Here is a 144,179-nt window from a genome sequence, read left to right as displayed (position 1 = left end):
TCCAAGACAAAATAAATCCCTTATACATAATTACAAGTATACATCATTATTTCCAGCTAATAACAAAGGATTTTTGAATGTTATAGAAAGACTGATTGATAGTACATCATGCCTTAAAAAGTAATTGGCAAATTCCACTAAATAATGAAATGAAAATTACCATCACCACTTCAATTGCCATCTGTTTTTACACACTTTACACATCAAGCTGATTGTACAGATAACACAGTCATTTAATTAAGCATATTTACTAATCCACCCACTGAATTAATTTTCTGGATTCACTGCTGCAATTGGAACGTCTCTAGGTTTCGATTGTAACCTTGCGTTGTCCACGCTCTGAACCACGTGTGAAATCTGGCCAATAGGCAAGTCGTGATGTCATCGGCAGGCGACGTCGTGTCAACCAGGAGCTACAAAATGGCTGCACGGTGGTAGCGACAGGGAGTGTGGCCTGGGGATGCAGCATCTCGTTCCCTCTGGGAACTAGGGCTACATACATAACCTAAAGACGTTCCCCATTCAGGAACTCGAGCTACATTGCAACACTTTGGGAACGAGTGTCCAACCACGCCACACTGACCAGACCCTGCCTATTGTGTGAGAGCCTCACAACCAGCACGTAGGACAGAGGAGCCCGGAGTTGCTCTATAGTCGAGGTCATAAAACCTGACCGGGCCGTAGAGGCCACCACATTTCGAGTGGAGTGAGCCTTGACCCCGAGCGGAGCGGGGAGACCAGAGGACTCATAAGACGATGAGATAGCATCCACTACCCACCTGCTGAGAGTCTGCTTATTGGCAGGGAATCCCTTCCTGTTAGGGCCATAGCAGACACACAGCTTCCGGTCGGGGGCTAGGAACGGAGGAGGGCAAAATGCCTGCAGCACGACAGGTCGTGAGGGAGCCATAGGCACCTTAGGTATGTACCCAGGTTTGCGGTAAAGGAATGCTCTGGCCATGCCAGGGGCAAACTTCAGGCGAGACGGGGCCACAGACAGAGCCTGTAGTTTCCCGACCCTTTTCAGGGTGGAAATTGCCACTAGAAAAATGGTCTTTACAGACAGGTACCTAAGGCCCATTTCGGCCAGGGGCTCAAAGGGGGGCAAACTCCAGGCGAGACGGGGCCACAGGGCCCGTCTGCAGCATGGCGTCCAGCTGGGTGAGAAAGAGAGAACCAGAGGGGACAGTGCGAGGTCTCCTGATTTACAAACAGATCCACCTGGGCTCTGTAAAATCCCTCGGCTCTTGCCTCTGCTCTCTAATTCAACTGTCCTGGTATATAAACTGCTCTCAGTGAGAGGAGTGTCCCCTGGGACCACAGGAGAATCCGTCCCACCAGCTTGTATAGGGGCAAGTTTAGAGACCCCCCTGGTGGTTGATATACGAGACCACCACTGTGTTGTCTGTATGGACCAACACATGGCGGCCTCTCAGATCTACGAAGAAATGTTTTAAACCCAGAAACACAGCCATCATCTTTAGGCAGTTTATGTGCCATGAGAGGTGCAGCCCGCTCCACCGACCTCGGGCAGAGCGGCCACTCATGACTGCTTCCCACCCCGTGAGGGAAGAGTCCGTCGTTAGCATTACGCAATGACAAGGAGTTCCCAAGACGGGGCCCTGGGAAAGAAACGTTGGTTCTCTCCACACATCTAAAGTTTAAAGGGCTTGCCGCGAGACCTTGATGGTATGGTGTGGATTGCCCTTTAGGGATAACCCTTTGTCCCGGAGCCACCACTTGAGGGGTCTCATTTGGAGGAGGCTAAGTGGATTCACATTGGATGCTGCCGCCATGAGAAGATGGCTATGTGGAAGTATGTGTCCTTCATCTCTATCTTGGTAAACCAGTCCTCTGACTTAATCTGAGACACAACCTCTTTGAGAGTGAGCATCCTGAAACCTGAGCCTAAGCAGTTCAAAGAGTGCAAATCTCGGATTGGACAAAATCACCATTCTTCTTCGGAAACAACGAAGTACGGGCTGTAGTAGCCTGACACTCTTACTAAGGGGAGGACCACCTCGACGCACCTCCTGTTTCAGGACCAGAGCCTGCTCGGACCCCACCATGGTGGGACACATCCGGTTGAACCGGGGAGGAGAGGACCCAAATTGAATTAAGTAGCCCCTCTCTACAGTATGCAGGACCCACTGAGACACGTCTGGCAGCATTCCACAGGCTGTCAGAAAGTCCCTTAAGGGAACCAGCCCCTCGAGGTTAGCCTCCGACCCTTTTAGAGCGGCTGGAGCATCGCCCTGCAGCCATTGAAGCAACCTGAGAGGCGGCAGGTCTCCCCCATCCGCAGCGATATTTGGGCATAAGTGGAGGAGACACCCGCTGGATGGGGGCTGTGCCTGAAACACATTCTGTGGCGGGGCTAACAGACTGGCCTCCTGTATCCGAACGGCTGAAGCAGTGCCCAGCAGCCGTCGGTGCCTCCTGAGAGGTGGCGGGTCTCCTCCATCCACAGCAATCTTTGGGGCGGAAGTGGAGGGAGACACCTGCTGGAGGGGGACCGTGCTCTAAAGCACATCTTGTGGCAAAGCTAGCAACCTGGCCTCCCGGTGGTGCTGTGGCGTGACGGGCACCATGGAACGAGGTGTACATCGCTCCTGGATGTAAGTAAGGACTTACGCACCACGGCCCATTTATTAGAAGCGAGGACGACCCTCAGGTCGGCCAAATCCTTTTTGGGCCTAATGCGTCACCAGGGGCCCTTAGGGATTTTTTTTCACATGCGGTAGCCTCACTCCTTATCCCCAACTACATTCATGTACAGCAAAGGTTGTAGGGAAAAATTATGCACTGCATATGCGTTCTCCCGGGAACTGGACACCTCGGTGTGCAGGTCAGGGAAGAACGGTAGGCCCCGGCGCTTTGCCTTGGCAAGAGAGGGCCCAGAGCTGCGAGGGAGAGTGCCTTCCTTGAAGAGCACTCTCCGGAAGTAAAGCGTGCGCATAGCCATGCGGCTACAATGCAAACAATAGACTCTCTCGAGATATTTTTGTTTGCTAGCCATGCTTGCACAGAAATTACACACAAAGCGCTTACCCGAACAAGCAGAAACTAATGTCGCTTCCACCGCGCTGGCATTTTGTAGCTCCTGGTTGTCGCGACATCGCCCGCCGATGACGTTACGACTTGCGTATTGGCCAGATTTCACACGTTTCAGAGGTGTTCCCAAAGCATTGCAATGCAGATGCTAATGGGGAACAGTATGTGTTCCCATTATTCTAGCAATGATAACCATATTTAAATGCAACATTTTGAGAATTTTACCCAATGTCATGATGTGAAATTTTCCCTCCTATAGTGCTGCTTTTACACTGTATAGTAATGAAGATCGATATATACTCTATATTGCTCATTTAAAGAGGGCAACCTGGCTGTTTACATTTAAAGTGCAATAGGTGCTCACAACATGGCAATAAACAGAAGAGATTTGACTTTATAAGCATTCCGTCAGAAATACGGAAGGAAGGAGATAAATAAAGGCATAGCAAAAAAAGCTCACCTGCTTCAAAAATAACACTTCTGTCATGATAAAACTAAGATTTAGACCATGGTTCATGCGGCATTAAGCGTGGAACTTTAATCATTTAACAAACATTTGTTTGACAAGCGCTTGTAAGAAGACGTGCGTTTTGAAGACACGATCGTGGATTTTGCTGTGAGGCTGAACATGCTGCCAGATTCACTACAGCGTCCCTGATGCAATGGGGCTGTGAAGAGATGCAATAATGCTTTGTTGAACATTTCAAGAAATCAGTTTGTCAATCAGTGTTCAGAAGTTTATATATAAAATTCCAATGTGGCCTTAAAACAGTTCATGGATTTAATTTGTTTAAATCTTTCTTTAACTCTTAGATTTTTAGTATGAAGTATGTGAGGTGTTTACATCTGTGGTTCCAACATCACACTTGTCTATAAAGGGAAATTTCTGTTAGAAAAATTAATGGGGTTAGAATTTTAGTTTGTTTTTTTTGCCACCAGGTTGATTTGATTTTTTTAGACATCCACTGTAAATGTGTGTCAATCAATCATTTCTTACAGTGTTGTTCTAAGCAAATGTAGTACCAGGAAATATTTACACGCACATCCATAATATTAATTGCTTTTTTAAACATCCCATTCTACATTTAGTCTCCATTTGCTGTTATAATAAGTTCCACTTATCTGAGAAGATATCCCACTAGATTTTTGAGTGTTTTTGTGGATATTTTGTACTCATACATACACAAGGGTATAGTAAAGAATAGTATTGAAGTAGGATGAGGAAGCTTGGGTGCAGTCAGTGTTCCAATTCATCTCCTAGGTCTTCAATAGGGTTGAACTTAAAGCAAAAAACTGATGTAAACCATATTTTCATGGAGTTCACAGGAGCACAGACATGCTGAAACATGTTTGGGTTTCCTAGTTCAAGTGAAGGGAAAACTTAATAATACCGCAAACAATTGTGTGCCTCTAACTTTGTGGTAACAATTCGGGGAAGAGCCACATGTGGCAAGAAAATTCAGGTGTCCCAATAGTTTTGTCCATGTAGTGTTTATACTGTATATCATTTGGACTAATGAACACCAAGCTACCACTGCCAGGCTCTTGAGCAAAGCCCTCAACTGATGTACTGAATTGTACAGTATCCACAGTATATGTAGTAAACATACATTCAAGTGGCAAATAAAAAAAAGAAATAACCTAGAGCTAATATGCAACAAGCAATTAGAACAGCTTCACTGCATTTATAGGTTCTACAGATTTAAGTACAAGATTATCAAAAAAGAATGAACCGATTTCATTACACAATATAACAATTTAGCATTTCCGGAAGAACGACGCGACTACATCGCCGCTGTGGCAGATTTTCAAAACTTAGATAACTCGTCTTTCAAATGGTCACTGACTCATTCCATGATGATGCTTGAGAACTGAAGCAATGAGTCATGTTATCGGTTCATGCTTTTTGAATAACCCTGTATTTGGAATTTAATTGAAGCAATGAACACATTGTTTCAGGAAAGGTTTTCCTGATTATTTGAAAATAGCAGTCTAGTGCATGTCTAACATGTCAGTCCAATATTATAATTTTTTTATTTAATTGGGTTGATATCTGGTGGCTGTAAAAGCCATATCATATGATTATAAACCATTTACCGCACCATCTAAGCCCTGTGGATGAGGGAAAAGTCATCCTCCCACCAGGATAAATTTTCTTTAGATTAGGATGAAATTTATTAATTAGTATAACCTTGAATTAATAATTTATTAACTTTTCTCTCTAAATAATATGAACAACAGGTTTTCATCTGCCTGTGTGTAAGAAATATTTATATACTGTATTTTTCGGACTATAAGCCGCTACTTTTTTCCCACGTTTTGAACCCCGCGGCTTAAACAACGAAGCGGCTTATTTATGAATTTGTCCTGGGCTTTTCCCGGTTTCACAAACTTCAAGCCAAAAAAATGAGCGACATAACATTAGACCAATGAAATTTTCGAACAGAAATGAAAAAACGCACCTCACCTGTGTTCTGAGCTGCACGGCATCGGGAGAAAAAAACCCTTTTTTTAAACGCACGACGATGCGAAAAGATAAACTCCAGAGAGAAATAGTTGTGAAAGGAAGGAGGAAGACAGTGAACAATAACTTTCCTGGTAGGCTACTGTTTAGATACAAGCCGATGTAACGCGTTGACTCTGTAAAGGAAGAGCTCACTAACTCCAGTTGCAACAGAAATCATATAAGTACAGACAGGTTTCCAAAACTCGTGCTTTTTTATTTTTCTTGGCAACAGCGTTACGGGTTAGTCAAAGAAACTTAGAAATGAACATCAGAAAATAATAAGGACATATTCCTCGGTCCTGCACACATGCAGTAATAGCGGAAAAATGCGGCAGCAGGCTATTACCAAAATGCCGCTCTGCTCTTAAAGGAGCCACAACATATTTCTCCCGTTACACCGTGTAACAGACACTGTCTTTCATTAAAGCTTGTGTAAAGTTTATTAGTTTCAGCGTCGGCTTATAGACAGGTGCGGCTTATTTATGTTTAAAATAAAAATCTTTGTCAAATTCAGTGGGTGCGCTTTATAGTCCGGAAATTACGGTATTTTAATGAAATGAAGATTCATGACATCCAAACACGACTCTCCAAATCTCCAAATATTTCATCAAGATATTGAAATAGCCATGTCAAACATGTTTTTTTATGTTTTACCAAAGAAAATGGTCATTCAAAAGTTTCACAAATAACACAAAAACGTCGATCAATCTTTCATAAATAACACATCAGAAAAATACAATAACAATATGTAACATCAGTATAAATAGCAATATATTGTGTTATTTAAACAGTATCGTTATCTGAATTTGGATTCAAACTCAAAACATGTCCTAAACTGAAAGATTTTTTCCTTCTTGTTGTATTTTAATGTTTACCTGGCAGCAACATTTATTTTTAATGCTGGTCCTAAAATGGGGTCAGTAAACTGACAGTGGTCAGGCAATCAAAAAAACAATCTGACTTAGGCATGGCAAAGATAAATGAGATGTTTATTAAAAAACAAGATCAAAACCTACAGTTACTATGGCAAGATTTGACAAGGCTTGCTGTCAGCTAATATGCAACGCAGAGCATGTATTTCACATTGAATCGTTGGTGTAAGGGTCTGTATATACCATGTGGCTGTAACTGACAGATGGAGTAGTGATGTGTGTGATCAGTAAGCCAGGGAATGTGACAGTCTCCTTGGTTATAAGGTGTCCATGAAGGCCATGTTTGTATGTTGCGTTATTTTCTGGGTGTCGTAGTTGAATTCTGTTTCTGGTCTTAATGTGACAGAAAAGAAAATCATTCAGCTCGTATAATTCCTTTAAAAAAGATTTTATATAAACCTTTTTGCAAGAAGGTTTGTGCCTCCCGTTAATGGCTGTTTAGAATATATTTTCTGTTTAATGTGAGTAATATACTGATATTTATTTACACCTACAATATGGACAGCTATACTCAACCCTATAATTGACTTGATTCCTCCTTTTTGACAAAATGCCAAAAACTTATTTTGAACAGCAGGATAAACCAGAATTGATAAGAAACCAGCATCACAGACAGCATGCCAAACAAAAACAAACCCACGTGAACCATAAGAAGATTGTCAAGAGGAACACAAGAGAGCTGCACACTGAAGAGTAGAACAAAGTCGATGAATGGAAAGCTGTGATGGGAAACCATGCACTATTCTTGCTTTTATGCATGCTGTAGATTCACTAGAGGAAAACTCGAAAGCCTACCACTAAGAAAAGAAATTGCCCTGTACACAGACTTACTGGCCTTCCTTTCTCACCACCCACAAGCCCTTCATCACCTCTTCTGGATGTCTTTCCACACTTTAATTTTTTGCTAATAAAAAAAACACTCCAGGCCTCAAACCTCTTTATCCTACATGCCTAAGTGTTCATGTTCGCTGTATGCTCTTTGGAGCAGACAACATTATGTTATTTACATCTATATGTTGGGTAAATCATATGAAAATAACAATCCTGTTTATATATAGTCCTACTCATCCATTTCACAGGTTGTAAGACTGCAGACCTTTGGTTTATTTGGTATCTTGACCAGCTATGTCATACAATTTAGTTCAGAAAAATAAAAAAGTTCTACCCTTTTGCACAGTTTTCTTTTGTATAACTAAGTATCTGAAACATTAACACATTTTCAGAAATAGACAAATATAGCATGGTTTTATGACCTTCACTGGGCGAGGAACACAAAGGCTGAGCTTCTGCTTCCTGAAAAGAATATTTAGAAAAGAAAAAGTATTTGTAGAGTTCTGGGACGAAATTAAAAAGTGTTGAGGTGCACTTTAGCTTATGAAAGGAGTAAAATTGTATCCAATGCATACAACCTCATCTATGAATTTGAGTGATATGTGTACTGTATGTCTATCTGCCAATGTGGAAATGTGTAAAAATCTGGCTTCAAAAGTGAATCCAACGCTTTATCCCTATTGAATTCTAAAGTAAACAGAAGAGCCGAGATCCAACCAAATATCAAAAAAACTGTGTAAATTGCGGTTCAATAAATATACAGCATGGAATTAATTTACTGGTGACAATTCTGAACTGAAAAAGCAAGAACAGAAAATGGATGCCATCACAAGCCTGCCAAGCAGACTTACTTTGCCAGGCTTGAAGCATGATAACATGTATCTGGCTGGTTGTCACCCAATATTAATATCCAGATATAAAAAAAACAAGGCTTTCCTTAAGAATTATGCCAGATTTTGCAACTACTTATGGTGCCCTGAAAAAGCAAAATTGTATACTCACACGTAATCCCAAAATTAAAGCTGCCATTCTGCATTTTATCTTCATAGCAATTGTTTAATTTCATATGCAAGCTTTTGGCGGCAAGAGCCAAAGCAACAACTGTATTACAATCCAATCAATCATTGACCATACAGTATGTTCATACATCACTAGTAAACACAGTAAATGAGTGGCTGGTTGTGTTTGTGTGATGCCCTACACTGGACTGGCAACTCATTCAGAGTGGATTCATATCTAGTGCAGAGTGTTCCCGGGAATGACTCCAGATCCACTGCAACACTTACCAGTTTGAATGATTGAATGAATAAATACTGGAGTTTATTTTCTCTGCACTACAGCTCTCTATGTATATAGATAGCTGATAGGGGGTTGCAGTATCTGCCACAGTTCCATACTTTAATTAAAATTTTCTGAATGTACTGTATTAATAAATTATATACGTATCAGACTGATTTGTTTCTATGGACCGCTTCCTAATTATCTTTGTACATCTATTTGTCTTCTTATGTTCTTGTAAACACTGTGATTAATTAATTAATGTAAATATGTAAGTGCTTATGGTACATATATTTATATATTTATGTCTGCTAAATGCCACAAATATATATATATATATATATATATATATATATATATATATATATATATATATATATATATATATATATATATAAACGCAAATTCATTTTAATGGCACAAATTTTATTATTGGACGATTAACGCAGCATTCATTTCCGTTTGACCATTTTTATAAGAAATATAAAAAAATAAATACATATAAAAGAGGCAACATCAAACCCTTTAACACGTTTATTTACAACGTTTTCGGAAAACACCACCGAAAAAAATATTTTTAATCACTACGCATTTGTTTTACTGACGTGCCATTTTTCATATCAAGCACTAAAATCCGCCATAATGCATCAGGCACATCAGGCAATTAAAACCGTCCACATGGAAACATAGCAAAAGCTCAGTTTGATGTCCTGATCGTTTACGTCATTAAAAACACCATAAGTACTTTAAAACATTTCGAAGAATATTTTGTCTTAATGCTCTATGTTGAGTTTGGTTTCACTAATAATAAACATACATTTGCATAAAGCATCTATTTTTGCCCATGCCCATGTTGATTATTAAATTATTAGAGTTTTAGAGTATAAAGTATTAAAGTATTCAAATGTAAGTTACATTTAGAACAGATAAAAATGTGTGATTCAGTTGTGATTAATCACGAATTAAGTAATGACAATCATTCGATTAATTGCAATTTCTGCAATTTTTTATTTCTAGCTAGCAGACTACCAATCAGAGCATCAGTAATCAGACTGTTAATTGCCCCACAACAGGTTCCTTCTGAGTGCCATCCACAGACTTTGAATGCGACATCCATTCTGGGAAGAAAGCAAAACTGGCCTTACGTTCTCGTTGGGAGGGGTTTCATATTTTCACTCCCATCTGTCACTCACAGATACACAAGCAAATAATGGGCATTTGTGAGCTCATGCATACGGAAAAAGAGTGAAAAGTGCTGTTATCTGAGTGTTTTAAGCCAGCCTATGGCGCTACATGAACGGCAGTTAAAAAAAAGAAGGAAGGCTGAAATAGCCATCAACATTCCCAATTGGTAGCTGCAATATGATACGAAAGAGCTGACTGGTAAATAGAAATTGGTAAAGACTAAATTAAAGTGAAAAAAGCCTAGTCAAATCTAAAAAAGTTAATGAAATAAATGTGCCCATTGTTTTAGGGTATTTAATTTATGTGTAAGGTATGTGAGGTGTAAAAATATGGTCTATGCAGACAAACACAATTTTGCTCAAAGCAGGTTGGAATTTATTCATTTGGAATAGGTTGGAATTTGTGCAAGTTAGCAGTTATGTGACATAGATGTTGTTTTTTTTTCTTCCCAGAGGAGTATTTTAACAACTTAGGCTGTTGAATGCCAGCATGTCTTGCTACCTGAGACTAATCGAAAATGCAATTATTTTTTTCTTTACCACTGGGACTTCTCCAACAGTAAAAGTAAGCAATATCATTTTATCTAGTATATAGATACATCAGATGCCTCCTGGTGATGACAATGCAGATCTCTGTCACCATCGGCACTGTTGACAGACGACCTCGGCTCAAACATGTATAGCATAACTCCAAAAACAGATCCCATCTTATCCTCTACAATATCTTGTTCTAGTTGACAGGTATCGGTGAACGATGCAGTGAGAATTTCACTATAGTTAAAAAAAAAAAAACAAAGCTCTGCTGTTCTGGTAATGTAGAATGTTTGTTAAACTACTGTTAAGTTTGTTTATATATGGTGTGACTTCCTGTTTCAGAAAGGAAATCAGTTTATGGTCTCAATTCAACTCTCAGGCTATTTCATGGGAACTTTCAAGGTGAATGAAAACATACATAACTTGTCACAATACAATTGCTAGCACTTTGTGGGAACCTTTTTACAGTAATTTCTGCATTCACAGCAATTAAAGGTTAATTTTAATAAACACGACAAGAGAAAATAAAGAAAGAAAAATGCACATTTCAGTTAATGCACATAAGCGTTATCTACCTAGCAAGATATGTTTTATCATCACCATTATGTTGCATTGACATAACATACATTTCAAACATAAATCCTCAGCCAGTTTCATGAAATAAAATAATATAAACAAAAATGAAACTTTTTACTCATAAATGTGGTATGCTACTCTGTTGGCCCTGATACATGCTGTATTTAAAATGCTTATATATGTTTGTCACTGTAATGAAAAGCTTATAGAAGTGTTCTCGGTTTTTATTCACAGTTTTAACAAAATGCGAAGGAAGCATAAATGCCTTTGTAAGGATTCACTGCTCACATAAAGCTGCAGAGAAATGTGTAGTTTATGATGCTTACATCAGTCATATTGTCAGAATTGGCACAAAAGTACTAGAATAGCTGCTATGTTCTGTTTTTTTTGTTATTCAAAACAACTAAAATAAAAGAGATTTTCCACCTATGGGAAGGCCAATCTCAGAAGGCAATGCAATGCCCTAGATTTGGAAGTGTCAGAGAAATAAGTGGAGGATTATTAGTTATTTTTACTGGCTCTCTAGCCGCTGAGCTTTTTTTCAAATAATATACTGTGGCAGGAATGGCTTTGTTTAGGGAAATAGACTGCATATTCCTGTTCAAAAGCTCATTTCATGTATCGACATAAAAAGCTGGCAACTGAACGCTCAGGTTTGCAGAGAACAAAATATAAGCTCCAAACTGTCAAGGAATCGGTACTGCTCTGACTCTTACCTTCCAAATATCCAAAGAACCAGTGAACCAGGTTATTACAGTAAAAAAAGCAGAGCTGGAAACAACTTGTGATATCTGTCATATAGACAATTTTGTAATTCTGTAATTTTTGCAGCAGAATTGATTGCAGTCTTTAAAAAGCTTCATGTGTTGCTTATCCAGGATGTCAGATGGATGTTTTGAGGATGGAAAGTAGCCAATAAACAGCATGCTCCTTCCTCAGACAACACACAGGAAAGGATGCAAAACACGTATAAGAAGTGTGGAGACAACAGAGTGTGATGAGCACTGAAGCAACAAAAAAAAATAAAAATAAAATACAGCAGGGGGAATCTTGTCAGAGAAATCAAAGTCTTGACAAGTTGAAGGGAATGATTCAAACGCTGACAACATAAACAGGTTTTTTTTCCGTTGCCAAGGATGGGGGTAAAACAGCAGAGCTTAGTGCATTTCACTCAGTTATTGAACTCCTGCCCAGGTACAGTAGAAATAAAGGATGCATGTAGGTAAAGCCTTATTAACAGGTCTAGCTTTTCTTACACCTCAATTTTCATTTTACATCAACATCACTCTCATGTGTTACAATTCATACAAATGCTGTGTGAGATTGATATTCCAAACAGGATGATCTGCTACACAGAAGGCATGCAAGAGTGAGATCCTGTTTATTGCAAAAAGAGCTCTTTAGAAGCTTAGATGTTTACTGTTCCCTTTCACCTCACCTTGTCAAGCAGAACTGCTAAAGAGACATTGCTACAGAGACATTGTGCATTGTCAGATGAAATATTTGGCCAGAGCACCTTTCTACATAACTTGGGCATCATAACTGACCTAACTGGACTATGAACTGGGCTATACTCAAATAAAATGCTTTATATTTACTTGCATTTTACAAGGAAAGTATGCCTAAAGGCTCCTCTGTTCTGGCACCTAAGTGAATTTCCTTCAGTGTCCCTCCACCCCCACCCAAAATTTTGTATATAAATAATTAACTTTAGATATCTAGCAAAGAACAAATAAAGCATTTGCAATTGTATAAAAACTTTAGGGAGTGCTGTTTAAAAACATAGTTCTTCTTTTTCTGCCTTTCCTTTTGATTTCTCCCATCAGGGGTCGCCACAGCGGACCATCCATCTCCATAGCCCCCTGTCCTCTACATCTGCCTCTTTTAAACCAACTACCTGCATGTCTTCCTTTACCACATCCATAAACCTCCTCCTTGGCCTTCCTCTTTTCCCCCTTCCTGGTGTCTCCATCCTCAGCATTCCCCTACCGATATACCCCATGTACCTCCTCTGCACATGTCCAAACCATCTCAATCATGCCTCCCTCATGTTGTCACTCTAATAAACTCGTTTTTAATCCTGTTCATCCTTGTTAATCCCAATTATAGTCCAATAATGATAAAACGTGTAGAGCTGATTTTCCAAAAACAGCTTTATACCGGTCAGGGCATAAAGGAGGAATACACTGTGAACAAGATGAGAGTCCATCACATGTTAATGATTATAACTGTGTAAAAGCAGAGTAAGGATCTATTTGCAAATAACATCAAACAGAGCAAAAATATAATCCATTTACATTTTTGGCATTTGGCAGATGCCTTTATCCAGACCGGCTTACAGAAGTGCTTTGAAGTCTCTGTCAATAAACACATCATGATACTGGTTCAGTAGGTTACAAACAAACAACTGAATAACCAGTGTTGCAACAGCTGGATGATGTCACTGGTTTAACTTCATGCAATTATTGCAAGCAAGAGATATACAAGCATTTATTAAATGTTGTTTAATTCTAATTTACTTTAAGACTCTTCACCTGTTCGTATATTTTTGCTCACCTTAAGAAAATGGTTTGTTTGCAACAAAAGGTGTCATGTTTGAATCTGATTAGCACATTTAATCAGGAAATTGAAGCTGAAATTCGAATGTATCGTCTCATGTTCTGCTTTTGACCTCAAATCCAATATGTCTTCAGTGTGATAAAAGCAAAATGTTTGCCCTTGTCATTCAAACTCATTCAGAAAGCACTGAACATTCCTACATATAAAATAAAACAAATTTAGCTATTTACTTTATGAAACACATTTCCAAGACAGCCGCAAAAGTTAATGTGAATCGATTTACCACCTCTCCACTCTGCTGTCCTTCATGAGTGAATATTTCAGCAAATCTGAGAGTAAAGGTGACTAGCATGATTTAAAATTATCTTACTCAATTTTATCTATACATTAACCCAGAGCCTGACATCACAAATGTATTGTCTTGCTAATTATTTTGCCTATTTTCCCCCTTTTTTTTTCAGGTAGACATTTAATTGATTAGCTTTTTTATTCTTAATAATAAAGACTGTAGAAATAATAATAGGCTCTAACAAAATGATAATAAAAATTATTCCGAACACAGACTCACTGCACAACACTTTCAATTCACTATTAATTTTCTTGATCCCAAGGCTTTTCTCATCTCTGCCCCGTGTCACATATTCTAATATTATTCAGATTGTGCCGCAGAATCCTGATGGCTAATATGAATTTCAATGATATTTTAGAGAGAAATTGACACAAATAATACTCAAGCACACATAATGGCAACTTAAATAAAATCTAATCTTTAGCAATTATTTTTAAATCAATCATGGTTCATAATATTACTGGCTTGGCATAATGGTGGTGATACATAGAGATTATTAAAGAGTGCTCTTGGCTATTACCGTTCATATTTGCCAAACACATACAATGTGTGTGTGTGTGTGTGTGTGTGTGTGTGTGTGTGTGTGTGTGTGTGTGTGTGTTAGAGGACTTGTTTGCATGCATATGTTGGTTTTTTCAGGAAGAGCCTAAGAGCCTATGAAAATTCATGCATGAGCTATTGGCTAAATGATAAACACGTTCTTCCTGCTTGCTGATTGACCCAAATGCAGAGTTAATGACTTCCTGGTCATTCAAGAGTTCAAATACTTCTCATGACCGTCTAATCAGTTTTAAGTAATGCTCCTTTTGATTTGCATGAAATGCCGCTGCATGATTCCAACATAACCTGCCAAGTTCACCGTAATCAAGAACACGACCAAAAACAAACACGACCTTAGATAAACACACTGCCGGTTTTAGACATTTCAAGGCATAAATAAACGTGAATTGAGACGATTCTATAATATACTGCAAATTAAACATATGAAAATGTAGGCACACACACCCCTTTGGCAAACAGGATTTTTTTGGGGTCTGCTTCTGATTATCACATTCATCTGGATGTCTGTGGGTGTCGGGGGAGGCTAGCCAGGAAAGTTTACTACCTGGCAACAACCTCTCATGGGACTTCCCACACCTGCTGGGCCCCAGATGTGCTCCCTCATGTTTTTTTCAGGTCTCTGCTCTGTGCTAAACTCCCACGGGCCTTTGCCATTACTACCGAGTGAGAGGTAGAAGAGATGCTGCTATGCGTCGGGCACATTCCACTGGAGACTGCACACTATCGCTGGAATGTCCTGAGGGAAGGCAGGGGAAGTGCAAATATATATGTGAACCAAGTGACTCAAAAGAGAGGTGATTTGCATTATAATTCTATAGTAAATGCTCTGCCTTAGAGTAAGTCGTCACTGAGAGTCCGTGAAATTCCACTGTGGCCCAAATGTAAATGCATATTTAGTCATTCTGTTCCTTTTGCTCTTTCTGTAAATCTATATAAATGCACACTGTGGGTATTGTAAAAACATAAAAAAAAACATTATGGTAGAAAATTAATTTATTCATGACCTCTTCAACTGAAAATATAGTTTGTATTAATTTGCCTCTCTTATACATCTATTTTAAAGTGATCATTTCTTATACAGAACATCGTTTTATAAATAAAGCTTTCTTAGTTGCAGTGCGGAAACATGATTCAGGGAGTGCTGTTTATGAGCATCGTTTGCGATTTTGCAAAATACACTCAACCCTCTACTAAACCCATTATAGTCCGATAAGATAAACTATGCCTATTATTGGAGGATAACAAAATGCTAAATGCAGTCGTTTATCGGAAGATTTAGCACTGACTTTCAGTAACCACTTTATCCTGATTGTGGTGTGAGGCAAAAATACACCCTGAATGGGTTGCCAGTCCATTAAATGGTAGTGATTAAAAAAATGGTTATTGCTATGATATTATAATATTGGAGAAGCAGAGTGAGGATCTGTTGGCAAATTGCAGCAAGCAGAGAGATAACACAATCCATTTACATTTACATTTTTGGCATTTGGCAGATGCCTTTATCCAGAGAGGCTTGCAGAAGTGCTTTGAAGTCTCTATCAATAAACACATCCTGATTCTGGTTCACTAGGTCATGGACTAAGAATACCATAAAAAAAAAAAAAAACTCTGTAGGAGGCGTAATATTGTTAGAAAAGCATAAAAAAACATTTCTTGATAATTTAAGGACTTCTCAGTTATTTCTTTTAACATTGTTCAAAAGCTGCTCATGATTAATGAATAGTTGTTCGGAAATCCAGAGGAAGTTCACTTAGATGCCAGAACAGAGGAGCCTTGGGGCATGCTTTCCTTGTAACCTGAGAAATTGATAGTGTTGGTCCAGTTTTCGCTTTGTATGGAAGTTTCTGATGCGGCAAAGTTACAACCCACAATGTATTACAGGTCTGATTTGCATATGCTGTACTGTATGTGCCTATAAAGGATTGTCATTCCAGACTTATTTAGAAGACTTCCTGCACTTCATTAGCCTAGTGTTGCAAGACCCTAAGATAAAGTCATTTTTGGGCAACTATATAGAGCCAGAATAAATGCCAGTATCAATAGATTGTAAAATCAAGTCAGTTGAGCAGTGGTGATTCTATATATTTGCAATATTCGGACTTGCTTGATTGTTAAAAAGCAATGACTTATGCTTATGAAACATATGCTTGATTTTTTGTGTATTCACCAGTAGTAGGGATGTTGTTGCCATTTATGTTGGTTGTGGGATTTATCCCCATTTCTTAGTGGGTTTCAGGGAATACTATTTGTTTTTCTTTAGTGTGGGCTTGCTTTTTTTAAGGTAATTGAATGTTTTTGCCTTGGTACATCGTGAAGTAAGACCTGGTTTGCACTTGTCTGTTTATAGTTGGATAATATCCCAATATATCACCCTTTTATGTTATCTCAGACTGCCTATGCCTCATTCTTGGAACTTTCATGGTACCACATATATTCACTATCCACTTTACACACTCTACAGCATAAGCTACTCTAGGGTGTAACAGCAGCCACAGAAAGCCAGTGGAGGGAATGAAGCAAAGGGGGTGGTGCAAAAGATCAAAAAAATATTATAATGAGCATAAACAACAAATCTAAAGGGTAATCCAAATCAAAGTGCAAAGATTCTAAACACAATACACACAACATGATATAAGGCTCTCTACTTAATTAAACACAGGAAATGGCAAGACTAAACATAAAATCAATGTCTATAAACAGAGTATATACTCAAAATCTTGAATGTGCCCAGGACGTCAATGCCAGGTTGACCAAATGTTACGTTGTCACAGATACTGTATATAGACAGGAATGGGGCCTTTTCTGTCTGTCAACTCTATTGTCACTTAGGACAAAGAGAAACAGAGTAATGAAAATCAAGACTCAATGTGACAAATGCTATCTAGAATAAATAAGATTAAGATACATGAATGGTTTATTGATATTTGTTTCTGTTCTTCAAACATTTAAAACTTGGAGGGTCTGTTTTTTTTTCTCCTTTTTGGAATTTCCATAATGGCATAATAAACAGTGTTACACCACACCACAATAAAAACCTCTTGACTTGACTTGACTTGAAATGTTTTTCTCTTTTATTATATTGCATTTCTCTGTTTGAACTGGTAGTACACTCAGTTTAAAATCTTTGTTCATCTGGATGCCTACAGTAGCAGTAATAACACTAAGGGAAAGCAATGCCCAATGTACTCCTTCTTAAATGAGTAGACATTTCGGCAATTCTAATTTAAATCCACTATTCAGCATTGAAGAAAGAATTTAAAAAAGAATCAACCATCTAAAAACATCACACAGTCAGTTTTAATTGCAAATAAGGACAATAATCATAATAAGGAATCCAAATATAGATGATGTCACCACATATACACTATATGGAGAAAGGTATAGCAATAACTGTCTTTATGTTATATAGCGTCCATATGTGGTTCATCCCCAAACTGTTTCCACAAAGTCTGAGCTAAACAACTGTGTAGGATTTTTTTATGCAGTAACATTCAATTTCCCTTTCACTTGAACTTTGAGACTCAAACCTGTTCCTGAATCACAATTTCAAAGCTTGAGTGGCCTGCTATATAGCTCTGACCTCTACCCTACTGGACACCTTTGGGGTGAATTAAAATGCAAACTGCACCCCAGGCCTCTTCACCCTACAGTTCATCGGTACTTGACTTCACTAACACAACTATATCTGAATGACCGAAGATCTCCACAACTAGAAATGTATACCCTTCAAAATCTAGTGGAACATCTTTCCAGAAAAGTGGTTATGGTAACAACAAATGGGGAATAAATGTAGAATGTTCAAAAAGTATATATGGCCAGGTGTTCATAAACTTTTGTCCATATAGCCTTTGCATTCATGCAACATGCCTTTACCGCCATTGCATTTTTTAATAGAACAATGTTAAAAATAGCCACACATTTAGAAATCTCTGTCATAATGTAGTATAACTTTATTTTAAATGAGATAATACTCCTGCCAATTGGAGTTATTTATTTAGATATTTATTTTTTTATGTTGCAACAAACATGGGTGAAATCAAATCTGAAGATACATATAATGCTTTAAGCATCTGCTAAAGTAAAAAAAAAAAGATCTTAATGGTGAAATTCCCAAGAGAGATATTCTCAATTTCCGTTTAAAAAAAATGAAAGAAATCACTGGATTTAAAACAGATGGCTTCAGATGCCACGTTCCCATTCCATCTTGTTTTTGAAATCGGACCATTTAGCATAGAAAGTGTGAGCCAACTGATTTTTGTGTCTGCACTAACATTTGATATACTATATGCTAAACAAGGAAAGGTTCAGATAGATAGCAACCGAAGGTGAAACATCTTCGAAGCAAAATTTAGCACAAACAAGGGGGTGTATCGATAATGATCGGTGGAACTGAAGAGCTTTCTGAATCCTCTGTGCTGTAGAGCTCAGACGGGATTCTAAGTGCTGGTGAGTGACCTTATGTTAGATCTCTGGAGCTTAAAATGACATGCTGGGGAAGCAAGCAAGACCTGTCATTTGCCACAGACGTTGCCTGCAGCGACCCAGAGGCTCTGCTTGTGTAACACACACATTTTGCCTAGAGGCCATTTCCTTTTTCTCATATCATCTCATTTTATCTATTGCATGATCTGAAGTCTAATACTATCATATGCAACCTAGATGCATTCCCCTATTGTGTTGACTCAACCTCCCTGTTGCTCTGAGAAATCTCACTTTGGTAAATCGGCTGAAAGTTTCAGAACCACATACTAGACTGCTAGTGTGTATGATGGATGTGTGGCTATACCTCATTTAACAACATTGTAAAATCTAACGGAAAGTTAGTTAAAGTTGTTTTTATAACTTGGCATTATAACTGAATACAGCCATGTGACCAATTGTAATTTTAGCACTTGTTTTATTTTGTTTAACTACATTTTTTATAAAATCTATCCAAACCTAAAATCTATTCAATACCAATTTTGTATATAAGACTTTCTATTTGAATTGCAGGACAAAAAAAGCTTTTGACTTTCTTTCATATCTGGTGTTCCTCATGGTGGCCACAGAATGAAAAGCTTAGTCTAGACTTTTCTTTTCAGCTTGTCTTTGGGTATATTCACTGCAAGATATGCTCCCCCTGATATGTTCTTAGTCTGCAAAGTGAGGGGGAACTTCCTGATGCAGGAACTGATCAGAGGGTTTTATGAGGTACTGTACTTAAACCAACTCTACTTCCTCTTGATATAGAGGCCAAGGCCTGGATATCTGAGCTACATCATTTTACAAACAGTATGCATGGTGACTGTACCTATGCCTGTTCACATATCCTTTTATTTATTTGCATTTATTTTCCCTGTTATTACTGAAAGGTCATAAGCATAGCTGAGGATAGGGGTGCACAGAAATAGAGGGTTGTGACTGAAAACTAAGCTCCTGCCTCACCACCACCAGCCAATACAACTGAATCTGATATGATCTAATTGTCAATTTCTCACTTTTTCTGCGCTTTTTCACGCCCTTTTTCTACCTATGAAAAAGATCACATATATTTAATCTTCTCCATCTGTGTCAGGATTTCTCCCCTTATCTATAGGGAGCATCTTACACTTTTGGCAGAGAACTATGGCCTCAGACCTGGAATTGCGGACACTCGTTACAGCTGCTCCACACTCAATACTAAGTCTTGCAGCTGAATTTAGATGATCCAATTCAAATGTTGCCAAGACACCATAATGTGCAAATAACAGGAATCTTAACTGTAGTTCTTCATGCTGGTTACTTCTCCAAACTTGGCCTTAACATCCTGTCCATGAAAAACATGAAGAGGTATAGAGGCCTTACTAGATTCTGACTTAACACCAAGAAAAATACACAAACCTTGCTAAAGTCACACAGATTACATGAAGCGGCCACCTGTACTGCACTCATGCATTACCTCCCACAACAAATCTTGATTCACACGATCACAGGTCTGTCATATCTATAATTGATTAGCATACTCCTCTGACCTCTGTGCATGAGTGGAGAAATGGTCCTCTGTTCCATTATCTGGGTGAATCCTGCATTCTTCTGTATTTTTTCTGAATACTACAGCCTGCATAGACATTGTAAGAAAATAAAAATAATAAATAAACAATAATAATAATAATAATCCCATGGATAGATTTCAAATCCTAACATTTAGAATTTACTACTATGATTTCCAGAATAGCTTGGCTTCCATTCAAAGCGTGAAAAAAAAAAAAATAATAATAATAATAATTATATATATATATATATATATATATATATATATATATATATATATATATATATATATATATATATATATATATATTTTTGTAATGATCATATATTATACATCAATACCACATGCAGTAGTTGATATTTCTTTTTTGAAAACCTGAAACCATAAACCTGATGCATATACTTTATAGGTGAGGTTTTTATTCATCTATTATTTATTTATTCATCTTTAGTTCTGTTTTATCCTTCACAGAGCCATAGTGAGTTTGGGAAAAAGGAGCACATGGTAGGAATACAATACACCCTAGATGGGATGTCAGCCTATCTCATGGTATCATGCACAAACACACACACATTCACACTCTCATTCACACTTGGTGGGTCATTTAAAGCAGCCAATTCAATGGCCAGCATGTTTTTACACACCTAAGGTAGGAGACAATCAAAGGAACAAAGGAAAGAGTTCACAAAAACAGTAAACTAAGGTCTACATATGAATTATGTTTGAGGCAACAATAGCAGAACTGTATTGCAACACATTATAGTTTTTTTTTTTTTGTTTTGCAAGTGTAATACATTTTCTACATAGATAAATCATAATTGGTAAAAGTAAGAAAGGAGGTAAAGTTTGAACATACTGCAACTTTTTCCTCCAATTCTGAAAATGATCATCACCTTTACAATTAATATTTGATGAAACCTCTTCTGGAGAGAACAACAGCAGTGTAACTTTCTCTACAATATTCAACAAAGTAGAAAAATTCTTTTAGACGGATCCTGGGAATCGTGTCTCCATACAGAACCTTTCAAATACCTTTATATCTTTTATACCCATATATGCAATGCTGTCATCAATTAATTTCATGCTAGTGGAAAATTACTTAAGTAGAAAATTTTAATTATTGGTTTATAGAGCCATTCATGGCCATTCGTTTTATTGAGTGCCAATAATTTTTGTGTTGGCGACGAGTTTGGAGAAGTTTCTTACTGGAATGATGGTATAATATATGATGCTTGGCAATTTGTTATTGCTATTTGCTTTGCGTTCAATGTACAACCCACTAATTTTTGCATCGGTTACTCTAAAGAGAAATCAAGGAATACAATCCCACCTTATTTTCAACAAGCTTCTTAAACTTTAATGATCAGATAGTTGCTAATTAGGCTTGGCTTCTAGGAAAAGAAGAACTAAACTTTTAAAGAGAGTGTCAAATTTTGTGAAGGCCAAGCTCAAAATCAGTGAACTGCACAACTAAAGAATCAATTTAATTTTTTAAGTCTGAGAAAGTGTAAGACTCCTTTTTTATTCTCACTGCTGCTGTATTTGTGTGTGTGTACCTAATAGGGTTTGTAAACTAATAACTGTTTTTGATCAGCCACTAACACTCATGATGTCCTATAGTAAAGGGTGAATTTATACAAGTGCAAAAAGAGATGTAGATATAACAAGATTTTGATGTTTCTAGCTTGTGCTAGTCAGCACACTTTTGCTTGCTTGATTGCACTGCGCCCTGTAGCCCGTTTTCTCTTCAACAAAAAGGTCTCATGACCAGTTTTAGAAGCACTGATCCCTGAAACCATCTCGAGCCAAATGAAGAGTCAGAGCTGATAATGATTCTCTTGTGACATCTAACTAACAGAGAAGAGAGGAGCTGCTGTGAATAAGAAGCATTTGGCTATGGGCTTAGTGTTTGCAAATAGCATTGGTGCATAATAATATTTCAGTTCCAAAAAGTACTGGTAGGCAGTGTTTTGTGGTTTGAATCTGAAAGCAAAAAAAAAGACCAATATGGCCTGTTTAATTGTACAGAGGTATCTGAGTTCTGAGACATTAGTGCACACCTTATTCATTTGGGACCTTTGGAACCTCTGAGCCATTTTAGTGTTTCATTAACTAAGTCAATGATGTGTCGTACCCTTGGCCTTAGTGAATAATGAAAAAGTATAGCATTGTAAGTAGCATTTTCTCTAAATCTTCCTTCCATATTTCTTCTATAACTAATGTAAAGAGTGCATCCTCTATTTCTTTTTTCCAGATTCTTGAATTTTTCTGCTTTTCTCAAATTAGCATTTTAGTCACGGAAGTGCTCTGGTAGCATTGCGCTTCTCTTACATGAGCTGAAAAGTGGCTGAAATCAATGCCCAGCTCCAAGAGATTTGAAGCATCTCTCACAATCCTAATAAATATCCTACTTGTATAGAAGGATATATTTTCCATGGCCGTGTCTACAAGCAAAGCTGCTTAGATATCAACCATGAACAGATTTCTTACCTCTCTAACTGGACATCCACATATATATATATATATATACAGTATATATATATATATATATATATATATATATATATATATATATATATATATATATATATATATATATAAGATGTGAATCACAATAAGCTTTTATTTTGTGCTTTTTTAATGAATTCTGAAAATATATACCATACTTTCTTCCCTAACACCCTAACCCTTATGCTATAGACTTGAAGAATAATCTTCATGCAGGGAAATGCATCCAATAAGCATCTTGGACCTCTTTCAACCTGTAAGAAAACAATAATTTTCTATTACAAACAGATATACATCTAGCATATTGACTTTATTTATATCTTCTCTGAGTGTACAAGTGTTAGTAGTAACATGTTGAACACATTCAAACTGGAAACATTCTACAGAGTGTAATATACAAATAGGTAGGCGTGACACCTGACTTCCGACTAACATGTGGTAAATTACTGCTCAAAGCACACACCATTGGGCTTTCTGGTTTGAAAATGACTGGCTCATGACTGGTGTTGTGTAAAAGGTACATAATTAATGGGTATAGGTGCATTGTTTTGTCAAACACTACATTGTCAAACCTGACATGTAAACTCTTACCACTTGGAAAAAATGAAAGAAAATATAACAGATATGTTTCCTGATGGCAAGTACAGAATTAGGGTATAAACTTTAGCATGATGCAAGTTTACATTTTTAAGGCAATGATTTCTGATTTTATGATTCCACTGGCTAGATTAGAGAGGTTAGTTTATTATTGTTCAAATGTTTCATAGTCATGCACACACGCAAGCATACACATGCACACATGCACACAGACTGACATAATGTATACATGCTATTTATCCATTTCCTTAGTTTTAAAATTTTTATTTTGTAATGTTGTTTTATTTTTTATTGATATTCATTTATTTTTTATATAACAATTGTACGACAATATATTGGAGCTTTTTCGTTCATTGTATGGGTGGAGTCCTCAACTGTATATTTGTATTCTTGTTATTGTTTTGTATATTTTAAGATTTTAGATAGATAGATGATAGATAGATAGATAGATAGATAGATAGATAGATAGATAGATAGATAGATAGATAGATAGATAGATAGATAGATAGATAGATAGATAGATGAAACAATTATTTAAAAAAAATGGTATACCATTTAATTATTTACAATATGTATGCATAGATCTATGTATGTATGTATTCTATAATCTTAACTATTGGCTTTTGAACTAATGCATCAACCCATATCATCTTTGTAGAGAAAGTGGCAATGTTTCTACAAATAGAAGACAAAAGTTACAAAGGGAAATTCTATTTCTTCTAAAAGAAAAAGTAACTTGATGCTAAACTGCAATACATCTATAGTTGCTGCATGATTGAGGAGGTGTTGCAAAGCCTGAGCCAAAATATTGTGCTTTATTGAATAAACTTGAACAGCATGCAAAACTGTACCAGTGTATCAAATGTTAACCCTTTCATGCAGGGATTTTTATACTATCCATTACTTTGTATCTCTCTCTCTCTCTCTCTCTCTCTCTCTCTCTCTCTCTCTCTTTCTCTCTTTGACCTAAAATAGCATGATATATGAATTTGGATTCTGTCTCAAATATCGAAAATCAAATATAAAAATATTTTAGTATTCAAGTCTAAAACGTATAATATATGTAAAGTATACAGAAATTGGGACGGTTGTATGATGCAATGAAGTACAATAAATCCATCTTCCCCCCAAAAAAATAGCTAAAAAGAATCACCCAAATAAATGTTTTTTAATCTTGTGTATCCAGTGTATTGTGGCACAATTTTATGTTATTTATTTATTTGTTTGTTTTAATTTATTTAATTTGTCTATGAATGACAAATAATCTAGACAGTTGAAATGATATGAACAGTTACAGGACCCTTCAGTATAATATCAAATGAAGTTGCTTAAGCTTTTTTTTTTTTTTTTTTTTTGTCGTGTGATCGCAATCTGTGATGTGTTTAAATGCGAAGTGTTCTGTAGAGTTGAAAGCCCATTGAAGCGCACTGAACAGCACCGCTGCTGCTAAATCAAGGTACCTTTTAAACTTACCATGCAAAGAAGTGATCTCACACACACATAAAGCTTTAACAAGTTTATTTTATCCTGTACAGATAAAACAGATTATAAATATTTTGATAGCCCTCGCAGATGAATACGCTGCACCTTAGCAATATGTTTTGTGGATAAATATATCACCCGCATTTGCGTTTTTTTTTTTTTCACCAGTGATAGAAACAACATTGGCGTGTAATTTTATGTAGGGATTTTTCACTTACTCTCACTTCTATTCAGTAAATATGAGGGTCACAATGGAGCACTGGGCATGAGGTGAGACTAAGCCTTGGGGAGGACGATATTACAGAGCCTTCACACTATGCACAAATATACACACTGACATTCACACAAGGAAAATAGATCATAGTCAATTTAGTTACTGGTAGGTTTGATTGAGATAGAAGAAAACTTAAAGGACCTGCAGGAACACTATCGCTGTGAACCCACTATACCCTGAAATCAATTCCTTTAAAACCTTCCCTAAATACTCTAATGTTATCTGATTTGGTTTTATGTTCCTGGATTTTGTGTGTTATATCTTATGCCTTCTCTCAAACACCCTTTTAAAATCGATGCTACCAATGACCTCGACGGAGGATATCTGTGTTTCTGAAACTAAATAAAATTCCTAATGTACTTACACTATATGAACAAAAGGATGTGAACACATGAGTGTTGAACATCCCATTCCAAAACCAAGGGCATTAATATTAAGTCGTTCTGCTTTTTGCTGCTATAAGAAATAAAGTCTTCTGGGAAGGCTTTTCCCTAGACTTTGGAACATGGCTTTGAGGATTTGCGTATTCAGCTACAAAAATGCAGGGTGTCAGGCACTGCTGTTCTGTAAAAAGGCCTGGTTTGCAGTCAGAGTTTCAGTTCATTATAAAAGTGTTCAGTAGGGTGGGGGCTCTTTGAAGACCACTGGAAGTCTTCTACACCAACCTTGCCAAATCATTTCTTTATGGACCACACTGTGTGAATTGGGACACTGTTGTGCTCCAACAGGTTCAACAAGTCCCTTAGATCTAGTGAAGGGAAATATTAATGCTAAAGCATAGAGCATATATTTGAAATAAATGTCTGCTCACAGCTTTATGACAAGCCTACCAGGAAGACCTTCATATGGGTGTCTGCTTAAGACATGACTTCCTTTTCTATTTTGTGATGGTGAATCTTGGCTATAAAAATAGTTTTTCGGTCATTGTGATGCTGTAATCATGCTTTGGTGGTGGTGTGGATATGATTTAAGATCTGACCCCCCACTACACAAAACTAATATAGCAAAAACCTCACATCGTGGCACGTTCACTTCTCACTTACATGAAGTTGCATAAATCATCTTTTTTTTTTTTTTTTTTTTAACACCATCCTTAACTGCTTCACACCTGTCTTGCTTGTGCAATTCACCTGTCTCCTTACAAAATGAATAGGAGGTGGGATGAAGAGCATTTCACACCATACACATAGCAATAAAAGTGTAGTAGCAGACTCTATATGTGTTTTTTTTTAATTGTTCTGTAAATCATTGTCAATCATTGGTGTAACAACAGAAAATCACATGCTCATATTGAAACTTTTGACATTTACAGAGTTTCAACATAATAAACACATCTGAGCTTTTACAGTTTAAACAGGTTGCCATTCATTTGAATTCTTTTCAAAATACACATTTAAAATGTTACTAAATATGCATTATTACAGAAAAACAAATGAAAAAAAACCAAAAAAAAAAACCCATGTATATATATAATGAAAAAAAAAAAAGTTAAATAAATTTAAAATAAGAATGAATAAAATTGTATCACCGTTACATTACTATTCATTCTTTCCATGCCAAGTTCCGTATTCCCAGTGCTAATAGATGTCTCTCTCCAGCTCCAAGATAAATAAAAAAGGGGTCCCATACTTTATAGAATTTAAAAGGTTTGTCTTTTAATGCTGTTGAAAAAGCTTCATATGGAATAAGACCTTTGATTGTGTTAATCCATTGTGCTATTGACGGGACTTGGTCTGTTATCCAGCATACAAGTATGCATTTGCGGGCACAGTGGAGTAAAATTTGAAGAAGATGGGTCCCTTGAAATCTGGAAGAGAGTTCCTGGTTCATGCCAAGCAAACAAGTCTTTGGTCCTATTTCTAATGAGCAGTGAAAAATGTTCTCAAGTTCTTTTACGACGCCCATCCAGAATTGTTGTATTTTCGAGCAGCTCCAAAAACAGTCGATAAGAGTTCCTTCTAGAATTTTACATTTATTGCAGAGGTTGGAGAGTTTTTGATTCACTTTATGTCTTTGGACAGGAGTAACGTGCAGACGATGAACGATTTTATACTGCATTTCCCAGGCAGAGTTGCTGGTAAGATAGGAAGGCATCTCACATATGGTTTCCCAATCAGTCATCTGAATTTCTTCTCCAAAGTCCTTTTCCCATAACACCCTAGTTTTATCTGAGCTATCTGTATTATCCTCTAATTAGGTTGTTTCTTATGTATGCAAATAAAACATAGCATTAACATAGCAATATTTTATTATCTTTATGAACTGAGCCAAAACTTTTTCATGTACCATTTAAAGATTTCCTCTTACCAAGATTCATTTTGGTGCATACTGCGTGTAAGATTTACCCTTATCAGTCAAAGATATTATTATAACTACATTCTTGTTTCCTTTGCATACATGGGAAACAACCAGCCATCATGCTAGGACTTCAACTCGTAACCTTTGGAACCAAATTTCAAAGCCTTAACCACTAAGCTACCCTCCCACAAATAACCATTCCAGTTTATGAAGGAGCACTATTACAAAATAAAGGCATCTAGGATGGTCAGTTTGTCTGAAAACACAAATGTACAAAGTGTACCAAATCATCATGGATTTGTTTTCTACCCAGTATGCAAAAATATATAAATATTTCTTTCAAATAATTGAATATATTTCAGACTAATTTATGAGTATTATAATACACACTGTGATCCCACAGCTTGAGAATGTGTAGATTTCAGGGCACATCTTGTCCCTGCTGAGATATAAACATGCCAGTAATTTGTGCGTATATTCTTTTGCCTGTATATATACAGCATGTCTTCTTGTGACTGATGGATTATGAAGAATTTAGGACAGGGAGAATTCTCTGATCATATCATGACAGCTTCAAGTCAAGTGGACTGTGAAGCACTGCCATATCTACAAATGTTCCGTTGCTTGCTCCTCTATTCATCAAACTAATGTGGAAGCCTCTTTATCCTTCTGTTTTTTAGTCTTACACTCCAACACAAGGGAATTCCTATCATTACATTCAGCACCTCTTAAAAGCATTCTTCACTGCAGTTTCAAAAGGGAGGTAAAGAATAAAGAATCTTTTTCAGGCTGTGCACCTCTACAGCACCCATAAGCTTTTTCTCAGAAAAAAAAAAACTCTAGCTGTCTATTCTCATGTCATGTTTGATACAATCGGGTCTCACTTTCAATAGCTTGTGTTAAGTGAAATTGGTCAACTGGAGATAAAGGCAGTAGCCTTATTTGGCAACATGGACCTTTTTTTTTTTTTTTGCAAGAAAACACATTCCAGCAATTCTCGCGAAATACTTTTATTGTAGTTCGTCTTTTCTTTTACTGTACTCTCTCAGTGCTTTTTTATGACTTAAACAGGCTCTTAAAACATATGAGGATTAATAACTTTCACATATCTTCCCAAAGCCACTTGAAGTAATCATTATCTTATGTGGTAACGGATCAGCAGACACAATCAAGTAGACTACTTATTTGTGTAATTAAAGTGCATAATGTCCATGATGCAGGAAGTGGGCATATGTGGGCAACCAATTGACCAACAACCCCTTTATCCTTTACAACTCCTTTATACCCAAGGTGAAGAGACCTGGGGTGCAATCAGAGTTCTAATCTTTGTGGCAAGAGTTTGGGAAAGGACCAATTGTCCATATTGTGTACCTCCATGAGCACTGATCATTTTATTTTATTTTTTTAAAGGAGATGGATGCTCACCTGGCTCCAATGCCTCAGACATTGTTATCACTGACTAAGTATTGTAGAAGTTTAGAAAGAAACCACTTTAATTTGCTGTCACTTAAATTGAATTATTTAAAAATTTTAATTCACTTACAGACTTTAGCATTTTTTTAACCTCATGACAATAAATGTAGCAAAGTAAAACATTTTTATTTGAAAAAAATATACTATTTAAGTGTACTAAAAAAATAAACTGTTATATTAAACCATGTATTCAAGCATTGTAATTAATATAGCATTACTCTATTTGTAGTATTTGGCTTGCAGAGGTCAGAGTCTATCCGCTGCAAAGTAAGTGTTTTTGTTTTATGTTAACTGAACTTTGTGTTTTCCAGCATGTCTTTTGGAAAGCTACCTACTGTTAGCTAGCTGGCTTGCTACCACTGGATCTACAGGAAGTCTGATTTGCTTCCCAGTGCTTGAGCATGATGACGTATGATGTGTGTGCAACATTGTGTAAGATATGAAACCCACCACAGCAGCTCTGACTGAGAATGAGTATTACAAGACGAGGTGACTCAGAGCGCAGAGACATGCCAAAAATGCATTGCAAATTGCAAATAATTTGTAGCAAAACAGAAACATTAACTATTCTAATGATATGGACCCACAGTCAGTCCATGAAGATGCTGAATAATATGTCTTTTGCAAAAGAAGTTGTGGTTAAACAGTGCATAATAGGACAATTTGTTGCAGTTTTTGGGGTATCTATTTGCCAAAAACAAAAGAAAAAAGAGAGAAAAGAATGAACAGAAATGAATCAAGCCAAATCAAATTAGATCCTCTAGGTGGTAACATTCATTTAAGGTAATCTGTATTTCTGCATTAGCTTTCCATACAAAAACAAACAAAAAATAATTTCTAACATTAAACAAAACTGGGTTCCAAGCAGCCCGAGGCTTAAAGAGTTGTGTTCTTCATCTTGCCATTCTAATGAATTTACTTAAACTTTTTACAAAGAAAAAGAAAAAGAAAAAAAAAACCAGCTTTGCTTCACAGGCTGCTGCTCTTGTGGGTTTAGCACGCCATACGCTTGATGGTTTCTTGTCCACTGGAATGTTGCGTGGGCCTCCATCATTATAGCTGACATGTGATGCGATGTAAAACAAGCAAATGATCTGCAGCACTGTCTGTCTAGTTCACAAGCATTCAGAGATTAAAGGAGAGACTGCTGGATCCAAAAAGGCAACATTTATTAATTGTTTGTTTGTATTAGAAGATGAGATTTTTTGTCCTATTCTTGTGAATTGTATTATTACCATAAAGTAAACTATGCATACAGTATAGTATATAGGTGTTATTAAGTGGTATGTCAATTTTTAAATAGTTAAAACCAATTCCTATCCAAATATTAAGCACTTGCTTGTCTTGTTGTCCGTGTCTAAAAGCTCATTATGTACCATCTCTACATCGTGTCTTCTCCCTCAGTTGGGATGATCAAAGAAAATCAAATAAATTCTTTTTTATGCTCTTTTCATTACATTTGCTTGTTATTTTCCCACACAGCCAGGCAAAGAAATAGGCTGATGTGACTGTTGTCTATTTTTGATGGCGAGTAGAACCAGTGATTTTAATGAATACTGCTCTCTCTGAGGGTTTTCAGACTTCAAGGTCATGCTAGATAACTCATATTTGTAAGTATACGTTCTCAGTTAGTTCTCCTGGGAAAGTCCTTAAAGTATCAGGGTAGAAACCTTTAAAAAAACAAATTTAAATATGTCAATATTTAAAGTCTAGTTACAGTTTTTTCGAACTCACACTCTTCTAAACTTAATATACCATTTGTGACCATGATACATTTATCGAGTTTTTAGTTTATATCTACTTAATATAACTAAATTCGCTTAGCTTCTAATTTATAATTTAATTTGTGATATCAGATAATAAAAAGGTCTGCTATTTTCATCATGAAAACTCCACTGCTATGTGATTAACATATTGCTGAAGGTTTTCTATTGGTCCTTAATGGTATCCACTTGACATAACATGCCACCAAAGGAAGGCTAAAAATTACCAGTAGTGAACTAAAGGGACTGTTACAGTTTCAATTAAAGTAAGTGGGAAAAAGACCACCACAGCATTAACCAACATATTTGGCCAATTTAAAACCAAATGTAAAAACTACCACAAAACTAAAATGACTGAACTAAACAAAACTCATACAAAACCAGAGAATATGGTAAATGGCTCTTACCCCACTGAACTCTAAACTCTTATAACACTAATTTCTCATGCTTTTACTGTCTTTCCTGCCTGCAAATGTCATGCATTTCTGCTTCATTTTGTATATTTTGGGTTATGTCTATATATTACTGTAAATAATTATACATTCATAACATATCCTAACTATATATACCTAAACTCTGATTCTAGCTTTCTAACAAGCTGAGATATGCAATAAAAACTAATTTCAATGTGCTATAACATACGTACATGTGACAAATAAGGGCAGCCCCCCCCAACCTTATACTATATATAATAAAAAATAAATTATTTATAATTGAACTATCCAGTGTCACCCAGATGACGATGTGTCTGCTATTTGTGTCTTACCTTAGGGAGTTCTTTTATATACAATTTTATTATTTTTTTTCAACTAAAGATGTGGTAATGCAGCTCTGAAAGAGGGCATTAAATTTCTTATCACTTGTAAACCCCCCCTCAACTGCAACACTATATAAGATTCATACATGTGACATGACATCACAAGATTGACAAGATATGAGGGTGGATAAGTGTGAATTGGTGTGAATCCACTGGGGTAAACATGTCAGCATAGCATTGTATATAGGTGTTCACTTCAGACACATTGACATAGATGTCTTTACTCTTCTTTCACACCATGAATAATGTATAATATGTTGTCCTTAGCAGGGTGTTCCTTGATCTACAGTTAATACAGGCAACTAAAGTCCAAACCCTGCACCTATGAGGTTTGTCTTTGAACAATGGATTCAACTATGCACCCGTTGCTGCAGATTATGTGTATAATGTGCTTCTGTATGTTTCTTTGGATTGTGCAAATTCTTCAAAATTGTTTTGAATATGAGATCTCATAATTTCTGCAGCACTACCGAGGGCAACTTTTTTTCTCTCTCTCCAGAGGTCAAACACCACAGAAATCTCACACCTCTTCCAGAAAGATTGCAACAAAATCACACATCATGCACAGATATGCTAAGATATTCATATGCCAAGTTTATTTCATTATACCACCATAGTTCACCATATTTACAACAAGCACACTAATGCACACATGAAGAGATATACAGTTTACTTTTGATGTACATATTTCCACATCTAAGTGTAGTAGATCAGAACACTAGTACTTTTATCAGGAGAAATATAAATTTTAATTTACAGTAAATGTAGTAAAGCAGAAATGAGAAGGACTAGGTATACCAAATACCAAAGTATACACAATTACTTTCTCATTCACTCATTTTAAGCTTTTGTGTGAAATATGATTTTTATTGAATTAACAAATATTCCCAGAAATTGTAGCAAAAACATATCAATTTAATTAAATGCTGTTTTAATTAGGCTACTGTGCATTTAATGTAAATTTGAAGGGCAGCATGATGATTCAGAAGGCTGAATTCCTGGATCCAATATTAAGCTTGGGTGACTGTCTGTGAGGAGTTTCACATCTTCTCCCCATGCTCATGTTGGTTTTCTCCAGGTTTATCTCATTTATTTAACTGAGCATTTATCTCATTTATTCAGATGAGCAGCTATGTGATTTTATTTAGGGATCCAGTGGTTGCAGCTTGTTGTGGTTGGCATTTAACCACCCCTCCCCGGTCAGGGAACCAAGGGTTGCACAAGCCAGTGCACTCTTAGTGCCGGTCCCAAGCCCGGATAAATGGGAATGGTTGTGTTAGGACATCCATTGTAAAAACATGTGCCAAATTAAACATGCATATCACGAATACGGATGATCTGCTGTGGTGACCCCTAATGGGAGAAGCTGAAAGAAAGATTAAGATGAATACATGTACATTTGCAAAGTGAATACTCAAACTATCTTTTAAATAACAACATTTCTCTGTGTTGAAAGAGTTAAACTGTTGGTCTGGAATTAGTTCACAGTGTGTTTGAAATTACAGGAATCTTACCTCTCTCACCTAAGATTACTGTAATTTCAGAAAACAATCTGATACGCCCTTTTCTCCTAAGCATTTGTAAGAGAAATATTTGTGACAAAATTGATGCCTAAATAAAACCTAGGTGAGATTCACTATTGCATCCCCTGAGATATTACAGAGTAACCTTTGAGCAAAGAAAATATCACCTGAAGTGGGGTGGCCACTTCTAGTCTAGATCACTACACCTCTACAGATCTTACTTGCTGCACTGCCACTTCTCAACAAAGCATCCGAGGTTCTCTCATGTGTGTCCCTTACTGAGATCATTCCTGTGACTCCTTTTTGCAGCAAGGATCAAATACAAATCCCTGGTGATTTCTAAGCCTGTAAACCATGGACAGGACCCCCAGCATGACAACTCTGATCTTAACCTTCAGGAGTGCTGACATGTACTTAAGTCAAACGACAAGAACATATTCTCATTTCAAACTGCTCTGTAGCCAATCCTATCCTATAAATATTTATAGTAATCCAGTAGACCTATGTATAATATATACACTTTTTGCCCTTTATTACACTTGCATGTGATCAAGCTTGAATGAGATTTTTGTCTTTCAGATAGTGAATTTATTTCAAATCTCTATGCAATTGTAATTCTTTGATCCTACTGCAGCCTTTTGTTTTCTAACTTGTAACAGCATCTGTAAATGAAAAAGGAGGCTTTGTAATAATAATAAAAAAAAAACGTAAATAAAAGAAAAAAACAGCAGACAAAATATGGGGAAAAGGGTACCCAATAGATATTAGAGAAATAAAGGATCCAAACAATGCAATACAGCCACATAAAACCATTTCTGTACACCCAAACGGAACATTAACCAGATTCAGTTGTTTTAATAATACCCCTGATAAAATGTCAGTAGACATAAGCTAATTTCCTCATGGATTATTTTATTGAATCAATTTAAAAGCCATATGCATTTTGTTGCCAAAGTTTCATAGTAATACAAGTCCTTGGAAAAACAAGATAACCTAATTTATATAATGGCTTATGATTTGGTGCTATGGCGAGATCCGAGTTCTTGACTAAAGGACACTGCTGAAGTAATTATTAAATACATAAAAATAACATTTATTACATTGGTCATTATGTGTTTTGTTTATGTTGAAGACTGGATAAGAAGAAGCACTGATAAGTTTTAAAGTATGTGAGCCACTAATTGTTTCATTAAACATTCACTTGCTATGAAGCATAATTAAAGGATCAGGAAGATAGCTCATATGATATTTAGATTTTTTTTTTCGGTCAGTACTGAAGTCCAGACAGATTAATGACAGTATCATTACAATTTCCTCACAAGCTGACCAGCTCTCAAAGACACACCCAGGAAAAAAACGACATGGCCTAGGCTTTTGGAAATGGCCCCTAACTACATTAGTATCTATCCAGAACACGAAATGAATCAAATGGCAGCACTTTACTATTCTACCTCACTCCAGAATTGTATTGAATGTTATTCAATCCGAGTTTCCTATCTTTGTCCAATGTTGCTCTATAAGCATTGGTATAATCAAGTTCTTTTGAAATACACAAAAGCTTGCTCTTATACACATTGAGGAGCAACATGAGACTGCAACATGCTTGGTCAAATAACTACATTCACCTGTTTAATAGTGTTTTTTTCTCTTTTTTGAAGAATAAGAAGTAGAAGGAAAAAAAATAGTGCATCTGGGAGACAATATTTTATTGTATTCATTATTTTAATTAAAGTCCTTTGGATGGCAAAGTTTCTATGGAAACAAGGTCTAATAAATTAACCAAACAAATAACACATGCATGCAAAAATAAAGCAAAAGCAGATTCTTGAATTTAATGAAGTGTGTCAGTTATATGTATAAAAAAATAAAATAAAATACAGGGCTTTTATTCAAAGTTCAAAAGTTACGCTAATATTTTCATGAGGACAATTCTCTGTATGCAGACTCATGTTTCTCAGGTGCTGAACTTGAATTTGTGTGAATTGTTAAAATTACTGGTGAGCATTTCACACCTCTGTTGTTTGCCAGATTGTCTGTGTAGCTCTCGCAGAACTAGAGTTTACCCCCTTTTGTTGAGATCATTGTCTCCAAAGTGAAGCATGCTTCAGTGTAAAGAGACACTGAAAATCAGCATCATATAAAATGATCATGAATGAGCAAGCCATGAGCAAGATGACAGTGGCAAGGAAAACAACTACCTGAGATGGTATTAGGTAGCAACCGTGATCAAGACTCAAAAAGACCGTCCATCCTCATATGGATGGGACCTAATTTCCATTCATTATAGTTCTATCATTGTAATGTGTGCTGTTCAGTTAATTCACTGATAAGTGCTAAAATGTAAAACTGTACATGCCACTGTATTCTTAATCCCCTGTAGCAGACAATTCATATTACTTTTAATATGAACTTCTAATTCTACTGTAGTATTGCCTGTATACAGGGAGTGCAGAATTATTAGGCAAATGAGTATTTTGACCACATCATCCTCGTTATGCATGTTGTCTTACTCCAAGCTGTATAGGCTGGAAAGCCTACTACCAATTAAGCATATTAGGTGATGTGCATCTCTGTAATGAGAAGGGGTGTGGTCTAATGACATCAACACCCTATATCAGGTGTGCATAATTATTAGGCAACTTCCTTTCCTTTGGCAAAATGGGTCAAAAGAAGGACTTGACAGGCTCAGAAAAGTCAAAAATAGTGAGATATATTGCAGAGGGATGCAGCAGTCTTAAAATAGCCAAGCTTCTGAAGCGTGATCATCGAACAATCAAGCGTTTCATTCAAAATAGTCGACAGGGTCGCAAGAAGCGTGTGGAAAAACCAAGGCGCAAAATAACTGCCCGTGAACTGAGAAAAGTCAAGCGTGCAGCTGCCAAGATGCCACTTGCCACCAGTTTGGCCATATTTCAGAGCTGCAACATCACTGAGTGCCCAAAAGCACAAGGTGTGCAATACTCAGAGACATGGCCAAGGTAAGAAAGGCAGAAAGTCGACCACCACTGAACAAGACACACAAGCTGAAACGTCAAGACTGGGCCAAGAAATATCTCAAGACTGATTTTTCTAAGGTTTTATGGACTGATGAAATGAGAGTGAGTCTTGATGGGCCAGATGGATGGGCCCGTGGCTGGATTGGTAAAGGGCAGAGAGCTCCAGTCCGACTCAGACGCCAGCAAGGTGGAGGTGGAGTACTGGTTTGGGCTGGTATCATCAAAGATGAGCTTGTGGGGCCTTTTCGGGTTGAGGATGGAGTCAAGCTGAACTCCCAGTCCTACTGCCAGTTTCTGGAAGACACCTTCTTCAAGCAGTGGTACAGGAAGAAGTCTGCATCCTTCAAGAAAAACATGATTTTCATGCAGGACAATGCTCCATCACACACGCCCAAGTACTCCACAGCGTGGCTGGCAAGAAAGGGTATAAAAGAAGAAAATCTAATGATATGGCCTCCTTGTTCACCTGATCTGAACCCCATTGAGAACCTGTGGTCCATCATCAAATGTGCGATTTACAAGGAGGGAAAACAGTACACCTCTCTGAACAGTGTCTGGGAGGCTGTGGTTGCTGCTGCACGCAATGTTGATGGTGAACAGATCAAAACACTGACAGAATCCATGGATGGCAGGCTTTTGAGTGTCCTTGCAAAGAAAGGTGGCTATATTGGTCACTGATTTGTTTTTGTTTGGTTTTTGAATGTCAGAAATGTATATTTGTGAATGTTGAGATGTTATATTGGTTTCACTGGTAAAATAAATAATTGAAATGGGTATGAATTTGTTTTTGTTGTTGCCTAATAATTATGCACAGTAATAGTCACCTGCACACACAGATATCCCCCTAAAATAGCTAAAACTAAAAACTACTTCCAAAAATATTCAGCTTTGATATTAATGAGTTTTTTGTGTTCATTGAGAACATGGTTGTTGTTCAAATTAAATCCTCAAATAAAATTAATCCTCAAAAATACAACTTGCCTAATAATTCTGCACTCCCTGTATAGTGGATATATTATAGCTGAATGCCAGGAACAGAAATTGACAGGGAGTTTAGTCATTATGACAACATAAATCTTAATTTCACAATAGAAACTTCTAACAAAAAAATCTAATATGAGACTAAAATTCGCTATTCTGACCACGTGTGTTATCATGTCTGCGATTTCATCATTGTGCAGCGAGTTAGAACAAAGAGCAAAAATTCTGCGTGAAACTAGTCAAATCTGCCACAGAGACATTCGACATGACATACGTTTGACATCATGCTGCACTGAGTCGTTCAAGGTTTTTTCATTGGCACTGAAACGACAACATTGAAAAGGCAAACGTGAGACAAAGATTGTGGTGCAAGTCTTTTTATAAGTGATAATTAGCTGAGAATGTGATTCAGGTGCAAAATCACATTACATGAAACTCCAGGGCAATGATCCTGATGGATTTATGTTTTTTAACAGTTTTTATCACTATTGTAACTTACGCTACACAGCTAACCTGCTCCAGAGAATTTGGACAAAATAACATCTGGATAAGAGCTTCCAAAACCAGATTGAAACAATCAGTAGTAAGCACTGTGGAGGTGACTCTCTCACTTTTCTATCATTCATTAGTTTTCCCTTTGCTACAGTGAATACATTTTATTATACCATACACATTATAACAATAAAGATAACATTGCAATTATTTAGTTTTTGAATTATGTTTTTTGTTTTTTATTGTAAATGGATGCCAGAATTTTTTGGGGTGCATCTGAGTATTAACTGAACTCAACTCAACTTTATTGTCATTCTTCTACATACACAGTATACAAAAGAACAAATGTTGTTACATTTACGTTACAGTTGCCCTTGTCCAGAGCGATGTACAAAGGTGCTTTGAGTCTCTAGCAAAGAATAAATCTACACTGGTACTCTAGATTACTTAAGAGAAATCTTAAATCTTTTTTTTTTTCTTTTTTTTTTTTCATCACCTGTTTCTGTTGTATCAGAAAACAAAACTTTGATAAATTGAAAAAGTACAAATAATTTCAATTAGCCAAACACCAAATAAAGCAACATAGAAAGAGAACAAAGCCGAACCAGTGGATCACCAATTTTAACATTCATAGAGAACAAACATGAGACAATGTGCTGTGAAAGGTGAGGCTGATGGGATCCAACATAGTCAATGGTGCGTAATCCAGATACATCCCTTAATTATTATTGTCCTAATTTCTTCTTCTTTTTTTTCAGCTGCTCCCATTAGGGTTTGCCACAGTGGATCATCCGTCTTCATATTACTCTGTCCTCTACATCTGCCTTTTAAAAATACCTGCATGTTTTCCCTCACCACATCTATAAACCTCCTTCTTGGCCTTCCTCTTTTTCTCCTTCTTGGAGGCTCAGCATTCTCCTACCGATATACTCCATGTCCCTCCTCTGCACATGTCCAAACCATCTTAATCTAGCCTCTCAAAAAATCTCAACATCTTCAGCTTGGCTACCTCCAGCTCCACCTTCTATCTTTACTCAATGCCACTGTCTCTAACCCATACAACATCGCAGGTCTCACCACAGTCTATTAACTTTCCCTTTCACTCTTTCAGATACCATTCTATCACAAATCACTCCTGCCACTCTTCTCCAACCACTCCACCCTGCCTGCACTCTTTTCTTTACTTCTATAACACACTCTCCATTATGTTGCATTGTTGACCCCAGGTACTTAGACCCCTGCAACCGCACCACTCCACTGCCCTCCCTCTCATTCACACACATGTACTCTCTCATTCCCCTTCTCTCCAGCGCGTACCTCCACCTCTCCAGGCTCTTCTCAACCTGCGCCCTCCTCTCACCACAAATCACAATATCATCTGCAAACATCATAGTCCATGGAGACTCCTGTCTGACCTCGTCCGTCAACCTGTCCATCACCACTGCAAACAGGAAAGGGCTCAGAGCTGATTCTTGATGCAGTCTCACCTCCACCTTGAACCAGTCGGTCATTTCTACTGCACACTCCATTGCTGTCACACTCCCCTCATTAATGTCCTGCACCACCCTCACATACTTCGCTGCCAAACCTGAGTGCCACACCATACAATACTACAACTCCTCTCTCGGGACGATGTCATAAGCTTTCTCTAAATCCACAAACACACAAGGCAACTCCTTCTGACCTTCTCTATTCTTCTCCTCCAAGCAAATATTGCATCCATAGTGCTCTTCCTCGGCATGAAACCATACTGTTGCTCACAGATAGTCACCTTTTATCTCAGCCTGGCTTTGCACTTCTCTTTCCAACATTAACACTGCCCACTCTAACCTCCACTCTCCTCCACTTCTCCTTTCCCTGCTGTCTCTGTAGACGTCTGCCCCTTTTAGTTGGCCAACAGTAGCCCGATTTCCACCGGTACCCTGTTGGCTAACAATATCTTTGGAGGTCTTCGGTAACCCGAGCCTCGACCAATCCGGTATAGAATATTGGTTTGTGATCCGCATATTTGATTTGGCATGTGTTTTACGCTGGATGACCTTCCTAACACAACCCTCCCCATTTATCTGGGTTCGGAACCAGGACTACGAGTTCACTGGCCTGTGCAACACTAATGGCTGGGTTATTATTGTCCTAAAAGGTAAAATAATATCTGTACTATGAACTCACATGAAATGTCAGGCTTATAAGTCTTCGTTCTTTTTATTCTCATTGTGAGCCCATAAAAAGTAAACTTGCACATTTACACAATCAGTAATATTCCATCAACAATTTTTTCCCAGCTTGTGGAAGCCATAATTTAGCTTTTTTGCAATTAATCTAAATTAAAATTCATTATAATCCCACACAATAATGTATTGCTCTTTAACTAAAAAGTATGCACAACTGTTTATTTATTTTTTATTTTTTTGCATATGCACGGTGGGTAACTGCTGATTCAAAGTAAAAATCTGAATTGACTGAGAAAGTTAACAACCATTATCATACACCCAATTAAGCTTTATTGACCTGCGTTGACTTTGTTTGGTTTTGTCAACTAGAAAATATCCTCTTCAAATCTAAATTTATGCCTCTGCTGTAGAAAATTGGACACACGACTTTATAAGAGAATGGGCTATGGAAACTGAGTTCATGAAACTGTATTGTGTGCGCTGTATTTTTCCTGCTTTATTTCAAGTTTAATGAAAGAATTGTAAAGAAATTTTGGTTAAGGTATGCTCTCCCCTGAAAAAAACCAACACATGGTCTGACAGTCAAGCTAAACAAAGCAATCATCCGCTTCTCAGTTAAGTAGGCCGAGACAACCAGTTAATGCTTCCCATGCCTGTACTCCAAAGTCTTTTCCAGGAGGCACAGCATCAGAGTCTGATGGTGAAATTTGAACCAATCAAACTTGTCTCCTAATCTGTGCTAAAATTCAGTGATTACAGTGTCTCAGTATCAGATTACTGTATCATCTATGTGTGGATTGGCTTTCTTGTTGAATTAATGTATTATGCCTTTGAAATTACCATGGTTTCTTATTTTGTGTTAGTAGACAAAGAGAATAAAAATAAATAAATAATAAATAAATAAAATACAACAACCCACAATTAACAACAATAGCATCATCAATGCTAGTAATAACATCACTGCTAGTTCTACCAACCACCATCCAGCAAGGATAAATGGTCTAAAGTAAATTTATCAACTAACATCCAATCATTTTTGTTAGGTTGTTATGTTATGTTTTAAGCATGGACTATATCTGAACAGAGCATGCTCCTAAATGGATCCACATGCACAAAACAACAATGTGTCATGTGATCCATGCAAGTAAAAAGGCCACATTATTCAGCCAAGCCCATTTCTTCGGTTCGTGTCATCTGTTTATTTATATTCTGCTCTTATACTTTGCTTTAGCACTGCACACTTGATCTTCTAAAGCCATGTTCAGCTATTTATTTTTGAGATCTCCTCAAACACAGAGAGGTTGAAATATGTACCCTCTAATTTGCTTGTAGAACCCCATCACTACGAATGTTTACTTTTTTTACCTCACTATCCCACCACTAAAATTCTCCTGTGCTATTATTTACATATCTGGTAGCTCAAAATGATAAAAAAAAAAAAAAAAAGTCTAGTTGGATGCATTTAAAAACTAGCATTTACTCAGATATGTCCTGGACTTCAGTACTGCATATGAAAGTGTCTTGAATCAGAATTGATTCATTTTTTTTTTTTTTATTCACTCAAGTAACAAATGTGTATCACATTTGAACAAAAAGATCCTATTTGAGCCACTTTTGCCTGAAGTTTGTGCACTAATAAGTTTGGAAAGAAAAGTGTGATTTGATTTCTCATTTTTATTTATTATTTATTATAGGACATTTATGATATTTGTAAACATTTTTCCATACTTTTTTTTATTATTATTATATTTGCTTTGTTCGAAGCTAAATAATTTTTTTAAATACAACTTTCTTAATATTACTCTTTTTCTTTTCATGTATAAAATGTATCATTGGTTGTCTACCATATTATACATAATTCTTACTGGGGGGAAAAAAAACTAAACCAGGTGAGTGCTTATGCAATTCTTGATAAATTATTATACGGAATGTATTGACTTTTTGTGGGTTTTAGGGAAATGTTTCTGTTGTTTAGGCAATGAATGTCAATTCACCTGAACTCATGAGACAATTGTGGGGAATATCTTTGCATATAGAATGCAAAGTCAGCCTTATTGGCAGGCAGCATCAGAGATGCTGGGAGAGTTCATCAACCACTGAAGAGGTGCTGGTGTGAAAAGTAGAAGCCTGCTTATTGCTTCCAAAAAAATGACATTTAAGAAGCTTCACCAGCATATGTTGGGACTTACCTCCAAGCATTTGATATTATGGGAGATATTTAGTTCTATAGGTAATGTTATTGAGACAGCACACTGCATTTCACCCAGCACAAAGAAAGCATTATGCAATGTTTTTGCCATTGCTGCATATGTATTATTCTATACAATTAAGTACTGTACAATTAAAAAAATGCACTGTAGATTTTCTTCTTATTTATTTAATTGGTGTACATTTTGACAGTATACCTCATGCCTTTTCATAGTTTCTAATAGCTGTATGTAACATAGATGCCAAAAAAAAAGAAGAAAAAATGTATGTTGGAAATTGCTAGAAGAAAATCTGAGTAATTACACAGAGCCCTGTATTGATTAGATGAGTTGGAGTCTTAGGTAGTATTCTATCTTCTAGTGCAAGCTAGCATTAAATACACTCCAGGAGGCCTTCAAAGAGCATTACATATACCTTGCCCTTTAACCTTACTTTTTTTTATCTAGTAGATTGTGCCAAGAGAAACGTAACTATAAATCACCGCAATCATTCACTTAGTTACCTGAATTCTTAGTGCTTTAGTAAAGGAACTGATTTATATTTCTCTCTGAAATTATGCCATCATGAAATACATCTAATATTTGTCTAAACATTATCACTGTTAATATATACAATAAAATATTAACATAAACATAGATCATTTATAAAATGCCTCTTACAGCAATATTCTTGTTTATATTGTAAAGAAAGAGTAGGAAACTAGCAAAAAATGAAAATACAATACAATTTTGGAAGTAGCAACTCTCAAAATGGCTACTTTGTACTCAGACAACAATGACAAAAACATTGTGAGGTAGATTCTGGCCTGGTTAATTTGTTCTCAATCAAAGTGCTGATTTAATTAGTCCCTGCATGGGGTTAAACTGCCTTACAGTATGTGCATATTCAATTAGACTGATAAAAGTCACAACCAAATTATGAAACTGGTGGTAGGGAAGAATGCCGCAGGGCGCCGAAACTTACAGTCGCCGCTTACTTGTCTGGGATAATTCCCACCAATGAACATCAGCGTGAACGTTGGGCTCCTCTGCCTCAGCTCCTCCAGGACATATTAAAATAATCCCCCCACATTCATTTAGCTAATCAGAGCATGCACGGACATTAGCTTGGAGAACTAAATGGTGCTATTCAGCTCTGACCTGCCTTCTCATTAAAATGAACAGACGAGGGATTTTTCCTCCATGTTGGTTTTGCCCAGGTTCACTTATGAACACCTGAGGTTCTTATTTACTTGACAAAATATTCATAACCCGTTTTTATTGTGGTTGTGGTTTAATTTTATTTATTTATTAATTTTTTTCTTTTTTTTCAATAAATCAAGAAGTGCAAACATCTGAGAAAATCCTGAAAGCTCTTGGTTACCCAAACTGCTCCTTAGTCAACACAGCAACATGCTCCAAGATGAACCAGGACAAACACACTGAAGAGGAAGAACAGAGCAAACAGAAACACTCTGTTACCCCTGTGGCATTCTATAAAAAAATAAAAAAATAAATAAAACACGAAATTCATCATATTCTAGCAGATTTCAGATCTAATTCAGAAAGAAACGTTTACAACCAAGGATAGACAACAAATGACAAACAGATACAATGAGACTTATATGGATTTATTTTATATATTGTGTACATTTATCATGCTACAGTAAGTCACACCTTGATTAGCAAAACTGATTAGCTTAATCTTATGACCTCAAGTGTCAAACAATACGTCATAATTAACCACAAAAAGGACAAATCACAGTGACTTTAGGATTGATAAACCGAGTTTAGTATTGCATTTGAAAATTGGGCACTTTTCTAGCTCATGACTGATGCACAATTAGAATGGAAACAAACTATATGGTCAGCAAGTTGACAAACCATAAACCTCAAATCATAATCTGCCAAAGCATTATTAAGAATTGCTCATCCAAAAAGCTCTCATTCTATATAATGAAAGCATCCTTTGTTTTAGATCTGACAGTTTAAAAAAATGCAATCCAACCTCAATTTGCTATTTGACATGATTTTATTTATATTTACAATTTCAAATTCCACTCCAACCTTGGCTAACTTGTCTTCATTAAGCTTTTTTCATAGTAGCATTCTCATGCTGGAACTTGCATGGGCAAAATATCAGTATTAATAGCAAATTTGAACACTAAAGCACACAAAAACTTTTTAGAAAAGTGGCAACAGTGTGGGGAAAGCTGAAATATTGGTACAATGGTCAAATGCCCACATAATTTACACAGTCTATATCTATTTTTTTATTAGATGAAAGTAAAATGCAAGAGAGATTAGCTATTATCAATTTAGCTCCAAGTAATAGTCTGAATTGTACAATTGCTTCATTTGTATACCTATATATGTTGAGCCTTCATAAAAAGATGGGCTTAAATAGTTATAAACAAAACTCTGCCAATGGGACATTTTTTAACCTGCTCGTGTGTGGTTTTTTTAAAGGGTGGATTGGGGTGTTTTACCTACCCTTGATACATTCTGCTAAATCTAATATGCTAGATTAGCTCTGTTTACAAGAAAGTACAGAGTGACTCATTTTTAGTTAATGCATGTGATCCTGTAATTGTCCTGTAAGCTTCATATTTATTTCATCTGACTAGTCGGTGTAAGTACAAACCTCCTGCTAGTTGAACAAAACATTTTGGTTGCATAATGTTCCTAGCCATTTGTTGCGCAACCCCAGTCTAGACTAGATGCACTTTCTATTCATATCTAAATTTAGACCTGATTTGAAAATATTATCTTTTTTTTTTTTTTTCTGAATAATGTCCTTTTATCTGGTTGCATGAAGTTGTTAATATCTTTTGCAAAACATTTCCAGAAGCATGTCATTTATTTCAAAATTACATATTGTACCTAGTTGTGCTCCATGCTGCTTCACCAAATGATGATAAAAATCCTAAAACATCGACAAACTGGGTATGTCAAATTATTTTTGATCAGTAAATTCATTACAATTCCAAAACACTACAAATGAACTCCTCATGTACAAATTATACCTTTAGGATGTAATAATGTGTTTAAAATGTATATATTGGCTTAAATTTTGCTTTCTTATGTTTAATGTTGAAATGTAAGTATCATAATTCAGTTAAAAGTGCACTGTTTATTCCATTAACTTTTTTGATGTTTTAACTGTAAAATGTAACAATTTGACTACATACAGTACAAAACTATATATAATGAGCCATTATTTTGAATTGTTTCCCGATCCCCTGAAACTCCTTCTGTCTACCCACTACAACAACTGTCTCATATCAAGTGAGATTTGGAAGTTTTTGAGCCGAAGTTGGCAGCTATTACAAACAGTCTCTGTGCTAGATGGGCATAAATCAAACAGTTCAGGCTCAGAAATATTTCAGGTGCAGCTGCTCTCCTCCTAACACACTGCCTATGGCATTAGTGTTGACATTTCCCACCTCTCTTATACTGTGCCAGATTTATGAGACAGCACTGATTGATCCTCACAGACAAAGCCGCACCAAATATAGCCGTACAGAGTGTCTGATAGCACGTGGCTGATGGTCCCTCCGAGGAAAATGGATTACCTGCAACAGGGTCCGGATTCAGCAGAAAATTAGAGCTCGTCCTGAAACTGTTATTAGCAAGCTTATTTGCTGACAATTAATTAGGACATTTAAGGGACATTAGTTTTAAATGTCGCTTTATATGTTTTGTTTGTAGATGTGTCTTTTGTTGCTTTGGTTTGGATCGGATGTCTTTACTTTGGAAGTAAAAAAGCACGAACTATATCAAGCACATTAAAACTTAAAACCTGAAAGCAATTTATTCAATATTGCTTTTAACTCACCTCAACAAATATATATAAATCATTACACATTAGAAATGGTAATAATTATTTACAATCCATTATGGGCACTAAATGGAGATGCATCAACAAAACTTTGGGAACACTTCCGCGTTATCCACGCTTTGAATCACGTGTGTAATCTGTCCAATGGAGAGGCATGACGTCATTGGTGGATTGACGTCACAGCCAGGAAGCTATAAACGCACGCGCATGCGGTGGAGCCGACGCTAGATTCTGTTTGTTCAGGAAGCACTCTGTGTGTGTCTGTTCTACGAAAATGTTCTGTTAAAGTTTTTTATGAATGATAGCAAGCACAGTTGGTGTGTCGATTGCTCTGAAAGCGAAGCTTGCTCAGTCGGCTCTCAAGGAAGCCAGCTGCTCACATAGCTGCAAAACCTACTCCCGCAGAGGCGAAGCGTCGTTCGAGAACCTGGGGTTTGCAGGTGAACCTGGGGTTATTAGTGCTTCAGGGCATGGCCAGCTCCAGCGAATGCCCTCCTCAGTTCCACCTAGTAGCGGACTTGGAGAGCTTGCCGCCTTGCAGGAGGCCCATAGAGCTGCACCAGGGCGTAAGCTCCATCTCTAGGTATACCAGAGGGCAGTCTTGAGAGACTGATTCCATTAATAGACTAGCTAGCAATCTGCCAGATGTGTCTTAATGGGTCCTGTGCACTGTAGACAGCAGATGTGAGTCTCGTCCTCCCTGGGTCAACGGGGCGTGCCCCACCCTGGTTAGACCCGAGCAGGCTCTGGTCATGGTACATACTGTAGGAAGTTCCTAAGTTTGCTTTCGGGACTGTAGCTTACCAATACCGGGTCCTTCCGTTTCGTCTTGTCCTATCACCCCGCACCTTAATGAAGTGTGGATGCGGCACTGACCCCGCCGAGGCTTCGAGGCGTCCGCATTCTAAATTATATTAACAATTGGTTGATAGTGGCTCAATCGAAGCTGGCAGTCCAGCATTGAGATGTCATTCTTGCCCACATGAAGGTGCAGCGATAAGTCTAAACACCAAAAAGAGTGTGCGTTCTCCATTACTGAGAACCACCTATCTAGGCATAGTATGGGATTCGACTATTATGTGGACATAGTTGTTCCCCGCTCGTGTCAAATCCATCCTTATGGCTGTCAAGAGTGTGAGAGAAGGCCAGTCACTCACTGTGAAGCAGTTTTAAAGACTGCTGGGTCTGATGACAGCAGTGTCCAATGTCTCACGAAAGGGCAATTCACTCCATACAATCAAGGTCACGTGGCAAGCCCTACGTGCCTTAGATGTGTGGAGAGATCCCGGGGTTCTTGGCTCAGGGCCCTGTGCTGGGAGTTCCTGGTCGTCTGCTTCACTCAAGGTCTCTGGGGAAGGCACCATCACACATGAAATATCAATTGCCTAGAGATGCTGGCCGTGCTTCAAGCATTGAAGCATTTCCTTCAAGCCCTTAAGGATCACACAAGTTGGTGGTTTCCTACATAAACCACCAGGGGGATCTGTGATCTCGCCTCCTGTACAAGCTAGCGCATCAGATCCTCCTGTGGGCCCAGGGGAAGCTGCTTCCCTTAAGGGCAGCGTATATCCCAGGCCACTTAAACTAGGGAGCAGATCCCCTTTAGACACCAGGGCTGAGGCCCGGTGAATGGCGACTCCACCCTGATGTGGTGGAGCAAATATGCAGGAGATTTAACAGAGCACAAATGACTTACAACTCAAGAGACATTGCACTGTCCCCTCTGGTTTTCACTTACTCTCCCAGTCCATCTTGGGCTGGACACCATAGTACAGATGTGGCCGAGGATGTGCCTGTACGCCTTTCCCTTCATTGTGGTCCTCCCGGGAGTTCTGGAGAGAGTTCGCCGGGACAGAGTCCGTCTCCTCCTAGTGGCCTTCTTGAACAACCTCCATGGGAGATTCCTCCCAGAAGGGATCTTCTCTCCCAGGCAGGGGGGATTCCTGGTTTACCCCCACCTGGAGTTATGGAGGTTGTGGGTGTGTCCCCTGAGGGGGCACAGTTTTTAGCCATTGGTCTCTCCACCGAGGTAGTAAAGACCATTCCCCAATTCAGAGCTCCCTCCATGAGGAGGTCTTATGCCACTAAATGGCACCTGTTCTCTGTGTGGTGCGAACATCACTAGTTGGACCCAGTTAACTGCCGAGTTGGTTTAGTACTGGAGCTCCTTCAGGAGCAGTTTCCCTCAGGGTTGTCTCCTTCCACACTGTAGGGTTGCATGTCCGTAACTGTGCTCCGCTTGCTGAGCAGACGCTGGGCAAGCACTCCTTGGTGACATGTTTCCTGCACGGCACCCGGAGGCTGTGGCACAGGACGTGACAGAGAGTGCCTGTGTGGGACTTAGCCATTTGTCTAAGTCTCCCAAGACCCTTAGGTTGCAGGCTGGTCTACCCCAATGACCTTAGAGCCACTCCTGGCTCCTCCATACTTTGGTGTGCCCATCCACACTAGGCAGGGACTGGTCAGTCTGGCATGATTGGACTCTCTTTCCCAAAGCATTGTTAACGTAGCTCGAGTTTCTGAGGGAACGAGACGAACCTAAATACTTTTTTTTTGTTCTATGGAGAATTTCATGACATTAAAATATATCTTTGATTTATAATAGTGATCAACAGACACCCTTTTAAATAAGGAATGAGTAAATGAGTAAATGTAGCATAATAGCTAACTTACCAATATGTTCTGCTGTACTTCTTCTGCCTGATGTAATGCCAGTGCCTGATCCTGGCACACTTTTACTGCTGTGGCTTCTCTCGTTCTCTCAGAAACCTGTCTGATTCATCTTGATACTCGACTTCTGCCTGGCGCTTTCTGCACTCATGACTCACCTTCTGCTGCACAGGATGGTTCCACATGGATGCCTTGAAGATTTGCACTTCCCAAAAGAAAAATATTTATGCCCAAGTGAATTCATGCCCTTACACTTTCTTTAGTAGATACTTTTATAAGGATACTGTTGACTTGTACAACAGAACTAAAGCTGTAATCATACTATGATGGTCAAAATGCTTTCAATATGTTTATTATTTGACAAAGTTCCTTTTTGAATTAAGGTATTTTTATGTTTTACCAAGGACTGTTTCCTTACCACTGATTCCTATAGCCTATAGCGTGTTCAGTGTATTTGAACAAATCTTCTAATTGAACAAATTGTTCTAGTTCACTTCCACATACTGATGCATAGATTATTATTATTATTATTATTATTATTATTATTATTATTATTTATATTATCGTAGCATTAAAAACTACTTCATACACATGATTTTTATTTATTTACTTTATTTTTTCTTTACTAATTTACGAATTTTTGCTAAATTATATTGTATATTTTTGAGGGAACCATCCGGCCACGCCTTCCCTCAGCACCCAGCATGCTCACAGCGCCTCGCCCACTTACTAACCACCTTTACCTGTTTTCCATCATTTCTCCCCCTATATAAAACCCCCGTTCACACTCACTCACCGTCTGTTCTACGGTTCACTCTGGAGATCATTCCTGGACTACCGGTACAAAGGACTATACCCATTTTCCGGTACTACTAAGGACCATACCTGTTTTCCGGTACTGTTATTTCCTGGCTTGTGTTTGTTCCTGAAACACTATTAAACCTCGTTTATGGTACTTTGGTTTCCGTCCCTTGATCACTGCTTGACAATATTATAATAAGTACTTTTTCAAACTACTGCAGCCTTTACTATTAATGTATATAATTGTCATTGAACAAATAAATAAACAAATCATTTTAGAGAAACAGAATCAAGAGTCACTAGAATAATTTGAAATTAACACCCTAATTTAAAATCTATATTTTGATTGTTTCTTTGTGATCGTATATATTTTGTTAACATACTAGACAAATAAAACTGTAGCGAACAGCTATACAAGCTCTTTCTGTTGTATATATTTCCAACACTATTTGTCTGTATATATTACAAATAAGGCAATATTCAGGACTCTTCTGGGAAATCTTATGTTAAAGGGATATTAGGATATAGGGATTGTAAAGCATAACGAGGCCTGAGTTGCATTATTTATTTATATAAGATGTTTTAATAAAATCTACCTATAAGGTTCAAACTTATCTGCTGTGGAATCACTGAATGTGTTTTGAACCGCTGCACTGATTTTTTGAAGCAAAGTGGTATCTTGTTTGCTCGTATGCCTCGATGCAATTCCATCTCAGATTAAACACAATACAACCTCCACTGCTCAAAGATTTACAGTTAAACAAAACAAACAAAAACACACATCACATAGCCTTGAATCTGGCCTTGAGGCTGACTGCCACTGCTTTATCAGCTCCCAACAGCATGCACTAGGCTAACCACTGGACAAGATAGGGGCGAACAAAGCATAAAACTGGGTTCAAAACATCAACTGGGTTTCAAACAAAAAAAAAAAAATAAAAATAAATAAATAAATAAATAAAGCAGAGCAACAGATGAGTTAAACACAGGCTAAAGGTAGCTATCGGCTGATGCCAAGAGATGACATGGAACATTTGGAGGCTTTTAAAAAATGATTGTAGGATTTACCGATCGAATTCTTCAGTTATGTTTAGTGGCCACATTATCGACTAAATGGAGTTATAATATAATCCCCATACTTTTATTTTTGATCATGGAAAGCCTTTTCAAATCCTTTAGATTTGATTCCTCTCAATCCAGTAGTCTTGACATAAGCTACAACATAGAGAAGCTCAACTGGTCTTTGCAGACTAGTTCATTACCTTCACACTATTTTATATTAAGACCTGTTTAATTATGCCATTTTATTCTTGTTACATCATTCCGTAGTGTGTTACCCTGTGCACAACCTTGGTGTAAAAAAAAAGAACTGTGTTGTTGCTGTTTGAGATGTAATTGAATAAATTCTTGGTTCAAAACTGTCTAAACCATAACACAAATGTAGGGATGACAGCTTTCCATTGCAATTTGAGATTAGAGTCTTATTCAAGGTTATAGTGTCAGATTATAGAGGAAGGGCAAAAATATTAGGACCCGGAGGTCTCTGACAGACTTATTGATTTGGAGTGTGCACTGCAAAGGGGATTTGAAACCAAAGACTTATGAGTTATGCATATGAAAATGGCCTCTGTCCTCCAGCCATGTCTGGCCAATTTGTTATTCAGTGTGTTATTTACACTAAGATACATAAGGTTGTGTCATTGCCTAAGCAATATAATACAATTGTTGCAATTATAGTTGCAGTATCATTGTACTGTATCACAAACAATTTTTTTTACATTTATTTTACATTGTGGTGACTGCTTAATATTTCACTTGCCATTCATTTATATTATATTTATTGATTATTTATATTATATTTTATTTATGAGAAAAAATTGCAGACTGAAGAAAACTTTTCTTTTTTTTTTATGTCACCTGTAATGCAAAGCATCATAATGCAAGACTCACTTTACAAATGAAAAAGTAATAATAAAAAAGGGCTATTAGGATAGATGAATGAGACAGAGGCAATTATCACATCAATCACGTTAAATTTGGTTAAATTTAATGATAACGCTTCCATGCATGCATAACTACATCATGAATATGAAATGTACAGCCAGCCTTTGCTCAACTATATATTTAACATTTAACCTGTGAAAATTATGTATTGTCATTGCTACATTGTCACACAATAAATTTGTGACAATTTATTGATTCTAGAAGGTAATTGATTATTGCCTACTAGAAATATATAGATATAAAAACCATTTCAGCAACCTGTTAGCTTTAAAAAATGTAAAACTTTAGTGTAACCCTAACCTTTTTTTTTCAAATTATGGAACTGACATAAACTAAAATTTTCACATACTTGATACTGCACATTCTACATTAAAAATCTTTTATTTTATTATTGATTTTACTGCACATTTATATTTCAGAATGTGTGCATGTGTCTGTGTAAGGCAAAAGGGCATTCTATGGAGTGTGAAAGTGTATATAGTTAAAATTAAACATTGCGTGTTTCATTGATTTTGCTTGTTTGCAGTATAATGTTGCATTTTTTTTTGCATAAACCTGGGCATTATTATTCAGAATCAAGCAAGGATTAAAATTCATCTCTTTGCAATATTCTTATTGATCTGTAAAAGCGAGTATTATTCATTAGATTCCAACAGTTGGTAATGGTGTTACTGATGCCACTGCTACTATATTACATTACATGCTATTAACACAGCAGCATATGTTCACATATGCTCACTAGAGTGAATGCTGAAGCAGGTCATGTTACATTCATGTCCATACACACTGAAACTGGGGATTGATATCATTTCTGAGTTTGGCCTCTGACAGACAGAAAGGAGATACTGAACAGGATTTCAACTCCCGGTCCTTTTCATTCTTTCAAGTCTGAAAATCTTGTTATTTTTAAAGCCCTTATGCCACCCTAATTGGCCCCAGTCATTGTCTTGTTAGCGAGACATGGTCCAGTCATATATTTCTGCTGCAGTGAGGGTCACTCAGTTTTGCACCACCTCCCTGTTGCACACCAGCTATCCATACTGCTGTAAATTGTTAAATTGTTCATGATCCTCTTGAGAATATAGGACAAAACCGTCTTTGCATAGTGTCCTTTGCAGAATTCTCATATAGCAGATGTAGTGTCTACAAGAACTTTTTATATATTTATATATATATATATATATATATATATATATATATATATATATATATATATATATATACACACCGTATAAAGGCAACATTATTATGGTTATGGTTTATTATGCTTGATTAAATTACATGGAAATCTTTTTTTTTCTCATTTTGTTCCCCTCTAGCTCGAATGGACGCAATGCAGCACTTAATGAAAGCAGTAATGAGGGCAACCACACCTTAGTCATATCTTTCTTAATATCCTGTTTGAACAATTTTCTTCTGATTGATTGTATAACTGACATTATTAACTGTTATATCTTAAGATTATTGCAAAGATCTAAAGTTGGGTAATAACTACAGACTATGCTGTTACTCTTGTTAGAGTAATTAACAGGTATACTATACAGTATATCTAAATCAGCGATGCATGTTTTCAGGCCAATTTCAGTTTTAATATTTTAGTATTGCTCTGTGTGAGATAAGTGGTGTTCAAAAAAATTGTATATTTCTGCTCACCTTCAACTTGGGTGTATCAAATATTGCAGTGTAATAACTGAAACTCAGAAATTGCGACAAGTCTGAACAGATTAATTATTCTACCTCACGATTTTGGCAAATGTTATTCTTTTATTTTTTTTGTGATGTATTTTAGGTGCAAAACGAGTGTGCCTTGTTGTCTACAAGTGTGAATCTCATGCATTTTTTTTAAAACTATTTGAAGCACATATTTTCTGAGAGTGTACACTTCCAGGAAAAAAAAAAGCTAAATAGAAAGTTTTGCTGGTCTTAACAAAAAAAAAAAATTGTCAAGAATTATACGTTAAAAGGCTGCATCAGTTGTGGTTAAAAAAAAAAAAAAAAAGATAAAAAAGAGAGATTTCACAGACATTTCACATTTGTAAACAATTAGACATGTTCATTTTAAATACAACATTTCAATCATGATCATGATTTAACTGTGCATACAAAAAGACTTTATGCATTTCAGATTTCCCCCAAACCAATTGCATGCATGCAAAATAAATAAATTAATTAAAATGCCCTGTGGGACAAATTATGTTTTCCTCAAAGCCAGAGGGGGGAGCTACTTACTCTTAAAGTCTAATAGGGAGAGCAGCAACATACACCATGCAGCAAGTGGAAGAGCAAGATTCTTAGTGGAGAAAGGAGGCAGGACAACATCCACAGCTAGGTAAGGAGGCAGCGCAATGTCCTCAGTGAAGCAAGTGATGTCTACAGCTGAACAGATAGGCGGAGTGACACCCACAGCTTAGAAGGTAGGCAGAGCGATGGCCTTAGCTGAGCAAGGAGATTTCAGGGACACCTGTGGTGAAGATAAGATCTGCTTTGGCGCCACCTGCATTGAAGTCAGGCAGAGTAATGTCCGTTGCATAGCAGGCAGGCAGGCAGAGCAATGTCTTCTTCAGGTCAGAGAGTCAAAGAGATGCCCTTAGTTGGACAGGGAGGAAGAGAGTTGTCCTCAGATGGTTACCACAGGATTGACCTGCACCTTTTCAAAAAAATTGCATCAATACCCGCATGGCATTGAATCACTTTCATGTGACTCTGACCAAACTTTCCCTCCATTGTTGCACTCAAATCCAGCATTTCCTCTCCAGGAGGGTTTACTTGGCCGCCAAAAAAAACCCAATGTTTTCACATTCATCCATTATTTAGGTCTCACATTCCATCATGTAGCAAAGGGTGCAGGTGGATGCAAATGCATATAGCTTTAAGAAAGTACAAAATTGCAACAACGAAAAAAAAAAAAGCAGGAAATGAAACATAAAACAAAACAACATAAACACGCATCAACATGAGCATAAGCAATAATAACAACCATGAACTGCAAATATGAGACAAACTGTGAGGTGCAAGGTGAGACTTAAATACAAGCACTAATTCAGAGTGATTGGTAACAGATGTGAGTGATCAGTGCCATTTGATTAGGTCATGTACCAAACTAGGGCTGATGAGAGATCAGTCATGTAGCTCTAGGCGTCATTCTGAAATAATGATTATACTTGCATAACTGTAATTACAAAATCAAAGTTATTTTCAAGCTTTTGCTATGTTAAAAGATATGGGTAATCAGATAGCTCACAAAAGAATAGTACCTATTAGAACTGTCGGATAAATGTTGCTTAACATCAGCTTAAAACTCATTCCAGTATTTCATAGCATTTTAACATATTTCATTAGAATAGAATAGAATAGAATAGAATAGAATAGAATAGAATAGAATAGAATAGAATAGAATAGATGCATTTACTTGAAACATATACATGTGGCAAGTAAATTACATTACATCACAGTGAAATTTTTTTGATATTGAGATGCAGGGGGCAGACATCATTCCTGGAGCACAGTGGTTTGAGCATGCTGAATGGCCCAAGAGCAGCATTTTTGTAAAGGTACACATTAGGAGAAATAAAAAAGGTGTGCTGAAGGTTCCCAGAGGTTAATATGTTTAATAATTAAGTTTAAATAAATATATTGTGATCTTTTTTTAAGTATTAACCTTAGATGTTCTTTTGTAGTGCCATTGTCTACACAGCAGTCAATGCAAACAAGGAAAAGTGAAAAGTATTTGCATTGCCTCTGCAGGGATTTCAGGATTTTGTTTAGACATCAGACGTCTGCCAGAGTCACTTCTTCAATGTCCAATTACAGGACAACTCCAGAAATTCTCCTTCTGCCCTCCCAGTGAGATGTCTCGAATTTGTAGCGTCTAGGACGATTGGATCCTGAATCCACTCTCAGTAGTTAATCTTGGAGAAATACAAATAGAGTGAGATGGGCACAGACATGTGCCAGGCTGCTTGCTATGAAAAAAAAACTGTCAGTGCAGAAAACATGTACAAGTATGTAACTCTGTCTTTTTCTAATGATGGCAGCATTTGGTCACTGAATTCTAGCATCCTTTTTGAACGGATAGTTTGAAGTGGTTGAGCAAGAACATGTCATCCAGGCATGCCAGCTTGGCTATCCAGGACAGGTTGGAAAAGAATGCTGCCATGTTAAGTTTGTTCTGTCTTAGAAACTCTGACATTGCTGCAATACCTTCTCTCGAAAGAGTCAGCAGATGTCTGGATGAAATAAGAGCATGACCAACTTCACATCTCCTTACAAAGATGGCCTAACAGACATGATTGCTCTGCTCTTGTTGTTACAAAGTCATTATAAGTGTGTTCGGAACAGAATGCAGGTCTGGGCTCATTGATTTGGATTTGAGTTCTTGGCAATACAGCATGTAGCATTTTGTCATAATGCTCGGGTTTACAGCTTTTATCCATGCAGCAACCCCACTTTTATGGCCAGTCATTGCCACTACACCATCTGTGCATATGGCTACACAATTCTCATATCGAAGTCCAGCTTCTGCGATAAGAAAATAAAATAAATACAATATCCAGCAATCTGAATATTCCCTTGCCTGTTGTTCTCTCTAATCTACTTCTCTACAGAAGAAAAAACAAATCCTCCAGAATGTTTTTCCCCCTATGGATACAAGCATACAAGTGCAATTAGAGATGTGTTGGCTATATCTGTTGATTCATCCAGCTGAATTGCAATTGGATTGCATGTCCACAATCTGTCTGATAGTTCTGACTGGATTTCAACTCAGAGATCTTTAATTCTCCTCTGCTCTGAATTATTTGACAAAGAAACAGCTTTAAGCTTATTAGCAGCCTCTAGCCATAAAATAACCTCATACACTTTAACCACCAATGAAGCTCTGAATCTCTTCCAATTATGTGAATTTTTTGTACATTCACCAACAAGGCTGAGATACTAAATAATATGCATTTAACACTGTCTCCAAGGTTGTGGCTGATTTTCTATCTTGTTCACTGTTGAATTCTTTTCTTTATTGTTATTTTATGAAATAATCAGGCAGCTTTGTGACACTATATCTTGGCTGGTTTCATAGCTGTTTTTTATGATTAGTTTTGCTAACACCTTAGCAGATGGCATATTTTGGTCTATGGTTACTGTTTTTTAGTAAAGGCAAAAATGCCATGCAGTAATTATCGTACCATCAATTCAAGTTTGCTAGATTTAGCAGGCACTTTAGCTCACCGGGTTCATGTTAACAGGTGATGTGGATGTCCACTGGATCATGCCAGGCTCAAGTAAGTTGAGAGTAGCAGATCATTTTTTAATACAATGTTTAAATATAACCATATTTACATCGTTAAAAAAAAACTAATAAAATAATCAAAGAGTGTCAAAGGGCTTTGATGTTCCGGAAACCCCATTACAGTTTAGGCTAAATGTTTTTCAATCAATGGACCAATCATTTCAATAAGTCACACATTTCATTTATTAGTGCATTGCACAATTCAATGTATTTATTTTTATTTATTTTTTCATGTTGTACCAATAACCGCGTGTATTGGGTCCTGTCTCTACATCTACCATGCCTCTAGGAGTTTACCTTATCGTGTTCACATGTTTTGTGTCCATAATTTGTCTATGATGAGCATGTCTATTTAAACCTTGTTGGATCTTTTTTTTTTCTAAAATCTTGTTGATTTGTTGAATTCTGACACTTTTTAAATGTTTCTATTCAAGTGCTTTGAGTGTTTCCATTTAATGCGTTCTTGTTGCTGATAATGAAGTATCCTAAGACAACTTTTCCTGACTGTGTTTTGACTCACACTACAAACAGGGATGAAGATTACTGCATTTGCCAGAATAAAGCCCACGCTGAGTTTACGCACTTGTGTCTTGTCTCGTTTGCCAGCACATTAAGAAATAAATTAAATAAACAGTTAAATATCTTGTAGGTGAAAAAGGTGTGACTAAAATAACAGAATTGCATGTGTAATAGCTGTAGTTTTTTGGCAAAGTAATGTTATTCTTCTGCAGAGACAGATAAAACAATAAAACTAAATAAATCCTTAATTAGGTACTGACCTGAATAAGATACATGATCATTGTAGATTTGAAGGGGTGTATATTTTCACCGTTGCTAAGAATATTTATTTTTTTGCCCTGCCCCAGGAAACTGAAATCCTATACAAGAAAAATTGCAAAAGAGGGAAGCTGAGACATTTGTTTGCACGCAGACATTGACAATTTATTAGGCGTTTGCGATCAACCATTGTTGCACATCATCTATCAGGCAATCACATTCCTCATCCTTAAAATACAAAAACGAAAGGTAATAGGACCTCGATCTGTAATGGGTGTAAGGCTTTCAGAAGAGACAGCCAGGTTGAACATTTCTCTGCATCTCACAGCATATGGTTGAAATGTAATACTTTCCCAATATTGGCAAGCTGGTTAAATAATTCATGGCATAGAGTAGGAGATCTAAGAACCATTTTCTCTGTTCTTGCTAAGACTGCATGTTTTCGGGGGAGTCATTTATAATAAAACACTTAGTCTCCTCGTTGTCCTGGCAATGCCCCCTGTACAATAGTGTCGGTTCAGTGTTGTACTTAGTGGGGGGTAAAGGATAGAGTCGAGTTCTGCAAGAATTTTAACAACACTACATTCTCATGGGATGTGTACATTGGCAGCTTGGAAGTGTGGTGATTTCGCAATCGCTGGAATGAACCCACGCTTCAATTTAAAATTGTGTATTCTTTCATTAAGCCAGTGAACTTTAGCTCCCACTAGCAAGCACAGTGATCTGTTTTGGAGATGTTAGCTTAGCTTGTTTTTGGTTTTTGGCTGAATATGTCATATACCTAATGTTTTCACAATGGAATTTAATAATGAGTGGTAACTTTGGAAGAATATCCCAGCAAAAGAGTCATTTCTGAAAAATTGCTTTCTAAAGAATCCTGTGTGCTGATTGGGGACACATTCTTATTGATTTAGTTTTTCACTCTGTTCTGAATTACACATTCAAAAATATTTATGTGTAGCATAAATATTCATGATGTAATTAAATTGGAATTTTCAAATTCATCACCTATATATAACATCACATACTGTATATATATATATATATATATATATATATATATATATATATATATATATATATATATATATATATGAACATGGTAGATTAAATTAAAAAGTCACTTCTTAAAGCAACAGTATAAACAAGGTATAAATGTTTGTGTGTGTGTGTGTGTGTGTGTGTGTGTGTGTGTGTGTGTGTGTGTGTGTGTGTGTGTGTGTCTGTTGTGTGACAAGATTATGTACACAGTAGGAAACATGACTGAAAGGGATGTATGATTTTAGAATTAATTAAATTAATTAAAAAAAGCTATTCATTAACAAAAAAATGTGTTAACCATGCTTTACTTCCTAGTGATATGCCAGACTGCTATACATAGAAAAATGCCCAGTGGTAACTTGTGAAATCCTTTTTGAATATATTTGCATATAGATGTTAATGGGTGCATCTTTACTTTAGTGGACACATTTACAGTCATGTGAAAAAGGAAGTTTATTTTTTTGTTTTTTATCAGAACATTAAAAATCACCTGGTCCTTATCAGGTTTAAGAATGATGTAAATACAACCTCAGATTAACAACACCTCATGACATTACACTGTTTCATTATTTAAAAAAAAAGAATCAGGCCAAAATGGAGAAAGTAATAGCATTCTGTATGACTTTATCAGTCTCTCACATCATTGTAAAGGAATTTGCTTCACTCTTCTTTACAGTGTTGATTCATTATATTGAGGTTTGCCATCATTTGTTAATGCACTCTCTTTACGATCTCTTACGGTCCCGCCACAGTATTTCATTCGGGTTGAAGTTTGGACTTTGGCAGACCATTGCTTTAGCAGACCATTGATTCGGTTCTTTTTCAGCCATTTTATTGTACTGTAGATTTGTTGGTGTGCTTGGGATCATTGTCGGCTTTAGCGATCAGAGCGATGGCTTTACATTTGACTCAAGAATACTTTAATTTACAGAAGAGTTTATGGTCAACTCAATGACTGCGAGGTGCCCAGGTCTTGTGGCTGCAATACAAGCCCAAATCATCACCCTACACCACCATGTTTAACATTTAGTGCGAGGTGTATGTGCTGATATATTTTTTGCTTTCTACGTATTATGGCCAAACATCTTCACTTTGGTCTCTTCTGTTTAAAGGACATTGTTTCAGAAGTATGATTTTTTTATTCAGATGCAAAATTGCAGACCTAAGCTGTGCTGTTATTTTCTTTTTATAAAGAAGAGACTTTTCTGCACTTTATGTAGCTTTATGTTATTTAGTTTAATGTTGTGTGTTGTAGCTCCATGTTGTTTAGTGTAGCACCAGGGTTCTAGAGGAAAGTTGTCTCGTTTTTACTGTGTACTGTGTACCACTTTGTATAAAAAAAAAAAATGACATATAAAAGTCATTTGACTTGACATTTGTCCTGACAACCCATCTGAAAGAAACATAATTGTTTAGTATTTTTCTAACGATTCTATCATGAACTTTAACATTTAACTAACATTTAACATTTAGATAATTAAGGCATGTAAACTCTGAGGTATTTTTTGAGCAATTTCTTTGAGCACTGCATGGTCTGATCTTGGGATGAATTTTTCTGGGACATCCACTCCCAGGCAGAGATGGGAAGTAACGAAGTACAAATACTACTGTACTTGAGTAGATTTTTCTGGTATCAATAATTTACTTCACTATATATATTTTAGAACAACATTTTACTTTTACTCATTACATTTTTTACGTAAATATCTGTACTTTTTACTTTTTACATTTTCAAACCAGACTTGTTACTTTATTTTTTATCTATTTGGTGACGATTTATTTTTTTTATTTTTTATTGCTTTCCCTTTTTCAGCTTATCAACCTGTTTCTTGTTATTGTGTAGCTTTTTCAACCTTCCATTGGTGTATAATTTTCTGGCTTTTACACAAAGACATTCCTGATCACCTGAGCATCATCATCACCATCTTTTCTCTGTGTGTGTTCTACAGTATATAGTGGGTTTTCAGCCTGGATACATTTAGTGGGTAACAAATTTTACAATTATTTTGTATTAACGTATTATTGTAATGTGAGAGCCAGTTACATAGGTAGTAGTATTGGCTATTTTTCACTTAAGTACATGTTTACCAGAGTATTTTAAAACATAAGTACCTGTACTTCTACTTGAGTGAAGGATGTGTCTACCTTTGCCATCATTGCTCCTGGGAAGTTTGAATTAGATTGTATACCCATTCTGGTGTGAGGGAGTTTAAATTGTTTGTAAAAACCAGTGGTGGGCCATCAGGGCCAGCAAGGCCTTCTCTATCAAAATCAGAATCACTGACTTACAATTTAAAATATATTGTCCATTAATATGATTTAAATTATACCCAAAAGTCTATTCTCTTCATTTCGTTTTTCTTTCTGGTCTGTTGGTCCTTGCAACTAGTGTATGTTTACGCTAGAGGTCCTATTGTATCAGATTTCAGCCATTACATCACTTGTTGCTGGGGTCAAAGGTATTTGTCTGCTGTAAACCCTTCATGGTCAGCACCTGTGGGCTCACAGTGTAAACTCTATGTTGTTTGAAGCTGTTGCTTAAACCACCTGGATTGCTATTTGGTCACTTCAAGGCCCTCTAAAAGGTGTCCAATCATGTCAGTATTTTCACATCCTTTTATTGGGTGGTCAGATAGCGCTCAACTGTAGAAAAATGCACAAGCTTAAATATTTTCTTGTGAATTTAATACTAGTTTTTACAAGAATATATCCAAGATGAGCTTTTCAAGAAAAGCTAGATGTCATGAGAAAGGGTCAGCCAAAACCATTTCATTTATACTTTTTCTTTTTGCATTTTCTTTCAGGTATTATTTGCCAAAAACAAACAATTTGCCTTAATCTCCAGCAAAACTGTAATAGAAAAAAAATAGACAAAAGTTTATGGAAAACCCGGGGTCATTTTTTGAGGTTAATCTTGATGTTTCTGCTAAAGATGATGCAGGTGGTGCAACTGTGGCTGCAGTTAAAGGATACTTGTTGGATTGTGTTCATTGGGTTTCTTGCTTTGGTAATGATATTTTTCTCGGTGCATGAGAAACCTGTCTGTGATGCAGTGCTCTGTTATACTGTGTTTCTGTATAATAATGATGGATTCTATAGACATGGTGGATTGACATCACTGAAGGCGTAGGTGTGAAATGCAGGGCTGACAATAGTAAATAGTCAGATAACCATTTAAAAGAGAGTGTAGTGTCATTTAAATGGTGTTAATATACCCTAAGGTATGCTAAATATCCATTATAGTGCATTATACCCCAACAAGCCACTGCAAACAAAGATTGGTTATTTATTTATTTATTTATTTATCTCACTAAAGCTGACCACAGTTGTGCAATATGAACAAACCTATTGTATCTTCCTATTTTTTTAAACATATGTGCTTCTTCACCAATGTAGAAGTACTGTTAATGTATATTGAAGGCACACAAGATATCTTTGGTTGCAGGAGCATTACATTTTCTTGAACTAAAAGACTATTTCCGGGGTGTATAAGAATGCTGACTACACCCCAGGCCTCCTCACCCTTCATCAGTACCTGACTTTACTAACATCCTTATGGCTGAATGAGCACAAATCTACACAAGAACACTCCAAAATCTAGTGGAATATCTTCTCAGAAGTGTGATTATTATATAACAGTAAATGGGGACTAAATGTGAAATAATATATTCAAAACTTTTGTCTATATACAGTAGTCTATAAAGTTTTAGAGAAGTAGATAGTTCTAGAGTTTATCTTGCACATTGCTTAACCACAGGAACTTAGGGTGTACAACAGCTACCTATTTTTATTTTAGTTCTCAAGAAAATAAAAGGTGTTAATAAGCTAATTCTGTTTAATTATCAACCGTACTTGGAAACAGGTGGCTAATAAATTCAACTAGTTTACTTGTCAGAAATAGATCACATATTAGTAACAGTAGGTCAGTTCAGCCATATGTTGTTTATACTTGTCCATTTTGCAAAGGGTTTTATCCAAAGCAACAGCTGGGGGAAACAAAATCAAAGTCCAAGCATCTGAATGTGTAAGAGCTGACAGTGATATCATCTAACCATCTACCCCACTAAATAAATTAAATAAAGCTTGCCGGAGCACATTTTAGCACAATTTTTGAAATAAATGCTTGCACATATGAGTGTTACAAACATTTTATAACAAATATGAGTGTTCCTTTCAACTTTGAAATAAAAAGACATAAATTGTGCTAAATGATAACGTGTCATGAGACCACAAGCATAACCCCAAGGTTTGTTGGGTAGCAAGTGTTCCCTCAATTCGTGCCTGTAACAATATAAAATGCTCCTTAAAATCATGACGTTCAGGAGAATATAAAAGTGAATTGCATAAATTATTCAAATCCAGTACCTTTTATTTAGGAGTCTTGGGTACATTTTAAATGCAAATACTTTATACTTTTATTCAGGTAAAAATGCAAAAGGAGAACATTCACTGAAGTAATATTTAAACAGGGAATTTGTCTATTGCTTCATTGTACTAATTGAACAGGAAACACTTAACACCTAATTATATCACTCCTGAACATCCTCCTTACTTAGCTCATCAACAACAAGAATAGAAAAAGATGAGCTGCTTGCTTTTATTTATGCCCTTAAATCTGTGCTTAAAGTGTTGACTGTTAATAGTATTCACAAGTTATTTGCAGTAGATTTAAAAGTCTGTAAGTAGTTCCCTTTCAGAAACTCAGGCTGCGTCGAAACAGTTTGGGTGTTCACGCTCTAAAATAATTTGTGTAATAAGTCAAAAATTGGACGCTGGCCGTCACCGGGGGGGTGTGGGGGGGTGGGGTTGACGTCACAACCAGGAATATAAAACGCATATGAGTGAGGGCAGCGGCAGCTTCTGATTGTTCATGCGCTCTGTGTGTTTGTGTTGTCTGTCAGATTGTTTGTCAAAAAAATTATGAAAGCAAGCAAAAAATTGAAGCACACTTTCTGGCTGGGGGGGTTATGCACAGCTTGTGTGTTGCTTGCTTAGGAGTGGCGCATGCAAAGTCGGTTCTCAAAGGAGCCAACTGTGATCACTGTGCACGCATGTCTTCGCGCTCGTCCCCTCCCACTGGGCACTCTACGAGGAGGGTGCCCCAGCTCCTTTCGGGTCTGGCCCTGATCTCGCCGAGGCAGAGCACTGTGCCAACTTCTGGGGTTCGAAGCTGGACCTTGCAGAGGGTTTCAAGACGTGCATGTCCCCATCTTCAACCTCACCTGCTCTGTCCAGCGCTTGTTCGCAGGGTTCGGAAGCACGCCTCTTGGCTGGCTCATGAGCAGAAAGTGCTTTAATCTAGTAAATTAGATTATTGCTTTCTGACACCTGTGTCACAACCTCCACGTCGGAGTCTTTCTTTCTTTGTGGGTAAAGCCTTTTACCCCCAGTTCTACTTTGTATTCCTAAATTAAGTGACAAAAAGAACATGGTTATGAGTCCCTGCACACCATGGCGGTGCTGCAGGCATATCAGGCTGACCTGCTGCATGAGTTGGATGTGGGAGGTGCAGCCATTTTGATGAGCTTCACCGTATGGCGGATCCAGCTCTCAAAGCCACTAAAGAGACCGCTAGGGCCATTGGCCGGTCTATGACTGCCCTGGTGTCCACAGAAAGTCACCTGTGGCTTACTCTGTCAAATATGTCTGATAGAGACAGGGCCATACTGCTGGACAACCTGCTAACCCCTTCTGGCCTCTTAGGCGACTCCGTAAGCTCGGTGGTCAAAAGGTTTTAGGACCCTTACCCTAACCCTCCCACGCCGCTCACATGGGGCTGCTCGGTGGGTGCATCCCCAACCACAATCCTCCACCTCCCACCGGGATGTGCAGAAACACAGCGTCGCGACTCTCTCTCCCCCTATGAGGGATCCTGCATGGCGCTCGGCGTCGAAGCGGTGTGAGGTGACAGATCTAAGGACTGTCATCTCTTAACAGGAAGGGTTCGATAAAAAAGGTCCTGACACAGGAATTTCTGGGGATCCAGCCGCTCTGTCCCGGTCCCCTCAGGGACCTGGTCCGTTAACCCTGCCACCCTCCGTGCTCCATGGCATGCCCAGCTCCAGTGAGCTCTCTCCTTGGTCTCCATCCAGCATCATTGTGATCCAGGAGATCTCGCCACCCCTAGAGTGGTCTCAGGGCGCTGCCCTGGCTCTAGGCACACCGAAGGTAAGTCTCGAGAGACTGGTACCCCTATGGCACTTTCTGGCAGCTTGGAAAGCTCTTCCAGATGTGTCTCAGTGGGTTCTGCACATTGTAGGCTACTAGATTCAGTTCGGGTCCCAGCCACCCTGTTATCCTGGGTTTCTTCCCACCCTGGTGGGAAGTTAGCAGGCTCTGGTCATGAAACAGGAAGTAAACACTCTCCTGAGGAAGGAGGCCATCGACATGGTCCCTCCATCAGAACAAAAGTCCGGGTTCCTCAGCCGGTACTTCATAGTTCCCAAAAAAGACGGAGGGTTGCATCCTATCTTTTCTTCAGGGACAGTTCACTAAGGGGTTGGCTCCGTCCACCCTATTAGTCTATGCGTCAGCCATTTTGGCTTATCACGCTCCCGTGGCTGGGCAATCTCTGGGCAGAGACCCGATTGTTATGCGTTTTCTCTGCAGCACTCGGAGGCTGAGGCCCCCAGTATGACCTAGAATGCCTGGGTGGGACGAGGCCATCATTTTGGGGGCTCTGTCTGAGCCTCTAGCTAAAGCATATTGGAGGCACCTTTCAATCAAGACCACGTTCTTGTTGGCCATCAGCTCTATCAAGAGAGTAGGGGACCTGCAGACCCTTTCCGTGGCCCCCTCCTTTCTGGAGTTTACCACTGGTATGGCTAGTGCCTTCCTGTACCCCTGTACGGGTTACATTCCCAAGGTGCCCTTGGTCGTCCCACGTCACGTAAGATTACAGGCATTCTATCCTCCTCCGTTCCAGGCCCCAGACCAGGAGAAACTGAACCGGCTCTGTCCGGTGCGCACACTGGACACTTACGACCACAGGACGGGTCATTGGAGAATGACTGATCAGCTGCTTCTACGTCTTCAATGGCCCTCCCAAGAGAAGCCTCCCTGATAATAAGCAAACTCTGAGCAGGTGGATTGTTGATGCCATCTTATGAGTCCTCTATAATCTAGGTTCTATAATCTAGACAGCATTGGCACTCCTGGCCCCTCAGCCCTCCTCTAGCTGTGTTGACTGACACTCACTAGGCAGGGACAGGTCAGTCTGGCATGATTGGACACTCGTTCCCAAAGCGTTTTGACGCAGCTTGAATTCCCAAAAGGTAACGTCTCTAGGTTACATATGTAACCCTAGTTCCCTAAGGGAACGAGATGCTGCGTGTCTATGCCACTCCTCCAGCGTCCCTGCAGCACTTCCTTCTCCCTTACAGAAGCTGCCACTGCCCTCACTCATATGCATTTTATACTCCTGGTCATGACGTTACCCCGCCGGGGATGGCCAGCATCCAATTTTTTGACTGATTACACACATTATTTCAGAGCGTAAACACTCGGGCGCGTTCCCAAAGCATTTCGATGCAGCATCTAATTCCATCAGGGAACTATGGTTACATACATAACCTATAGATGTTTTCATTGTATCTACACCTCAGCAGAGGTAAGGATACAAAATATTAAGAATAAACAGAATACAAAGAGGTTTGCATCTAAAATGTAAGCCCTGAATATTTTTGCATCATTGTGCAGATGATTTCAAAACAGAAAGGAGTTGAGGTTCATGTGCTTCTTTAAGGTTGTGAAAGTATATGAAGGGCAAAAGAGTTTCATTTTACCACTGCAAAAACGTGTGAAAAATATTTTTTTACATTGGTATTATCGGGTGTCATTCACTCAAAAAACCTAGTGATCAGGATGAAACATAAGTCTTTACTGAAATCTCATTTATAGGCAAGCATTAAGTCTTTGAACTACAGGGAGCTGGTCGAGTTAGCCCCAAAGAGAATTGTAAAATACAGTATCTGTACATTTCTTGATAAAAAAAAAAATAAATAAAAAATAAAAAACTATATTCAACCACATTTTCAACACATATATTTCACCTTGGAAATGTTTTTTTTTTTTTTTTTTTCTCATATTTATTCCATTCAATCAATTTTTCCAGAGGAAGTATAAAGATAAGAAAATATCAGGGCAGTCTCACCCCAAAGCGTCACATATCGACGCTGTGGATGTTGCGTCGGACGGCGTCCACATCCGACGCCGAGGGTACCCCTTCGCGTCGCTTTTGACGAGAGACGGAACCTCCCCTCGCCTCGCTTTTCGACGCAGATGGTTGAGAGCCCGTGTGCTACACTTTTCAACGCAGATCGCTGTCCTATACACTGAATAAAGTATTATCTATCATAATAAGTGTACAGGAATAATTTTTAAATTTCGAAAAATCCTGAAGATGTCCGTAGCCCTAACCCTAACCCTAACCCAAACCCTAACCCAAACCCTAACCCTAACCCGAACCCTATAAGCGAAGCGAAGGGTTTCCCGTCCCTCTACATCAAAAAGCGACGCGAAGGGGGTACCCTCGGCGTCGGATGTGGACGCCGTCCGACGCAACATCCACAGCGTCGATATGTGACGCTGTGGGGTGAGACTGTGTTGAAAATATCAGCACGAAGTCTGGGAAAAAAACACCACCACGGTAAACAGATGAAACTATTTTTGGTGTGTTTTCTCACAAACTGCAAAGAGAACGAATCTTCTCTGAATATGGATTTTATGAATAGAACCTTAATAATGAAACAAGCTCTCAAGGTAGCAAGATGCAGCTATAATTCTCTTATAAACATTTAATTGTATGCCTGGATATTGAGTGCAACTTTTTAATAAAGCACTAAGGAATCATGCATTATGCAACACTCTGAATTGGCAGATGTAAAAATTGACAAATATAAGAAAGAATAGAATGCTAGAATACACTTTGGATTTTCTTTACTTATAAGTTGAAAGTCCAGGGATTTGATAAGTGTATTTCCATGTTGTAGTTCTCAAGAAATTAAGGTGTAATCTGCACTGAATTGAACATTGTTTCCCACAAGCCATTGCACCAGGTCACATGTTTGTTTCTGCATCAGATCTATGTTTCACAATAATTAACTTTTGCAATCTTAGTTTTTCACTTGCCATTGTCGTTGTTTGTTTTTATGGCCTTAGACTAAGGTTATAGTTTCATTGATTTCGGTTTTTTTATGTTTCACGTTTGCACAGGAATTCAATTAATCGGCAAGTGAAGGAAGATTTCTCGTATTTCCATTACACAATACATGATAACAATGTTGTGTATTTAACATAAACATAAAAAAAAATCTATATCAATATACGATATTTAAACAAAATATTTGAATAACTGACTTTAATAATCCATATTTAGAAATGTATACTGCAAATTGAATATTTACGTTTGAAAATTAAACCTTATTACCTTTAGAGGTAGTGTTTTAACAACAAAATCTTATTTACTTTGTTTTGCTGCCACACTTTCACATTATACTGTTTTAAATCATTTCTTTCAGTCTGTTTGAAGTGCAGACAGTCCTTGGCAGCAGCGATATTAGTTGTGTTTGTTGAATTACGTTTTCTCTGAGCGAAGACTTCTCTTGTCCCGTTGATTGTCATTGGTGCGCCTAGCGCTTTGTCTGACCAAAGTTGAAGAAGGAAGTGTAATTGAGAAATCAGCGGGTCCCTTCCATCTCCCTCAAAGCCATTCTCTTACATACTGTGTTCACAAACCCATCATCAGCTTAGTGGCTTAGTCGTATTTGTACTTGAAGATTGTATGGCTGCCGGCGCTGTCTTCTTATCCCGGCAGGGGCTGTGAGGGAAAGTGGCAAAGTTTTGGGTCTGGCATGCACAAAACATTCATCTATTTATGCTCGCTGTTCTTTGCTGAATTACTCAGATTGTGGTGATGGAGAACTCATTTAGGAAGAATAACCTCTGTGCACAATTTTGTCAAAATAGCTCTTCTTAGCTGTGCCTCCATTTACACAAAAGGTATTATTATATTATATATGAAGTATTTTGATACATCAAAGTATGCAATGAGTTTAAAAAAAAAATGACTGTATGGATTATATCTTAGCAAGGGAAGTAAGATGTATATATAGTATATGACACATCCAATGCAAAATGTATGCAGAATGTTTTTTTTAATGAAACAATATATATATTTATTTATTGAAGAATTCATTGACCTTTTAATAAATCATTCAATTTTTTTTTTTTTCTAACCTTTGTTATCACTGTTGTAACTATAATAATGGGGCATTCCACAGATTTTAATTATAATTTTAAGAATTAATGCTTAGCTGTAATCTATGCATATACAGTTGATGTTTTTTTATTTTTATTTATTTATTTTTTTTTGGGGGGGGGGCTTAAGAATATCTTGCAGCATTAGTATTTAAATACGCAAGTTAAAATGTGGCCAAGTCACATTTTGCTGCAATAACAACTTTAAGTATTTTGTGGTACATATGTTTACACACATTACACATATTGACAAAGTGATTTAGGCCCATTCTTTTCAGCAGATTTGCTACAGATTGTCCAAGGTTCCATGTAGGTTGGGTGACTCTTGTGAACTTAGTTTGTGTCAAAGATTCTCAACAGGCGTAAGATCAGGACATAAACTGGACCACTGTAGGACATTTATTTTTTTTGATCTTGAGTCACTCCTATGTTACTTTGGCTTTGTGCTTGATATCATTGTTTTGCTGAAAAGTAAATTTCTTCCGAATTTGCAGTTTCTTTTTTTATTATTATTATTTTGTACTCTTGCATAATCTATGATTTTTTTAAATACTTTATCTTTAACTTCTGTGGAATGCCCTTCACTGTTAATTTTCCTTCATACTCAAAGCCCTATCATTGATCTTTCAACAATGGGATTTTTTTCGAGTAAATGTAATAACTTTGATGAAGCACAGGTAGATACCAATAGTAAAGTAATTATGTCCTTATTAAGGCAGTTTCTTACATCAGTGTAACCTGGCAACAGTCACATATCAGATGTTTAATGCTTATTTATATTTCTTTTTTTTTTTCCCCAAAAAATATTTACTAACAATAAGTGATTTTAAGTTCCAGTGTTTTAAAATAAAATATTGAACAGAATGAAATTTCAGTGCACCATTTGTAATACAATGATAAAAGAAAATTGGTCAGGGGTCTGAATATATTTGCATTCATTAGTAAACCACTTATAACGGGTTACATTAGATTTTAAGGTAAAGGTAACACTATAGTGTTAAATGTTAAACTACAGTGTTCAAATGTTAAACACTAAGATAATTATACGTGCAAATTAAACAATAGAAGTAGAAGGTAACACATATATTTGGTATCATTATACTGTGAAATTTCTTTTCTAAAATCTATCTAAAATTGCACATATTTCACCATAATAACTATGGTTTCTCTGATGGCTAATAAATGAATAAGTATAACACTTATTAGGTCATACAAATGTTGCTTAACAGCCAAATCAATGGAAATAATTTTATTGGCAATATAATATAATATTAAAATTACAAATTATTTATTATTATTATTATTATTATTATTATTATTATTATTATTATTATTATTATTATTATTATTTTGGCCCCATTAAATGTGACATACATACATCTGACATTAAGATCCACTAGAAATTGAAATATATACTTTATGTACATGTTATCAGTTTTCCTGAAGTACATTTATCTTGAAGACTTTTGTAACTATTTATGTAGATAAAATAATGCGTTGCTCTTACCTCAATAAATGATATAAGCAAAAATGCGTATCTGCATCTTACAGATTAATAACAGGTAATGGAAAATATTTTGCCGTAGTCAAAATAACTGACTAAAGCCACTAAACCAACTGAGAGGTGTAAATTGATGAAAGTTTGATGAAACTGTTAAATTCTGCTAAATGATCTTGTTTAGCTTTGTGCACCTGAATTACCTATGAGTGGCACTAAGGTTTTTTATGGTTATAAACACTGTCTTAAGTATTGCAATACTTTCAAAAGTAAGATACTGCAAACATGGCAATTACAGGAATATGGATATACATGTTATGCCAAGTACTATCTGTAGTAAGGGCTTTAATTAAGAGCCTACAAGTGGCAACTTGGTGTGGAAGAATGGAAGAGCTTGACTGGCTGTAATGTTCCATTTAGTAGCATGTGTCACCAGATTTTAAATCTGGGAAATGTAAATCAGACCACTCCACTAAAACAGCTTTATTTGTGCTAAGACAAACTGCAAAAAAATAAATAAAGAAATAAAGAAATGAAGTATTATGATGTAAATCAGCATTATATATATGTACACAAGGTGAATGTGGGAAACTTCAAACATTATGCACATGATGTTTTGTGCTTTATTATCTACAATCTGCAATAAACCAACTGCTGTGAATGCTTGCACAGGCACATCAGAGGTCCCTCCTCCGTGTTAGCACTGGTCAGTACAGCCAAGGTAAGGGATTCTTTTTTAGATGTGCATGAGAAAAAGGAAGCTGCTGAGGTTGCTGAGTCTCAAATTCTCACGCAACGACTGCCCTAATCTTCTGATCGGAAAGATAAAATAGAAAGGCTTGTTTGCTGAAATTGAAAACACATTTGCTTAAAGCATTCTGAATCAGGAATTTAAACTGTACAGAGATGCACCCAGTTACCTGAAGAGGACAGATTTATAGTGTTGGCCATGCTGCTGAAGCGGTAGTAGACATAAAAATATCACAATACATTGTGTATTGAAAGGAAAAGCAAAAGGTTACTGAATGTTAGCACAGAATGTCATTTAGCATATTACATGAGTCATTCATGTCAGGGTTCAAAACTCTGACAGAAATTGTTAAGTAAATACATGATCATTAAGAAAAATCTGAAGTAAACTAGGAAGGGAGCAGGAATGAGAAAAAAAATCACTGCTAGTAGTGCCGGGCAATCATAAATGTGCCGTGTAACACTCGCAGAATGAACCACTAGTATAAAAAAAACAACAAAGTAATAAAGAAACTCTAACCTGAACAGGAATACCAACACCATAAAAACAACAAAAACCACGGTAAGACAACCATAAGACAATGTGTGGTGCAAGTTGAGTCAATATCCAAGTGCAAATTAACAAATAACATGATTCAGTGTAATGTATGATGGGAAACATAATCTCTCTTGGCATAAACATGTCAAAATAAGGTCTTAAAACAAGGCACTATACAAAGTAACAGGAATTCTAATATCTAAATGGCAGAAATGTGATCTCAGCGATTAAGATCATTGCATGGTTGTTGTAGAATGGGGTGGTTTAAGTATACTGTTTGCTTTATACTATTTTTCTGTTAACCACAACAGTACAGTCTGAAGTAAAAAAATAACAAACTTCCAGTGAGCTTAATTTCTGTGGGACAAAACATCATGTTTAAGTAAAGTGGCTTAATTGTCATTTTAACAAAATTCAGTACAGTACAGTACACAGTAAAAAAAACAGTATTAATCTAGGATTAAGGTGCTACATGACAACAACATAAATTAACTCAAGACTAATAAACACTTATAGACAGAATGTGCACATGTGCAACAACACAATAACATTGTAATAAAGAAGTACTGACCAGTACACAGAGCTAAATGTGAGAAATAATTAAACTGTCTGTATAATAATGTGTGTGTGTTTGTGTGTGTGTGTGTGTGTGTGTGTGTGTGTGTGTGTGTGTGTGTGTGTGTGTGTGTGTGTGTGTGTGTGTGTGTCTGTGTGTCTGTGTGTTTGTGTATCATGACTAATGAAGATAATCTTATATTAATGAGTCAGACAATAATAGCCAGAATGGTGAGCTATTGTAAGATACGGTTATAAAAGTGTCTCTTAAGTAATGCACTACTTTTAGATGTAAGATACCAATACAGTACAATATTATTCCTTAAATATGTGGATTTCACCAACATTTGTAGATATTTTATTCCATAGCTGAATGACATATATTTATTATTTATATGTTATTTATTTATCAGGAAAAAAATTAAACAAGTAAAACTTCTATATATGTAATTTATACAGCTCATTAGTGAATGACACTGGTGGGGAGAAAGAGCTATTCCTGGTTTAAATAGATGTTATGTCTATTTATGCACACCTGAAAGCTTTGTTAGCTTTTTCCAGAGGGCAGCAGCTGGAGCAGAGAGTGTCCTGGGTGTCCGCTGTCTTTTATGTTTTTCCTGGCCTTGTTCAGGAAGATTTTTTTTTTACATTTTATAGAAAGTGTAGTTTCTATTTTTTGATTTGTTCTGCTGATCTTATCACTGTCTGTGCATTTACAACCTCCCTGTAAGCAAAATAAAATAAATATGTAATTATAGATAATATGGATTTAGCAACATTGGGGAATAAGCCTGTATGCATATATATATATATATATATATATATATATATATATATATATATATATATATATATATATATATACTCACCGGCCACTTTATTAGGTACAACTGTCCAACTGCTCGTTAAAGCAAATTTCTAATCAGCCAATCACATGGCAGCAACTCAATGCATTTAGATATGTAGACATGGTCAAGACGATCTGCTGCAGTTCAAACCTTGCATCAGAATGGGGAAGAAAGGTGATTTAAGTGACTTTGAACGTGGCATGGTTGTTGGTGCCAGACGGGCTGGGTGAGTATTTCAGAAACTGCTGATCTACTGGGATTTTCACGCACAACCATCTTTAGGGTTTACAGAGAATGGTCCGAAACAGAAAAAATATCCAGTGAGCGGCAGTTCTGTGGGCGCAAATGCCTTGTTGATGCCAGAGGTCAGAGGAGAATGGCCAGACTGGTTCGAGCTGATAGAAAGGCAACAGTAACCCAAATAACCACTCGTTACAACCAAGGAACCTTGAGGCGGATGGGCTACAGCAGCAGAAGACCACACCGGGTGCCACTCCTGACAGCTAAGAACAGGAAACTGAGGCTACAGTTCGCACAGGCTCACCAAAATTGTACAATAGAAGATTGGAAAAACGTTGCCTGGTCTGATGAGTCTCGATTTCTGCTGCGACATTCGGATGGTAGGGTCAGAATTTGGCATCAACAACATGAAAGCATGGCTCCATCCTGCCTTATATCAACGGTTTTAGGCTGGTGGTGGTGGTGTAATGGTGTGGGGGATATTTTCTTGGCACACTTTGGGCCCATTACCACAAATTGAGCATCGTGTCAATGTTACAGCTTACCTGAGTATTGTTGCTGACCATGTCCATCCCTTTATGACCACAGTGTACCCATCTTCTGATGGCTACTTTCAGCAGGATAACGCGCCATGTCATAAAGTGTGAAAAATCTCAAACTGGTTTCTTGAACATGACAATGATTTCACTGTACTCAAATGGCTGCCACAGTCAGCAGATCTCAATCCAATAGAGCACCTTTGGGATGTGGTGGAACGAGAGATTTGCATCACGGATGTGCAGCAACTGCGTGATGCTATCATGTCAATACGGACCAAAATCTCTGAGGAATGTTTCCAGTATCTTGTTGAATCTATGCCACGAAGGATTAAGGCAGTTCTGAAGGCAAAAGGCGGTCCAACCCAGTACTAGTAAGGTGTACCTAATAAAGTGGCTGGTGACTATGTATATATATATATATATATATATATATATATATATATATATATATATATATATATATATATATATATATATATGATAATGATCATTTTTATAACTGTGACATCATGATGATGACATCATTATGATGGTGAACACCAGTGGAGGATATATATATATATATATATATATATATATATATATATATATATATATATATATATATATATCCTCCACTGGTGTTCACCATCATAATGATGTCATCATCATGATGTCACAGTTATAAAAATGATCATTATTATAGAGAAACCGAGTTTAACAGAGTGCTGTCTCACAGACAGATATCTCATGCAGAGAGAGTGAATGTTATTATTAAAGCAAGAAACCCATTTAACACAATTCAACAATTCTCCTTTCACTGCCACAGCTGCACCACCCACTTGCATCATGTGAAGCAGCAGCAGGAATATTAACCTAATAAAATGCCTATGTGTTTTTGTAATTTTTTTCTGTGGTTTACAGTTTTTCTGTGGGTTTGAAACTAAGGCTAAATGTGGGTTTTAGAAATACAGGAAAGAAAATGCAAAATAATAAATGGTTTGTGAAAAAAAGCTTAACAACTACTTACCTTTTCTTATGATGTCAGTTGTTCTTGAAAATCTCGTCTTTTAAATGTCCTTGTAAGTGTATCTGCCACCAAATCAATTTCTGCTCCTCTGTCAGCCATTATGGAATGAAAAAACATTGACACAAATATATTAGAGATTGATATATATATATATATATATATATATATATATATATATATATATATATATATATATATATATATATATATATATATATATATTCAAAATCTGATTGGTTAAAGCAACAGCATCATGCAACATGTGCTTTACGCTACAGGAACCCTCAATGCTGATTCCAAAAGCCTCATGACAGATTTTCACCATGGCAATGCATAATGGCATGGCAATGCATAATGGCAGGCTTAAATTTTATTGGATAAAAAAATCTAATCCAAACAGACACTACAGGAAGCAGCACAAGAGAGAAAAATGCAAAGAAAAAACAGCAAAGAAGGCTAATAGCCCAACAATGATATAAAAGATATCATGTAATAATGGACAATCTTAAAAGTTCAAGGGATCTAGAAAAAAATGTCTCTATATTCTAGTTTTTAATCTTTGTGAATATTACTTGGAACGCATTTTTAATGTAGCATTAATATAACAACAACTTTGAAGCGTAAAAACAAAAACTCTGGCACTGTATGCAACCATGATTAATGAATTTTCTTTTTATTTGGTAACATTTATTTTGTCAAAATGATTACGATTTTAAATGACATTAATTACAGTCTCTGAATTTTTTTTCCTGCTCTTATTTATTTATTTATTTTTTGATAGTTTCTTAAAAATTTACATTCAACATTTGGCACACATGTAATTCCAACGCTTTAAAGACTGACTATGATGCATGTTACTACCTTGTTGCTCACAGCCATGAGAATAATACGCACAGTGAAGGTGACCCATATTATGTGATGAACAATAGCATTGGAAACGAACACATTCAATTAAATAGTTTGTTGTATTCAGCACAATGTACACACAATGGTATACAATAGACTAAATAAGTTTTGAATCATATACTCCAAAGGCTTATCAACAATTATTCTACACCACAAATAACAACGGGTTGTCGTTTATTAATTGAGTGCCTACTATGTGTGGTGTAATTTTTCACGAATTTGTGATAAGAAACACTGAGACAGATAACAAATGCATCTTTTCTCCAGCAAATTAACCTTGAGGCATCTAGCCATTGGGGTTCAAAAGAATTATTTCAAAGCAGTAAATTATCTGCCAAGCCACACATCTTGCTCTCCGAAGGGTAGTGAATTATTTAGTGTAATCTGGAAATGCATGGTTGTTTGTCATATTTTAATGCGATACATCAGGGAGCAATTCCTTCCATGCTTTCTGGCATTTTACATACCGGCGCATCCACAATCCAGCAGGATTTATAGCTCAGCAGGAAAAAGCTTTGTGACAATGAAACGATGGAGGTCATGAAGAGCACACATGGTCATGTTTTTAGATATTGCTAATGTATTAAGCTTGATACAAACAGGTGCATATTGATATTGATTTATTTTACTTTGAAATCAGTGCAATTTATAAATGGTAGTGGAATGACGTACTTCAGTGTGTAGTTATTGTGGCAGGATGTGAGTTGAAGATGGAGTTAAAGAAGTCGTGATAAAAGCCTCTGGGCTCATTAGCATGAGCAGCTGCTCAATTAATGAACGGAAAACAGCATTTCAAGAGGTTCTCAACACATCATCAGAGATCTATACGAAGACTTTTTGTTTGTTGTTGCTTTTCCTTGCTTAGTGAATTTTGGACAACTCTCTATAGGAAAAATGTAGTTTCCATGTCGTTTCTAAAACATATTTAGTATGTTAAATTTACCATATCTGTAAACAAAGATTAATATTTGAAAAGAGAATCAACTCATAACTTTTTTCATTTTTACTCTCTAGGTGTGGTTTTTAAACACATCCTTGATTTAAAACCTTGTGTGAGGTTCAGTGTTCCACAGATGTGTTTAAAAGATTTTTGTAAAAGAAAAATTCCGAACAGACCCTAGAGCTGACTGAACTGACTGAATTCTACATTCCCAATACATTTCAAGTTAGAGAGGAGAAAGTTTGGTAACTAGTATCAAGACAGATCCTTATGGAGCAGGACAATGAATAAATCAAAGCTGTATGTTTACTTTTCAAATCAAATTTTTTTTTTTGTGTGTGTGTTATTTATTCAGGGTATTGTGCAAGAGAGAGCAACTTTTTTGTTTTTTCTCACAGTGCCCTACTTTTGATAAACTTCAAGTTCTTATATTTAGTGCAATTTGTCATTATACAGTACATTATTGTGTGGATATATATATATATATATATATATATATATATATATATATATATATATATATATATATATATATATATTTATTTATATATATATACACAGTGAGGAAAATAAGTATTTGAACACCCTGCTATTTTGCAAGTTCTCCCACTTAGAAATCATGAAGGGGTCTGAAATTGTCATCGTAGGTGCATGTCCACTGTGAGAGACATAATCTAAAAAAAAATCCAGAAAACACAATATATGATTTTTAAACTATTTATTTGTATGATACAGCTGCAAATAAGTATTTGAACACCTGTCTATCAGCTAGAATTCTGACCCTCAAAGACCTGTTAGTCTGCCTTTAAAATGTCCACCTCCACTACATTTATTATCCTAAATTAGATGCACCTGTTTGAGGTCGTTAGCTGCATAAAGACACCTGTCCACCCCATATAATCAGTAAGAATCCAACTACTAACATGGCCAAGGCCAAAGAGCTGTCCAAAGACACTAGAGACAAAATTGTACACCTCCACAAGGCTGGAAAGGGCTACCGGGAAATTGCCAAGCAGCTTGGTGAAAAAAGGTCCACTGTTGGAGCAATCATTAGAAAATGGAAGAAGCTAAACATGACTGTCAATCTCACTCGGACTGGGGCTTTATGCAAGATCTCACCTCGTGGGGTCTCAATGATCCTAAGGAAGGTGAGAAATCAGCCCAGAACTACATGGGAGGAGCTGGTCAATGACCTGAAAAGAGCTGGGACCACCGTTTCCAAGGTTACTGTTGGTAATACACTAAGACGTCATGGTTTGAAATCATGCATGGCACGGAAGGTTCCCCTGCTTAAACCAGCACATGTCCAGGCACGTCTTAAGTTTGCCAATGACCATTTGGATGATCCAGAGGAGTCATGGGAGAAAGTCATGTGGTCAATTGAGACCCAAATAGAACTTTTAGGTCATAATTCCACTAAACGTGTTTGGAGAAAGAAGAATGATGAGTACCATCCCAAGAACACCATCCCTACTGTGAAGCATGGGGGTGGTAGCATCATGTTTTGGGGGTGTTTTTCTGCACATGGGACAGGGCAACTGCACTGTATTAAAAAGAGGATGACCGGGGCCAAGTATTGCGAGATTTTGGGGAACAACCTCCTTCCCTCAGTTAGAGCATTGAAGATAGGTCGAGGCTGGGTCTTCCAACATGACAATGACCGAAGCACACAGCCAAGATAACCAAGGAGTGGCTCTGTAAGAAGCATATCAAGGTTCTGGCGTGTCCTAGCCAGTCTCCAGACCTAAACCCAATAGAGAATCTTTAGAGGGAGCTCAAACTCCGTGTTTCTCAGCGACAGGCCAGAAACCTGACTGATCTAGAGAAAATCTGTGTGGAGGAGTGGGCCAAAATCCCTCCTGCAGTGTGTGCAAACCTGGTGAAAAACTACAGGAAACGTTTGACCTCTGTAATTGCAAACAAAGGCTACTGTACCAAATATTAACATTGACATTCTCAGGTGTTCAAATACTTATTTGCAGCTGTATCATACAAATAAATCGTTTAAAAATCATATATTGTGATTTCGGGATTTATTTTTTTAGATTATGTCTCTCACAGTGGACATGCACCTACAATGACAATTTTCAGACCTCTCCATGAATTCTAAGTGGGAGAACTTGCAAAATAGCAGAGTGTTCAAATATATATATATATATATATATATATATATATATATATATATATATATATATATATATATATATATATATATGTGTGTGTGTGTGTGTGTGTGTGTGTGTGTGTGTGTGTGTGCATATGGATAGGCTTTCAGCATTGATTAGAGGTTGTTTTTAGAAACAAACAAAAGTTTTTGGACACCTGACCATAACATTTGTATTTGCTTTTTGACCATCCCATTTCATATATAGTCCCTGTTTGCTACTATATTAACCCCTAATTTTCTGGGAAGATGTTCTATTGACACTAATGTTACACTTTTACATAATTTTACACTTTTACATTTACTTTTACATTTCTGGCATTTAGCAGACGCCCTTGTCCAGAAAGACGTACACAAGTGCTTTGAGTTTCTATCAATTAATAGAGCTACACTGCCTACAATCAGCCTACATCTATGTTGAGAGGATTTTTATTAAACAAAGCAAACCTGAAAAGTTAGTTAAAGTGTTTCAGGGAGAGTATATTTACCTTTTACCCTGAGAAAAGGGTGGAACCAGTCGAGCAGTGCTAGAAGAAGTGCATTATTAAAGTCAGATACTAAAGTAGGGTGAGGAGGCATGGGGTTGCTCTCTATAGTAGTCCACGCAAGATCTTCCACAATATATTCAGGGTTACTCATATTTGCACTTGTGATTACGCTATTTTACACATGACTACATTTGAATTCACATGTCCTTTTTTCAGATTTGACTGTCTTGCATGAACAATTCTTTTTCACATCATATATTGTTTACATAGTGTGTTTACTTGAGCTCACTCATACAGTCACAGAGCATAACATGGTAGAATTACACTTTATAGGAAATGTGGGTTTTTTTTAGTTTTTTTTTTAAACATTATCACAGTTCACCAGCCTCATTTAAAATTATGCAGCCAAAAACTGCATAGAAACTCTGTGATGTATGAAATGCTACAGTTACTAATGCAAAACTACATGAATGTTTTTTCTTCTTCTTCTTCTTCTTCTTCTTCTTCTTCTTCTCTTTTTTTATATCTTCTCTTTTCTTCTTTTTACCAGTGTACCAATTTATTGTAATTATATAATTTTAGACTGTTCACCATTAAATCTCTCTCCCTCTCTCTTTCTCAATCAGTGAGGATGTTCATGTTAAAGTTGCAAAATGAACTCTGACTTTTCTTTCTTTGTAAGGAAAGTGATGGTGCTCTTAGCAGGAGGACATACTGGAGAGATATTTAGTGCCATTTGGTCAGGAAAAAAAAATCCTCCCCTCAAGTCCGCAGCCCTTTTCCAATTACTCCTCTTCACACACTAGAAATCTCGGCTGTCACTCAGGGTGACTGGGTTCTGACTGTAATCCCCCTGTCCAGCTTTTCCTTGGCCCGATTTGATTAGCCAATTAAACTGTAGTTTCCTAGCCTTTAAGACCACAGCTACTTATTTCTATTTTAAGCCAGAGCCCAGTTTCAATTCCATGTTTTTATAAGCATAATAATAGTGTTAACTGAAACACGAACCTGAAGTGCATGTTTTTTTTATGTTCATAGTGGAAGCAGATTCAATGTTTAGAATTATTTTATTTTAATCAGTGTAGGAATATAATGTGAAAAACTTTTAAAAATGGGAAAATATGAATATGTTTGTAAATGTCCCTAACAACAATCTAGGAATCATGGAGCTAAAAAAAAAAAATAAATAAAATAGCAACGTATGATCAGTGACGGCGGGTCGTGATAATGAATATGGTTGGCCAAAAGAATTGCACTACCTATCAATAACACAATGTGAGCAGCACTGTTGCTATTATTATAATCATTTGGTTGAGCGAAATACCACAGGGATCAACATTCCCTGAAAGACAGATGAATTGCAGTGGTAGTGCCAGTCATGATTGCTATTTTCCATAATCTCACTGGTTTTCCCTTGCCAGCTCTTCCCTAAAAAATAAATATGTCTGTTGTCCATCTATGTCCTTTGTAATTTTAATGTACAACATTCGCTTTTTTATTTACTCTTATTTTCTCCAAGGACATTTTGAAATAGAAAAAATAGTCCACCTCATTCATCCATGTTTATTCCACCTGCTATTGTAGTGCATGTTTACGTTAGATGTTTGTATAATGTGATAGAGAAGCTGGGAGGAATAAGGTATGATTATAATGTATAATTACTTGACATGAGTATTATACATGAATTTACAATCTGTGCTAGAAAATATCAAGTCTTTACTTTATACAATTCTATCTATTGTTACTTATGATGCTATATTCTTATGATGCTATATTCTAAATACATTTTAAGGGGAGACAACTGATTGTCACCCATTAATTGATGGAAGCCATGATACAGCACCCCTGGAGTACAGACGGTTAATGGTCAAGGGCCAAAAAGCAGCAGCTTGGCAATATTGGGGATTAAACTCACAACCTTCCAACCAGCAAACTAAAACCTTAACCACTGAGCTACCACCTCTGCAAGAACACCAGCAGAAGACAGCTTCTGTAAGGCATTAACGGGGCTTGAACCCACAATTCTCAGTCTCAGACAAGACCGATGCTTGCCACTTGGTCTCTTTGTCTTTGTTTTTGCATATCCCAGCTTGTCAAACAATTCAAACAATGCTAGACTAGTATTAAAGAGTTTAAGAGAAAAATTTTACTTATACCTACATCATTACACAATCACTGCCAGCTTGCACTGTTGACACAAGGCAAATTGAGTCCATGGATTAATGTTATTGCTGTCAAACTTTGACCTTACGAGCTGCATGTCACAGAAGGTGACATTTCATCTTCAACTCCAGATTAGCTGAACATGTGCCCACTGTTGCTTTAAATTGTTGTATTTTGACAGAGAGGAGCGGAGTCTGATTCTAAAGGTTTAATGTTTTGTGTTTTTGGAGATGCTTTTCAGCTCAACACACTTGTAAAGAGTTACAGTAGACCTCCAGTGAGCTCAGGTCAATCTGGCCATTCACATCTGAAACCTGATCTCTCTTATCAGTATTTTCAAACCCAAAATTAAATTTTATTTGTCACATACATAATCATACACAGTATGGCATGCAGTGAAATGCTTTTTATAACTGGTCAATGACATAAAATAGAATAAAAAGAGATAAATATATAAAACAAATATATATTTAACAAATAAATAATTGATTGGAATAAAATAGAATTTATTAATCCTTAAATGAAACAGGACAAAATATGATTGCAATAAAATAGGATAAAATAAAATTTACAAAAGAAGAGATGGAGCAATATAAGATAGAAATAAAACACTGAGTATACACAGTATTCAGTTTTTAAACCATTCTGTGTAGCTGACTGTGTATATGAAAATTCCATTAGCCAGAATTTTGCCTGACATAGGCACACATATACAGGTGTGTATACAAATTTATAATATGAATATGGAAGATTTCAAACCTACTATATTAATTATCAATTGTGCTGCTAAATTATGAAGGTCCAGGTGCAATTCTTCATATTCTACATACACATGTCAAAGGCAGTCCTGCACCTGTGTTTCTTATAAAACTTTTCTTGTTGGGTTTAAATGACCGGCTTAGTTTCAACCATGTAATTATCCAAGGTTCCGTTTCCAAGTCTGACCCTTTTAGGATGCAGGATTGCCCCTAGACCTTCATAATTTAGTGGCATAATTGAGAAATAATGTAGTGGGTTTTAAATCTTCCATTCAAGAGAGGCTTACAGCTTTTCAGCTAAGGTCAGGTGTTTCAGAGGTTGAATAGCTTCTCATTGTTAACCCTCACTGGATGACAGCAACCTGTTATGTTTTAAAGAGTCTGTCCACAATAGGATTTAGCTATCCATTTAGCCGTTTTTATTACATATCAGTTCAGACAAGAATGAATTCTGCAAGATCAGGATGGCTATTATTATTTTTAATAAATGATCAAATATATCACAAAGTACATCACTAATAATTTTCCAAATGATAAATATTGTATACTATTAATTCAGTCAGTGACATCTGTCTGAATAGAAGCAGCACTTCATTGGCCTCCCACTCTTCATCCTTTTTAGCCAGCCATGACGAGAGTCAAACAGTTTAGAAAATTCAGCTCTGCTGTACTTTAATAACATTCCATGCTTAAACCAACAAAGGAAAGGTAATATAATGGTCACACAAATCATAGCCATTCTAGCTATATTGATCAGACAGGCCATTGGCCACTGCTGTAAGTGGAGGTGTGTAAAGCAGCAGAGCCACATGCAATACCACCACACTAAGTATTAGTACACATACAATAGGTCCCTTTTTAGCTTGGAGTAAATTAGTGTCTCCTTCAGAATGCTAAATCATTCAAAGTTGATGCGTGTGTTTATCATTCTTCTCCACGGCGGAGTTTAAGCTGACTTATTGAGGGCAAGTGAAGGGCAGAGGAGCATGTATGCAGTCAGAACTTGTCATGTTTTCATTATCTTGACAGATGATCCATTGTATAAGGAATTGTCCAGTAATACAAAGCAAATCACCTGCGTTATTAGATTATGGCACACATTCTCTTTCAGATATTGGAGTAGTATAAAACATCTGTGTCACAGAGAAATAGCTACATGGCCACCCGAGATTGGATTCGTCGCACGAGTAACAATCGCACTGAACTTTAGCTCATGGAACACATGGAGCGGACAGATAATATCTTGTTGCTTTATTTCCCGGGAGAAATGTCTCATTGAATATTTTCAAAATACATTTACACCTGACCTTTGGATCAAAGAAATGATTTAATCGGCATATCCGAAGTACAGGTGAACATTTTGAACATTCGGCTGCCTTAAATGCTGCTGTGTTCTCCTAATGTCTGCTTCCATGCTGAAACCATTGAGACAGCTAATGAAATTTCTCTCAGGAAGTTCTCAGGAAACGTGGTAATTTCTTTTCTTTTTTTTTTCCAGGAGAGACATCTTGTCGATTATAATCCTTGCAGACATGACGGCAGCACTTCCTGTAGGAAGAAAGGTCAATAGCTGAGCATAATGAGTAATTGAGTCGAGGTAACACAGCTCCCACTTTGTTCTGATCAAGTACCAAATGTGATTTATTTCCATATCATTTTCTTTCTAAATCTAGTATGCTATGCAAGAAGAGGGGGCAAAAACTATTCTGACAGAAGTATTTCTGTTAGGGTCGGACTACTGAGGAATATTAAGTTTTAATGGAGGTGACAATGGATGTGACCTATATATCTCATTATGTCCATATAAAACGATTTAGGAGTACATATAAGCTCAGTCTGATCCAATTTAAAATATGCTTATTGGCAGTGTATCATGACAACTGGCTACGTTTTTGAAGCTAAATTCATAACGATGGCAAATTAAATAGAATAAACAATATAAAATGTGCCCAAATCATTAGATTAGATACCTTCAATGCACCTTATAGATTCTGCAAGCATTTGGGATTGTACAGGATGAATAAACACTGTTTTTTCAAAAATAAATCCTTCAGTTTTGAGAGACTTGAGGGACAGATGGTTTCTGAGACTATTGTTTTACTTTTTTTTTTTAAATCGCTAATAATGTGTTGACCGAGGGCCATGCCATATGACTTACAAAGCATTTATACTCACTAAAACTAGGGAATATGGGCGTCCTCGAACAAACCACTCCCATTAGTATAGAGATATAGGAAAAAGTTGATAAGGAGAACTTTGTATGTTTTTTTATAGACTCATTCTTGGGATCTTTTGTATTACTGTTATTGCATTTAAGTGTTGCTATAAGCCAACAAAATCTCTCAATGTGGACAAGTCAAGAGATAGACGCAAAGTAAACACTGTATCCTGAACATCCTTGAGATCATTAAGAACACGCACCATCTCCATAGCCACAACAGCCAAGCAATATCTTTACTTTCTAAAAAGTCTGATGAAAACTCAACTCACACTGCCCATCATCACTATGTTCTACAGAGGGTCTGTTAGTATCCTGAGCAGCTGCATTGTGTCTCTGTTTGCAAGACCCTGGAGCAGATAGTAAGAACAGCTGAAAGGATCATTGAGGTCTCTTACCTCCAAAACGGACAGCCACAAAACATGTTGCATCCACAAAGAACCCAGCATTGTGGCTGACCATACAAACTCCTCACACACACTCTTCACCAGTCTGCCATCTGGAAAAAGGTATCAAAGCATTCACAAACAGACTGTGTAAGTTTCTTTCCAGAAGGCCCCCCCGCCCCCCCCACACACATGCACACACACTCAAATTAATCCTTAATGGCAATTCTGAAATAAAACTGATGCTTTATGAAGTCTTGTGTGTAGGTCTGCTATGTCTTTGTCAATTTTGTTATCTAGTGTTGTTTCATGTAGCACCTTGGTCCTGGAGTAATGTTTAATTTGACTGAGTACTGTACCAACTGCATATGCTACAAATAGGCAATAAAAAGCCTTATTGTAAATAATAAGGCTACAATGATTGTGCGCTGTACTATATTTATTTAATCAAGTTGTTTTGACATGACACTTCAAGACAAGTGTTTTGTTGCAGCAGTTTGACTTCACACACCAGAAAACAGTAAAAAGAAAACTGACAATGTTGCAGTAGCAGAAAAAGTAGGAATGCACATGAAAAGTTCTAAAATAACAAGCTAATTAATAAACTTTGCTTTAAAAAATGCAAACAAATGTGCTTTCTTATACGGAGTAGAACATGGTTGTTCAAGGTGTGTGGTTCCTTAGCAACATGCTTTTCTCTCTCCAGGGATGTACAGACAAATAGAGAAAGCTTGCACATAGCCAACTACAGTAGTTCTTGTTCAACACAAAGCTAAGCTGTGGTGAGATGAATTACATGCACCATCACTGCTCCTGTTTGGTCGGGTAAAACATTTGGATAAGCGAGGTCAGGTTAGACATTGTTTTCAGCACTATTGTGTGCTGACAAGCTCTTGAGTTTGCAAGGTTTTGCATTTTATAATGTCCAACAGCACCTGCTAATATATAGATGCAGGTTCATGCTTTTTTGGTTCAGCAAAAAAACTGACATCATGGTGCATTGTGTCATGCATTTCAGGAAAAAAAAAAGAAGATTTAAAACAACATAATAAACTCCATGCCAGTTTGCCACTCAATTTCCCAGACCTTTGTAGAATCTCATCATACTTGAGCTTTCACACAGTGTCACTATATCTGTATTTGTTTGCTGCTGTAAAATACACATATGAATCGGTAGTATTCTTATTAAAAAACAATTAGGTGTGGCCAAAACCTGAATTTGACTGTGCAAATCCTGCTCGCATTACTATATTTCTGTTTAGAGCTGCCTATAATATTTTCTAACAAATATTTATTTTTCTTTTTTTTTTTACACAAAATAGAAACAAAATTATAGCCTATTTTAAACTAATGCATACCTTGTAATAGGGAGAATGAACATTGTAAATGTTAGTACTTAGCAGTAACAAAGTGTTTTTACATTTTTCAAGTATCTACTTTCTTCTTCCTTTTCTTCTTCTTCTTCCTGCTTCTCCTATTAGGGGTCACCACAGCGGATCATCCGTCTCCATACCCCTCTACCTGCATGTCTTCCCTCACCACATCCATAAACCACCTCCTTGGCCTTCCTTTTTTCCTCCTTCCTGTTGGCCCCATCCTCAGCATTCTCTTACCGATATACCCCATTTCCCTCCTTTGCACATGTCCAAACCATCCCAATCTCACCTCCCTCACCTTGTCTCCAAAACGACCTACATGCGCTGTCCCTCTAATAAACTCATTTCTAATCCTGTCCATCCTCGTCACTCCCAACAAAAACCTCAACATCTTCATCTCTGATCCAGCTCCACCTTCTGTCTTTAAAATAATGCATCTGTGGTGCTCTTCCTCTGCATGAAACCATACTGCTGCTCACAGATTGTCACCTCTTCTCTGAGCCTGGCTTCCATTACTCTTTCCCATAACTTCATGGTGTTACTGATCAACTTTATTCCTTTGTAGTTACTGCAGGTCTTCACATCTCCCTTATTCCTAAAATGGGTACCAGCACACACCTTCTTCATTACTCAGGCATCTTGTCACTGTCCAAAATCCTGTTAAACAATCTTGTTAAAAACTCCACTGCCATCTCTGCAAAACATCTCCATGCTTCTACCGGTATGTCATCTGGTCCAACCAACTTTTCACTTTTTATCCTCCTAATTGCTGCTCTTACTTCCTCCTTACTAATGCTATCCACTTCCTTGCTCCACTTTTATACGTCACACTATGATCCTCCTTCTTCTTAAAATAAGTGTTCACCACTGCCATTTCCATCCTTTTAGCAAAACCTACCACTATCTGCCACATTCCTCTCCTTAAAGCCATAACTACCCATCAACTCTGTTCCCTTCTCCTCTCCATCATATCATCTAACTCTCTCCCTTTACCACTCATAGTATCAACATTTAAAGTACCATGCCTAACCTCCACCCTCCTACACTTATTCTTTTCTTTTACTACTTCTTCTTCTCTGTAGTTGTTTTCCTCCTTTCCTTCTCCTCCTTCAGCAAACAGTAGCCCAATTTTCCACTGGTACCCTGTTGGCTAACGATACCTGTGGCGGTCGTTGGTAACCCGGGCCTCGACCAATCTGGTATGAAATTCTTTTTCGTGATCGGAATACTTGATTTTGCATGTTTTACGCTGGATGCCCCTACTAACGCAACCCTCCTCATTTATCCGGGCTTGGGACCGGCACTAAGAGTGCACTGGTTTGTGCAACCCTAATGGCTGGGTTTTTCAAGTATCTACTTTATCGAAATATTAATCTGAGCTGCATCACAACGATTTGGGAATGAGAGTCCAATACCACCAGACTGACCAATCCCTGACTAGTGTGTATCAGCACAGCTATGTCGAAGGACAGAGGAGCCAGGAGTGGCACAATGGTCGAGGGTTGCAAAACCTGACAAAGGACAAGTGGATTCACATTGGATGCTGCTGCCATAAGCCCGAGCAGTCTCTGGAAATGCTTGACAGTGAGTGACTGCCCTTCTTTGACCTTCCTGATGGCCGTAAGGATGGACGCAGTGCGGGCAGGAGAAAGCTGCATGTGCATAGCAGTCGAATCCCATACGACTCCTAGATAAGTGGTTCTCTGTAATGAAGAAAGCACACTTTTCTAGGTGTTTGGCCAAAAAAAAACAGCTCCTTCATGTGAGCGAGAACAACATCCCAATGCTGGACTGCTAACTGCTCTAATAGAGCTAATATTGACCAATTGTTGATATAATTAGGAATGCGAATGCCCTGAAGTCTCAGGGGAGCCAAAGCCACATAGACACACTTCGTGAAGGTGCATGGTAATAGGGCAAGGCCAAAAGGAAGGACCCAATATTGGTAAGCTTCGGCCCTGAAAGCAAACCATAGGAACTTCCTGTGAGAAGGGAGGATGGATACATGAAAGTATGCATCTTTTAGATCTACCATGACAAACCAGTCTTTGGATCTGATCTGAGACACGATCTGCTTGAGGGTAAACATTTTGAACCGGAGTCTCATTAGTGAGCGGTTCAGCTGGCATAGATATAGAATAGGATGCATCTCAGCATCCTATTTGGGACCTATGAAGTACCGTTTGTATAACCCGGATTCTCTGTCTGATAAAGGGACCACCTCGATGGCCACCTTCCTCAGGAAGTGCAAACTTCTTGTTCCATGACCAGAGCCTGCTCGCTTCCCACCAGGGTGGGACAAACCTTGTCGAAAAAAAGGCGGATAAGACCCGAACTGAATCGTATATCCTCGCTCTACAGTGCGCATGACCCGTTGAGACACGTTTGACAGAATGTCCCAGGGCCAAGAAAGGCTTTGTGCAAGACCTGGACACATCATTTCTCGGCTACATGCGCTTATTGTAGGGGGAAGAAACCGCCCGAAAGGCGTGCTTCCAAAGCCTGTGAACGGGAGCTGGACCGGGCAGGTGAAGTTTGAGAACAAGCCTGACTTGAAAATCAGAAGACCAGAACCGTGAGGGGAGAGGGCACCCTACTTGAAGAGTTCCCATCAAGAGCGGAGTGAGTGCATTGACATGCAAGCACAGTGCCTGCATTTAGCTTCCTGAGAACCGACTTAGCATGCGCTGCTCCCTAGAAGGCCACACATAGGCTGTGTGTATCCCCCCAATGATATAGATTTGGCAGGGAGGAACACACAGCTGGAAGGTGTGATTAACTTTCTTAGAAGCCTTTTTGACAAACAATAGACAAACAGAAGCGGGCGCCGGCTTCACTCCTTTAGCTTATTATAGCTTCCTGGTCGTGATGTCACCCCGCCTTCTATTGGACAGATTACACATGTGATTCAGAGCGTGGACAACAAAGAAGAGTTCCCAAAGCGTGGCGATGCAGCTCGATTTCCTGAAAGGGTGTCAGGAATCCCCCGGCCACGCCCCCTTCGGCTGCTGTCAAACTTCGGCATTCCCCAAAGCACTTCGCTCCTTCTCTCGTGCGTGCCCCACCCGCACGGAGCTGCTCGCAATCGGGCTTCATGGAAAACACCTGAGGCTCATTTCACTCGTTTATCCCCAGCTTCTATATAAACCCCACATTTACGAACACTCCAGGTCCGTTATTGCACGTTCATGCCCATTCACATGTGTTCGTCTTGGTGTGTGTTTGCGTATGCTTATCCCCGCTACGTACCGTTCGACACGGACTCTCTCTCTCTTCGCTCGGACCGCGCCTCTTTCCAGGCACGCCTTGGATCGCTTTCCCGACTCGTGTTCCGACTCGGACATAGTCTACCGCGTCTCTTTCCAGATGCACCTGGGATTATTCCTTCCTTTTTCCCGGACTCCATTATCTGTATTATTCCGCTGACTCTGAACTGTTGTGGGCCGCGCTGTGAGCGCACCACCGGATTATCGCTTTGCAGCAGGTATTTGTGTTGGCTCCGCCTTGGTTGTGTTTGTGTTCAAATAAAACTTTATTTGCTGCTACTTCGGCCTCCGCCTCTGTATCCGCATGACAAAGGGAAGGATAGTTCTCATAAATAAATAATTTGAATTCCAATACTAAATGATATTTAAAAGCAAGTGGTTCTAAATTAATTACTTGAATAGAAATGTAAAATAAGTACCTTTAGTTTTTACAGGAGTAATATTTTAAAAGAATATTAGAATGTTTAACCTAAAACAGGAAATGTGTACTTTGTTCACCACCAATAAAGGCATAACAGAGCATTGCACTCTAATGGTAATGTTTTTCCTTCTCGACCTGAGCTCAATGGCACTGTTTCCATTTTTTTCTATTGTTTTTCTTTATATTGCCACATGTATTTTGTTTGGTTCATGTCTGGTCCAATTGGTTAACTCCTTAGTGTCATAATTACTTTAATAATTTTCACCTTTTGTTTAGATTGTGTACATAAGCCTTCGTGTTTCCAACCAAATGTACTGTTTACACCCACCTGTATATTCAGTGCATGTGTATACATTTTTTTTTTTACTTTGTCTGTAGATTTTGGAACTGGCCTTTATATAGTGAATATTTTCTGTTAATGACTTTGTCTCAGATTTTGTGTTTGTTTGCCAGATCTGTTATTACACTCTAACTGCTTTTGCATCTAATTCATGAGAGTTAATGATGTTTTTCTTTGTCCTGCACTTTAAATTAAATGAAAGTAAAGTGATTCCTGCTCATGTGACGTTTTAGTTGCATTCTGTGGGATTGCATTTCTAATGCACAACAAGAGATCCCTTGAGAACCATATTCATGCTAACTTCTGCGACTACAATTTTTTTTTCTTTGTCAGTTTGTTTCTGTTTAAAACATATATGTTTTGGTCTAACCCATGTAAACTATATCTTCATGTCCTGCTGGAAGAGGTTTGGGTCTTCAAGTTCAAGTGAAGGGAAAACTTTGTTTTATCACATCCAAAAACCATGTCCAACTTGGTAAAGTTTAGGGGAAAAAAACGTGGCTAGAAACAATTAGGTGTATATAGTGTATATATTAAAGAATTTCTACAACAAAGACCCACAAAACACTTTAAATTATTTTGACAAATTCTAGCAAGTAAAAATTGGCAAACATGAATGTACAGGTTTTAGGAGGATGTAATGAAGATGCTAATCCATCGCTTAGGCATTGGCAAATGCAGACATGCCTATACAGCATTTCACTGTGCAGTGCTCAAAGCTCCAGAATAATGTCTGTTGTCATTATAGAAAATTACACACGCTGGTCTACCAGGTTTCTTATTTTACATTAAAGCAGAAAACTTTTAGTAGTGTGGTTGTAGGATCCTTGGTGCAGAATTTATGCTAGCCTGCAGCAGTGAGTACCAACATGCCTGAGTGGCCTGTCATGTTTCATATTATATCTGAGCTCAAGAGGATACTGTAACTTCCCTTGCAAATTAACAGGCTTGCCAGGGTATAGCTTCATTGCATGGTTTTATAATGTCAAACTTATAATTGGCTTACAACCAAAGTCATATTGAAATGAAAAATCACAACTTTCCAGTTTAATAATCCAATAGCATTAAGGTCATACTCATTTTCTATGCCTCTTTTTAACCTTATTCCACAGTGGGGTGTCATCAGGAAATTAAACTCCCTTGCTTGCTCGATGTATTGCTTACTGCTGCAATGAATACACTGAACTGAATATGATCTATGTAACTATGCTAAAAGAAGACATTGCAGTGGCATGTAAGTTCAATACCCCCCCCTTCCACCCCCAAAAAAAAAAAAAAAAAAAAAAGGTTTAAAATGGAAAACTACAGTATTTAGCAAATAAATAAAATAATATCTTGTGTGTATTTTTGTGTTCCGTGTTCATTTATTTTTATTTTGTTCGCTGTATCCCTTGGTCATGGGGAAATGTTTTGTTCCACCGTATACTGCACTGTATAGTATATGGTTAAAATGATAATAAAGCCTGCTTGATTTGACTTGACCTAATCAAAAAGCTAAGTGCATAAAGTTTTCTGTGTGTAAAGAGTCCAGGAGGGTTTTATGGAGCTGTAATTTTTTTTTTTACCAAAAATAATTTTTTGGATCAAAAATATTATAGTTACAATATAATTTGTTTTATGCATTTCCATGTACATAGATTTAATTAGTACTTCTACCTGCCCTGGCATTTGACACCCATACAAACAAATGACCCACAGAAAGCTTTCTGGAGCAAGGTGTAGTTGATAAACGTTGTTTGAAGTTTTAAAGAATCATCTGTTTTAAAGCCATTCCTGAGGTATATTTAAAGATTACAGCAGAAGGAATGGCGATGGCTGGTTAGATACAGCATGTGATAAAAATTTCTATCTATAATATCTATCAATAATTTGTCAGGGAAATTGTTAGGTTTGAGTCCTGCATTATATAACTCGATGCAATTTAAATGAGTAAGAGAGTCAAGTCAAGAGTCAAGAAGCTTTTTTTGTCAATTCAACCATATACGGTATTGCAGATGCAGTAAACAGTAAAATGAGACAACATTCCTCCAGAAACTTGGTGCTACATAAAACAACATAAAACAAAAAGCTACATAACAGAACACAGAGCTAAGGATTAATTGTGCATCATGTGCAACCTGGTGCAAACAGTGCAAGACAAGACAGTGTAGGGCAAATGCACAAAACATTAAACATTGCTGCCAGTTAACCTATTGTGTATTATACAGTAGTGTGTGCAATAGAGAACTGGATACAGGAGTGTACTTGTAAATAAACACAAACAGTTGTGACAAACAGCAATAGCAGCAGTCAAATGGATATTCAAAATACAGCATGTACAAGTTATGTACTGACACAATTACATAATTAGGCTGTTAGCTGTTGCACCTCCTCTCTGTATGCTGACTTGTCGTTCTGGCTGATGAGACTCACTGTGTCATCGGTAAACTTGATGATGTGGTTCTCACTGTACTCACTGACTCACTCACAGCAGAGTGAACAGCAGTGGGCTGAGCACACAGCCCTGAGGGGCCACAGTGCTTAGTGTGGTGGTGCTGGAGATGCTGTTCTTGATCCGGACTGACTGAGGTCTCCCAGTCAAAGATCCGGTTGCAGAGGGAGATGTTCAGGCCCAGAAGGCTCAGCTTCTCATTTAGGTGCTGAGGGAGGATTGTATTGAATGCTTTACTGAAGTCTATGAACAGCATTCGTACGAATGAAGTCAGACATTTTGTCTCGAACACATTTGTAAAATTCATATTTCGCCAGCTCTTGTTTTAAAATATTTCAATGCTTTAATGCTCTATGACAGTTTTGCTGTGGATCTTGCAAATACCAAAAATGGTATACAGAATATCTAAAAATAAAAAGTAATGGATCCTTAATTTCCTTAATTAACGTTTCTTTACACTTTCTGTGCATGTTTCTCGTTCATTGCTGTTATGAATATGTATTAAAATAGAGATCTGGGCTGGAATGAAATTAGCCCCAGCATTTATATATTTCTTCTTTATTCCTTCCTTCCATTTATATATAATTATTATTATTATTTTTTTTAGATATTTCTTTAGTGTATATTTTGATTAGAACTTTTGGTGCTCTTTGGTTCCTCAAAATGTATATGCTTTCCAAGTCAGGTCAAGTTTATTTCAATAGCGCTTTTTACAATGGACATTGTCTCAAAGTAGCTTTAAAGAATTCAAGAGTTAAGGTGAGCAATGTGTATTTATCCCTGATGAGCAAGAAATGGCGACTGTGGCAAAGAAAAAACTTCATTTTAGAGAAGTCCAGAGTTTTGGGATCTCAAGAAGCATGACGGATTGTAGTGTGTTAAAAAAATGGCTAGATACATGGGAGCTAAACCATTTTGGGCTTTGTAGGTAAGTGACATAAGTTCCCTTTCGGGGAACTGACGCCACAACGGGGAAGCTACAAAATTCGGGGGGTGGCATGGAGATGGCATGTCCCTTTCTCCCGCCTCACCTGCCGGGTCCAGCACTTGCTCCCTGGGGGAAGCACGCAATTCGGCGGTTTCTTCCCCTAGTTCGAGCAGCGCAGCACTCCACATTTCTCCTCCGAGGGAAAGAGATAATGGAAGCTAGCGAGCCCAGGGCCTGTGCTGTGCGAGGAGCTCCTGGATGTAGTGACCCGGGCCGTTTCCAAGCTCGAGTAAGCTTGGCCGGACATGAAGAAGAAGCAACACACACTCAGCAGGCTGGATGAGCATTTTCTGCACCCTCTGTCACAGCCGCCACACCAGGGTCTGCATTTTTCCCAGATCTGCACACAGGTGTCCAGGTCCTGTGGTAGCCCATATGTGACCCGCCTCTTCACCCCACAAACCTCGCTGTATGCGAATGTAGCTATGAGATGATGCCACGGGTGCAAGAGACACCAGCATTGTCCCTTAAGGCAACGGTACTGCCCACTAGACCATAGCGAGCACTTCGGTTCTTGTGGGCAAGGCTTATGTGGCATCAGGTCAGGCTGTGGGTTGCTTCCACACAATGGGTGTGTTGCAGGCATACCAAGCTGACCCAAGACCGAGCATTGCCACCCGGACTCCTCCAGAGAGGCCCAAAGGCCCTCAATGACGCTCTAGGCCCAATGAGCCGGCGGACCTTAGGGTTGCCCTCTCCAGCAAGTGGGCCGTGGCTCGCACTGTGCCCTTCCCTCCTCAGCACCACCAGGACGTCAGGCTGTTAACCCTGCCACAGGATGTGCTTTAGGGCACACCCACCTCCAGCAGGTGTGGTTTGAGGCCATAGAAGTGGTCCCTTCTTTATTTAGAGTGTCCGGCTTCAATAGCCAGTACTTCAGGGTTCCGAAGAAGGATGGGGGAGTTGCATCCAGTTCTGGATCTATGCTTCTGGAACCATTTGGTTATTGGGCTCAGGTTCAGAGCACCGATTTATGACAATAGGTCTAAAGGACGCATGCTTCCACATACCCATCCTTCCTGCTCACAGGAGGTCCCTGAGGTTTGCTTTTAGTGGTGAAGCTTACTTTCTTACTTACTTACTTTGCCACAGGGTTGGCTCTTCAACCCTGAAGGGTTAAGTGTCCGCTATTGTGGCTATTGTACCATGCTTGCTGGGCAGTCACTGGGAAAACACCCTTGGTGACACGTTCCAGCACGGCACTCAGAGGCTGAGGCCCAGGACACGACCCAGAGGACTTGGCAGTCATGTTGAACAAATCTGTGGAGAAGTCGGGGCAGCTGTTTGTCTGCTATGGCCCCTATTGGCAACAAGCAGACTCTCAGTAGGTGGATTGTGGATGCTATTTCATCTTCATATGAGCCCTCTGGTCTCCCCGCTCCTTTCAGGGTCAAGGCTCACTCCACTCGGAGTGTGGCGGCCTCTACAGCCTGGTCCACTGGAGTCCCACACCAGGACATTTGCAACGCTCCTGGCTGGTCCACCCGCTGACCTTCGTCAGGTTCTTACCTCGACCTTAGAGCCACTCCTGGCTCTTCTGTCCTGCGCTCTGGTTGTGCTCTCACACATTAGACAAGGACTGGTCAGTGTGGCGTGCTTGGACACTTGTTCCTAAAGCGGTGTGACGCAGCTCAAGTTCCCGATAGGGAACGTCTTTAGGTTGTGTATTTAACCGTAGTTCCTGAGAGAATGAGACGCTGCAACTCCAAGCCACACTTCCAGCATCCCTGCCACGCGTCCCTTGTAGTTTTTAAAAAGCTAGCATCGGCTCCACGCAGGCGCATTTTCTAGCTTCCTGGTCGCACCTTGCCGTTTGCCGGATTTCACACATAATTCAGAACGTGAGCAAGATGGAGGCATTCCCCAAGCTTTGTGAAAATTCTAAGATAATCTGCATTAAGAAAGTTGTTAACAACAAATAATGTGAATAATCGTATTGATGCCAGAGAAGAAACCTTTTAGTGATGTTTTGTCTTTGAAGGAAAGCCAGCCTGGATACCATTCAAAAATGACTTTCTCAATTTTATCTGCCATTTTCTGCCATTTTTTAGTATAATGACTACAATTGTTATTGCTTTAGATTAGATACTATTTCAGTGAGCCAAATATAATATTATTAAACCTACTTACGGTAAGTTTAACTCATTTTTAAATTACATTTTTTTCTTTAATTGGCAGATTTGAGCTACTTTTAGGTATTTATTTCTAGGATAAAAAAATTCCATGCCAGTAGAATAAATAAACTATGAGCTTAAAATAATAATGTAATCAATCAATAATATCTGGAAATAAATATTTGGCTTTTTTATAATAAACATTTTTTTTATATTTGACTGTATTTAAGATGTTTTCGCTTGCCAAGATGATCGTTTGCAGTTCATTCACTTTCTTCATGTAAATAGTCTTATTTAGTTTTTTGGAGTACACTAAAGAAGTAGATGTTAGGAAACCCTCAGATGCACTGTGACAGCCATTTTTTACACAAAGTATTATAGAAATTAATAGCAATTTACATGTACATAGCTGGCTATATTATAGATTGTATAATTTGGTTTAATACAATTTGTCTAAAATTCTTATAAGTATTCATTTTCTTTGTGAAATAAACATATTTTATGCACAATTTGATAAGTATATAAAGCTTATTAAAAATATGTGGGGATGGGTTAAAAGTGAAATGATGTACTGAGGATTGTTGTCATGGATGACCTTGTAGCTGTAGCTGTTAAGGGAAGGCTATAGACCAGCTGCTCTTATTGACATGCTGTTCGGTGCATCTCCAGCTGACATGGCGCTCTGCGTCTATTACACATGACCTTACACCAAATAGCACAAGAAAGGTTATGAACACCCTGGCTTTGTTCAGCCAAAACACACTTCACCTTGTAGTGTCCACCAAAATGTACATAAAATATAGAAAATGTAATGGTGATGCACACAGAATGGAGCGAGGCCTGACTGAACATATATATGGCTGATATCCCACTGTTCCCACTTGACATTTTACCAGAGGCTGTTGCTCTTTCTGGAGATTACTTCTGCCGCCAGCCATCTTCTGCCGGCGTGCATTCGAATCTCTCTGCTGGTTAGCAGACGTCTCCCATGTAAATCCGCTCTGCTTACAAAGTCATTAACTTTTACAAAGGTGATGGGGTTGAATCTTCACGTCGGCTTAAGATTTGAGCAAAGTGGACCACTGCATGTGGGTCTCTTCTCACGGCTTGTGTGAGGGGGAAAATAAAGTGCAGACAGCCTGCTAAATTATTCAAAATGAAATAAGAGGCTCTGCCACACTACCTGACAGTCAGAAGGGGGAAAGAGAGATACTTTTCAGCAAATGCACTGCAGTTTTTTTTATATTTTTTATTTACATTTCAATTTGGCTCAAAAATATGAATTATGCAAAACTTTGGATTGTCAATTTTAGCATTGGATGCATAAGAATATTAGGATGATTGAATAGAAAGAAATAATGAAAATTCTTGAGTGTCGGTAACTTATTAGAACGAATGCGGGGCCATATATGAAACCTGGAGACAAAACCAGCTAAATATTCATACATAATTAATGCAACCACTGGGGAGAAAAGCTCGTAGTGTCCAGAATTACATCAATATCATGATGGTAAGACTTCACAAAGGCTTTTGGGTGGGTTTGAGTATTAAAATAAGAGATGTGTGCTGTGCAATATAGCAGGTACACTTATAGGTGTAGCTTTTGTTGTAGAGGTGTGTGGTTTGGGACTAATATGCAATCTTGATGCACATTTTGGTGGGTTTATTCAATATAAATGTATGTATGACATGGTTATGTTTACTTTAGTTATATTATATGAATTCGGTAATATTTAATAAAAAAATAAATAGGCAGAAGCGATAAAAGACAGTATTAAAGAAAACTGAAACAACATTTGTAAAAGGAAATTTTGGCAGCAAGTGTGGCTATACAAAATATAAAAACACAGAAACTAAATATAAAAAATGCATACACTATTGAATATTCTACGCATCTTCACATCTGCTGCTTACTGTGAAAATTTATATAGCATCTTGCATTAAATGCCAACGCCTGTGCTAAATCTGTTAATTTGACAGAAAGAAAATGGGAAAGCCAATTATTTTTCCCTAAAAAAATACTGTTTTCAAAAAGTCAATAGTGTACTCTTTGTTAGCCTTCAGAATGGCAGCTTTCAATTTCAATTAGCGAGGTTTATCAGACTCTGCTCTGCATCACTTACTAGGTCAGCACAGAGAGAGAGAGAGAGAGAGAGAGAGAGAGAGAGAGAGAGAGTGAGAGAACACACTTGTCCAGTTAATTAATACTAGTGTCCATTAAGCCATTGAGCCAACTCCTCATGTAATTCCTCTTTTTTTACTCTGTTTCCACTTGAAATGCGCCCCTGTGATTTTTACACAATGCACAATGGACCAATGCTCAGCACCACAATGAAACCGTCTATTGACTAGCTTGCCAATTCGTTTCAGTGTTTTATGATCGCAAGCAGTGCTGAAATGCACAAAGGCAGCACCATCTGCAGCTGGTGTTAGAGTCGGTTCATGAGGATGAAAGACAAAGCATAGATTAACTGTTGCTAAGAACAATGAAGGAACTAATCCTTCACAATCTTTGCTGAGCAGATACTTCGCCAAGAATGGCATAAAGGCGCTCTTGTAAAGTTAGCTCAGCGGGTGAACAACATTCATATGTCATTTTTGTTATGGGTTAATTAAGACAAGGAAAGAAATGCCTGCACTCATGATTAGCTCTGGGTTGTATTTCGGTGTGTATGTGTACATGATGAAACCCAGCCATTAGGGAGGCACAAGCCAGTGCATTCTTAGTGCCGGTCCCAAGCCCGGGTAAATGGGGAGGGTTGCGTTAGGAAGGGCATCCAGCGTAAAACATGTGCCAAATCAAATATGCGGATCACAAATGAGAATTTCATACCGGATCGGTCGAGGCCCGGGTTAACAACGACCGCCACAGGTATCGTTAGCCGACAGGGTACCGGTGGAAATTGGGCTACTGTTAGCCGAAGGAGGAAAAGGAGAGGAGGAAGACGTCTACACAGACGGCAGGGAAAGGAGCAGTGTAGGAGAGTGGAGGTTAGGGTTGGTACTTTAAATGTTGGTACTATGACGGGTAAAGGGAGAGAAATAGCTGATATGATGGAGAGGAGAAAGGTAGATATGCTGTGTGTTCAGGAGACCAAGTGGAAAGGAGTAAGGCCAGGAACATTGGAGGTGGATTTAAACTGTTTTATCATGGTGTGGATGGAAAGAGAAATGGTGTAGGGGTGATTCTGAAGGAAGAGTACAGTAAGAGTGTAGTGGAGGTGAAGAGAGTTTCTGATAGGGTGATGATCGTGAAGGTGGAAGTTGAAGGGATGATGATAAATGTCATCAGTGCCTATGCTCCACAAGTTGGCTGTGAGATGGAGGAGAAGTAAAGATTCTGGAGTGAATTAGATGAAGTGGTAGATGGTGTACCTAGGAAAGAACGGTTGGTGATTGGGGCGGACTTTAATGGGCATGTGGGTGAAGGAACAGAGGTGATGAGGAGGTGATGGGTAGGTATGGTTTTAAGGAGAGGAATGTGGAAGGGCAGATGGTGGTAGATTTTGCTAAAAGGATGGAAATGGCAGTGGTGAACACTTATTTTAAGAAGAAGGAGGATCATAGGGTGGCGTATAAGAGTGGAGGAAGGTGCACACAGGTGGACTATGTGCTATGCAGGAGATGCAACCTGAAGGAGATTGGCGACTGTAAGGTGTTGGCAGGGGACAGTGTAGCTAGACAGCATAGGATGGTGGTCTGTGGGATGGTTTTGGAGGCGAAGAAGAAGAGGAGGAGAGTGAGGACTGAAAGAAGAATAAGATGGTGGAAACTGAAGGAGGAAGAGTGTAGTGTGAGGTTCAGGGAAGAGGTCAGAGAGGCTCAGTGGTGTTAAGGAGGTGTTGGATGATTGGGCAACTACTGCAGGAGTGATGAGGAGGCAGCTAGAAAAGTACTTGGTGTGACATCTGGAAATAGAAAGGAAGACAAGGAGACGTGGTGGTGGAATGAGGAAGTGCAGGAGAGCATAAGGAGAAAGAGGTTGGCAAAACAGAAGTGGGATAGACAGAGTGATGAGAAAAGTAGGCAGGAGTACAAGGAGATGCGGCAGCAGGTTAAGAGGATGTGGCGAAAGCCAAGGAAAAGGCATATGAGGAGCTGTATGAGAGGTTGGACACTAAGGAAGGAGAAAAGGATTTGTACCGATTGGCCAGGCAGAGGGACCGAGCTGGAAAGGATGTACTGCAAGTTAGAGCAGTAAAGGATGGAGAGGAAATGTGTTGACTAGTGAGGAGAGTGTGTTGAGAAGGTGGAGGAGTATTTTGAGCAGCTGATGAATGAGGAAAATCAGAGAGAGAAGGTTGGATGATGTGGAGTTGGTGAAGCAGGATGTAGATAGGATTAGTAAGGAGGAAGTGAGAGCAGCGATTAAGAGGATGAAGAGTGGAAAGTCGGTTGGACCAGATGACATACCGGTAGAAGCGTGGAGATGTTTAGGAGAGATGGCAGTGGGTTTTGACCAGATTGTTTAACAGGATTTTGGAAGGTGAGAAGATGCCTGAGGAATGGAGAAGAGTGTGCTGGTACCGATCTTTAAGCATAAAGGAGATGTGCAGACCTGCAGTAACTACAGGGGTATTAAGTTGATCAGTCACACCATGAAGTTATGGGAAAGAGTAGTGGAAGCCAGGCTGAGAGAAGAGGTGACCATCTGTGAGCAACAGTATGGTTTCATGCCGAGGAAGAGCACCACAGATGCCTTATTTGCTTTGAGAATGTTGATGGAGAAGTATAGAGAAGGACAGAAGGAATTGCATTGTGTATTTGTGGATTTAGAGAAGGCGTACGACAGGGTGCCAAGAGAGGAGTTGTGGTATTGTATGAGGAAGTCAGGTGTGTCAGAGAAGTATGTGAGGGTGGTGCAGGACATGTATGAGGACAGTGTGACGGCAGTGAAGTGTGCAGTAGGTATGACAGACTGGTTTAGAGTGAAGGTTGGACTGCATCAAGGATCGGCCCTGAGCCCTTTCCTGTTTGCAGTGGTGATGGACAGGTTGACGGACGAGGTCAGACAGGAGTCTCCCTGGACTATGATGTTTGCGGATGATATTGTGATTTGTTGTGAGAGTAGGGAGCAGGTTGAGAAGAGCCTGGAGAGGTGGAGATATGCGCTGGAGAGAAGGGGAATGAAACTCAGTAGGAGTAAGACAGAATACATGTGTGTGAATGAGAGGGAGGGCAGTGGAGTGGTGCGGTTGCAGGGAGAAGAGCTTCAGAAGGTGGAGGAATTCAGGTACCTGGGGTCAACAGTGCAAAGTAATGGAGAGTGTGTTAGAGAAGTGAAGAAAAGAGTGCAGGCAGGGTGGAGTGGGTGGAGAAGAGTGACAGGAGTGATTTGTGATAGTAGGGTATCTGCAAAATTGAAAGGGAAGGTTTATAGGACTGTGGTGAGACCTGCGATGTTGTATGGTTTATGTTTATGTTGTATGGTTGTATGGACAGTGGCATTGAGTAAAAGACAGGAGGTGGAGCTGGAGGTAGCAGAGCTGAAGATGTTGAGGTTTTCGTTGGGAGTGACGAGGATGGATAAGATTAGAAATTAGTTTATTAGAGGGACAGCGCATGTAGGATGTTTTGGTGACAAGGTGAGGGAGGTGAGATTGAGATGGTTTGGACATGTGCAGAGGACAGGGTGGTATGGAGACGGATGATCCGCTGTGGCGACCCCTAATGGGAGCAGCCGAAAGAAGAAGAAGAAGATGTGTACATGATGAAAGGTAAATAACATATAAATCGAAAGCACTTTCCGTAAAGCATACATTCTTGCATCAATATTATTGTGTTATTTAATATTGTTTGCATATAAAATGTCATGACAGTGCTTTAGGTAAAATAAACAATATAATACATTCTTTCTTTCTTTATTAAAGAATTCTAGAAAAATTGCTTTATTTTTTTTAATGTAATACACCAACGTATATGGACATTTCCATGTAGCTCCCATTTGCTGTTATAATAACCTCTACTCTTCTGCGAAGTTGTTTTATGAGATTTTGAAGTTTGCTTGTGGAAATTTGTGCTTATTCAGACACACAAGGGTGTTGTAAAGTCATGTACTGATACAGGTGAGGTGAGGCGGCTTAGGATGCAGTCAGTGTTCCAATTCATCCCAAATGTGTTTAGTAGGGTTGAGGTCAGAGCTCTATAGCAGGCCACTCATGATTTTTCACTCCAACTCTTAAATACCATATATTTGCTGAGCTTCTTCTGCACAGAGGCAATGCCCTACTGGAACAGATTTACGTATCCAAAGACAATTGAAGAAATACTATACAAGTGTGTCCAACTTTGTGATAACAGTTTGGAGAAGAAACACATATGGCTGGGAAATTCAAGCGTCCCAATATTTTGTCCATAGAGTGTATGTTTGGATATAATTCACAAAAGACATACAGGCACATTATTTTTTGAGAGAAAAAAGTACAAAAAGTGACAACCAAAACAAGTGTATATATATATATATATATATATATATATATATATATATATATATATATATATATATATAGAGAGAGAGAGAGAGAGAGAGAGAGAGAGAGATAGATATAGATATAGATATAGATATATATCCAAAATGGTCACCGATCCTTACCTGGTTAACACTGGATAAATAGTGTAATTATATCCTTTATAACTGCATACTATATGGTCAAACAGAGTGCAGAGATGTGTGACCTGGAAATCCATTATTTTTATAATATTAAGAGTGCATGATTGACGTTTCTGGTTGTGTTAGTCCAAAGCCATGTTTATGCATTATAAGCAACACTATCCAAAGTAATGTTAAGTATCTTTAGCCCATAGCTGTTACTATAAAAATAATAAATTAATAGAAGAGCCTTAATACAACCCTCTCGCAAAAGTTACAGTCTGAATTGCTGTCAGAGCAGAAAATTCACACATCTACACCTTCAGACTTAAAGATTAAACAGCTCTAAGGTAGACACTTTGATGAAAATGACTGTTGCTTTATAATTATACTAGTGGTTATTATTAGTTATAAAGGTTGCACGTAACATTACACAGTATTCTATTGGATAATAGCACACATGGTATCATTATTATACATAGCCAAGAAGTTCATTATTGAGTATTATTATTATAAGCCATGAACCAAGTGTGTGATAGCTTAGATTTAGGACATGCAGGTTGATGAGCGCACCAGTCTTCATTACAATACATGCCATTTATTTTAAATAATAAGGATGTCAGAACATATAATTTTCAATTACTGAATCACATTGGTGGAAAATGTATTGGTTTGGAATTGAGGACAGTGGAATCTGTTTCTGTTAATTATTAAAATAAAAGGGAGATTTAATGAGTCTGGATGGACAGTGTTAAATTGGAGCTGAATTGTACCCTGCAAATTAGTGACATAAACCTTACAAAATTAATGACATCAAACCTTAAAAAAAAAAAAAAAAAAAGAGCATCTTGCATCGTGTTTTTAGTTTTAACGTCTTCAATCAACATGATAGTCTATTTTCACTCTGGGTTTGCTACATTACCCACAATGCCACTTGACTACCTGAACAAAGTGGGATTTAGTACTTCTCATCTCTAACACACACCAGAATGGCTAAGCCTTTCACAAGTAAGTTTCCGGGTGGAGTTTAAAAAGAAAGAGGCAATTAGGCTAAAGTCTGTTCTGGCAAAATAATACATAAATAAATAAAATAAATGCCATGAAGGAGTGCAATGTCTAATGATGTTCAGTTGTTTGCATTTGGGCACTAGATCTCAGCAACAATTTTAACAACGATTCAGCTCCAAAAAAGGCAGATTCCCAGCCAGATTGGTGGCGAAAACACATCTAGGCAACTCTCAAGACACTGATGCCTGGATAATAACTTACAATTATCAACTGCCAGGACGAAAAGCATAGTTCCAGTAAATTGCAAACAAATAACAAGGATAATTGCACCATGGCACTGCTACGTATTGCAAATTACACACCAAGAAGTGAAACAAAACACAAAGTAGTGATAAGATATTGTCAAATATGATTTATAAATGCTTGCTAATACTAGCATTTATCATCTTATTTACTCTGAATGTTTCTAAATTCAGAGTTTGCTTAATGCTGTACTGTATGTATACTGTATACTGGAATGAACCAGCATGTGCAGCTTGTCATTTAGTTAATACTTATACACGCCCATGAAAATAAATTCTATCCATTTTCTCTCCCTTTTAAAAAAAGAAAAAAGTGGATATTTGTAAAATGCAGAAGCAATCATCTTGAGCATGTCTCTGATTGCATCCCTGTCAATTGCACTGAATGTAGCATGCAGATAACAGACTTTCAGTTGATGCCATGGGGCCTTACCTAAGCAATCATCAGAATCCCAGCAAGCCTGCGACAAACGCAGACGTGACAGCCATTACAAACTAAAACTGAATAAATAAAATGGCTTAGAAAGTGCCTGAGTGATCAAGTGTACAGGCCCACTTGATAACAATATTATTACTTTTGTTGTTTTGTTTTTTTGTTTGGTTTTCTTTGGTGAATGTGTTTTACTGAGTATTATTACACTTTTGTCATCTAACAGCATGTTGATAAAATTAAGGTCATAGGAAACTTTAGGAAATAAGGTTCATGAACTAAACAAAAATTCACTTTTGTGGTTTTCACAATGCCAGAACACAAATGCTGTCAGAACCCAGTGTGCTCTCCAACAGAATTTTGCTTTTTGCTAAAGCAGACCTGGTTTTGTCTAATGCAAATACAAAGGTGGCTGCAGCGAAGGAGAAAGAACAATGAAATCAATAAATTAAAAGTGCCCTAAGAGCTTAGGATGCGGAGACATTCCACACTCCGAAAAAGAACATGCAAATACACTCTGAAGCCCATAATTCCATCATAATGACTGTGTTGTTCAGGGTGAAAAGGAATATCATTTTTGGGTTTTCACGTCATTTGTGCTGAGATATAACAGGATTTTTGAGGTGCGCTTTTGCATTTGCTTGAGCGCAGCCATTCATTAAAGCCGAGGAGTTTTGCAACATTAATTTTAACGCTGCCAATCCAGTAAATAATGTACCAGTTATAGGCCTGATTGTCTGAGGAAAAAAGAGGAATCATTAAGACTAAATGGCATTTACTTGGGCTTAAAAAATCATGGTCTAAATGAGTGGAGATGCCAAAATGGCATACTAAGAGCTTGCCATTAGAGTCAACGAATGTTCTGAAAACATCCGCATGCACAGCCATTAGTGTAATTTTTTTTATTGCCTGTATATCTTAAATTGCTGTCAGCAGTTATGCCAATATGATATTTATGATATTTGATTCAAAAAGCCTATAATGGAAACACTAGAGATTTGTAAAGCCATGCATGCTGTAATCAAACAAATGGCCATTTGATAATACCTTACCTAACTTTAATAATAAATACATCTGTAAATTCGAATAATACTTGGCATGTTACATAGATAAATACATAGCTGTAATATATATCATGTTTTATATTAGGGATCAAAAGATTTAAAAAATTGATGGAATCATTACCATACAATACAATATTACTGTACAATTTTATTGTGTGTAGTTATCTGGAAAATCCTGTTACATGTCATAATAGCTGAAAAAAATTATTTTATAAAAAACATTTATGAGAAATTAAGAAACAAATACATTACTAAGACAAAAGTATTGGGACACCTGACTTTTCCAGCCACATACGTTTATTTACCAAACTGTTACCTCAAAGTCAGAGGTAAACAAATTTATAGGATGTTTTTGGATGTGGTAGCATTCAGTTTTCCCTTTCCTTGAGCTAGGATACCCAAACCTGTTCCAGCATGCCAATGCCCCTGTGCACAAGGCAGTTCACCGGAATGGCCTGCTCTAGCAATTTGACCTCAACCATATTAAACACCTTTGTGGTGAAGAAGAACTCTGACTTTACCACCCTTACCCTACATTAGTGCCTGACTTTACAAGCACAAGCCAAAAGCTAGTGTAGCATTTCTCAGAGAAGTGAAGGTTAAACTTTTGTCTGTATAGTGTACATTTTAACAAACATCAAGACATTTATGTTATGGTAAATGATAACCTGCATTTTGTTGCTGAGCGCTTGTACTGTGCAATAACAATAAAGTTGTAGGTGTCTATCAGAGTAGCTGAGATGCTCCTGTGCTATCATTTCATCATCAAAATGGAGAAGAGCACTTTTAACATTTATTATTTAAATAAACTTAAAAAATACATTTATGAGAATACATTTAGTCAACAGAATGGAACTGACTGAATTAATAGGCAATTATTTCACCACTGATCTACAAGAGGAACAGAGATCAGCCGAGCGAAATGTTGATGAAGCTTATGCTTAAATGCTGTGACTGACTTTTACTTCAGGTTATGAGACAGATTGATGTGGATGTTTCTAAGTGAGAACTTATTTCCCATTGAAATATACTGTATAATTATTTAGAATTCTGTACTCTTTTATCCATAAATAGTTTATGTTAAAAATGCAGGAGGTCCTACAGGAAACTGGAAATGTATATTTCAGTACAACTTTATGTTGCTTTTTTACTTTCTGAACTAACCAGCATTAAAACACTAGAGCTTTAATTGTCTTTGAATTTTTTTTTTCGGAAAGTCAAGGTTGCACATTCATTTTGATACAAATGCACACTATATGTACACTATAAGGAAAAGAGTTTTTGGACACTTGACTGGCATGATTGGCATGAGTGTTGGCATGAGTGTTTTAAACATGCCATTCCGCATTTAGTCCCCTGTGGCTGATATAATAAACCCTGTTCTTCTCCACTAAATTCTGGAATGTGGTTGTGGAGATTAAGGGTGTTGGTAAAGTCAGGTATTGATGTAGGTTTGGGAAGCCTGGAGTGCAGGTTACATGGGTTGGAGTGGAAGATCTTGAGTGACCTGCTATAAAACTCTGACCTCAACCCTACTTAATATCTCTGAGATGAATTGCAGCACTGAATGCAATCTAGGCCAAATCACCCTACATCAGTGCATTACCAGATTTGACTAATGCTCTTGTGGCTAAATGAGCACAAATCTTTCCAACTGCACTAGAATTTAGTGGAACACCTTCCCAGAGGAGTGGAGGTTATTATACAAATGGGGACTAAATGTGGAATGAGATGTTAAAAATGCACACACAAATTTTATAGTTAGTTGTCCATAAACGTTTTCCATATAGAGTATGTCTAAACATCATTTTACTGCGTTCAGTATTTGACACAGTCTTAATCATTTGACAGTTTTTTTAATTGTAAGTATTAATTTCTAGATAAAAGCAAAGTGGCTCAAGCTTGAAATGAGTGATAGCAGCAAAAAACAGGTTTCATTTTTTATTTTATTTACTTACTAATATTTTTAAAGCATGATTACCTGCTCTCTATAGCATAAAATAAGTACTAGAACTATGTCTAATTTTCTGTAATCCTATATGTAAGACATCACACTTCTAGTTTACAGCATTACTCTATGCCGATGTTTCTCATTATGTGGCCTTAAAATAACTAAATTGCAAAAAGAACATTTGTGAAAGCACAAACAAAGTCTAGCACTAAAATGTAATCAAAAATTCCCTCGCTGAATAAATCAATTCTATAATTAATGCAGTCTAAAGTGCAACTCTGTGTATCATACATTTCAAATTAGATCAAGGTCAATACCCTTCCTAATGAGTTTTCTGTCTCAGCAGTCCACGGAGTCTTATTTTGTCCCCTGCATTATTTTTGACCTCTCTGATATCGATAAAAAGAGGACAATTGTATGTATTATTTATAGATATCATAGAGACAGAAATTATATACATTGGCTCCCAGTCACTGAAAGCTGATGAAATATTCACAGGTAAGAACACCAGTGCAATGCCAACACTGCACAGTGGCCCAGAATAAGCAAGGAAGTACACTAGGGACACTTTCTTCATAGCTCTCATTTTTGTAGCAAGTTTGTAGAGGTGGTGTAGTTAAGGAGCAGAAGAACGCCACACAGGATCTAAAGTGAGCAACGAGAAATGACAACAGATATTAATGATTGCAGTTTTACAAGGATTGAACCGCATACATAATAAGGTGGCTCTAATCACACCATGCTAATACTAATCTTAACTCTTAACTCAGTTAGAGCAGAGTGTAGCCAGGTGTGAACTTCATTCTAAAATCTTGGACTGCTTATATACTGTAGCATGTTTGCTGCATTTCTGTTAGTTTGTGGAACATAATTTATAGAGTAAAACACGCTATGATGAATTAAATCCAGTGACTTTCATGAAATCATGATCAACTCACTAGCAAGATCATTTGTACTCCACAGATATCTTCTTCTTGTTTCAGCTTCTCTGATTAGGGGTCGCCACAGCGGATCATGCGTTGAAAAAAGAGGATGATTGTAGATTAATCTACCATCTGGCTGGTCAACAGACAGATATAAATCTTGTAAATATTAGAAATATACAAAACCAAGCATTTACAGCAAGGCAGCACAAATAACACTGCTCCTGAATATTCATTTATAAATGTTTTATTTAAATATTATTATTATTTTTTTTTTTTATTATTATTATTATTATTATTATTATTATTATTATTATTATTATTATTATTATTATTATTACCTGGAACTGTCGTTTTGTTTCTGGAGTCTTTCAAAGGAAAAAAAAAAAAACAATCTGATGCATGCAGTATTTGTGTTATGCTTACTGATTCTTGTGCTAATTTGTCGGTCGCTGTTGTATTTTTGTGTTTCCTGTGAGAAGTTAGTGGTTGAGTGTGACAGTAACAAGCCTCTTCCACACTTTCACTCCCGTTTGCTTTATTTGCATCTCACTTTCTCTTTCTCGCTCTCTTGATTGACTAAACTCTTGCTAGTTACATTGTGTTCAGACTTATTTCATGACTGAGGTGTTAAATAACCAGTTACAGCATGGACAGTACTGCTTCAACTTTATTGGTGGGTCATATGTAAATCTACAACTGTTTTGTTAATTTTTAATGGTTTCAAAAGGTTTTTGCATAATTTTAGAACAAAAGAAATACTTAAAGGGTCAGTAAGATGCTAAAATGCATAAATAAGTAGATTTTTTATTGTGTTTACAATATTTTACTATACTGTAAAATCATTAGATATCTATATATAAATAAAAACAGTACACTGTCAAATATATCCAAATATTTCATGAGTCTAAAGCAATACATTATTATCAAACTGTATATATAATGCATTGGTGTAAGGAATAATAAACATTAATAATAAGGGTCAGACTGTCCTGGGTTTTTGTTTTTGTTTGTTTTTTTTGCAGTAACATTGGCTATAGAAATGGTTTGAAATCCTTATTCCTTAAATACCCATATACAGTAAGAATGGGGTGGTACTAGGTGATTTGGGGGATTGGATGGTGGGGGGTGGGGTTGTTTGGGTCACCCACTGCTCTGGGGAAAGAAGATGCACTTTAGTTTGCTTGTATTGAACGGGAAAAAGGGACAAGCAGTCTGAATCCTGAGAGTGTGGAGTCTTTGATGGTGTTGCTAGTCTTTGTGTGTAGTCAACTAGCATATGCAATATCCAGGTTCAGGAGCTCTGCAAATTTTCCTCTTAGAATGTAATATCAGCCTCCCAATCTTCCAGTCTTATTTGCTATATTCTCTCTTTCTGTGTCTTTGACTCTCTCACTGCCACTCACTGTGCAGTTAGACTTATTTTATGCTTAATTTTAGGGTACAAAATTTACTACTATACCTGTAACTGGCTGAAAAGTTGGGCAGGGCATGTGACCATGAGGAATCCTTTTGCTTGATTTACATATTTACAACCATGAGAAATTCAAAATGCAATTTAGGTTTACATTGTTCGATAGTATAACACTGTTTTGTGCATGAATACTTACATGCCTACATGATTTCATTATTAATTTTTTCATGCAACCTTATATTTTGTTGAGTGAACAATTTAAACCCTAGCATCCATGCATGTGTATGTGTGCTATAGAAGGAAAACAGGTTATAAGATTATAAAATGAATGTGTATTGTGATATATGTAAATAATAACTGCATTGTCGTTATACAGTTTAAACACGAAATTACAGACATTATAGATATTCATTTAAAACTGTATCATTTTGAACATTTTGACATGAAGTAATACGCTCCTAGTTGCTATTATGCGTCTTAAATTTAACCCAAACCTCCATTTGTGCATTAGCACAAATTAATACGTAACATTTTCTACTGTTTAGTATGCTTTGTTTGGAATAGCAAATAGACTAATGCTAGAAGGAAAAGTAGGACTATTTTCAAGCATGTGTTTGTTTTATAGGTGCAATTGTATGTGTGATAAATTTGCAAACAAACCCCCCAGTGGAACACAAAGCGTCATTATTCACATGTAAGATGCTCAAGTCAATTATAGAATCAGCTCTGGCACCAGAAAAAAGTCTAGGATTATTATTATTATTTTTTTTTTTTTCCTTTTCATTAGGCAAGAATTTGCTTTCCAAAACATAAGTCACAGTGTATAAATAGTGCTAATGTACACTCAGTCACCTGAGGTAGAGAATCATAATATTTCTTTGATATTTCATTATTTATTCTTTTTTTTTATTATCCTGGTTATGTTTGTATGAGTCTGGGATTGATTTAGAAACCAGTGTAAATTTTTTCCACCACATGAAAAAAGGCTGAATCAGGGCAGTGTTGATAGTTTGATCACGAGATACTCAAAACTCATCTTTCTCTCCTCCAGGAACTTATTAAGTAACCAAACAGGTCACTGATTTTACAACTTTTGACAGAATTATTTTTTCCTATATTCATTTTTTATGAGATAACTGGGGCTCATAAGATCTCAGTGTCCCGCAAATGTCTCCTCACCTTGGAAATGCAAGAGGCCTTATAAACCATGGTCATGGTACTTTGTTATGCAGGTGTGTGTGTGTGTGTGTGTGTGTGTGTGTGTGTGTGTGTGTGTGTGTGTGTGTGTGTGTGTGTGTGAGAAAGAGAGAGAGAGAGAGAGAGAGAGAGAGAGAGAGAGAGAGAAGAATAATGTGACATATGTAAATACAACTCTAATGGATAAATATGACTTAACAGAGATCAGTAAACAAGAAAATCTGCTGGACAAATCTAGACTAATTTGCTAGATAAACATGCGGTATTAATAAAACACTGGGGATTAAGTTGTTTACTACATTAATATGCCTTCCTCTGCTTTATTTAAAATGCTTGTGTTTGTTAAGTCATACATAGGAATCAAAAATATAAGTCTTAGACTGCCTTGAAAATCTGTATTCTTTTTTGCATATTTTAATATGAATGCTTTTTTACAAAAAAAGCATAAATCCTTATGTTTTTTAAAATCATATGATCAGTAGACATTCAGATGGATTTGATCTAAAATGGATCAAACAGTTTTGCACAACCTTGTGTAATCCATGCCAGCTCCACTACAAGCTGTCAGAAAAAGCAAAAGAGGGATGTTCCAAATACTAAATTCATGAAATGTGTGTAAATATTTTAAAGAATTTTTAATTTTCTTTTTTTTTCTGAAGCTGCAATCGATAATATCATTTGTCATGGAAATTCTCAAATCTCAAAGAATGTAAAATACTAAAAGTAAAATCTATAGCACTCTCTGAATTTGGACCCTACTGTGTGTATTTATATATCTAAATATATATATATATATATATATATATATATATATATATATATATATATGCAGTATCTTACATTTTTGTATCAAAGAGACAGGTATCAAATAAACAGGTGTTCAAATACTTATTTGCAGCTGTATCATACAAATAAATAGTTAAAAAATCATATATTGTGATTTCTGGATTTCTTTTTTAAGATTGTGTCTCTCACAGTGGACATGCACCTACGATGACAATTTCAGACCCCTTCATGATTTCTAAGTGGGAGAACTTGCAAAGTAGCAGGGTGTTCAAATACTTATTTTATATATATATATACACACACACACGCACACAGCCTTTTATAATCTGACTATGACTATGTAAATTTGGAAGATAAACAAAATTGGCTGTTAGGAAAAGTGTTTTAAATAGGTATTTTTGAGCTTCAGGGAGCATTGTGCAATTAAGCTCATTTAGCTTACTCCTGATCTGACAGCATGTACAATAAAGTACCAAGTGTGTGAGCCACATCGTAGTTTATGCAAAGTTAGACTACTGCAGAGTAGACTGCATAGAAAAAAAAAAACATATTGCACATGATAGTCATATAAATCGCTAGAGAGAGAGAGAGAGAGAGAGAGAGAGAGAGAGAGAGAGAGAGAGAGAGAGACAGAGAGAGAAAATAATTGTTGTTTGGCTGAATACTCCTCACACTAAATGAGTGAAATGTACCTCAGTAAAAAATAGACAAAGAATATTCAGCTCCTAAGTCTCAGGCAGCACGGCTCCATCTGTATTCTGTAGCTGCTGTCTGTACAAATGCTAGGATGCTGTCAGCTGTGCCTCTCTTCCTCTCTCTCTCTCTCTCTCTCTCTCTCTCTCTCTCTCTCTCTAGACAAAAAAGATTGGAAATGATTTAATTTCATTATGGAGCATAATCTGTAAGGACAGCGGATCATTAGCATTTAACTCACTTCTAAAATCATTACACACTTTTCTTTATATAAGCTATCTGCACAATGTATGCATATGTACCTTCTTTAATGGTAGTGACACTTCTTGGTATTCATAATCAATGGGTCAAATTTAGGGTAGTGTAGCTCAAAATAACGGAACATGGGAAACTGAGACCCAAATTCACAAAAGGATTTAATAATAAATAGATATTTACAAAAAACCTGAGCTGGCCTGTCTATAGGGGGAAGTATATGTATAATACATATACATCGATCAGCCATAACATTAAAATCGCTGACAGGTGAAGCGACTAACTTTTTATTATTTTGCTACAATGGCACCTGTCAAGGGGTGAGAATTATTTGACAGCAAGCAATGAGTCACTTCTTACTCTGGATGTGTTGGAAACAGGAAAAATGGGCAAGTATAAGGATCAGAGCACCACTGACAAGACCCAAACTGTGATTGTTCGAGGAATGGGTCAGAGTTTCTCCAGAGGCTATCCGGTACACCAATAATATCCGGTATATCCTGACCAAATGAGGTTTAAGGAAGGACAACAGGTAAACCCTGTTTTAGGCACTAAAAGCTCACTAATGCACATGTGCACATTGAACTCTTTTCCATCTTTTCTAATCACACATAAATGCTACTGTAACACAGATTGTGAAAAAGTTAATACTGGCTATTATAGAAGGGTTTCAAAGTACACAGTGTGACACAACTCGTTGTGTATAGATGTAGATTTACAGGAAGAATTATCCTGGAAGAGGCCACTGCCATTATGGTATACTACTGAAGGAGCCATGAAGTAATTTAGTCTCTGTATATTTGTACCGTTAATATTCAACTATAGTCGATCCTCATGAACTTTCCCTTAACATGCAAAAATAAATCTAATAGTTGATGAGGAAATAACATTTTTTTTTTTTTTATCTTAGACAAGCATTGAATTTCACTTTAAACATTTGAATCATTATCATGAGTTTACATTTGTTCACAAGAAGACTATATTCGTCAATTTCTCGATTTCTTTGTTTGAAGACTCAGCTGTTAAGACATTAAATGGAAGTGAAAGAGTCTTAAAAGAGTCTTGCACCCTGAGAGATGATAGAACCAGTTGAGCATTGGCTGAGGATCGGAGGGTGTCTGGATGCATTTTTTGTCCAAAAGTACAGCTGGATGACTGTGTTGACTGCCTCTTACAGGATTCTCAAAAAAAAAAAAATGCATTAGATAACAGTAGTCAAAAGTGCTATCTTCTTGACTTTATTTTGTTAGAGGGTTTGCTATTATTAAGGTCTTTGACCTATCAAAAATCTATTGCCATGAACAAGCATGGAGGCATTAAAACATACACAGCACTATTACACATAGCAAAACAAGCCACTAGGAACAGAGATCAAACCAGAGACCAAAAACATGAAAATCCTATGAATTTAGTGGGCAGGAGAAAACAAACCCAAGATAACAACGAAGCTGTATGGTGTTTAAAACTCCAGAGGAACAGAGCACAGTGTGAAAGACATGGAGTGTGTTGCTTGTTACTTAATTATTAATCTAATGTCCATTTGTTAGGTCTGTAATGCTTGAACTAATGATAGAATGGCACGAAGATACATTATAAATACCTTCTAATCTAATTACTTAAAGAAGTATAATCATCACTCAGTACTTTCTGCACTTAGTTGTGCTCCTTTGGAGACAGGCTTTGGAATTCCATTACAATACATTTTGCACAAGGCTGACATTAAAAAAATGACATCCATTTTTTTAATGGCAAAAGGCTAATTAAGCATAACTATAGCGCCCTATTTTAACAACCTTATAATTAACTTTCAGTTGGCTATTTCAGACTCCAGTGATTGAAGTACACAAAGATTCATTCAATACTGGGACAGGCTTTCCACATCGACAGTTAAGGGCTTAGTCTTATGTCCATGCAATTTCCCTCACTTTTAATCTTCAACTCATTTATAGGTTTTAGGGCAAATTTCCTATTCTCTTGAATTCTTTTGGCCAAATTAATGCAAATTAAGGTAGAATTCATTCCTTGGCCCCAACTCACACAAACTGCACTTTTTAGTCATGCAAATACCATTGACATTAATGACATACTATGTAATACTTTAGTGTGACATTTTCCAAGATATAATAATTACCTTCCAAACACTATCAACTGGTTAGCTCTCACTTTAGCTGCCTGATCAAGCAAAACATGCCAGTACATCAGTGATTGATTTTGACTCTCCTTTGTCATGACTAATCGTGAGAGTGAAAGTCAGAAACAGTATCACAATCATTGCACCCTTATCATGGCACCTGTTATTGGGTGGGATAAATTAGGCAGCAAGTAAACATTTTGTCCTCAAAGTTGATGTGTTACAATCAGGAAAAATGGGTAAGCGTAAGGAATTTGACAAGGGCCAACTGGTGATGGCTAGACGTCAGAACATCTCGAAAACTGCAGCTCTTGTGGGGTTTTCCTGGCCTGCAGTAGTGAGTATCTTTCAAAATTGGTCCAATGAAGAAACAGTGTTGAACCGGTGACAAGGCTCATTGATGCACGTAGGGAGTGAAAGCTGGCCTGTTTTTGGTCTGATTCAAAAGATGAGTTACTGTAGCTCAAATTGCTGAAGTTAATGCTGTTAATGCTTGACGGTGAGAACTGTTTTGGCATTGTGTTATTTGGCATAACATTTGTCAAAATGTTATGCCTGTTTGGTGGCCATAAAGTTATGCCTAGTCAGTGTATAAAAACTGTTACTAAGCAAATGTATGAAGATTGTGTGTGTGTGTGTGTGTGTGTGTGTGTGTGTGTGTGTGTGTGTGTGTGTGTGCGTGCTGTAGGAATTGTAGAAAGTGGTGGCCATATTTGAAGGCTGTGGTGTTTACTGAAAAATGAAGTTGTTGTCCAGCTTATACCTGACAGGAAACAAATGAGTAATTATATCCGACGCAAAAATTGTGAAAATATTTAAATTGTAATGTTCCTACCAACAAGTTTTTACAATGCATCAACGGTTTGAAAACCAGCATTAAATGGGACACTGACCATTCTTTCTGAAAAAGGCTATGCAGGTTTACACATTTGAATTAAACATTTGAAGGAATTAAAGAAAAATGCAATTTCATACTGTGAATTTATCTGTTGGTTTAAATATTTGCTAAGTTCCTGAGCAACGATTTGATGTTAAGGCCATTAAAAGCTTGCCATATTGCCATATTTAAATATTATTTGTCAGATCTATGCTTTAATTGAGTGTTATTGACATTCAATACTATTAGTTTTACTGCTAGTTGCATTTACCAAAAAAAAAGAAGAATGTTGGACTTGCTCAATATCCAATAAAGTTCATCAATGTACAAGAAACAGTAAAGAGTTGTGACAATACATTATCAGCTATGACCTGCACCTTGCAGTTATTTATATAGTTATTCATGTCTATAAGCCACCACACCACAGCATGAAACATGAACATGAGTGTCCCCGGCCCTACCTCAACAAAAGAAAGTTTTAGTATGCTGGAGTAAGCAAAGTCTATGAAACAAGGCACTTCCTTTGCCTCTCCTGAAGGCATGAACTCCATCTAATTAGAAAAAGCATGTTGTGGTAATGCCATGTTTTCAGGCAAAATGGCATAGTTGCTGGAAAAACAAAAATAATTCCCTTAAAGTTTAGATAAGCAATAAAAGTAATTTTTCACATGAAAACAAAACAGAAATGCTTTGTAATAGGATCAGCTAAAGACTTTTTCTATTGTTTGTTTTTTGGAAATTTAGGCACATTTAACATTCTTCTTATAATTATTCCTATTCTTTCAGCTTCTCCCATTAGGGGTCGCCACAGCGGCTCATCTGTCTCCATACCCTCCTGTCCTCTAAATCTGCCTCTTTTAACCCAACTACCTACATGTTTATCCTCACCACAGCCATAAACCGCCTTCCTAGCCTTCCTCTTTTCCTCCTCAGCATTCTCCTACCAATATACCCCATGTACCTCCTCTGCACATGTCCAAACCATCTCAATCTCATCTCCTTTATCTTGTCTCCAAAAACATCCTACATGTGCCATCCCTCTAATAAACTAATTTCTAATCCTGTTCATCCTCGTCACTCCCAACAAAAACCTCAACATCTTCAGCTCTGTGACCTCCAGCTCCACCTCCTGTCTTTTACTCAATGCCACTGTCTCTAAACCATACAACATTGCAGGTCTCACGACAGTTCTATAAACTTTCCCTTTCACTCTTGCAGATACTCTTCTTTCACAAATCACTCCTTCCACTATTTTCCACCCACTTCACCCTGCCTGCACTCTTTTCTTCACTTCTCTAACACACTCTCCATTACTTGGCACCCCAGGTACCTGAACTCCTCCACCTTCTCCACCTCTTCTCCCTGCAACCGCACCACTCCACTGCCCTCCCTTTCATTCACACACATGTACTCTGTCTTACTTCTATTGACTTTCATTCCCCTTCTCTCGAGCATCCTACATAGAACATAATACACCGGTGTGCACCTTCCTTCACTCTTATACATCAACCTATGCTCCTCCTTCTTCTTAAAATAAGTATTCAACATAAAGCTGGTTATTGTTAACTGTTTCACTTGTGTCTATTAATTGGTTAAACACTTGCAAGGTAATTAATCTTTTGCTAAACCATTATTTCCCAGTACTTTGAAAATAAAAATCATCCACTCCCAGGAGTTAGTTTGTTAGCTCCCATATGACCCCATTTTTAATCCACGCATCTAATTTGTGTACCCTTTAATTACTTAAGACTAAAACATGGATAATCAGCATTAAAAAAGCATATTTTTCCATTTCTTATTTGGAAGTATTTAAACATTTAAAAATAAATATACTTTTTTATTTATTTATTACTTTACTTTAGCAGTTTATTTGAAATTCAATTCCAAAGCAACTGGAACTTTTTCCCATTAAAATGAGACAAAATAAGACGCACAGACCAATCAGTAGCCTTGATATTCAATTTGTAAAACAATCAAACCTCAACAGCAATGTTTTTGATAAATATATGGATGAACCATCCTCACTCTCAATAACACTGACCCTCTAAATACAGATCAGCACAGTTGATGAGCAATGTTTTTAGACGCATGCATGGGCACTTCAGTTTAAAATGTTTGCCTACAATTGTGGAGAAGTGTAAACAGTTACTTATTGCATTTAATGGTTTACAATTTGTTTTGCATATAGAGATTCCAAATAACCACTGTGTCACATCTATGTGTAAAATAAATTTCTAATTAATACATTTCTCTGCAAACATATTTTGTTTTCAATAAATCACCCAAAATAATGTATCATGTAGTGCAACTGTCAGGGGAAGATTAGTTTTGGCTACATGAACCTTCCACCTGCATATGATGGAAACAGTTGTATTGAAAAGGATGCTTAAGGTCTTTGCCATGGCTCTTTTTCATTCAGTTTTTGAAAAATAATGCTGTTTTGAAAAACAGTTGAAAGCTCCTTCACCTTTACCATGAGTGCTACTAGTGTGAAATCTCTCCAATCAATATTTTATAAAGATGTCTTATTCAATACTTATATTGTCTAGCAGGTTTTTATAAACATATCTTTGCTTGTGTTACTGATATTTCTAAGTGCACCTTCAAAAGACATTTTGCATATTTGAAGCCTAAATGCACTGAAAGTAATATTAAATAGTATTAATAGTAGTATTTTGTGAGCATTTTCAGAACAGGTGCTTTTATTTTTAACCAGTCTAAGGCCATGCAAGACTGTTTACATCCTGTATATATAAAGCAAAGTACTGATTTTTCCCTGTGGATGAATTGCTTAGCTCCCTACTAGGTACAGTAAGGCTTTCTATTCTAGTCAAATTGCTATTTATCCCATGTAATGAAGTACACTGGAATTTGTATCATGTCCTAAAAATTATAACTTCTCATTTAATGGCTCACATATATTTGATATATTTTAATCGCATATTTTTTTCCCCTGACCTAAGGGAAAGTGTAGCAGGCTGCACAAATTATTTAAATGACAAAATTTTTATATTTTACAGGACATGCAAATATATATATATATATATATATATATATATATATATATATATATATATATATATATATATATATATATATATATAAACTCCATGATATATGCTTTTAAGCAACTTTTAGTTGTGGAAAGCCAGTGCCAAGAGTACTATAGAACAAGCACAGTGGATCCAATGTGACTGTTCATTATCATTTGTCAATTACTTGCATTTGTGGCTGTGCTTGATGCGTGGCTTCGCTGTCTGCTGGAATTATGAGGTTGGATGGTGTTGCCAGTGGCCATGCCATGAGTGTGATCTGAGTGGCAGAGAAGTTATTCACTCTAACTGTGTGATAGTATTTAAGAAATGGTCCTTTACTTTGTTTGAAAATGTCATGTTGGATCTGGGATCATGTCAACCAGTTGTTGTTCACGAGAGCAAAATTAAAGCCAGAGGTTGTTCTGAGAAACTGTACTTCACTTCAGTACTTTAAAATAAGGGCTATAACTTGTTTGCTGGTTATTATTAAATTCATAAAAAAAGGTGATGTACTCATTAAGGCAAGCATGAAACGGCTGCAATTATTTTGTTTTCTTCACATATTGTTCCAGAACTGCATATTGTTTCCACAGTGTTGTCCTTTATCTACCCTTGCACGTTTTACATGTAAAGATTCTTCTGTCATTCATCTTTGAAAACCAATAATTAAAATGGAATATTTGGCAAGCACTAATTAAGTGCTGATGGATGATTATTTCAATCAATAAATGCTCACCAGTGGGTCTAGTCGTAACTTCATTGCTGTGATTGCACAATGGATGATAGTTAGGATTCGCCCTTTTTACTATGCACTCTACAATCCACTAAAAGACTGAACATTAGGGCACAATCCCTACATTGTCAAATATTTGTGGACACCGGACAATCACAACTATATGCGAACATCCCATTTCAGATTTAGTCATGCTATGTTGTTATAATAAAATTTACTTTTTTGCTGAAGGCTTTTTACTAGATTTTGAAGTGTGGCTGTGGAGATTTGCCTGTTCAGCCACAAGAGCAATCATAAGTTCATGCATTGATGTTGACCTGGCATGCTTCCAGTTCATCCCAAGTGTTTTCAGTAGGTTTGAGGTCAGGGCTTGGCATAGCTATTCGAGTTCCCTTTCAGGAACAACCAGGAAGCTCCAAAAGCACATGTGGTGGAAACGGGGCTAGCCTTGGTTTGTTCAGGAAGTTCTCTGTGTGTGTAGGTAGTTCTGGTAGGTATCATTGAAAAATCAAGGTAAATGTAGAAAAAAAAAAAAGGAAAGCAAGCATCGGTACCGGCTGTGTGGTCTCCTTGCCCCGCTTAATCACTGAGGGGGATACACACCGTTTGTGTGTGGGTTGCTTGGGAGAGCTTGCTCTAATTGCGGCTGCATGTCTATGCGGATGCTCCTCTCCTGCAGAGTACTCTCTGAGAAGGGCGTTTTTGTTTCTCGCGGTTCTGGACTTATGTCATGGGGTTTGCAGTTGGACCTGGCAGAGGATTTGCAGACAGGCCTGTCCATTTCTTCTGACTCAACTGCCAGATCTGTTCAGCAGGTTCCTCCCCCTGTGCAGAGAGCGCTGCGCATCATCTATCATCCTCAGATGAAGGGGGGGGATGGACTCCAGTGATCCTGACATGTCCAAACAGGTAGTGATTTGTGCTGTGTCCAAGCTGGATATCGCCTGGCCAGCCAATAAGGAGAGTAAGCTGAATGAACCTTTTCTTGCAACCTTTGTCACTACCTTCATGCTAGGGTCTGCCTTTCTTTCCAGACCTGCACACTGAGGTAAACAGGTCACAGAATAGACCTTGTTCAGCTGCCTTTTCAGCCCCACATTTCTCTCTTTGCTAATGTAGTGTGGCTGAAGGAGTGGGCTTGTCTTACGATGCCTTGGGTTGAAGAGATGCTGGCTGGCTATCTCTCCCCAGGTGCTGCATTGTCCCTTGAGGCCCCGGTACTGCCCACCAAGCCTTTGCAGACTACCACCTTCAGTGGGCAAGGGTTATACGGGCGGCAGTTCAGGCCACTGTTTGCCTGCACACAATGGCCGGGCTGGAAGCCTGGAAACGCCTGCCAGATGTGTCTCCGAGGGTGCTCCAGGGAGTTCCGGTGAGAGTTCGCCGGCCATGGTTTGCCAACCTGTTTAACCTTCTTAAACACCCTATCTGGAAGAGTCCTCACAGGAGGGACCTTCTCTCTCAGGCAGGGGGTGCTTCACCTTCGCCCCAAGCTATGGAGGCTGTGGTAACCAATGGTCTTTTGACCGAGGTCGTAGAGACCATTCTCCAATCCAGAGCTTCCTCCAGGAGGAGGCTGTATGCCACAAAGTAGCGCCTGTTCACTACATAATGCAGAGGTCACCAGTTAGACCCAGTTATTTGCCTGGTTGGCACAGTGCTCAAATTCCTTCAAGACTAGTTCTATTCTTCTTTGACCCTAAAATGTATGTGTCTGCTATTGCAGCTTATCAAGCTTCGCTTGCAGTCGCTAGGGAAAACCCATTAGTGACACGTTTCCTCCGGGGTACCCAGAGTGCCTGTGTCCTTCAGGGTCAGAGCTCACTTCACTCAGAGTGTGGCAGCCTCTAAAGCCTTGTCCTCTGGATCATCTCTCCAAGACAGCTGCAATGCTGTGGGCTGGTCTACCCTGCTGACCTTCATCAAGTTCTACAACCTTGACCTTAGTGCCACTCCTGGCTCTTCTGTCCTTCGACTTAGCTGTGCCCATCCACACTAGGCAGGGACTGGTCAATCTAGCAGTATTGAACACTAGTTCCCAAAGCGTTGTTGACACAGCTTTCTTAAAAGGGAACGTTTCTAGATTACATATGTAACCCTGGTTCGCTGAGGGAATGTGACGCTGCGTCTTCAAGCCACACTCCCTGCATCCCTGCAGCGCTTCCATTTCTATTCAGAAGCTGAATGTGCTTTTATAGCTTCCTGGTTGTGCCAGCACCGGTGATGTTGCGTCTTTCTGTTGGACAGATTGATTACAAATGTGATACAAATCGTGGTCATGCGAAAGCATTCCCAAAGCGTTGTTGATGCTGTACTTCATTCCCTCAGGGAACCAGGGTTACATTCGTAACCTAGAGATGTTCTTTCACACCAACCATGATAAAAACGATGCCTGGTTCTTTTTTGTGCACAGGCGCATTGCTATGTTGAAACAGGTTTAGTCCCATTATTTAAAAAAAAAAAAAAAAAGTTGTCAAGCTATACCATACAAATACATCTTAGATAGTTGTTTGAAATTAAAATTGTCTAGTAAAATACTCTTTTTTATATTATATATATATTTTTTTCCTAACAGTGGCTGTATCAGGCAACAGAGATGGTGTCCTTTTATTAATCATTTCCTTTTACTCCAGAGGTTGGATAACAACGTTGCACTTTTAAACTATTCATGTAAGTCCAAATCATATGCAAAAATAAAAACTTTAAAATTTTGCCGTACTTCAGGCAATACAGATGATGCAAATTTTAGTCTAGTAAAATCTCCAACATTTCAATTATTTCTTACAAGTAAATAGGTTCAATTATCAGGGTTGAGCAAATGTAGTGGAACAGAAAAAAAAAGATATTTCTAACCCTGGGTGATTAATGAAAAATTATGTTACAAGCATGATGTGTTAAATAGATTCACACATGATTGCAAAAATAACAAGACGCTGGATTATTTTATTGATTACTGTATGTCTTCAGGGTAAAAGGTATGTCAGAAAGAGTAAAAATGCTGTTTTCTTAGCGCTGGATGTTTTAGACATACTTTAAAAAGTTATTTATCTGAAATATGCACATGGGCTGATGTGAAGGACAATTTGTCCATGTTTAAAATGTCTTTTATATATATTCAGAGGGGTCTGAAATTTTTATCGTAGGTGCATGTCCACTGTGAGAGACATAATCTAAAAAAAAAAAATCCAGAAATCACAATATATGATTTTTAAACTATTTATTTGTATGATACAGTTGCAAATAAGTATTTGAACACCTGTCTATCAGATAGAATTCTGACCTTCAAAGACCTGTTAGTCTGCCTTTAAAATGTCCACCTCCACTACATTTATTATCCTAAATTAGATGCACCTGTTTGAGGTCATTAGCTGCACAAAAAACACCTGTACACCCCATACAATCAGTAAGAATCCAACTACTAACATGGCCAAGACCAAAGAGCTGTCCAAAGACACGAGAGACAAAATTGTACACCTCCACAAGGCTGGAAAGGGCTACCGGGAAATTGCCAAGCAGCTTGGTGAAAAAAAGTCCACTGTTGGAGCAATCATTAGAAAATGGAAGAAGCTAAACATGACTGTCAATCTCCCTCATACTGGGGCTCCATGCAAGATCTCACCTCGTGGGGTCTCAATGATCCTAAGGAAGGTGAGAAATCAGCCCAGAACTACACGGGAGGAGCTGGTCAATGACCTGAAAAGAGCTTGGACCACCGTTTCCAAGGTTACTGTTGGTAATACACTAAGACGTCATGGTTTGAAATCATGCATGGCACGGAAGGTTCCCCTGCTTAAACCAGCACATGTCCAGGCACGTCTTAAGTTTGCCAATGACCATTTGGATGATCCCAAGAACACCATCCCTACTGTGAAGCATGGGGGTGGTAGCATCATGTTTTGGGGGTGTTTTTCTGCACATGGGACAGGGCGACTGCACTGTATTAAAGAGAGGATGACCGGGGCCAAGTATTGCGAGATTTTGGGGAACAACCTCCTTCCCTCAGTTAGAGCATTGAAGATGGGTCGAGGCTGGGTCTTCCAACATTACAATGACCCGAAGCACACAGCCAGGATAACCAAGGAGTGGCTCTGTAGGAAGCATATCAAGGTTCTGGCGTGGCCTAGCCAGTCTCCAGAACTAAACCCAATAGAGAATCTTTGGCGGGAGCTCAAACTCCGTGTTTCTCAGCGACAGGCCAGAAACCTGACTGATCTAGAGAAGATCTGTGTGGAGGAGTGGGCCAAAATCCCTCCTGCAGTGTGTGCAAACCTGGTAAAAAACTACAGGAAACGTTTGACCTCTGTAATTGCAAACAAAGGCTACTGTACCAAATATTAACATTGACTTTCTCAGGTGTTCAAATACTTATTTGCAGCTGTATCATACAAATAAATAGTGTCTGGATTTTTCTTTTTTAGATTATGTCTCTCACAGTGGACATGCACCTACGATGACAATTTCAGACCCCTCCATGATTTTTTGTTGATCATACTAACCAGAGAGCTCACAAAATATTTACTTGCTAACTAAAAAGTATGACAAAAAAATCATCCACACTTGGATTAGTAATTTGCTTTGCGGGGTTTACATTCTCAGTTCTAATAAATGTTGTATTTGTATTCACACAGTGAGTTATATTCCTTGAAGAAAAATAATAAAAAAGTACACATTTGTAGTGCAAAATATAATTTCAAATACACATAGAAATTGAAGTACAGTAAGTGTTAAATCAGCATGGAGTGATTTGTATGAGGTCCAGCAGAATGCATGTGTATATATTTAACTGTAAGCAATTAAATGATATGAGAGTCCTGGCATACAGTGTGCTAGTGGTGGAACTGGTGTAGGCAAGGGAAGAGATCGTTAATTAACTCATGACCTCCTTTCATCTCTAATGGTTTAGGTTCGGAATGTTGGGGCAAACTAGGTTAAAAGCTCAGCATTGTGGGACAGTGTCTGTCTTTCTGCAACTTTTTTTCATAATTTGATTTGACCCTTTGTCTCTTTGTCCTTTTATGTAATAAATGCATGAGCCATTTATATTTTTATTTAACCACCTCATGCCAGGTCTAGCCTGCACTTGTTCTGAAGAAGTTAATTGATGTTATCAAAAGCAAAACACTTATCATTCGTTTGTTGGAGATTGTCCTTAACACACAGTTAAATTCCCCACACAGTGAGTGCTGCAGATGATTTTATGTTTGGCTTTGGTCCCGTCTCTGTCCCTGTCTCGCCAATGGCTTATTTCGCAATTGTGTGCACTCGTCCTCGCTTTTGCCATTGATTAATTGTCTCTTTATACCCATGTTGTTGTCTCACTGCAGTGTTATTTATGATTATACAGAAGTTAGTTCTGACCCACTAATTTGATTGGTCGAGCAGCGTTCCAAGTGTGCTTAGAGTTCCTATAACTACAAATGGACATTTCATTGTGTAACTCACTTAAGTCCGTATGTGCACAAAATTCCACATCCTGGTTCTCCTCTTAATTCAAAACATTACAGGAGTCACAGCAACATCATCACAGGACATGACAAATAATAGGTTTCATGAATATATATTTTGACTTAAAACATGAAAGCTCATCAGATAAAAATGCAAAAGAAGAAAAAATATCAGTTTCAAACGGCAACGTTATAACAAGAATGTACAAATCTATGTGAGCCAGCTAGAGGGCTAGCCAATGGGTTATACAGTGTAGTGAAGATTGTAGATATTTCTCCTATAATATAATATGGCATAAAGCTCATATAGCTGTAATTTCCTGCAGCATTCTGCCTATGGCCAAATCATATCCATGCTGACTTTTAGTATGACTGTACAGTGACACCTTAAACATTTTTGACCTTTGTAACTTAAAAAATTAAACTACAAAAAATTATCCAGGCAAATAATTTAATGTTATAAACTCTGAAGCACTCTGGACAGGTAAACACAGAAGATGCTGCAGAATAAATAAAATGGAAGAACAGGGAGAAATCAGCGAGTGGCAAGGAAAAGATTCAAAAGTTTGCCTAATTCCGACTTTTGTTTTTTTTATCACAATTCTGACTTTTTTCCACTTTTTTTTAGCCAATCGGGCAGTGTCAACCCCTTTTGTAGTGCCAGAAAGCTTTACACACTGAAAATAAAATGGGCTACAATCAATAGAATCACATAGTAGGAAATTAAGCCTCTGAACCCTAAGGAGAACGTCTCCAGTTTAGGTATGTAACCATGGTTTCCAGAGGGAATGAGACGCTGCATCAGAAACGCTTTGCGTTGTCCACACTCTGCGTTGTCCACACTCTGCATTATTCACACTGTAAATCACATGTATAATCAGTCCAATTGAAAGCGTGGCATCATCACTTAAAAGCACATGGAGTGAAACCAGCACCAGCTTCTGAAAAGAGAAGGAAGCACTGCAGGGATGCAGGCAGTGTGAAACAGAGATGCAGCATCTCATTCCCTCTGGGAACCATGGTTACATACGTAACCTGGAGACGCTCCCCTTCAGAAACACAAGCTGCGTCAGAAATGCTTTGGGAAAGACAGTTCAATCAAGCCAGACTGACCATTCCCTGAATAGGGGACAGGCACAGCTAGGGCAAATGTTAGAGGGGCCAGGAGTGGAACTGAGGTTGAGGCTATAGAACCTGACAAAGGTCAGCAGGGTGGGCCAGCCCGCAGCGTTGCAAATATCCTGGAGGGAAACAGGAGAAAAGGCGCACAGGTGCAGCCTTAGCCACCCACACCTGTACCATGGCATCCTGCCCTAAAGGGGCTGGGGGTGTTAGGGAAAACCAGAGGGGGCAGTGTGACATGTCCTGAGACACAAACAGGTTCACCTAAACCCAGATTTGTTCCACCACCCCGGAGTGGAGCCGCCATTCCCCGGGCCTCAAGAGGGAGTCTGCTCCCTGGTTTAAGTTGGCCCTGGATATACGGTGCCTTCAAGGAGAGCAGCTTCCCTCGGGTCCCCAGGAGGATCTGGCATGCCAGCTCGTACAGGAGGTGAGACCGCAGACCCCCCTGGTGGTTGATATTGAAACCCACTTAAGTGTTGTCTGTACAGACCAACACATGTTGGCCTCTGAGGTCTTGGAGGAAATGCCTCAGAGCTTGAAGCACAGCCAGCATCTCGAGGCAGTTTATATGTCACGTTAGATAGGACCTCGAGCGGAGTGGCCACTAATGTGAGAGATGCGTCTGCCATAAGCGTTTTTCAACGCCCAGGAACTCCCAGCAATGGGCCCTTAGTCAGGGACCCGGGATCTCTCCACACATCTAAGGTCCGTTGGGCTCGCTGCTTGACCTTAATCGTACGTTGTGGATTGCCCCTCCGGAAAAAAAAAGTGAAACCACATTGGACGCAGCTGCCATAACACCCAGCAGTCTCTGAAACTGCTTTACAGTGAGTGACTGGCCTTCCCTCACTCTCTTGACAGTCGCAAGAATGCACTCGACACGAGCAGGGAACAGATGTGCCTGCATAAGGGTCGAATCCCATACTACGCCTAAATTCTCTGTAATGGAGAAAGCATACTCATTTTGGAATTCAGCCTTAACCCCAGTTCCATCATGTGAGCAAGAACGACATCTCAATGCTGAACTGCCAGCTGCTCTGATTGAGCAAATATCAACCAATCGTCGAAATAATTTAGAATGCGGACGCCCCGAAAGCTTCAGCGGGACCAGTGCCGCATCCACACATTTTGTGAATGTGCGGGGTGACAGGGCAAGACCAAACACACCCTTGTTTAATTTTTTTTCAACATTTTGTATCTTTACATATGAAAATATAAACATCATATATACAGCATATATATTTAAGGCCTTGGTTTAAAGAAACCAAAACACAAAGTAACAATTAAAACCAAAACCTGCAAGACATGATACGACAAATATAAGACAAAAAGTGGTGGGAAAAGTAAAGCAATACAAGAGTGCTAATTACCATTGAACATAAAACAGGTCCACAAACTATTACATGACATTGCGAGGTGCAGTGGCTGATACGAGACATGGTCCTTTGGTTCTTGGCATAATCCTCTCAGGTGTCATTCAACCTGACACAAAGCAGTGCCACTTTTACAGCTTTGAAGTAATTTATTTTCTTACTAACAGCTTATCCTGAAGTGATTATTTCTCCTATACAACAACTGCTAACATTGCATCTTTTTGAGATTTATTTGTATACAACAGTTCATGGCATTGTTCAACCCTCCATAGTTACATGTATTATGATTACAAACAATAATTTTCACAGCAGCCACTCTCTCTCCTTTTTTTCTTTCTGTTAAAAAAAAGACAACAGTTTGTCATGGTATCAAGAAAACAAGACAGTGTTAACTCATCCTTCCTGAATATTCTCCTGTGGCACAGAACTTACTGACTGTTCCAAAGCTCTGACAACCATGACTCCATCCATAAATGTACAAAATATTTTATTGTATGTGACACTACACAATGACATTACTTTTTTTCATTTGCAAAATAGTATATACACTTATCGCTTATTCTATTATTTAGATTGTCTGCAAAAAACAGCCATTGTGAATAAATTGTTACTACAAAAATAAATAAATATAAACTTGTGGTTTGAATTACAGCCCTAATTTAAAAATTGCTGTTACATACAGAATGCATCAGCTTCTTCTGACCAATCAGATCAGAGCCTTTAATAGAACTGTGGAATAAAATTGAGGTTGCGGTATAAAAATATATTTTTCCCTCCTGAAACACTTGTGTGGCCAGTCATGTTTAAAAGTACTATTTTTCCTGATGCTTGCGCCTTTTTGAGTGCTCCACTCCATCAAGTTCTCCTCTCTACAACAATCCTCTCTTCACTTTCAGCAATCTGGATTTACTGCACTTATTTTTCCGCCAGCTCTATCTCTCTTTTCACCCTGCCCAATATGTAATAGCATTAGGCAGCAATGGTAAGCCAGGTGATAAACACTTTGCCTTTTTGCCAACAGGGATAGGACCCTGATGTATGTGTGTGCTTGCATCATCCTTCTACTGCCACTATCTCACACAGATGATTGGCTTCATGTAATTGGCCGCATTATCGCTCTTGTCATCACTCTATCTTTATATTTATTTCACAGGCAACCTGCATAAATCTCAGCCTGTTGCAATAACCACAGTCAGACAAATGATGCTATATATTGAAATATACAATATATTCACAAATTTTTCCAAAATGCTCCATGAGCTTGAGAGATGAGAGAGCATGCCTAAATAATTAAACACTTAGCTCTACACTTAGGCTGTGCCCAGATATTCTGCCCACAAAAAGCACCACTTTTCCCAGAAATTATGAAAAGCTTAAAAAAAAGATCTTGAAAGTTATGCTGACAGAGTTTCACTTTAAGACTAGGATAAGAATAAAGCAGCAGCTTCTGATATTGCACTCTGAGTTACATGTTGCAGGCCAGACACCAGCACTCTCTGTACTCAAATGAGACATGACATTCTTTCGCAAGCCGGCATACTCTTTCAGATTAATTATTTATAGCTGGCTCACACAAAGTGTGGCAGGCTGGGCAGCAGTCGTTGGAGGCTCATTACATAGAAGGGCACTTGCTTGTCATTCATTTTTACAAAATCTTCTATGTATCACTCTCAGAATGTCAACACTGTTGTGGATTGGTGCTTTGTTCCATGCATTGCTGTTTCAGTAAAGCAGTACATCTAACAATATTGGAATTCAAGAATTGTGACTTTTTTCTTTTACATTATTTAAAAATATAATGTATAGATATTTGTCATGCTTTTCCAGTTCCACTATTCCAGCTGAATGAATAACCAACTTTCTGGGAAATGTAAATTCTTACAAATAGTATAAACAATAAACAAATAATTTTAAATAAAACAAACATAAAGGAAAGCGCCTTGTTCATCACAAATGAATTTACATCTACCAGGTGTGCTAGAGTATGTCAGTTTTTCCCATAACAAGTACTTTTGCTGTTCTTCAAGGAGGCACATTTTCCCGGGGCAAAGCTGTTAATTAATACACTTGATAAAAAAAAATATATTGAACATTCTGTTTGTATAAGCTGTTTGTATCCGTGATGAATTGTGAAAATGTCCAGAAATCTAAAGTCACTGCTTCAAGCCAAGCACTGTACCCATTAGTGTAATGATGGCTTCAAGGCACTGCCAAGAGTTTGTTTAGAATGTCATTAAAAGCCATAATAGCCAATATCAAACTATGTTGCTGGAAAAGTCTAGATTTAAAGAATGTATTTAATGATCCAAACACATCAGTGCATGCTGTTAGGGGAAAAGAATCAACAGCAAACAGGGCGATGCAGCAGATACATTTCAGCAAGTGTTTTATTCATCATATACCTCCACAATTCATTTACATGTATTACTGCATGACTTATTAGGCTTTTCTAACTGTTATTAATTAACTTTTATAACAGTGTTGCTCACTGGTCATAGTCACACATAAGAGAGATTGTAAACTGAGTTTGTTCATTTCATTGCTGGTAACTGCGCTAAGCAGTAATACCTCTAACACTTTCTCTTTGTTTGTCTTTTGAAGTAATGTATAATTATTTCTAAACAAGTTTCCTTCTTTCTATTACACTACTGTGTGTTTCATAAAGCCAAATTAGAGATACTAGTTTATTAGTATTCAGAAATTCTAAGTAACTTTCTTCTACTTAATTCTGATGAGACATTGGTACTTGTACTTGTTAGTTCAGGTGTTGCTGTCTTTAAGACCATCATAACACAGCAAGAATCCAAACTGGTAGCAGAAGATCTGATCACATCTTATCCACATTGCATTGACTCACAGTAAAATTTTGTGTTCATAATTTTGTGTTCATCATAAAATATTACTAACAACTGATAAAGCACTTAATATTCTTACACCAGTGTTCCTAAACAAATATTTTAAGTTATTAGGATCTGCCACACCTGTTTTGATCAAAAGTCTTTTATTACAAAATCTTAATTGTTAAATCAACATTTCTTTTGGGTATGTCATGCAAATTATTTTCCATTTTGTTTTGCGCTTTATGCTATGTTTTGTGGTTGTTTTGTTCACTGGTTAAGGTTGTCTACTGTAAATGAACTCCAGAGCGAGTTTTGAGTAGTGAATCCCTTGGCCTTCCCTGAGGTGCAATGCATGCCTGTAAGTTTGCTCAGTTAAGTGTTGTGGCTGTACTTGCTTTCTTTGCAGTTCTGAAGCTCTGTGGCACCTTGGTCATTTGGTTTGTGGTGCTATGACTGTTCAGACTGTCCCACCTGTAACAATATATCCCTTTACAACATAGGATGTGAGCAACTATCCAGTGAATTTAGATCATAGCTAGTCCTTCTGAAGTCCCTAATTGCACTTTGTGCACACGGTATACACTTTCAAACCAATAAAGGAGAATAACATTCTTGATAACCAGTTCTTTCTCTTTCTTTCACTCTCCCCCTCCCTCTTTTCCTCTCAAGATACTCCTGCTACCTAAGGTTATGTTGGTGATCTGATCTCCCTCTGCCTTAGTCCTGCCTGATTTATCCTGATGCTCTACTATTGCATGCCACTTCCTGTACCTGAGTTTACAAGGTGCTGCTTAGGATGCACTTAAATCCATGTGGATAGCTTTACATTTGCCAAACAGTTGCTTTGGACACATAGATTTCCTAACAATTACTGCGGATCGTTTGTCTTGGATAGCACGTCCTGAAAAGCTCCATGTTTGATTTTATACAAAGTATAGTGTTAATCACACTGTCCAACATCACCCAGAAGTATGGTTTTCTTTTTTTCTCTGGTTCCTGTCAAAGTGTCTTTGTAAATGTTCTTTGTGAACAAATAAATAAAATAAAAAATAATAATAAATATGTTTATAGTTATTCTTAGTTTATGTAGTGTGGCAGCCATATCAGCTACATAAAATACAATTCTAAGGTTGCTAGAAGGACATAAAGACATAAATTACAAAGCAAATTGCAAAAGGATAAAAGAAAAAAAATCACACAAGACATAAATTATGTGCAAAAAAGTATGTGCATATATAAAGTGTACAGTGTGCGATGTAAACATAGAAGACATATTCATGGAAGTATGTGCAAAGTCCTGCAGAGGTAGGCTCAGCCATAATCTGTATTGTTATTTACAGTTATAAATAGTTTTATGAATGTGTATTAATTGTGTATCCAGAAAGGTTCCAGAGTTAGACTCAATATTTAATGACGTTACTTATTTGATTATTTTATAATAACATTTTCTGCTTCTAGTATAGGTGGCTTGTGCATAATGGTGTTATAATGTTAATGGTGTACAGCGGTGTATAAACACAATAAACAAGGGATAATTTAAAGAAAATATTATTGTCATATTGACTGATGAAGTTATTTGTGACTGATGTTATAAACAGAGCTGCTGGTAATATGTGGGATGTGGATGACTCTGCAGTTCTGCTGGCAATGAGGATGATCTATAAAACAGTGTCGTTATATAACAAAAGTTATTTGCAAATATGTCTTTGTTATTTCTTAGGTGTGTATATGTGCATGTACAATACAGTGTACAGATATGAACATATCACTTTTACTATGTTGTTTTCTGTGTAGTGAAGAAGACAGTGAAAATGGTAAAATCTCTCCAACTTTTTTTTCACAGGTTACACAAGCTACCAACACACTATTAGCACTTTTAATAAGTAAGATAATGAGGAATGTGAGGTTATTTTTGTCATTTGGTATAAACAAAGAAAAAAATAATAATAATAAGCTTTACATTAACTCATCCTAAAAATGAATCACTTCCTCCCCCTTCAAACACTCCTGTTCAATTCAACATAGAGTTCATGGTTATTGTAGTAAGTTCTGCTTTTCCTACTCAAAAACTTTTCACAATTATTACACTTTAAGTAAAAAGTTATTAAAAGTTATAGTTAACAAAAAGTAATATTGTTCTCAATACTACTCTGTCCTCTACATCTGCCTCTTTCAAACCACCTATCTGCATCCATAAACCTCCCCCTTGGCCTTCCTCTTTTCTCCTGCCTGGCTGCTCCATCCTCAGGATTCTTCTACCGATATACCCCCTGTCCCTCCTCTGCACATGTTTAGACCATCTCAATCGTGCCTCTCTCACCTTGTCTCCAAAACGTCCTACAGGCACTGTACCTGTACTAAACTAATTTCTAATCCTTTCCATCCTCTTTACTCCAAATGAAAATCTCATCATCTTCAGCTCTGCCACCTCCAGCTCCACCTCCTGTCTTTTAGTCAATGTCACTGTCTGTAAACTGTACAACATAGCAGTTCTCAACACAGTCCTATAAACTTTCCCTTTCACTCTTGCAGATACCTTTCTATCACAAATAACTCCTGCCACTCTTCTTCAACCCACTCCACCCTGCCTTCTCTATTCTTCTTTATCAACATTCTTAAAACAAATATTGCATCCGTAGTGGTCTTCCTCATCATGAAACCATACTGTAGCTTATATATGGTCACCTCTTCACTCAGCCTGGCTTTGCTTCTCTTTTCCATAACTTCATGGTGTGACTGATCAACTTTATTCCTCTGTAGTTACTGCATGTCTGCACATCTCCCTTACTCTTAAAAATTGGTACAAGCACACTCCTTTCTCAGGTATCCTTTCACCTTCCAGAATCTTGTATAAAAATCCTGTTACAAACTCCACTGCCATCTCATCTAAACAGCTCCATGCTTCTACTGGTATGTCAACTGGTCCAACTGACTTTCCACCTTTAATAGCTGCTCTCAATGCCGCCTTAGTAATCCTAATCCACTTACTGCTTCGCCATCTGCCCATCATCCAACCTTCTCTCTCTTTCATTTTCTACATTCATTAGCTGCTTAAAATACTCCCTCCATCTTCTCAACACATTTTCCTCACTAGTCAACTCACTTCTATTTGCATATTTTATTGATCTAACTTGCAGCACATCCTTCCCAGCCCTTTCCCTCTGCCTCATCATTCAGTACAAATCCTTTCTCTTTTCTTAGTGTTCAACTTCTCAAACAACTCTCACCTGCTTTTTCTTTTGGTTATGCCACATCCCTCTTTACCTGCTGCCACATCTCCTTGTACTGCTTCCTACTTTTCTTATCTCTCTGTTGATCCCAATTCTGTTTTAACAACCTCTTTCTCCTTATGCTTTCCTGCACTTCCTCATTTCACCACCACGTCTCTTTGTTTTTCATTCTCTTTCCAGATGGGTGCTTGCCCAGCAACTGCTCAGCAAGCGGAGCAGGATAAACTGCAATAGCCGTCATGTAACCTTTCAGGGTGGAAGGACACAACCCTGTGGTGAACTGTCCCTGCAGGAACTCCAGTACTGAACTGAACAGGCAGTTAACTGAGTCCAAATGGTGCTGCTCACACCACACAGTAAACAAGTGCTATTTTGCCACAAACAACCTTGTGGATCAAGCTCTGGATTGGAGAATGGTCTCCACTACCTTGGCAGAAAGACCAGAGACTTAGAGCTAGAGAGGCTAAGACCTCATGGGAGGATTCTCCAAAGGAGGCTGCTCAAAAAGGGCTACCAGATACTCAAACTATGGTCTACCCAACCACTGCAGGGCTACCAGAAGGAGACAGACTCCATCCCGGAGAACTCTCTACAGAACTTCCCTTGGCCTCGGCCCTTGCCTTAAGAGGGCGTCAGCTTGCTGGATTAGGTACCCTGGGATATTTGCTGCTCTCATGGAGTTTCCCTAGGGCTCACAGGAGAATTTAAAGTTCCAGCCTGTACAGGGGGCGAGATTGCAGATGATGTGTTGTCGGTACGGATCTCTGTTCTGGCACCGAGGTGGTGGAATGAACTTCCCCTAGATGTCCGTACAGCAGAGTCCCTGATTATAGTCAAGTGACGACTGAAGACCTACCTCTTCCTGAAATACCTAAATTAGCACTTTCCAAGTTTGTAGAATTCTAGGGTTATATTTATTTTAAGTTTGTAATCTTGCGTACCAGTGTAGATTTATTCATTACTAGAGATTTAAAGCACTTTTGTACGTCGCTCTGGATAAGGGCGTCTGCTAAATGCCGCAAATGTAAATGTCTGCTAAATGCCGCAAATGGATCAGCACATGCTGGCCTCTCAGGTCAGGGAGAAAATGCTTCAGAGCTAGAAGCACGGCTAGCATCTCCAGGCAGTTGATGTGCCAGGTGAGGTGGAGCCCGCTCCGCAAACCTTGGACGAAGTTGCCACTCATGACTGCACCCCATTCCATGAGAGAGGCGTCCGTCATTATCGATACATGACGACAAGTCTCTTCAACCTGGGGTATTGCCTTATAACCGCACTCTTTCAGCCCTAATACATTTGGAGAAGACATCGGAACTAAAAAGGCGGGCTGGGTATGGACTGTTCCAGGACCTGGACACCTCAGTTTGCAGGTACGGAAAAAAAGGCAGAACCCGGCATGGAGGCAGTGACATGGGTTGCAGAAATCGTTCATCCATCTTAACTTCTGACCCTTAGCTCTGTAGTAGCTGAGGGTCCGCATAGTCATGAGGCCACAATGAGAGCTCTGCTCCCAGGCAAGCTACACACAAGCTGTGTGTATCACCCCTTGTATTAAAGCGGGGGTAGGGAATAACACAGCTGGATACTATGCTTGCTCTTCATCTTTTTTGCTTTTTTTATATATATTTTACCACTTATCATACCAACCTGCTGAACAGACACACACAGAGTGCTTCCTGAACAAACAGAAGCTAGTGTCATCTCCACCACATGTGCTTTTATATCTACCTGGTTGTGACGTCACCCCACCGGTGACATCGCGACTTTCTGTTAAACAGATTTCACAAGCGATTTAGAGCGTGGACATGTGCAAGCATTCCCAAAGCTGAAATTGAATTCTGCCTCAATCACCAAATCTTTCATTCCTATGTACACTCCCCACCACTTCATCTAACTCACTCCAGTATTTTTCTTTCTTCTCCATTCCACAACCCACTTGCGGAGCATCAGCACTGATGACATTTATCATCACCTCTTCAACGTTCATCACCCTATCAGAAACTTTTTTCACCTCCACTAAACTCTTACTGTACTCTTCCTTCAGGATCACCCCTACACCATTTCTCTTTCCATCCACAACATGGTAGAACATTTTAAACCCACCTTCAATGTTCCTGGACTTACTCCCTTTCCACTTGTCCTTCTGAAAATTTACATTTACATTTACATTTGTGTCCTTTAGCAGACGGCCTTGTCCAGAGTGACGTGCAAAAGTGCTTTGAGTCTCCTGAACACAAGTCTTCCTTTCTCTGCCCAATCATATCAGCTAACACGCTCCCTTTACCAGCCATAGTACCAAAATTTAAAGTACCAACCCTGAAATCCACTCGTCTGTCTCTGTAGATGTCGTCCCCCTCTCCTTCTTCTCCATTGGCCAACAGTAGCCCAATTTCCACGGGTACCCTGTTGGCTAACAAATCCTGTGGCTGTCATTGGTAACCCGGGCCTCGACTGATCCGGTATGGAATTTTGGTTTGTGATCCAAATATTTGATTTGGCACGTGTATTACACTGGATGCCCTCTCTGATGCAACCTTCCCTATTTATTTGTGCTTGGAACTGGCATTAAAAGTGTAATAGCTGGTTAGTTAACAATAAGTTTTTTTTTTCTTTTTTTTTTTTTTTTTGTATATTTATTGAGTTAGCAATATGTAAATAAACATACAAAAAAAGAAAGTAACACTCAGCATTTTTGTGCTTATACGTTTAGTCCCAACTTTTCTCATAGCTATATTTTGTGGCATGCTGTGAACCCAGGTGAAACATATAATTTTCCTGAAATGTTATCAGAATTGACAAGAAATCTGTTATGGCATCTTTATCTGTCTCCATTCTCATTGCAGTTTAAGACATGGGGTGCTTTTTAGTGGTACTGTCAGGAAAAAAAAAAAAAACAATTATAGTATATCTGCTTCTCTGGGTGTCAGTCTGTTGGATGTTTGCCTAAATTGGCCACCTATGAGGAAAATGACATTGTTTTGTGTGCAGCCTAACAATGCAATCACTACAGAATTCTTCTAAAAAATCACAAATTTAAAAGGACTAGATAAAAAAAATGATGTATAGTCTCTGAAATGAAAGGTTGCTTTTATTTTTGAGATGCACAGTAAATCAAGCCCAAAACTCTGCCTTTGCGAAAGAAAATATTTTGCTTTACAGTCTGTCACAGAAACTAGGAACATGCCCTTGACATCATTATGCTCATGTAAATTAGCAGGTTCATCTGTTCTCTGAATTCTTGTGCTAGCTATAACCCGATTTTAAGCATTTGCGGTGTATTATTATGATGAGTGGGGGAGGGGTTATGCAAAGAGTATTTGTAACTTGCAATTAAAGGGTGGTGGTAATTCATATTTTGTTTGCTTGTTTTTTTTGTTTTTTGTTTTTTTCAACAAAAGACTTTTAATTAAGACAGTGTGCTTCCACAACTTGATTGCTACTTAATTCATGTTATAATTTGGCAACATTCCTGCATTGCACTTTTTAAAAAGCATGCACTTCTACCGAGCACTTGGCTAGTTTACAGAAGCACTCACCAGAGGAAATGATGTAAATTAAAAAATTACTGACTGTGAATGTGTACAGAAGAAAAGATAGGCAGGACACTCAGTTGTTTTCAACCATTTAAGTACAATAGGGTTAATAGTACAAACAACAGTAAGTTTAAGTATATATTTTAGTGAGGTAGTAAGGTTTATGGCTTTGATTTTGTTTTTTAAGCACTTCTTACACCCCACCCTGAAATTCACTCTCTCCGATCCCCCAGTATTGATCGACTGGTCCCACCATTTGGGTAAATGCATTAAAACCTTTTGGCAGGCAGGCAGGCAGATAGATAGATGTAGAATTTTGTAGAGCCAGAGGTGAAGAGGTAAAGACTGACTAACTAAATTACTTTAAAGATACACATACAATAGATAGGTAGGTAGGTAGGTAGGTAGGTTGGTATGTAGATAGATAGATAGATAGGTAGGTAGGTAGGTAGGTAGGTATGTAGATAGATAGATAGATAGATAGATAGATAGATAGATAGATAGATAGATAGATAGATAGATAGATAGATAGATAGATAGATAGATAGATAGATAGATTAATTATTATTTATATATATATATATATATATATATATATATATATATATATATATATATATATATATATACTATTGTCAAATACTTGTGGGAACCCCAAAATCACACCTACATGTGAGCCCCCCTTTACTTTATTGCTGCAGATTTTAAAGCACAGCACATGACTATAAGGGATCTCTTTGTATGCATTGTGTGATGGTTTGGTATCTGCTGTATGTGGTGTAGATCCATGCTCATGTGGAGTAGTCTCCACTGTGTTTGTTTATTGTTTAAAGTCTGTGTTTGTTGAAAATCTTACGTGTGATGTATCTGTTTTTCGTATGTGTCTTGTGTGAATTTGCTTGAAGGGTAGTAGAAGCTCATTTTAAACACCCATGCAGAAACACAAACTAGTATGCATACAGTACTGATACACACACACACACACGCACGCACACATGCACGCACACACACACACACACACACACACACAGTCAGCTGTCTGTCAGAAATATGTTCAACTTGTTTTTTAATCGTATTTCATGGTATTTCATGGTATTTTAATTATTATTTAATGGTGTTTAATTGCAGACATAAAATTTAAGACAACAAACAATGAAAATGAATTGAATTGAAATGTAAATTGAATTGAAATGTAACTTAAATTGATTTGAGCACAAATTTTCCACCTTATCATTCAGGGCTTTTACTACACACACTACACCCCCACAGAACACAACATCAAATTATTGCAAAAATGAAGAATCAATTAACAACAACAACAACAAAAAAAGATGGCTTTCATCTTGTTGTACCTGTTAGGAACAATTGTTTGGAAGCACATGTTGCCATCTAACAAACACTTCATCAGCACTTAAAAAAAATAATAATAAAATAAGAGCAGTCAGAACAACAAAATAATTTTTGGCAATACTCCTGCCACGTTGACAGCTGGCTGACTTCCCACACACAACCTAGCTACAGTATCTTATTTGCATTTTGCATGGGTGAAAAGAGATGAGATTACAATGCTCACAGAATGCAGACAATTAGGACACATAAATATCAGGTGTATAAGCAGGGGTGGGATCGGTTCATTTACTTTCCAGATATTAATACCCAGCTAGTCATCATATTTTAATGCAAGATATAAACAGGGTTTCAGATATTTTTTTTTTTTTAATTTGTTTCATGCTTAAAACAAAAAGAATCATGGGCATTGCAGGAAAAAATGGTGCATTTGCATTTTCACGTCCTATCACATGCCAAACATTAATCATTTTGGACACTCTGTTTCTCATGCCTGGGTATGTTGAGTTCAAACCTAAAAATTAGTCCCAAGCTGTCAGACAAGCATTCTGTTTGTCAAATATTGACAGAGTAGTTGTCCATTTTACAAAAGCGACATAAGCACTTTTACCCACATTAAAGATCTGTTATGTACAGATGTTTTTGAAGAACTTCCTCTTTCCAGACAGCTACATGTCACAAATTGCTCTATAAGCACTTTCATTCTTGCAGAGTTGTGCAGGAAAGGCAGAACAAATGCAAACAAATGCTTGGAAAATATTCTGGCCTTAATTTAAGAATCTGAAATGTTTTAATAAGCACTAAAAACTGTAAAGGTCGGATTTATAATTGTGCCAAAAAAGCAATAATGAGCAATCAGTGCATTAAATAACAGCACCCTGACTGTATGAAGCTTTTCCCACAATTTAATGTGTTGGAAAATAGAACGCTCATTTTAAAACTTTGCATAGGAGAGCTTTATTTGTATCATAATATCATCTTGTGAAAATGATGTTTGCAAATGTATTGGATTCAACTTTTTGTAACATTCCAATCTAGAGTTAAAGTTACAAATCATTTATGGACCATCATTAAGCAACATATCAACTAATTCGCAACTACATGATAAATATTAATTACTATCTTTAATTAGCATGTCATAAAACACTTGTCACCTAACACAAAGGGCTAGAAACATAATGTTTTTGTTTTGGGGAGGTAAGAGGAGGCTAATAATCCAAAGAAAATCCAGTTGTTTATATATGTATAGTCACTTGAAATATGATACCTAAACCTGTTCCAGAATGACAATACCCTGTGCACAAAGTGAGCTCCATAAAGATATGGTTTACATGGTTAAGGGAGGTGGTATTTCAGTGGTTAAGGCATTGGAGTTTGGAATGGAAGGTCACAAGTTCAAATCAACAAGCTGCAACTGCTGGGTCCTTGAGCAAGGCCATTAACCCTCCTCTGCTGAGTTGTAAGTTGCTCTGGATAAGGGGTGTCTTCCATAAATGGAAAGATCTTACAGTAAGTTGCCTCTGAACTCTGCACCCTACTGAACACCTTTTTTTGAATTAGAACACTGACTGCACCCCATGCCTCCTCACCCTACATCAGCACCTCACTTTACTAAAGAACACAAATTGACATAACCACACTCCAAAATCTAGTGAATCATCTTCCCATACGGGTGAAGGTGATTATAACAGTAAATGGTGCAAAAATGTAGAATGAGATATTCAGAAAGTACATACCAATCTTATGGTTAGGTATAAAAATTTGTATATAGTGTGTGCATTAATTATTTATTAAATGAATGAGTTAATTAAATGAATAAATTAATGAATTAAACCATTAAAAAATGGTAAAGGTATTGAAAAGGTCTTTAAAACCACAGAATTAAGTTACATGTCACTACCTGGCCATATTGTTTAGAATACGAATGTTTCTAAAAGGTGTTCCCATGCTGTTTAGCATTAGGTAAGAACCTGGTTGATGACAGTTATAAGACAGACAAAATAAACTAAAAATTAAGTCTTTCTAACATTAGGCAATTTTTTAAGGACATTAGTGTCCAAATTAGACGTTGATGTAAATTACTCTCTGCTTAATGTCTAATACACACTTCAGCTAAAATGCCACAAGAACTCGTTGCACTTCTCAGAAGCCATTTAGCTTTTCTTGCAGCCCTGAAGCACTACCTGAATTGAACTGATCGTATACATGTTACCATTTTAAGAAAAGTGTTCTTGACAGCTGAAAAACAATCGTTCAGATGAAGTCAAATGACCCAAATGAAACTGCTCTAGAAGCCTGCTATAAGAGAATCTGTGAACCAAATGATGATGGATTACCATGACTTTTCTGCTGAATCATCATAGCTTTTGTAGTCAGATTTAAAATCCCAAATTGCGTTTTTTATTTGTATTTTTTATTGGAGGCCTGAGAGCAACTGTTTAAATTATTGGTGTAATATTAGAGTTCAATAAATTTTTTCCCTAATTTCTAGTCCCCTCCTCTCTAAATAAACTCCCATGTTAGGTTTAACTGTAGTCAGTATTTCTCTTGCTTTTATATTTTTGAGCATTGCTGCATGAACATTGATTTAGTGAACGGTGTTCATTTTAGATTTTAGAGTTTTTAGAGGGGACTGTTTTTTTAGTCAGCCTTGGACAAAAAAGGGTTCAGAGGGGCTTGGAATTGTATTTTACACGGACCAACTTTGACTTCTCTTCCTGCAACCTGCCATTATTTCAAATGTGTCTACAGGGTCTTCTCTACCTGTGAAAGTGCAGGCTGAAGTCCTGTATAATTTTCCCATCTTCCCTGCTCCTGGTGTGCTAAATTGCATTGGAAGATGGATTTTTTGGCATCTGAGGCTGTCATGTCTGCACTGGGGAAGCCTTTATGCACTGGTACACCCGCTATGAAAGTGAATTCTGGAAGGGATGGAGGGGAATCAAAGTTGTTGAGTCAAGTGCTGCCACTCCGGTGAAGCACCGGTCATTTTTCTTTGTCAGATAGTCATATCCTTTACAGGAATATAGCTCAGACACTTTAAAAATTTCCCTGTCTTCCTGTTATGTAAATGCCTCTTGGCTTTTCTCCAATGAGATGGGCACGATCATTAGATTAGGGCTGAGGACATACAAACAGAAGATGTTTTTTTGTTTGTTTATTTTTGCCTTTGGCATGAACCAGAGGCCTTGTGATGCATATTAAATGAGATTTCTGAAGTAGCACAAACCATTCCTGGTCTACAATATTATATAAACATGCAGAGAAGGTTTGATAAAGCTATCACAGTGCTTTGGTACTGATATTCATATGTACCCTTCTGAGTCAGTAAATTGTATTTTGCCTGTGTGGGATTATCTGGAATGAAAGGGGGATATGTAAAGTCTGTTCTTCATAAAAGTAAATCTTTTAACACACTTGATTTTTTTTTGTCAACCTTATAATGCAGTGGAACCTTTTTTATATATATTTTTATATCTGCTGTGAATATTATACATTCACCATGTTTTATAAACCTTTTCTACTTTTTGTGCTTGTTTTGAAACACGTGATCATGAGCACTAGCCTAAGCTTACTGTCTGAAGGTCACGCATAAAATCAAGATTCCATTTTGAGACCACATCTGCTACGAACAGAGTGTACATCTGCCAGCATGTCAGGTGGACATAGCACAGGTAGGAGCTCAGTGGAGAGAAAACACTGCCCAATCGATCTTTCTGCCCCCAGATGCACATGATTGCCTCTCCGGCCTCCCTAAGTGAAGCGTGTGACGTGATTGAACAATCAGCCACATTACCCGCGAGAAATATGATGCCTCCATCCAAAACACAGATGCACAAGCACATACTTACAGCCCACCTGCAGGGACAAGAACGTACTTACAACACTTCCCTATAAAAGAAGAAATACTTAAGGATCTGATGGGTCTGCATAATATAGAATATGTTCATGTTTTTTTGTTTGGTTTTTTTTGTAAAATTAGAACTCTCATAATGCTGCAAAGCAATTCCTTACTATTTCATATTATGCATGATAAATTACAGCAAATTAACACAATGTAGTATTTTGTTCCTATGTATGTTCAGTCAGGCAGGTTTTCTTCAAACACAGCTCTGACAGTAGAACAGGTTTACATTAATGCACTCATTCTGATGTGTTGTAATTGTATAGTAACAAGTGAATAAGTTGTAAGGAGGACCCCACACACACACACACACACACACACACACACACACACACACACACACACACACTCTTATAATAATAATACAAACATTTTACATAGTATACTCTTTAAAATGGCAAAGTTTTTTGCAAGAAGATGGTTACTGAATATTTATGGACAGAATCAGAGTGTCAGCATTTTGTAACAACAGTCAGTAAGTTTCTGCCAGAGAGAATCTTTTACTTTCTGCTTCCTCTGCAACATGACAAGCTACATTTTCAACTTCAAGTGAGAAAGACAGGAAAAAAAGACTGCTGAATTACTGTTTATAGCTGCTATGATGTTAGTGATACCAGAAAGTAATTACAGACATACATTATATGGATAAAAGTGTTGTGACACCTGCTTTTTTCCAGCCATATGTGGTTCTTTCCCAGAATGTTACTGAAAGTTGGAAGCACACAATTGTATAGGATGTCTTTGGTTGTAGTAGTCTTACATTTTCCCTTTATTTGAACTAGGAGATTCAAACCTGTTTCAACATAACAATGCCTTTGTGCATGAAAGCAAACTTTGGGTATAGAGATTTTTACTAATTTAGAAACATGGGTATTAGTCAAGCTCTATGGCAGATCTCAAGATCTTCCACTCAATCAAGACTGGTCGGCTGCAAACTATATCTTTATGGAGTGGAAGATCTTGAGTGGCCTGCCATAGAGCTTTACTAACACCCTAGTTTCTGAATGAGCAAAAATCTCCATAACCACACTCCCAGAAGAATGAAAGTTATTATAACAGCAAATGGACACTTAATTAACTGGAATTTAAAAAAACCACATGAATCTTGTGGTGAAGTGTCCAGAAACAATTGTCCAAACAATGTAGCACAGGAGTAAATGTTAGCATAAACTAATGGAAGGTATATGTTGTTCATCAATAAATGTAAATCATTGCAAATTGTTGCTGTGTAAAATGTAACACTTCAGCATTTCCCTGTGTAGGTGTCAATAGTAATTTCTCTAAACACCAAATTGCAGAAAAACACATTACCCGATTCTTGTTTATTTTGGTAACAACATATATAATATTATTTTTGTCTGCACTTTTCAGCCTTAACCAGAGGATAACGCATATGCAGATGTTATACAAACAATCTGATGTCCGAAGCAACAAAACAAACGCAAAACTTTAAGTGCTTCAACATTAACAATATGGAACTTATCCTACTCCTTAATTAATTACCACATTACAATATTTCCACTAAGAATAAAGCCAAGAGAATCAATCTACACAAATCTTGGGTAGAAAAATGTTACTTATAATGATAGCGTAGGTATGAAAAGTGATTACACTATGCTGTTGTTCATTTAATTAATTGATGGTGGAATGGTGGAGTCAGCAGGAATCACTGTGGGTACTCAAATCTAATTAGAGCTGCCTTGATTGTTCATAGTCGATGTGTTGTTTCACAGCACCAGAAAGACTATACATGATGATTGTGTTATGAAGACTTGCAATTTCAAACTTTTAATCTGATAAATGAAACACATGTGTAACTAACGTGGTTTAGATGAATGATTATTGTATGCCATTATGATAAGATTTTTAAATATACACTTGCTTTAATAGATTTTATTAGACAGGTGGTTTACTTAACTCCTTAACTCAAGACTTTCAAAATTATTTCAAGTTTCGTTTCAGAGTTGGTAACATCTGTGCATAATTAAGCTCACAAGGTTGTAGTAATTAAGCCAGCCACTGGAGATGGAATTGATAACATTATTTATAGGCCCATCACTACTGCTGAGCAGCCCACCCACCTTGCTGGCTCATTTGAACCATCTTTCACCAATAAACATGGAGAAAAAAGAAAAAAATAACGAAGTTGAACTTCCTAGAAGACTAGAGACCATTATATATTTCAACAATATACACAAACTTGAAAACATGATATCAATTTGCTGCAATACTATACACACATTTTGTTTTGAAAGCAAGCAAGTGGGATTGATATTTAATTCTGTACAAAGTGACTTCAAGATTAATTTGGTATCCACTCCTCTTCAACAAGCGCTTTATCTTGATCAGGGTCTCTGTGAATCCTGGAGGAACAAATTGTGCAGGGTGGGAATAAAGCCAGGATGAGATGTGAGTCCATTGCAAACACATATTAGAATGTCTAGGGGGAGTG

This window comes from Silurus meridionalis, chromosome 5 (genome assembly GCF_014805685.1).
Source record: "Silurus meridionalis isolate SWU-2019-XX chromosome 5, ASM1480568v1, whole genome shotgun sequence".
Taxonomy (NCBI): Eukaryota; Metazoa; Chordata; class Actinopteri; order Siluriformes; family Siluridae; genus Silurus; species Silurus meridionalis.
The sequence above is the reverse complement of the archived record's forward strand: the minus strand, read 5'-3'. Positions refer to the sequence as shown.